The following is a 144,179-nucleotide window of genomic DNA, read 5'->3' on the forward strand; positions in this document are numbered from 1 at the left end:
TCCATCAGCTCTTGGCTACAGCTAGCATATCACTACCCAGTCCAATAGAAGTTTCACCCAATACATCATGTTTGTCTAACACCCCAAGGACTTCTGTGGTTTCTTCCCCTGAGGAAGATATATCTAAATCTAGCCCTACATTGGGAGAGACTTCGCTCACATAGACTAGCTACAGTAACTAAGGGACAAGATCCAGGCCCGAAGAAAAATATGGGAATCCCGACAGTAAAGAACAAAAGGAATAGTAAGGAAGTCGGGGGAGCTAGACCAAAGACTGGTAATACCCAAGCGAAGGGTAGGCAAGTGGTCTTACCAAAGACCATTAGCACACAAACAGACAGCAGGAGCACTATTGGGATATAGGGTTGGAGAGACGGCTTGGAAAATTAGAAACTACACTGAAGGACTCTCTTGAAGCAATGTTAAAGGAGAAAGTGGTGGGCCTTGAGAAAGATTTGATAGCTAGTTTAACACAGTTCACCGCGAGAATAGAACACTTATGTGCAAAACAAGGGAACGTGGAACGAAACACTAGCAGGAAAGGGAGTAATCCCCCATTACAAACCATTCCAACAGGAAGGGAAGTAGAGGGCCTGGCGGCAGCTATAAATTCTCCCCAAAAGGCCGCCTGCCTGATTGAGGGTAGAAAGGACCCCTCACATAATATAGTATGTGCTGACACTGGAAGAATAGATAGACCGACAGCCCAAGGAAGCCCGCGTAAATCATCAAGTATATCTAAAGTATATAGTCCAAAGGGAACTGATTTGATGCCAAATACTGATGTCCTAAATTTACCCCCAGCATCTTCACCATACGTAACAGTTCTAACGGGGGTACCCTCTTTAAAAAGGGATCAACAGGAATCTTGGCTAAAGCTTCGTAACAAGGTTGCCGACTGGTTGGTAAAATTCAAGCAGTTCCATCTGGGTGTAACCCATGACATTTTGATGGTCCGCAGGGTAGGGTGGCTGGGATATTCACCAAAAGATATAAGAGGAGACTGTGTGGTTATCAATTTCAGGCGCCCCCAACAAGCTAGGAGGGCCTTGCAATGTATGGAAGATCCCAAGGGCGGAAATACGCATATTAGTGCACTCCCCTTGGGTTACTTCTACAAGTCAAAGCACAATGAGATCCGAAGACAGCAGTCTCTTACTGTCACCCTGGAGAATAGATTTGACGGTTTAAACAACCTAGAGGAGGTAGTTTGACTACATAAATCTAGTTTAATCATCATTCCCTGGGAAGAAAACCACACAGAGTCCGAGCGGGGCAAGATGGATGTGATTGCTACCACTAAGCAAGTGCAAAATACACTAGGTCGGAGTGTCATGGACTTTGATGATGGTTCACTACTTCTATCCTGTAATAGTAGAACTGAGACAGAAACAAACAGTACTAGTAAAGTCCTTAAAGGAGGTACCGATGATATCCTCGCTGCAGTTGGGGGCATAGACGTTCAAGTTAGTCAAGTGATTCCACTACCAACACCCCCCCATGGTAGCCCGGTTGTAAAATTCATGTCATGGAATATAGCAGGTTTATCCAGGAATCTCCAGGATACTGTTTGGTGCATTTACACTGATGATTATGATGTAATTCTTCTGCAGGAGACTTGGGCCTTTGATATCCCACATAGGCTTGGTTATAAAACCTTTTACCGCAAAGCTATCCCTTCAGTAAGAGGAAGAGGGTCTGGGGGCTTAGTGATTTGGATAAGAATTACTTTGGAAATTGAAGTTACTCCCCTCTCCATTCCATCTCAAGATCTTCTGGGCGTTAAAATGGTGACAAAAGACAAAGAAACTGTATTCTTAATAAATGTATACAACAGGCCAAATCCCCTAAACAAGGAATCCAAGGTGATAGAGCAATTGGACTCTTATCTCGATACACTAGGACTTAACACACAAGTTATAGTAGGCGGGGATTTTAACTGTAAATTTGAGCCAGTACTGGGCCTTGACAATCTATTTGATGAACAGTACAGGGCAAATGACATTCCTGCTATAGATAGTACTGGGCCAGTTAAAAGTATGGTGGCAGCAATTCAGATTTTACAGTTAACTGTGGGTCATGATTTAAGGGCATGTAGTGGCCGTTTCAAGACAGATAGACCATCAGCACCAATATTTCACAAACGTAACTGCAAGTCGCATATAGATTTCATATTGGTCTCCCTAAGCCTTTGGTATTTAATAACGGACTTCAAAGTAGACTTTAGGACAGAGAGTGATCATCTGCCGCTCCAATTATGTTTAGATTCTCAGCCTTTCATAACCAAATTAGCTGGTGATGCTGTAGTAAATAGTACTGATGGCGAACTCCAGGTAACAAATAACAGGCGTGCCTTAAAATGGCCTTACATTTTGGCCAAAGAAGCAACAATTGTAAATATTTACAACACCTTCTCAGACACCGTTGCATCCTGCCAGAATCTCACACTAGGCGCCCAAGGTGTACTAGATATGCACTATCATTTGATAGATGCTTTAACACCCCTTTTGAGTAAAAGTTACGATAAGGACAAAAACTTAAACAGTAGTCACCCTGGACCAGGCAACCCCTGGTATAATAAAGAATGTCGCTTAGCTAAGTCTCACCTAATTCAGGCAGTCCAAACCAAGAACTCCCAGGGTATAAGAGATAGCAGATACATGTATAATAAAATTCTAATACAGACAAAAAAAGCGTGGGATGAAGCCATTTGGGAGGATCTTCTCACTGCAGCCAAATTGAGAGATCATGGCACCTTTTGGAGCTTAATATCAAAGGGGAATAAGACCAGCAGATCATCTAAGGATACTTAGACGAAAAAACATGGTGTGACCACTTCTCCAAACTCTACTCACAAAATGAAGTGGGTCTGTGCATAGAAGAACAAGAGACCGATTTAGCCCCTAGTACAGTTCCTCTATACTTTAGTTTAGAGGAGACCACTCAGGCACAACAGGCCATTAAAGCAGGTAAAGCCCCTGGACCTGACAAGATCCCTGGTGATCTATTAATACATGATATTTAAGTCTGGGGGCCTTATAACTTTTTATGTAATTCCATAGTGGCAGGCACGCCAGTTCCCGAGACTTGGAAAGGGGCAGAAATTGTAACAATTTTTTAAAAAGGGGATTGTTATGACCCAGCCAATTACCGCCCAATTAGTTTAATTGATCTTTTACAGAAAACGTTTGCCAGACCTATTTTAAACAGACTTTTAGGATGGATGGAGGAGACTCAGATACTGACCAAATATCAGGCAGGGTTCAGAACAAAAATCAGCACTGTGGACCAAGTATTCAGGTTCACATGTATTTGCTGGAAATACATTAATATTAGGAAGGGCAGCTTGTACGTTGCTTTTATGGATTTGAGGGCCGCCTTATACGTCGTCCCTCGCACCCTCTTGTGGGACACATTAAGAAATATGGGGGTCCCAGGCGAACTTCTTGTAGAGCTAATTAGACTTCACACAGGGAATTACGCCAGAGTGAGATGGGGAAGGGAGGTGAAGTCACAAAGGCCATACCAGTGAGACGGGCTGTGCGCCAAGGCTGTGTGCTGGCGCCCACGCTCTTCTCACTGTAGGTTAATGATATACCTTCATATTTGGGGGATTGTAGCCATGACTTCCCAAAATTGGTTGATGAAGCGATCACGACACTACTCTTTGCCGATGATACAATCCTCATTTCACAGACCCCGAATGGACTTCAAAACCTGGTGAACTCATTTTACAGCTATTGTGTGGAAAAGGGACTAGAAATCAATTCATCCAAAACCAAATACATGTCCATAAATCCGCAAAAATCATTTAAGAAAAACTTGGCCTTAAATAACCAAAAACTAGAATATGTGGGGAGTTTCAACTATCTAGGCATAATGCTGGATAGTAACCTTTCCTGGAAGGGGCATCTAGAAAAAAAGTAGATTATCTTTTAAACAAAAGTCGATGCCGATCCTAAAAGTACATGGTGGGAGCCATTCTAAGGCGATCACACCAGCATTGGAAGTTTTTAAAGCTAAGGCCCAATCAGCGGCACTTTACGGTGTCGAGGTTTGGGGCCTTCCTGTAAAAGAAACTTCGAACGGGATGAAAACAACTTTATACGTAGGTTACTCAAAATACCGACTAGAACTCCCCTAGCTCCAGTATTTTTGGATATTGACAAACGCACAGACTATCAAGCTATTTTAGGGCCGCTACTCTATTGGGTAAGGTTATGCACTACTCCCGAGTTGACTAACTACAGAAACGGTTTAATAGAAATCATGCAGATTGATGAGTATAAGAACATTGCATGGTTAAAACATATTTCACTCTGGTGCATTAGGCTAGGGCTTTCCAACTTTTGGGAACAGCCCTGGAGTATGACACCTCCTTGTAAAAAGCTTCTAAAGTCCACTTTTTGGTCTTACGTTAATAATGAAATACTGCATAGTTCATCAACTGGTATTTTGACTCAGAAGTTTCTGACAGTAAAGGATACGGTTTCCTTCGAACCTTTTATGAATGAGATAGGACCACCATTGGCAAAATCCTTATATTTGCAATTTAGATACGGGGTCCTGCAGACTAATAACATTACTAGCAGGTGGGGGGGGGCAATAAGGAGACTGATCTTTGCACCCTTTGCTCACAAAAAGGCGAAAGAGGATGATGGTCATTTACTTTTCTTCTGCCCGGTCTACAAGTCTCCCAGGGTTCGTTGGATCAGACCCTTATGCAAAAATGTGGGCGTTAGGTCCTATAAAGAAGCTGAACGTATAATTAAGTCCAACACCTCACAATTGGTAGTGTTCTGCACAAGTAGGTTTTTATTTAATGTGTACTTGATTAGAAAGAAGCTTGGTCTCAAGCTATAGTGCAACCAACTTGATTCCAGTTTCTGCGATTTTGCACATTTTTGTATACTGTATACTTGTAACTAATGTATTTAAACGTTTTTATTCTGGCTCTTAATCAAATTTTCTCATTTATGTAATGAAATTGTTGGTTTTAGGGCGGTTATTGTAAATACGGATAAATTGTATACTTGTCTCTTTCTACTTTTTTGTAGCCTGTTTACGTGGATATTGCTTGTAAAAGGTACTGTGGATAACTGCTTGTAAAATGTTTTATTTCTCTTTTCTTGCTTTTATGGCTAAGATAGCCGAAATAAAGTTGAAACAAATTCCAGCCGTCTTCAGCTCGGCTTGCTTGAATCCAGTGAGCAAGGGACTCACGTATGAGCATACCGTGCCACACTTATGGCAGCCAAAGCGGTACAAAAGGGGGTGGTGATGGACGGAGCATCTGAACCAATCAAACACTCACACCCAGTCAAAAGATCTGGGTTTGATCCATCACCCTTCTTTAGCCCACTCTGCCACCCCAGTTCAGACATGGCTATATGCAAATCAGTCTGACCCTGTGCCTCATGGGAACAGTCCAGCCCGAACTGCCAAGCTATGCCTTTCCTGGACCGGAAATAAGCTTCCGAGGAGCGGTTTCTGGCATTCCAGCCGTCTTCAGACTGGCTTGCTTGAATCCAGTGGCAAAGTGAGCAAGGGACTCATGTCTGAGCATACCCTGCCACACTTATGGCGGCCACTCCTGCATGTAGGATGACTCACTCACTATAGGTTCGATTATATGCCAACAGTTGCCAACCTCTTTTGGCCATGGAAGATCTTTTCCTAGCACGAATTTCTGGTTTTTGTTTTCTTCACAGAACTCATTGCGAATTGCGGTGCGACTGGCTGGCACACCACGTTCCCGATACAAGGTGCCCCGATTGTGAGCAGATTCCTTCGCTCAGCGATTCTTGCACCTCGTTCCCCACTCTGGTGACTTATTTTAGATTGACCAAGATTGAAGGTTTTCTACTACGCCAATTGGTATCTGTATCATCCCTTCTGCCCTCTATGTTGTCCTGTCTCAACAATTACTTTGGCAATTCGCAGTGAGTGTAATTAACCTTCCCTACTCCTTTATGGGGTACTGAGGGGCTTGCATTATACTTGCCATGATTCATAGTTGGCTTTCTTATTATTCCTCAGATTTCCTGAATATTCTATAAAGTAGGTGTCACGGTATTCTATGTGTTGCAGGATTAGGCAAGAACAGTGGTTGTTTGGTAGTTCCCACGGCACAGCTGCCGTACATAAATCTCAATCAGTGGAGTGAAGAGATATTTTTACCAAGGTCCTACACCTTATCTCCTCCCAGGAAAGAGTTCATTTGTTATCAAAATCATGGTAGTTCTCCTCTGCCAAGTAGACACAAAGAGTTGAACCAGATGGCTAAGGTACATGTCGCAGGAAGATCTGAAAATCAGATCTTGGTGCCCTCACACACCTGTTAGGGTGTCATGTTTCACCATTGGGCGTTCTGTCTGGCCGGCGCTGTAATGCCAGATGGGCCGGAGGGCTTCTTTGTCAGAGCTGAACAATAGTTACTTACCTGTAATCTGTGGTTCTCCAGTATTGGTGTCTTTCATAGATTCACATGCCTGAATCATTCCCCGTCGTCGGAGTGTGAGTCCCACGGTACATAAAAAAGCAATAAAATGCCAGAACATGAAAAAAACAGTAATTCCCAACCAGGAAGTAAAGTCGCCAAAGCTACAGGAGAAAAAACTTCCACACTCATGACTATCCTAGTCATTTTGTATAGTCCAAACTACAGCCAATCAGGCGACAGCACCCACCAGAAGGTTCTCCCCAGAGGCTCAGGCTCTCAGATTTTCTCGCAAGGAGTGATGGTAAACCAATGTAGCCCAAGAGCCTCTGAGGGGAGGTGGGCGGGTTGCATGTGAATCTATGAAAGACACCAATACTGGAGAACCACAGATTACAGGTAAGTAACTATTGTTCTTCTCCAGTATTAGGGGTGTCTTTCATAGATTCACATGCCTGAATCAGAGTAGAAAGCAGTACATACCCGTGCTTGGCAGACGCTAATGGTAGCATAAGCTTGTCAATATTAGAATCACATAACAAAGCAATATGTAAAAGAACATCAGTAAAAGCATAGTAGAACGCAATCACTTGATCATGTGCATAACAGAAACATAACAAGCGTCTGACAGCAGGAATAGGAGGTGGGATACAGAGGCTCACCTTAGATGAAAAGATTTCGAAGAACTGCTCGACCCACTGAAGCATCGGTCTCGCTGGCTGCATCCAAACAATAGTGTTTGGTGAAAGTATGGCGACTGGCCCAGGTTGCCGCTCTGCAGATGTGCTGAAGAGGAACTCCAGCAAATAATGCCGTAGAGGAAGACACTGCTCTTGTAGAATGCGCTCTGGGAGCTGCTTGCAGAGGTCTTCCTGCTTGAGCATGACAAAATGCAATAGCTGCAGATATCCATCTTGCAATTGTTTGTTTAGAAACTGCCTGTCCCTTACAAATTGTCCCATAAGTGACAAATAGTTGATCAGACCTGTGCAATGTAGATGTTCTTTGAAAATAACATTTTAGACATCTTTTAATGTCCAGAGTATGCAATGCCTTTTCCGCAGGTGTCTGAGGGTTAGGAAGAAATGTCTTTAAAACCACCGGTTCATTCAGATGGAAATCCGAAGGTACTTTTGGAATGAATTTCGGATTGGTGCGGAGCACTACAGAGTCATTTGTGAACTGTAAGAAAGGATGCAGAACAGTAAAAGCCTGGATATCGCGGACTCTCCTAGAGGAGGTTAGGGCCAGTAGAAGTGATACCTTCCACGTAAGAAATTTCAGATCTGCTCTGTGGATAGGTCCTAATGGGTGTCGCATGAGTTGTGCCAACACTACATTAAGATGCCACGATGGAGGTGGACGACGTACCCGAGGGAACATTCTAAAAAGGCCTTTAAAGAATTGCTGTATAATTCTCGCAGAGTAAAGAGAATTAGTCCCAGCTGGTCGATACCGTGAAATTGCTGCCAGGAAATCTTTTAGGGTAGCAAGAGATAATCCTGAGCCAGCCAGATGTAGGAAAAAAGGCAGGATCTCCGCTGGTTTCGCTGAAAAGGGGTGAATTCCAGCTGGACACCAGACACAAAAACGTTTCCATTTAAGACTGTACGTCTTTATGGTAGCAGGTGCCCTTGCCATGGCCAGAACTTCCTTGCAATCCGCAGGGATGTTTAGATGGGCAAACTCACGGTACTCAGGCGCCAGGCCGCTAATTTCAGCGATGTTGGATCCGGATGGTAAATCTGGCCATTCTGGATGGAGAGTAAATCTGGAATTGGACTCAACTGAATCGGTTTGCACTCCGATAGGAGAAGGAGCTCTGCGAACCAGTACTGGCGAGGCCATCTGGGAGCAATTAAAATCATCCGACATGGCTCCTTCATCTTCCGCAGGACTCTGGGAATTAGCAGAATTAGTGGAAAAGCGTACGCATATGTCAGAGACCAGTGGATCGAAAACGCATTCCCCTGAGAGTCCTTGTGGGGATGCCAGCTTGTAAAGGTCAACGCGCTCCCTGTTTTTTCAAATAAAAAAAGGTATGCTGTACTGGCATTATGCCATCATTCATGAATTCGAATGGATTGAGGATTGTCTTTTTATAAAAAAAACTTTCTAACTTTTTCTTTCCAAAGTCTCGAAGGATTTGTTTTATCATGCCCTGATGAGTCCTGTGATTCAGATAGTGGGACTCGAAACGCGTAGGCATTTATCCATCTAAAGACATTTAATGTCAGTTGCAGCTGACGGCTACACGTCGGTTTTTGTCCTGTATCAAAAAAACATTTTGAGACTCCAACAGGATTTAGGGCAGCAGTCTAAAAACTCCCTCTGTTCGCCCCACATAAACTATACGCATGATTGAAAAAATTCTATTTGTTCACTGTTTTGGTAATTTTTTCTATATGTACATTTGTGATTTTGAAAACACAATTTTTTGTATAACTATGTTCATTTTTTTATGTTTTTTCACTGTACAGAATATTAATTTGTTGTATAGTATGTTGAAAAATGTATGGCAATACGTGAAGTTGACATTTTTGCTCTGCCTTAAAATGTTTCTGAGATATGACTGAAAAGAAAAATGACACAAAAATAATTGTTGGGATTTACTAATAAATTATGTTTATCCTTTTTCAAAAATCGGTTGCTTGAATTCATGTTAGAGGTCTAGGTAAAACCCCCTTGTTTGAGAAGCTTGCAAAGAATCGGCATTTGCTGTTGGTCTTGATTGCAAAGAGGTCTAGGTCTGGATGACCCCATAGATCATGGGTACTCGCAAACTTTCTCTCGGGGGCCAAATTTACAGTGTGGTTTGTGGCCGAGGGCCGCACCAGTGGGGGCGGGGTCAGAGGGGAGGGGGCGGGGCTAAAACAAAAAGAAAACTTGTGACCATGAGGTTGCACACAGGTCCCTGCAGCAGATGCCTTCATCCACTGAGCCACCAGACCCAGCATACATACATCTCTCTCTCCCTCCTGCCCTCCCTCTCCATCTCTCTCTCTCTCTCTCTCTCTCTCTCTCTCCCCCTCCTGTCCTCCCTCTCCCTCCTGCCCTCCCTCTCCCTCCTGCCCTCCCTCCTGCCCTCTCTCTCTCCTGCCCTCTCTCTCCCTTCCTGCCCTCCCTCTCCCTCCTGCCCTACCTGTCCCTCCTGCCTTCTCTCTCCCTCCCTCTCCCTCCTGCCCTCTCTCTCCCTCTCCCTCTCCCTCCTGCCCTCTCTCTCCCTCCTGTCCTCCCTCTCTCTCTCCTGCCCTCCATCCTGCCCTCCCTCTCTCTCCCTCCTGCCCTCCCTCTCCCTCCTGCCCTCCCTGTCCCTCCTGCCCTCCATCTCCCTCCCGCCCTCCCTCTCTCCCTCCTGCCCTCCCTCTCCCTCCCTCCCTCTCCCTCCTGCCCTCCCTCCTGCCCTCTCTCTCTCCCTCCTGTCCTCCCTCTCTCTCTCCTGCCCTCCACCCTGCCCTCCCTCTCTCTCCCTCCTGCCCTCCCTCTCCCTCCTGCCCTCCCTGTCCCTCCTGCCCTCCATCTCCCTCCCTCCTGCCCTCCCTCTCCATCTCTCTTTCCATCCAGCTCTCCCTCTCCCTCCCCCTCTGTCATCTTACTGTGTGTGTCTGTCTGTGTCAGCCTTCAGCCCGGGCTGATACAGCTTCCTCAGCGCACACACAGAAAGATCCCTATCTGGCAAGAAGTTTCTCAGACTAAAATGCAGTTTGCGCGCGCCCTTCTGATAATTACAGGAGTGTCCACACGACTGTGAGTGAATGGACACCGCATCAGGGTGATTAAGGGGGGGTGGGGGGGGCAAAGAGACAGCCGTCCATCAGTCGCACCAAAGTACTTAGCAGGTCGTTAAAAGACCATTTACATATTATTGAGGCTTTGTTGTAGTGCCCCTGCATCTCCACTCTGACAAACATCTCGCCCGGCTCCACAGAGCAGAGGCGCTAAGGGGTGAAATACAACAAAGCCTCTGCTCTGTGGGGGCCGGGGGAGCGGTGATTATCAAGGTCTCCGAGCCCAGCACTGCTGCGGGGTGTTTGCCAACACTAATAAATTATTTTTTTAAGCACAGGTACGATTGTCTCGAAGGTCCGCGGGCCGCCAAGGAAGGCTTGCCGGGCTGCATCCGGCCCGCGGGCCGTACTATGAGTACCCCTGCCATAGATGAAAGATCCGATCCACGGTCTGCTGATGAAGTTCCCACTCATGAGTGGACACGGTTGTCCTGCTGAGTGCATCTGCCAAGACGTTCTCCGTTCCAGGAACATGCACCGCTTGAAGATTGATGCTGTGTTGTATTGACCATGTCCATAGCCTTTGGGCTTCCTGAGAAAGGAGAAGTGATCTTGTTCCTCTCTGCTTGTTTACGTAATGCATGCTCGTTGTGTTGTCTGTGCGTACCAACACATTGGCATCCTGGATGATGCACAAAATGCTTTGAGTGCAAGGAAAATGGCTCTCAGTTTTAGCCGGTTGATGTGCCAACGTCTTTGTTGAGGGTTCCACTTGCCGCTGATAGTTAGGCCCTGAAGATGAGCTCCCCAGCCCTCAAGGGATGCATCCGTGGTGATCGTTAAGCTTGGCGCATCCTGGAGGAAAGCGCAACCTTGGCGCAGATGTTTTCTTTGCGTACACCAGAGAAGGGAACTCCGCATCTGAGGTGTGATCTGGATGAGATCCTCGAAAGAACCGGAGACCTGTAGCCATTGTAAGCTCAGTTCTTCCTGCAGAGGCCTCATCCTGAGTCGGCAATTTGGTATTAATGGAATGCAAGACGATACCATCCCCAGAAAGGACTTGTACTGTCGAGCTGAAACAGACTTTTTTGAAAGTAGACTTCCAGCCATATTTCCTATCTTGATTTGTCTCTCGTCCGAGATGAAGGCTTGGAGCAACTGGGTGTCCAAGGTTGCTCCCAGGAAAGCCAGTCTTTGTGATGGTATCAACTGGGATTTGCTGAAGTTTATGGAGAGACCCAGGGACTGAAAAAGGTCCAGACACCTTTGTAGATGATTGTCTGCTTCCTCGTAAGAACTGGCCTTGATAAGGCAGTCGTCCAAATATGGAAATATTTGAATCCTCTCCAGCCGGAGGTGAGCAGCCACTGGGGCTAAGACCTTTGTAAACACCCTTGGCGCCGAGCGTAGACCGAAGGGAAGTACTTTGAACTGGTAATCCCTGCCAGCCACTCTGAATCGCAGGAATTTTCTGTGGCGAAGTAAGATGGGGATATGGAAGTATGCATCTTGGAGATCCAAGGTGGTCATGTAGTCTCCCGCTGCTAGAAGATGCAGTATTTCCTGTAGTGACAACATCCTGAATGTTAACTTTTTCAAATATTTGTTTAGGGCACGGAGATCCAGAATCGGACGCCATTCTCCAGACTTCTTCTTTATTAGGAAAAATCTGGAGTAAAATCCCATTCCCCTCATATTTTGAGGTAATCTCTCGATTGCTCCTTTCTTTAGCATCAAATTGATCCAGGCAAATAGCTCCTCCAGGTGAGCTGGAGGTGGGCCTTTTGGGGGGACATTCGGAGGAAAATGGTCGAATTCTAAGGCATGGCCCTTGGCTACAATATCCAGGACCCACCTGTCTGATGTTAGAGATAGTCAATTTGAGTAAAACTTTGATATCTGTCCAACTTTTTCTCAAGAAAGGGGTAGTAGTGGTTGCAGGTGACGGGTCTCATTGGCGCTTATCCTTTCCGCGGTAGGTAGTTTTTCCCATGTTCTGGGAATAATTAGTTCTCCTCTGGCCGTAGGTTTGATAGCGCTGGGTCTGGTAGCGCTGATTCCCTTGTCTGTAGGAAGATTGTTGTGTGTATCCAACTCTGTTTGAGAACGATCCACGTCCTCTAGCTCCTCGAAAGGGCGGCTTGCGAAATTGAAGTCTACCCAAAGATTTTGCAGTTTTTGTATCTTTCTTTATTGTTTGTAGAGCTTCTTCAACTTCCGGGCCAAACAGAAATTCACCATCATAAGGCATATCTAATACCTTAGATTGTACCTCCTGACGGAAAGAAGTAGATCGTAGCCACCCCTGCCTACGCAAGACAGCACCAGCTAGCTGCCGGAAACCAGTTGAGGCGACGTCAACCGCCGAATCAATAATCTCCTCTGAGATTTTGTCCTTTCTGCAAGATCTTCATCGCTTCAGATTTAGATGACTCAGGAAGGAGGTCTATGTACGGAGCTATGTCGGACCACATCTGCCGGTCATACCTGCCCAGGATGGCCAAAGAATTAGTAGCCCGGACTGTGGTAGCTGCCATTGTTGAAACGAGTTTTCCAATTGCATCCAGGCGCCTGCCATCTCTGTCCGGTGGGCCTGCAACTGGAGATGAAGGGTTTCTAGCTCTCTTTTGCGCCGCCTGGATGATAACTGAGTCCAGTTTCCGTTGTCCTATAAGGCACGCAGGCGACTTTCCAGGTGCCTTGTACTTCTTCTAAATGTGTGGCAAGACCGGAGGAATGGATGCTGGAGTAGACATTACTTTTATACCCGATAAAGTCAATGATCGGTATGGATTTGATTGGTTTTCTAGGCTGGTCTTCAAAGTCGTAAAGAAAACATTCTTGCTCCGTTTGCTTCATATCAATATGGAAACGCTTAGTAGCCCGTTCCATCAAGAGGTGGAAACCACCCACATCTACTGGTGGTGAGTCAGAGGTAGCCTGGAGGTGATGGAGAGGGAGTTTGCACCGGATATTCATCCCACTCCGACATATCATCCACTTTGCCTTCCTCTCTCTGGTCTTCTTCATCTGAAAGCTGTTGATCCTCAGGCTGAGTGGACGGCCGAGGTGGAGGAGACTTTAGTGGTTGAAAGTCTGGTATAGGTGCAGGAGGCACCGAGCCTGTAGATTCTGATGGTGGGAACCTTTTGTAGTAGTCATCCAACATGTATTGGAGGTTGGTGAGCAATGCGATCGGCACCTGCATGGCAGGGACATCTGTTACAGGGGACAGCATATGTTCAGGTGACTGCTGATCATCCTGTTCGTCCTCTTGATATTTAACTCGGACGGACTAGTAGCTGTGCCAAAGGTTTCCCCAATGTCTGAGTCATCTTCACTGTGTTCAGAATACAGAAATTTATCAGGCACCTGCAGGGGTATCCTTGGTGACGAAATATGCAGGGGTGAGAGCTCCACGGTCGACTCACGTCTCTGAAGCAAAGATCGTTTGGGCGTCAGGAAAACCGTAGAAGGTGACCAGACCTGTAAAGCGGTACAAGAGGATAGTTGAGGCGTCGACGTTGGTTCCACTGAAGGATTCATTACAGTGGATTTAGCTTTAGACAAGGTAGTCGTCGACGTGGACAATGAAGGGTCCGTCGACGGTGTTGGTGTCGACGGAACAGACTTCGTCGAGGGAATTATTTTCATCGACAATGGAATCGTCGTCGACGGAGTGGAACTCGTCGACGAGCCCGCCGATGGTAGCTTCTTCGTCGACGGAAGAGAATGCGTCGACGAAGAGGTCGTCGACACTCTCGACCGGATTTTCTTCAGAGGAGTCGCCGACGATGCGCCGACGACGGCAGATGAAAGCTGCGCCATCGACGAGAGAGGTCTGACAGAAACATAGACCATAGTAGGCGAAGAAGCCGCCGTCATGATCATAAGAGGCTTAGGAGATGAAAATGTTACCGTCGACGTAGATGTAGTGTCGATGGAGATCCTCGTCGACAAAGGAGTTGAAGATGGCGCCGTCGACGACAGTGGTGGAATCTGAGGCAAATTCTTCTCAGAAGTCAGAGGCAATTTCTTAGAAGATTTTTTAGGAGATGTAGATGGTTTCTCCTTCTCCTTGACTGGGGGAGTAGCCTTGAGAGTAGAAGGCTTGTCAGACCCTTAGATGGCAGACGTTTCCTAGCCACCTTAGCCTCAGGAGATGTTAACACCTCAGTTGCAGGCCTCTTCTTAGAGGTTGAAGTAGAACCAGAGGCAATACTGCCTACCTCAGACACAGGATTATCAGAATCCTTGAGCTTTTGTAGCCACAAAAGCAGGCGACCTTCTCTGTCCCCGAGGGTCTTTTGAGGGAAGGTTCTACAAATTTTACAGTCCTTGACCTGGTGATCAGGATAAAGGCAATATATGCACTTTTTGTGGGGGATCCTCTTTAAAAAGCCGGAGCTTACCACAAGAATCACATGCTCTAAATAAAGATTTCTTAGAAGACATTCTTGAAAAGTAGAATCCAACTGGAATAAGAGGAAACTGAGCAGAGCTCAGGGAGACTCCCTTCACACGACGTGCGGTAGAAAATCTGAGAGCCTGAGCCTCTGGGGAGAACCTTCTGGTGGGTGCTGTCGCCCGATTGGCTGTAGTTTGGACTATACAAAATGACTAGGATAGTCAGGAGTGTGGACGTTTTTTCCCCTGTACCTTTGGCTACTTTACTTCCTGGTTGGGAATTACTGTTTTTTTCCTAGGTTATTATGGCATTTTATTGCTTTATGTACCGTGGGACTCCCACTCCGACGACGGGGAATGATTCAGGCATGTGAATCTATGAAAGACACCCCTAATACTGGAGAACTTTTGATCTGGAGATGCTGTGTAGATAAATGCAAGTGAGAGAATTAAATGAGTTTGGTGAGTGGTGACTAAAACAGGCTCCGGCAACCTAAAAAGAATTTATACGGAAAGGGTACCAGGACTAAGTAAAATCAGTGGCGCTATCATGTGGTCTTCAGGTACCAGGATAGCTACTACTCAGAAATGGTCACTAGTTTGGTGTGGTCAACATGTTTCGTGCCTTGAGAGTCTCATGGTCGGGCGGCACTTCATCAGAACAAATAATCAATTAATGCCCCTATCTGGGGCGGAGGTTCTCCTCTCTGATAAAGGATGGCCTCTTAGTATTTACCGGTGTACCCCGGATGGGTACCGGTCAACGATTCCACCTAAAAGAAGGAAACACAAGGTGGAAAGGTACAAGCGACACATTTTTAGATAAAGGTCAAGGTGTACCATACAGCTACAATAGTTTATTTACCGGTGCAGTAGTTTATTTACAAGGTCTTCTGTAAAAGGTGATGTGTGCCTGCTCGGTTTTACAGTGAGGTAACCAATCCTCACAGGGCAAAGTTCAACAGATATTCAAATATAATTCTTACACGCAACACGTAGAGCGAGGATATCAATGTATTGTTTAGAAAGCAATGGGCTTGCACACGTGACGTAAGGGAAACCGCATTTTAGCATTGTAATGACTTACCTCAAAAGAGGCCGGGTACGGGTAGTGCTCATTAGGCGAAATGGAGGGTCCCAAACACAGTGAGGGACACTTTAATTAGAAAGAAAAAGAAGAAGCATCCGCAATCATAGGTTTAAAACATCTCATTAGTCCATTATGAGTGTCGTCATTAGCGATAAGGCAGGAGAACTTATTGTTCAGCTAAGTGGGATGAGTAGTAAATGCAGTGTAAAATCACTGCAGTGAAGGAGAATGTTCTCAATGGTCAGAACCATAGAGATGTGTTAAAAAGTGCTGGTGTCTCATGCACTATTGTCACCAGACGTGTTTGTAAAGTGATACCAGGTAAGATGTCCTAACATCCTGTGACCGTTTGAATATTAAGGCCTAGGGTGCAGCGCTGTCATAGGTTTAAAACATCTCATTAGTCCATTATGAGTGTCGTCATTAGCGATAAGGCAGGAGAACTTATTGTTCAGCTAAGTGGGATGAGTAGTAAATGCAGTGTAAAATCACTGCAGTGAAGGAGAATGTTCTCAATGGTCAGATCCATAGAGATGTGTTAAAAAAAGTGCTGGTGTCTCATGCACTATTGTCACCAGACGTGTTTGTAAAGTGATACCAGGTAAGATGTCCTAACATCCTGTGACCGTTTGAATATTAAGGCCTAGAGTGCAGCGCTGTAAAATGATATCTGGGGAGGATGTGATGAGAAAATGCCCCCCCCCCCCTTGCTATCCGTGAAGCAGTTACAGAACTGCAGCACGGATAGCAAGTGGGGGCATTTTCTCATCGCATCTATCACCTCGTCCCCCGATGCCTTCAAGCAAAAACACTGCTACACAATAGCAAAGATACATTAATGCTTTCCAACACTCTTCCAGCAGGAGACCAAAACACTTTCAACATTACCCACAGCAAACCACACTTTCAAACAGGCACAATCACACATTAATGTACAGAGTATGTGTTCTCTCTCACATATCTTCCCTTTAATACATACTTTAGGAGTAGTGACCCGAACTCAAGATAAATTGTACTTATGGGGTGCTTACTACCCCGGCAAGGCGTTGAAGAGCTATGTAGGGAAGCATGCTATTCTGGACCCAAGATTAGATGTAAATAGATAGTACATAAGTAACATGCGATTCCTTTTCCCTCGTAGGATTAGTCGTATAGGTTTGTGCTCTCGCAATCACATACATTTACTCTAGTGTTTTGAACAGTTATGTTAATTGAGGTGTATTAGGTAAAGGAAGATGAGAGATTTGATTGGGAGTAGTAAACATGAGTGTTAGATGGAGGAACTGGATAGGACACGGGAAGAGGATATGGCCTAACTGCTAGAGTGGTCAACCTCGGAGCTAGGAAACCTGGTTCAAGTCTCAGCTGAATGTGCCCATTTGTAATGAAACTGTGCTCATGTAAAGCACTCTGATACCTTCGGGTCTAGTTTGTGCTATATAAAACTCCCAAAAGAAAATTACTTGGGAAGGATGTTTGAGTCTATACAGCCAGAAAGGACGGGGAAGGCAAGCTGCAAATATACATATTGAACTGGAGTAGATTTCTGTTCAAAAGGCATAAACCCACATACATATTTCCATATATACAAATGCATAATATTTATGTTGTCCGAGATCTATATAAATATAATTTTACCAGTGCAATTAATGCACTCAAGTCCATCGGACGATACAATGTGTGATTATAATAAATGCACTTATGCTAGGTGTGTTTCAGTACACATACTTTGCACACACTTTCCGAGGCCCCTTCTCGAAGTCTGGAACTTTCAAACTGTATGGGCAACCACGTGAACATCTTCCCTAATATTGTGAAATGTGGTCGTCAAAGGTTCTCCTACAGCCTCGTTCAAAAAGCCTTAAAAATCCTGTTGAGAACATGAATAAGCAGTGTCTCCCCTGGACATATTTTGCAATGCGTTATCCAACGAAATATGAGCATGGGAAAACTTCAATATTGAGTTTTGCTTTTAAGAATAGGGCAAAATGTGTGGTATTATTGGGTTAGCCCCATTCTGCCTTGCGGAAATGGCACACTTTATAAAAGATACGCACTTTGCAATATCAAGATTTACCAGGTGTGGTATTTACCGTACATAAAAAAGGCAGCTCAGATTGAGGCCATAAGACATCACATAAGTGATAGATGGAAATGAATCAATCTAAACCACAGAACTTTGAGCAAATTGCATTACATATTTGTTTAGCTCCTCTGTGCCGTTTCAGGCTTGGACCAACTATGTGCCGATTACCCATGGTTTCACACTAAACTCTTCATCATGGTCATAGCCCCTTGGGTGAGGAACTGCCTTTAATGCAAAATGTTACAATATAAGCGAATGATAAAGTTGTTCAATATCAGGCACAATCCTTTTGACATTTTGCATTATTTTTTCAACATTTGAAAAAATTATTTTTTGATGAAAAACGATGACCCCGGACCTGTCGAACTTTCTCCAGATGGTCAGAAATGGTCATTTTTTAATGTTTTCTCTTTGGACTGTAAATAACCATTAAATGTGTATTATCATGTTTGGAACTAAAATGAGTGTTAAGAGTAATTTTTCAGCCAGAAATTGGTCGAAATAGGAAGCTTCTGAGTAGGAGGAAAAGTCGGTAAAAACGGCAATTTTGGTCACTGTGGGGCTTTAAAAAGTGGTTATTCAACAGGAGGCCCAATCCTTTAGACATTTTGCATCATTTTCTAAGGTTAAGCATTTGCCTTCTTGAGGCTCAGACCTACTGGGGACATCCACAGAGCTGTGAAGTGTTGTTTTCTCCAACCTTTCTTCATAAACTACTACCTCTACAACAAACAAAGGTCTTAAATACTGATAAGATGAGACAAATAAGAGACTTCATCAGTAAGTTGTTTGTACGTATTCTTGCTTTCTATTGGGTAGACCGGTAGAGTTAGGATCCTTGAAAAATACCAGTGCGCTGTGCTGCGCATGAAGAAGAAACCTTGACCTTGGGACTGCCGTGATGTACCAGTTTCGCTTGCAGGATGCTTGTACAATTCCAATGTTAGGCCACTCACTGGTCAGTCCTCCCCAGAGTACAGATCCAGGAAAAAGCTTACCTTGGGAAGAACAGGTTACAGTGAGTGACATGCTAGTTTATCATCTTTCGGACGAAATATGATTACATATGCAAATTTCAAGTATGTGCAACCTCATGTCTAGGGACTGGAAAAAAAAGAAAAAACTACAATTATTTTAATAATGTATAACATTTTATTCAAATATATTTATTTCAGAAAAATTAGTGGATCATTTTAGAGAAGGCATTCCCTCTCAACACAATGTGGGATAGATCCCATTGGTTATTCACAGGTTACAGTTTAGGAGTAGTTAATTCAGTATTTACATAAGATGGCATTAAACACCTACCCCACCCCATTCCCCAGGCACACAGCGAGAATCTGCAACAACAAAAACAAGTTTGATAGGAATGCTTTGTTCGCCATGGTCTACATGGCCAATCAGTTGGTGATCGCACAATATACATAAAACATTTTCGTTTTTCCTGAACAGTTTCTCCAGTTTTTTCTGTCTTCATGGGCCAGGTACCAAATCATTCCATAAATAGGTGTGGCTTTCTCCAGACAGACGTGACTTGCTTCTGGAAATTCAAGAGGAAGCTACATCTAAATCCTGCCTACTGAAGGAGAAGGGGGGGACCTTTGCTCACGTTCATGTTGCTTCATTCAAACAGCCACAGAGTAAGGGAGATCACCAACTGAAAAGAGTAAAGAAAGGACCCCCCCCCAAAAAAAAAAAAAAAAACACGCCATGACCATCATCAGTTAATATATGCTCTAATCTAGAAACCTAGAAGCAGAATTTCAAACATCACCTCCGGGGAAGATCATGTATAGGGTTTCTTCAATCCAAGGCTTTTCTGCGCATACATTGTCAACAACAGTATCTACTTTTTCTAAACTGTCCAATAATCAAAGACTTTTGAAAGATAAATGGACAATATACTGGAGAAAATTGGAACATGTACTCCATCCTCTTCTGAACGTCATCCTCTTACACTGCATGAGCTACTAGTGGTCCACCATAAAATCCTGAGCAAACCTGCACTAGATGATCATTAGCCACAGCCTAAAATTATGGGTTGGTGAGACTGCATGGCTAGAGTTCGTAATGAAATCAATTACTATCTTAAACAATGAAAGACAGGTCCTTAGTCTGGCCAATGTAGGCTTGAACAAAGAAAGGGACCAGAAAAAAGTGATTAGCAGTTGAATGATTTCAAAAGTGAAAATAAAATGGTTTCATACTTTATTACCAGAGAGTAAGCATCTATCAGTGAGAGTACACAGTCATAGTAACAGGGAAGTAACTAAGCAGAACGTAACTCTATAAATTTACTCAATAAATGTACTCCTCATGAGCAACTGCAAACTTGATTTTGAATTCATCTAAACAGAGTGGAAACGGTGATAGTTTTTAGCGAAAACTATGTCCAATGGAGTTGCTCAATTTCACTATGGCAATTTTCACCCACCGAACATGAAAAAGTTCCGGGAAGACTACAATTCAAACTCAAGCAGGGTCAGCATCCTGGGTTTAAATTCAAGAAATAAACACAATGTATGTTTCATAAAATACTAAAAAGTTTCATTGAAAAAATGCAAATGGATAGTGCAAGGATAAAGATAATTCAATTAGCTTTTTCTACTTCAAAGTGAAAATTAAATCCCATTCAAGAGAAATTCTAAATGAGATAGTGACTGTGTGTATAATTTAGCTAAATTATTATCACCTGCCTGCAGTTGCAAAAAATCAAAACAGCTAGAAAAAAAAACAGGATATTGTGGATCCAGGATGGACAGAAAAAGTTTAAGCTCAGAGGACATTTGCTTTTGAGATAAAACGCAGTGAATAGGTTCAGTATAAAGGATTACTCTTGTGTTTCAAAAAAGTGTACTAAACACAAGCAGAACAATTATACTTGCCATACCACACACATCCGGAGTCAAGCTATAACTATGCTCTCAATAAAAAGCCAGCTTTGTCAATATTTGTATGGATAACACAATCTTACCATAGCAAGACATCTGCAAAAATAAAATAAATCCACATTACTGTACAACCACTAAGCTGTCTCCAAAACATAGCACTTTTTTGTATATCTGAACTATATTCCTACTGTACTCAAGTGCAGTGATCAGCAATGTCCAACTCACTGAGAATTGGATTCGGTCTACTGGGCCCAATCCTTTGGAAAATGTCTTTGAAGATGTACAGCAATTGTGAGAGCTGTGGAGCAAAGTAAGAATTTCAAGGCAACCAAGGAGTTGGTATAAGCAGTCGCAATATCCTACAACTGACCCCTTTTCAGAAATTGAGCCACACAGAGGAAAACCCGGGGGGAGGGAGGATATGGGAGTAAGGGGGGAGGAGACAGGAATAGAACCTTCTGATTACACTATGACCTCATGTGTGTTCACAGGTACACAATTTTCCTCAAGTCCTTTACCTGTCTATACACAAAAACTAGATTCAAGCATGATTACAACTGCGATAGAGATTCCTGATTAAATAAATGCAGTGCCAAGAAAGAGTCCACTGAAACAAACTGAAAGATACAAGAATGCTCCACTAAAAAACACATCAACAATAATAGAGGACAGTTTCTCTAATATAATATTTTTCAATTCTCACAGCAATGCTCCAAAAAAACTCATGAAATGCGAAGCTCCAGCAATCCAGATCACTATCCACCCCAAAACAAAAAAAAACAATCCTAGAGCAGCTTCAGATCATTTTGCTTTTCAAAAGATCTAAACTCAAATCAGCAATTTCATCAAACTGGCTAGTAAGGCATTTAGGCAATAGTGAGACTACCATTAGTTTAAAAAATCTATCTTGGCTATTCATCACGCTGGGAATTAGAACTTCGCGAACTTGAAGGGCTCATTATTAGAAATTGTATGCTAAAAAGTATATTTTCAAAATGACTGGGTTGTGTTCTTGAATGCCTTTTCCAACACTTAAGCCAGAAAGGGTCACTGTTATTGCTGATCTACTAGTGAGTACATCTACCTATTGACAGCTGCCGAAGGAATTTTAATTCCCGCACACTCAACATTCATGTCTACTTCGTGACATATTTGCTATGTTTGTACTGTCTTGTGTGTTAGAACTAGGCACCAAAAGGAGGTACGAACTAGGCACCAAAAGAGGTACCAACCGATCATCCCACCTTTTAAATGTTAGCCACATGACTGCTGCGTAATTAAAGTTGTATTTACTGGGCAACAATGGCTTTCACAGACAGAAGAATCAGATGCATGGGTAACAAACTGAGCAAAGTGCCCTCAGCAGCCTCTGTCTCTGCTCCGCCCATCCCTACCTTACCCCAAATTCAGGAAGGGTTTCATTTAACTGAACTAAGAAAAGCTCCACTCCACTCCACTCCACTCCACTCTCACCAACATGATGGTAAGCAGACATTAATGACAGCGTGAATGCGAGCAGAGAACTCTATAAAGCGTTATGTATTAGCTTCTGAAACAACTCAATACTGCTACAACAGCTTTTTCAAAATGGAACATCTGTGAGCAAAAATGCATTTTAAAAACCCTGCTTACGAACTTGAAAGCTGGTTGGTACAAAACTGAAGATCACAGGATGATCCGAAAAGGCGACCCCCTCTATGCTCCAGAAACATTTGAAGAAAACCACCACTGATTCTGTAGCAGTTCACTTGCAAACTAATAACAAGAATGTCTAAAGCTTCCCTAGAAAGTGGGTGGCTCTTCTCCAAACAATAAACATATGCAGTATTTTCCACACATGAACATTGGGCTGGTCCAGTCAATTACATCTTTACCCCAAACCCCATATTCAAGGCATTAATTATACTGTACAGAAACCTTCCATATTAATTCCCACACAATGGAACTGGAGTGAGTGCAAAATGTAAAAGCCTTGCACCAAGCAAAAAGTCTTAAAAAAGGTGAGTTACAAAACAAATCACTCAGACAAGTCTGGTCAGAAGTGGGCAAAACAATGAAATTCCCCAAACTACGCTGCACTAAATGTGTTACTAAAGTGAAGGCCATAAGACATATTCAATAGCAGCAACACGTGAACTGGTCGATAAAAACTCAAAACTCTGAACTGACGGAATCTTCTAAAAAGTCAAGAGGAAACACTGAGTCAGTTGCATGATGCACTTGCTCTAGATTGTTGCAGCCACTACATGAGTCCTTCAAGGCTTGAAGAGGTGTTGGCCTATCAGAAATTGAGTTTTTTAGGCCACTCCAACCCCTAAATGTTAAGGCATTTAAACTGGCAGCATACATGAACTGTGCCCATGAAGAAGCAATAACATCCAGTCCGTACTTTCTTGCGTGGCCTCTCCCAAGGATCCAAAGAAGATCCCAGTGGGAGAATGGAGATGCAGACACCACTGCTGCTAAAAAGAGCACCATCAAACAAGAAAGGACAGCCAAGCTGTATTAGGGCTTTAGTATACAGAAATCCACCAAAGGCCAAATACAAGTAGCACCTTTACAATAGAATACAACCTTCTGCTGCACTGGTTTTATTTTGAATTCCAGATGAAAACTACAAAACGAAAAGTGAGTTTCTGCATCTGCTGGTCTTTAACCGGCAGAAACGAGCAACAGTATATTCCAATCTGACTGAAAATTGGATTGGCATTGCCCAGGAGTATTGCCCATTTCATCAACCAATCACAATTTAGACAAAGTAAAACAGTGTTCTTCATTTTGGAGAACTGTGTTCTGCAAACACCAACATCAGGAAATGTCAATGCTAAACCGTGCAACAACCCAGACATTTATTTTGCTCCGGCTTTAAAAAAAAATATGCAGGATGAGAGTTAATAAAAATAAGTATTATTTGTTGAGTAGGGAGATACACTTTTACAGTGTCTTTATAGATGCTTCAATCTTCTTGACCTTGTTGTGGTGCTGCCTGCTGCTGCAGATCGCACATTTCTCCAGATTTTGCTCTGCTGATTCAGATGTTCTGGCAGCATTGAGTGTTTTTAGTTTCCTGACGAGTTGGTAAGACCTTGATTGGTTCAATTGTGGAGCTGGGCCCGAACTCTGTGTCTTGCTGTCCTGACATTTGCCTCTGTGAGACAATCCGATATATTTCTGATGAAGATGAGAAGTAGAGAAAAGTTACATATATGTACAAGAAACTGCAATACCACTACAATATACATAAAAGGAGAGTTCAGAACGTATTATTGAATTGGGATACTTGTGGTGGTGGCCAATATTTTATCTTATTGACAAGATAAGTGAATACAATGGATTGCAAACAAGTTCAAAGGAATCTTGCACACCATATACAAAGGCAGAAGGTTTTTGGGACATGTACCCAGCAAAATATGCAGTTATTAATAAAATGAAGGGCTTTGCCCATTACAGTGGACATGACAGAACAAGCTCAGCCTGGCCACTGGAAGCAAAAGCTACTGATTTGTGAGTTTGTCTCTTAAAGCACTTATTTTTTCAGGAACATATTATAAATAAGTAACTCTTCCATGCAGTGTGAGATTCCAATGGCAACACGTAAGAGCAATAACCATGAGGCAAATTCAGTTCTGCTTCTGATGTGTTTTTGGAAGAGAGAGGATGAATGGTAAATCTTACGGTAATGGAGGTCCAGTGGATGCTCTTCGGAGTTCTTTGATAAAGAAAAAAAACAGGGTGCGTTTTCCCCTACCATTGTTCCCAAATCCATTGAGGAAATTAGGTCATGGCACTACAGGATGGAATGCATCTTACAAGACCCATGCTTCCAGTGATTCGGGTGAAACTATGGAATTTGTCCTCACCTTTCCAGTGGTGAGGAGAGGAGGAAACAGGGTGCCTGTTTGCACCATTGTAGTGGAGTCAAAGGCAATTCCATTAAGAGCGCAAATTTATGAGCAACTAGGGGTCATTTTTGGGGGAGGTGCCCAATCTACATTTGCACTCTTCCCACAGCCAGTGAGCAGTAGAAGCTTAATAGAGAAACATGTTACAGTATCAAGTAACGGGATTTGGAGAAAGTTAATCTGCTTTGTCGTCCCAAAGCCCAATCGCCTCCCCCAAGGTTTGTAATAATAATATTAAAAGATGTGACTTTCATGAAAAGTTGGCAATTCAAAAAACAAAGTATTACTGGAAAGGACTGTACATATTTAATACAAAACTGCAATACTTCTAATTTTTGCTTAGCTATATCTTGTAAAGGTGCACCATCAGTACTGGATTTCTTTAATTCAAGAGATTTAACACTGCACCAGAAGCAGCTATGTTATAACTGTGGGAAATGCAAATTTAGAATTGTAAACTACAAACACTTGCTTATGGAAAGCTCTGCGATAGCTCCTCGCTTTTGGGGACTGGTATTACAACAAAAAAGTCAAAAAAATAACTGCAAAAGGAAGCATTTAAGACATTTCTGGAAGTGCTGGCATTAGTGCACCTCGAAGACAGTGGATCCAAAAAGCAATGATGGTTGCTAAAAAAAAAAAAAAAGAATTTGAAGTAAAAAGGATCTTAAATGTGCTTACATTAAAGACTATAAAAAATCTATAAAATAGCTACTCTAGAAAATGGGATTTACTCATCTAGAGATTAAAGAGAATGTAATTGATAAACCATGGGGAAAGACCAATATCAAAGGCCAAAAAAATCTGCATTTAAAGGATTGCTCAGACAATTTATAAGCATTAAAGTTGAATGCTCTATTTCTATGAAGACTAACATTTTTCTACAGACGTAATCTGCTCTTCAGTATCAATAAACTGAAAGTATTACTTCATTTATTTCACTTAAACATTTCGGTAATATCCATCTACAAGCTCAGGCAGAACGATATATTTTTTTTTTAATAGCAGCCTCTACCACAAGAGATTATCAGCACATTCCTTTGATATAAGGGTCTCTGTATTATTGAATAAAAGACCCATGATCTCAGAGGGAATTTGAATCTTCAAGATTTAAGATGCACAAAAGCTGAATGGTCTAGTAATTGGGGAAGAAGGGATGACTTTTCAAAGACAACAAATGATGGCCAATGTTTTTTTTTTGCTCCCAAAGCCTTACCTGCAAGGACATTGTGGAATGCAGTTTCTACGTTTGTAGAGTCCAGCGCAGATGTTTCCATAAAAGAAAGGCCATTCTTTTCTATATAAAAAAGAAGGGTAAAGGGTGAATGTTTGATACAAAGTTTACAAACGTTCAGGTAAAAAACTCAAATTGTTTTAACTAATACATCAGAAGTGACAATGAAGAATGTGTTCGTTTTCATGCAGTATTCCCTTCATAGACAGTTCAGGCTGCGAACAAAACAATGAAGGTGGCTGGCAAGCAAATCACCAGGAGCAAGGTGACTAAGGACCAGCAGTTCTAGAGTTGCTGTGAGTAACTTGCACCTATATCCAGACCCCAAAAAGAAAAAAACCCTAGCCAAAGTGTTCAGTAGTGTAAGGAAATATCTAACGGACTTTGAGATAAATGCCACAGATGCTGCCCTATTTGTTCTGGGGGGGGGGGGGGGGGGGGGGGGGGGGGCTTGTGGCGTTGGTGACCTTAAACATGCACCACTTCCCGATACATGACACCATCCACGGAGTAATGAAGATTTGGAGTCAGAACACCTCACAAAAACTTGACTGGTGTGTTGTATTGCAACACCTTGTTGACATAATAGGGTACAATATAGCATTCTGGAAGCAGACTCGGTTCTCAAAACCGAGGTTCTCAGGAGTCATTTTGCGCAGATCTACAACAAGACAGTCACAGGGTTAAAAATATGATTTGGATAACGATTCATGCTCTTAAACAAAATTGTTCAAACAAGGTCTACCAGACACTCCTCAGGGAACAGTCAAACTCCTCTGGAGAGACGATTTGCATCAAAGATCAAGCACACAAGTGGTAACAAAAGGCACATGGTCTACTTCGTAGGATGACACTGTATTGCACTGACGGCAGAATTCATAACTGCCATCATGGCCCAACTTTGCTCTGAAGGGGGTGGGGTTGGTTATCTGTCCTTGTTTCAATGTCTATCTGAGCCATGTTTCGGGGATGTTGGATGCCAGCCAGACTTTGATCAATCAATCGGGTGTTTGTTAAGCGTGACTACTCACCCGTAAGGGTCTCAAGGCACGGGGGGGTGGGTCGCAGGTTCCAGTCCATCAAGACAGGGGTCTGTCGAAGAGCCAGATTTAGAGGTTTCATGTGAAGATGAGGAGCAATGTTATCTGTCTGAGGTGGAGCGGAAGGTCATTCCAGGCTATGGCCGAGCGGCAGGCGATTGCCTCCCGATCTGGTCTTTCTGGTGCAGGGGACCATGGCGTAGGAGAGCTGGGCTGATCGTAGGGTCCTTTGGGGTGCGTGGAATTTGAGTCGGTTGTTAAGGTATGCTGGTCTGGTGTCGTGGAGGGCCTTGTGAGCGTGGGTTAGCATCTTGAAGGAGACTCTAGCTTCAATGGGGAGCCAGTGGGGTGTGCACAGGTGCTGGGAGATGTAGCAGGGTCTTAGCAGGTTGAGGACCAGTCTTGCGGCGGAGTTTTGGATGTTCTGTAGCTTGCGGGTGAGGTTTTTGTTTATTCCGGCATAGAGTGTGTTCCTGTAGTCGAGCCTGCTGGTGACCAGGGCGTGAGTGACCGTCTTTCTGTTTGAGGGGGATCCATTTGAAGGTCTTACGTAGGAGGCGGAGGGTGTGGAAGCAGGAAGACGAGAGAGTTGATCTGGCGGTCCATTTTGAGCTCTGAGTCCAGGATGATTCCCAGGTTGCGTGCATGGTCCGTGGGGATGGGCAGGCTTCCGAGGGCAGGGGGTCACCAGATGTCGTTCCAGGCGTCTGGGTTTGGGCCCATGAGGAGTACTTCAATTTTGTTGGTGTTTAGTTGTAGGCAGCTGTTTTTCATCCATTTGGCGACGGCTTCCATGCCTTCTCGAAAGTGGTGTCTGGCAGTGCTGGGTTCATTAGATAGGGAGAGGATGAGTTGGGTGTCTGCGTATGACATAATATTGAGTCAGTAGGTTCTGACGATGGGGGTGAGCGTAGGGCTGACGGAGGACCCCTGGCAGACTCCGCTGGTGGTATGTGTAGGGTCTGAGAGAAAGGGGGGGGGGGTCTGACCTGCTGCGTTCTGCCGGAGAGGAAGGAGCGGATCCAGTCGAGGGCCTTGTCTTGGATTCCTGCGTCGTGGAGTCTGCGTATTAGGGTGCGATGAGAGACTGTCGAACGCCGCTGAGAGGTAGAGGAGGATGAGGGCTGCTGCTTCTCCTTTGTCCAGTAAGGTTCAGATGTCGTCTGTTGTGGCGAGGAGGGCGATTTCCGCACTGTGGCTTTTTCTAATGCTGGATTGGGAGTAGTCTAGGATGTTGTGCTTTCGATTAATGTGGCGAGTTGGCTGTTGATGGCTTTGAGGACTTTCGCTCGGAAACCGAGCAGGGAGATGGGTCTGTAGTTTTTGAGGTTGGTGGGGTCCACCGAGGGTTTCTTCAGGAGGGGGTTGATCTCAGTGTGTTTCCAGTTATCAGGGAAAGAGGCGGTTGCCAGAGAGCAGTTGATGATGTGGCAGAGCATGGGTGTGAAGGTGTCGGCGGCTCTGTTGAAAATGTGGTGGGGGCCCCGGAGTGGATTGACTTAATCGACTTCAGTGTGTCTTCGGTGGGGAGGGCTGTCCAGTTGTTGATCACTGGCTTCAGGGAGTCGTGGGTGGTTTGTGAGGGTTCAGTGTGTTGGTTGTCTTCATCGAAGTTGTGGTAGATGCTCTTGATTTTGTGTTGGAAAAAGGTGCTGAGTTTGTCGCAGAGGCCTTGTGAGAGAGGGATGTTGGTGGGCTCGCAGGCGAGTTGGGCAAACTCCTTGATTATGTTGAAGAGTTCTTTGCTGTTGTGTGCATGAGTGGGGATTCGGTCTTCAATCGCTTTTTTCCTCGTTTTTCTGATGAGTTGGTGGTGGCACCTCTGAACTTGTTGAGGCTTCTGTGGATTTGGTGTTCCTCCAGGCCTTTGAGGCGAAAGCGGCAAGTGCGTCTGGACTCTCGAAGTTCAGTGGTGAACAATCTAGCTTTCTCGGTGTGGGTGTTTTTCTTGAGGGGACTATAGTGTTGGTGCTGTCGGAGATCCATCTGTGCAGGGTTCAAGCTGCGGTGTTGGGGTCATCGTTTTCCGCAATGGTTGGGGTGGAGTTGCTGAGGGATGAGGTTAGCTGGTCGTCTGTGATTCTGGTCCAGTTTCTTCATGGGAGCAGGTGCTGGTGTCTGGATGGTGGGTGTTCTGAAGGTGAAGTGGACGCATCGATGGTCAGTCCATGGGCGTTCGGGGGTGTGGCTGAAGGTGATGGAGTTTCCTGTTGTGAAGAGGGGGTCGAGGGTGTGTCCTACGGAGTGCGTGGGTTCGGTCATGATCTGGCGGAGTCCAATGTTGTGGAGGTTGTCCTGGAGGGGTGTGGTCCTGGGGTCCAGTTGGTTGTCGAGGTGGAAGTTGAGGTCTCCCAGTAGGGTGTAGTTGGTGGACGCGATGGCATGCAGGGCAGATGATGCCCGTGATGGAGTTGGCAAAAAGTCAGCAGGGGCCAGGGGGTCGGTAGAGGAGGGTTCCTCGGAGGGGTGGAGGTAGGGCTGGCCAGTATCTTGAAGTGAAGATGTTCCATCCGGTCTGTGGGACCGTCGGGGAGTGTGCTCAGGCAGACAGTGGATTTGTGGACGATGGCGATTTCTCCTCCCAGGCGGGTGGGGAGGTCCTTACTTGAGATCTTGCATCCTTGGGGAATGGCGATAGTGATGGCGGGTCCCGAGGGGGTGTTGGTCCAGGCTTCGGTAAAGAATGCTACGTCCGGGGTGATGCGGTCGACGAGGTCCCAGATTTCGGTGGCGTTTGAGGAGGGATCGGACGTTGAGGAGGATGCATTGCAGGGTCATCGGTTCGGTTGTATTCTTGCAGGCGGGTTGCGCTGGGTCTGTGGTCTTGGCGGGGCTGCAGGTGTGCCGGCAGCTGTCACAGCTATGTTATGTTATGTTAATGTAGATTTATAAAGCGCATTATCACCCAGAGTTCTCTAAGCGCTGTCAGCGGATGTTTGGCACCAGGTGAGATGAAAGTGGCACGCTCAGAGCGGCCCCCATGCCTCTAAGAAAAGCACAGTCTTCAGTTTCTTTCTGAATGGAAGGAGATTAGTTTCCTTGCGTAGATTTGCGGAAAGGCTGTTCCATACCTGAGGAATTGTGGTCGAGAAAGCTCTCTCTTTCCCCCCCCCACATGGACGAAAGATTAAACCGGGGACAAACCAAGCAACATGCATCAGCTGACCGAAGCGTCCTGCTCCGAGTATAGTTAATCAATCGGTCCTTGATGTAACTGGGGGCTAAGCCATGGATGGCTTTATGTGCAATACAGAGACTTTTAAATTTGGTTCTCTGTGTGATCGGGAGCCAGTGTAGGTCCCGCAGTAAGGGCGTGGCATGTGCATGTCCGGGTTTTTTGAAAATTAATCTGGCCGTGTCATTCATGACAACCTGGAGCCTGGCCAAAAGTTTTTTGGGTAGGCCATAGTCCAAAGAGTTTCCATAATCGAGACGCAACAAGATCAATGCTGAAACCGCCAGGCTAAGGGTAGCAAAGGACAACAGTGGGGACAGTTTCTGCAGCTGTCGCATTAGACCAACATCGGTTCCGACCACAGCCTACACCTGTTGTGACAGAGATAGCAAGGCATTCATTTTGATGCCAAAGCCTTATACAGCCGTGGCAGGTTCAGGAAAGGGCCCAAGTTCTGAAGGCCAGAAGAGATCATTCCAGGGGTTTGAGGCTGTGGTGACCGCCAAAACCTCCGTTTTGTCAAGGTTTATTTTTAACGAATTGGCCGACATCCAGTTGATGGTGAACTTGCGAATATCCTGCATTCTCAAGTGAGGCCTGGATGAATGGTCAACCTGGATCAGAATTTGAGTGTTGTCGGCATACTTATAAACCCTGCACTCCATCTGGTTCAGCACTGCAATCAGGGGCTGCAAATAAGCATTGAAAAGCAGAGGTGATAATGCTGAACCCTGAGGCACTCCACATGCCAGAGTGGCTGGATGGGACACCAGATCTGCTAGTTGGACTCGCTGGGAGCGGTCCCTAAGGAAGGAGTTCAGCCAGACCAGAGCCGTGCCCTGAATACCTAGATCTGCTATCCGTGACAGTAATTGACCATGATTAACAGTATCAAATGCAGCAGATAGGTCCAGTAATACCAGAGCACAAGGCACTTTTCTGTCTGCCCTAAGTCTCAAGTCATCTAGCACGGAAAGCACAACTAATTCCGTGCTGTGATGGGCTCTGAACCCAACCTGATTAGACTCGAGAAGATGGTTAGATTCCAGGTGGGGAGTAAGATTGTAAAACGTGCTGTTCCAGTATTTTTGCCAAAAAAGGCAGCTGCGAAATTGGCCTAAAATTCTTTAAATTCTTAGGATCAGCGCCCGGTTTCTTTAAGAACGGAATCACCCGGGGTTCCTTGAAATTGGAAGGAACAAGCCCCGTTTCCAAGGAGCGATTCAGGAGGGAGTGCACTTTGTCCTCAATACTCGGCCATGCCATCTTGAAAATTTTGGGAGGACATGGGTCAGCTGGAGAGCCCGATTTCACTCGCCCAGCTAAGACGGTCAGAAGCTCCTTGGTGAGTAAAGGCAAGGTGGTCAGTAAAGTAGCCAACCTGGGGGAGGGTTGAGAGGCTCAATTGAGCAGGGAAGGATCGGGGTGTGATAGATTTCTGTCATCAAATCCTTTATCTTTCCCAGGAAGAAGGATTGAAAATCGTGGCAATCCTTTTGACTAAAGGTAGATTTTTGCACCCTATCCTTCCTTAACTCATTTAGGATCCTAAAGAGCTCCTTCTGGGGATTAGCAGCCTCCGCAATCGTAGCCTCATAAAATTCTGCCTTCTGCGTAAGGATGGCTTTTTTATATGCGGCAAACTTCAATGCATAGGCTGCGTGAGCACTGGGTTCATAAGATTTGCGCCAGGCTCTCTCGCACTGACGGAGTGATTGTTTTAGTTCCCGGAGTGTAGTATTGAACCAAGGTGTCCCCTTACCCTTGTCTGCGAATCTGATCTTCCGGGCCGGTGCCACAAACTCTATGGCTTCCTTAAGTTTAGACAGTAGGGTGGCACTCAATCTCCAAATTACACTTACGGGGTCAACGGTTATCTGGGTGCAATAAGATTGCTGTCAGGTCAGTAGCGTTGACCTTCTTCCAACTACGCAGTATTTTCCATTCAGGTGTGGCATTTGTCATTCTTGTAGAGAGAGGCAATTGGCCATCAATTAGATAGTGGTCCGACCAAGAGCAAGGAGAGATGACTATAGGACCAATCAGCGGGTAGGATGACCAGACCAGGTCAGGTCAGGTCAGGTCTAGTGTATGACCTTTCTCGTGTGTAGACCCAACCACCATTTGGCTAAGTCCTAAAGAGGTTAGGGCCTCTTCTAACTGCTTTGCCTGGCCGTCCTTCTGGGTTGTTTCCCAATGAAAATTAAAATCCCCTAGCACCACCATTCCTTGGTAGCGAGAACGGAGATCGTGACCTAATTCCAAGAAAGGTTCCATAAACCTAGATGAAGTGCGCAGTGGGCAGTAGACTAAAAGGAATACAGCACAGTCTGTAGAGGTCCAAAATTTGACTCCCAATACATATGTGCCTTCTATATTTTCAGTGCATAGGGTTTCAATTTTCAATGCATGGTTAAAAAGGAAAGCTATTCCCCCCCCTCCCCCCTCGTATTACTAGGTCGATTAAAATGAATAGCAGCAAAATTCGGAGGCAGCGCAGCAACCAGATCCGGCACAGAAGACTCATCCAGCCATGTACCTGTGACACATAGAAGGTCCAGCCTGTCCTCTTGCAGAAGCGAAAAGACCTCAAGGCAATGCTTCTGTAGTGAGCGGGTATTAGGCAGTGCAAACCTGCATCTTTGACGGCTCACCTGCTTTACCGGTTTTGCCGATAGAAGAGCATTATTTAACTTCCTTGGGCTTACTTGCAATTTCAGCAGTCCCTCTCGCCCAAGTTTTGCCAGTAATCCATCGGGCAACAGGGAACCTACTTTCTTCAGGGAAAGCAGTACCTGCTTGGAGTAGAAAATAGGGGGGCCAGGGGTCGTGGCCCCTGGTCCCAGCTGGTCACAGACGGGCGCAGACGGGCTTGCCTTGGGCCTGCCTTCGGCGCGCCCGCTGCGTGCATCCACTGCGCGTCAGAGCCGGCATTCCCCTAAAGTAGAGGTTGACAGGGGGAAGGCCTGCCTTCGCCGACCCCGGAAGTGTCACTCTCTGGGGGGTCCCGGCTATTGGTCAGAGTGCCCTCCACTCAAACAGCACAAACCGCGCTGGACGGGGGCCAATGACCGCTGGGGAGCACGGCGTGAAGCGCAAGAGGAAGGAGTCCTAAATCGGGGGGGGGGGGGGGGGGGAGTCAGAGGAAATTGTTTTAAAACATCGAGCTGTGCGATTTAATCTGATGAACAATTAAAAACGAAAGTGCAAGTCAAATGTAAAACGCTTTAGGCAATCTAGAAAACTCTGAGCAGCGTAGCTAGCGCCTCACCAGGAAAGCTGAAGGGTCCGTGGGTGTTAGTTGGTGATGCTAGCTTACAGTTGTTGCGGCCTGGGTTGAGAGTGTGGAGTGCCACTGGGTCATAGCGTTGGCGGTGCAGAGATCCAGGATTCCTGGTCGCAGCCGGGTCGCGGACGGGTGCAGGCGGGATTGCTTTAGCGCGCCGGTGGCGCGGCCGCCATTAAGTAGGGGTCGAGGAGGGCTGGACAGCTGGTAGGTGGAAGGAGGAAGGGGAAGTGGATTGGGCCGGTCGCACTGGTCATGCTGGGAGGGAGAAGGGCCACGGGGGCAGCAGCAGCGGGGAAAAACAGGCTGAACAAAGGCAAAAGGAAAAAGGCAACAAGTGAGAAAAGTGCAAATAAGGCAGCAAAAGTGAAAGAAAGTTGAGGAGAGACACAGGACACAGAGTGAAAGTGGAATGATTGAGGGGAGGGAAAAAAACGAGTGAAAAACGGAGAAAAGACACAGAAGGAGAGTGAAGGGAGGAGCTTGAAATGAGGGGAAAACTACAGAAAATGGAGGAAAGACCCAGAAGGAGGGTGAACGGGGTGGGGGGGAATAGAAGTGAGGGAAAAACAAGTGAAAAAGGAAAGAAAAAGCAGAGCGAGAGAATGGAGACAGAGGTCCACTAGACCACCAGGGATGAGGCGCAGGTGAAACCTGCGGTTGGAGGAGGGCCTCAAACACATACACTCGAGAGTGCAGGGGCTCGGAGGAAGGCCTCCGTTAATGGTGGAGCTGCGAGGGAGAGCAATTTCATTGAAAGTGAGAACAAATAAAACATTTGCTCATGAGGACCCGGTGCCACTTTACAGAGGCTTCTGAAGACGTTGATGACATTTGCACAGGTTTATTCAGCTCTTTGAGCATGTGACTCATTCACACTACCTGCATATCTCAAGTCCCCTTTGCAGTGAATCCTTATTAACATGTGCCCTTATTAACAGTATATTGGGAACTATTCTTTTTTAGTCTGGTGCACAGGCTGAAACAACCATGAGAATATACACTGTGAGGGCACTGGTAGACTTTGGCAGTGACAATGCCATGATGGAAACTTCGTTTGTGGGCCACTAAGCCATTAAGGAGTGAACTGCAGTAAGTTTACGCCTTTCCAACATCTTAGAAGGTCATGCCGGTCAAGTTAAATTTCTAAGGTCAAAGAACCCAGGAAAACACACTTTCTACCTTCATGTTACTTCCCAACATCAAAGTCTTCGATATCCTACATTGAAAATATGAGTTGACTGGAGACAGGGCACATGATTTACAAACTGAATTTGTAGTACATAAAGTATCATGGCAATAGTACTACTCCCTACTACAAAATGCAACTACAAGTCTAAGAGTAAAGACCTCCACTGGTCCTATGTTGTTCTATGAGGACATCTCCATCGCATCGCTGGTGAGCTCTGCTCATACAAGTATGATACATTGTAGTAAATCAGGGGGTGGCGGCAAGGGGGTGGTGAGACAGTGAGGAATAATTACTCAAAAAATGGGAGAGCCTAAGGGTATTTTAAAGAGGAGGTTGGAAGCGGCAAGCTGATACAAACACACACCGACAAAAGAGTGAGACCATTACAAGTCAATAAATATACTTCTAGAGTTACTACACCTTAAGATTCAAAACAGGTGTAAATGTACTCCAGCCCAGCTTTCGAGTACATCAAGCACCACACATGGCTACTAGGACAGCAGCATACTCCCATACAACAGTACAGGCACACAATTAAAATAACAGCCATATGAATTAATGTTAAATTACTTCAATATCTAAATTATATATTCAGTAATGAAAAATGAGTACAATTGATTTTTGTATATTTGTTAAAAGCAAACCTAATAAATGTAATTAAAAATTAAATTTGATTAAAACATATTTATATTATTAAATGCATAACTGTAAACCAAGTTAAATTTAAAAAATGTTTCACAGTGGGCCATTTTTTATCATTTAAAAAGTAATATTTACTAATAAAATTGTTTTATTCTTTATATATTTGATATTTAATGTGCTGTACTATTTTATTAGGTCCAGGTTAATAACCATTTACATTTATTATTTTTATATTTTACATGTTAAAATATTTTTTTTAAACTCTTACATTTTCCCTATACTTTCCAATAGGTAAATTGCTACCACCGTGGTGGCGATCACCCCAAACAGATGAACAGTTACTAATACTATTTACACTCAAATTCTGTTGGAGAACCCCCACTACTTGGGTGTAGGAGTAGATAAACATTTGAGTAAATATAAACATGTACACCCCTGTGAATCAAGCCCCAATTCGTTCGCACCCAAGCTCGGGTCAAACAGCGAACACATGAAAATGTGATGCAGAGGTCCAAAACCTCCTTCGCAATCTCTGAATGCGGATATGATGGAACAGGAGTGTTCCCTAAAAAAAGAAAATTAACTAGCTTTCCTAATAATTCCATATTTAACATTTAGGAGAGTGGCGTGTTCTAAATGCTTGAAACTATGGAGTAAATTTATGCTGAAATAAAAAGACCCACAGTTATAAATAAGTAAATGAATGCTCGGTGTGGAAAACGACTCCCTAGCTGCTGGTCGCACTAAACATCAAAACACAATGTTTTTCTTCTAGTTTTCTCCAGTAGTCTTTTTTAATTTTTATCTACAATTCTTTTACTTTTTGACGTTCGTGTACCATGCACGGAAAATGCAGAAACTACCATACAAAACACCCGAGATTACAATTGGAAGACCCCTGATTAAGGGTCTATTTTAACCCGAAATACACTGGGTCGCATCTTCGCAGTGATTATTGAATCAATTGTGGAAAAACAATAAATTATCATGGATATGGATAATAAATGATTTTCATAATCAATTGAACAGGACGATTAATCATGGCTAAAAGTGTGATTTATTGAAAAAGTAAAAAGCATTGGAGAAAAACAAAAACTACTGAAGAAAACTATAAGAAAAACCATTGTGTTTTGATGTTAAGTGCGACCAGCTGCTAGGGAGTGGTTTTCCACACCGAGCATTCATTTACTTAGTATAGGTCTATGCGTTTTTCATACATGGCGCACAGAAGCTAAAAATCGCACACCTTTAAAACGTATGAGAAATAGAAAACTTTGGAAAAAGGAGTGCATTTTGGTAAAATTATTTCTTGACAGTTATAAATACTTTGAGAAATAATTAAGATTACATTTATTAATCCTTTTTAAATACCAACTAAGTTAACCTCAGTATCGTAAACTCACTATACAAAGGCAACCGTAGTAACCTAAAACAAACTACTGCAGTTTTAAAATGTGTAACTCATAAGTAAAATGTTATTTCATGAATAAGTATCTGCATGGCACATTCTGCCTCCCCATAAAAATTTTAGTCACCTGAAAAACTCTTGGCCTCATCTGTTGGCACTGCCCGCAGGTGCCGGAGGTCGCTCTTATTGCCTACAAGCATGATGACGATGTTGCCGTCAGCATGGTCCTGCAGCTCCTTCAGCCAGCGTTCCGCATTCTCGTACGTCAAGTACTTCGCAATGTCATACACAAGGAGAGCACCAACAGCCCCCCGGTAATATCTGCAAGAAAAAGGGTGTAAAACGACAGTAGTAATTGCCCTTTCTTTATCAGCTTGCATCAAGTCTTCTGGGACCCAAGGGGTACGGTCTCTGAAGTACAGACTGCACAAGGACAACAAACAAACTATCCATCTTAAATTGTTGACTGAACCAAACACTTTCTTACAGCTGCCAAATCTATCCTATAACCAACAATTTATTAGCAGTTCGACTATTCTAGGATAAACACCATCATCTATGTATTTCCCACTATGGACCAGATTCGACCCAAACGTATTCCTAGCGTACTCTTGCTTATTCTTACTTTTATTACGGATTACGAATCATAAATTACCAACTAAACAGAGAACCATTACCCTACAGGATTCAATCTACACTAAAGTTAGTCTCCAACAAATACCCTCTAGTCGCTGAATTTTAAAGTAAACTTCCCAATCACAGAAGCTTTTGCTCCAAAGGCCACCCTTTATTCACATCTGTGATCTTGTGTATACTTTAACCTTGAGTATTGCAGCATTTGGTGCATTTACTCTGGACCAAATCCATCTAAAGTGGCTTATTTGAAAATCACAAAAACCAGTTCCGATGTTTTCTTACACTGGTTGTTTGTGGCCCTTTGCACATTATTTCTTCCAAAATAAATCTGATCTTGCCCCGGAAACGACTAGATTCTATCAAAAAGTTGTACCCTCTTGAACAGAAGCCAAACATAAAAGTATGCCCCCATAGGCATTGTTTAAGTCCGGCACTCATTACCAATTGACATTTAGTTATTAAAGTAATTTTGTGAAACCACACTCTTAAATTTATAGCATTTTATTGCAGACACTAATGTCTTGCTTTAGACTAGTCCAGAGGTATTACCTCCAGCCAGGCCTAAAGCCCCACCCCACAACACCATTACACCTCCGTCCCCGGTAACTGCCATTGATGAATGCAGGGTCCAACCTTAGCACAGTAGTGCAAGCAGCGCCGTGACGATCTTACTGTTTCGCAACGCCCTCCTTCCTTAGACAGAAAGGTACCTTCCACGTGCAAGAATCTGTCCAATTAAAGGAAAACCTCCAGTATTATCCACACTTTAATGCATATCCCTACACAAATGCAAGGAAGAGTAATCCGAAAGAATACCACTTGGACTTAGGTGAAAGGATGAACGTAGAGGTCTTTTTCTTCCCGAGGATCAGAGATTCCATGGGGCTCGGTGAGGCTTTCAGAAAGCGACACAAAGAGGGAAGACAGTTCTACTGCTAGCTCTAAGCATCACAAAACATTCAGAAATTGAGACTTTTCCGAAATGGTTATGCATTTCACACAAGACAGCCAGTCTTTATAGCAAATTCACTGTAGTTTCCAATAACCTGTTGTCTTCATGCTAGATGGTGAAGAAAAAAAGAAAAAACTCCTATTTTAGGGACAAAGCCGTAAGCTTTCAAGGGACATGAGTACACTACAAATGAGGTCTTCCAGAAAGCAGTTCTACTAACATTTCTCCCAACAAGCACAGAGCATGTGCGTAGTGGCCATCCTTTATAAAAGAGGTACTTACGCTGAAGTGATGGCGCGGTAACGCTCCTGGCCAGCTGTGTCCCAGATCTGCGCTTTCACAGTCTTATTCTCAACTTTGATGCTTCTCGTTGCAAACTCCACGCCGATGGTGCTCTTGCTCTCCAGGTTGAACTCATTCCGGGTAAAGCGGGACAACAGGTTACTTTTGCCTACTCCAGAATCTCCAATCAACACAACTATGGAAACAAAAGAAAATACTCAAAGATGACTTTCATTCCAAGTCCACTTTACTGACAGTATTGAGAGTCAGCGTTCATGATGTGCAAGATTACAATGCACAGGATTTCAACCAAAGACATCTGTAGATTCACTGCTTCTGGCACAGCAAGCCATGGCAGGCAGCTATTAATAGAGATCCTCGGCAGAGGCTCAACCTGGCAGATATTTCTACACACTGCACCTTAATAGAGCGGGTGGGTGAACTTCAAACAACGGAATATTTTGAGACAATGAGGCATAGATAGCACTAGATATCTTCATCCCACTCAGATAAAGGTGAAGAGGTTAAACATAATATGAAAGTTAAACAAGCACTGGCGTTGCCAATAGGTCTCGCAGTAGGAAAGTTAGAGCTATTGGTTTTGTAAATGACAAAGCCCTTTATGTTTTTAAAATGAAAAGAAAAATGAAAGGCATTGTTATTTGCAATTGTAATAGCTCCAACTTTCCTACTGCGAGACCTATTGGCAACGCCTATGCCGTAGGTCTGTATTTGTTGGCGCTATTGGCGTTATAAATGGCAATTATTTTTACGTATGTGTTAAGGAGTTAAATGACTGGGACATTGAGAGTAACGTAAAGGCACCGAGGGCAAGAGAGGGCAGATTGTGTGAGGGTGAAACAGGTCCACATCATGACGGAATTGAGGGTTGAATGAAGAAAGAGGTGGCTAATTTAGCAATAAGCCGACAGCCAGCAAGAGCCGATGCAAGAGTTAGCTATGACTGCAGCACCAGGGCACCGGAAGGTTGATGGACAGGTGGGAGGGGCCAGAGCAAATGGCAGGGGGAGATACAACTCACCTGAAAGTTTTGCAGGAGGAGAGGAAGAGATGAACTGAGGGCCTCAAGTAGGGAGGGCAGTGGGAAAGACTCATGGGGAGAGGAGCCTGTTCGCGAGTTCTGGGATAGCAGAAGAGACAGGCTCAGAGAGAGAGGAAGTGTGGCAGACTGAGGTTAAAATGTTTTGGGGGTAGTTGGGGACCGTGTGGGATGGTGTGCAGGGGAGGGAGGGGTGCAAAGACATAGGGTATAGACGCTGATAGACACTTAGGAGCAGCAAAGAAGAGATGTATGTTTAGGAGCACACTGTGTGCTGGGAGCAAGACATGACTAGCCTGCATTGAAATACCTGTATTTTCGGGCATTCTCTTGGTCAGGAAGTAAAGGGCTTTGTTAAACGAGGCGCTTTTACTTACTTTCGCTTTTAGTGCAACGAGGGTGGAAAGTGACGGGCAGGAGAGAGGCTGGGGAGCGGAACTATTGGGGCGAGAAGTTGAAAAATGTGATTCACTTTGTGACAGCAGGGGCACCCCTCTCCACTGCCACGGCATTAATCAAGGCACTTTGGTGACACCCCGGGTGGCTAATAAGGCAACTGGGAAAGTGCTGCGAAATCCAAAAGCAAGCGCACAGAGTGGTCCCGACTGTACCCGTGCTGAGGGAGGGAGGCGAGGGAGGGAGGGAGGAGAAATACGAGACGGCCTGCCGGCCGTGAGACGTGTGAAGCAGGGGGCGGGGGGAGCAGATACCTTTGAAGTGAAGCTAAGCTTCACTTCAAAGGTGTGGGGGGAGTGCGGCTGAGGGAACAGACGGCGATTTGGTGATGTGCACGCGCATTTTAGGTCAATGCTCAAGCGCATTGACCTAAAAGCCACGGGCACAGCACCAAATCGCCAAGTTCGGTAAAGTCTGTTTAAGCCCCAATAGAGCTTCGCCAGCTAGGCGCATGCGCCCAGCAGGCGAGCCCTAAAAAAGAGAGAACTATGAAGCATGCAGTGCGCACAGGAAGCTTGCAGATCTGGAATGCACAGCCTTCACAGATTTGGGAATGAACGTCCGTTTTTATCCTGGATTGACCAGAGCAGCGCTCAGCAAGATCTATTGTGGAGGATTTAAAATATACCCTAAGTGGGGTTCAGCTCCTGCCACGGGAGTATTTCTTGATCACTTCGCACCTTTTGATATTTGATTAATCATTCAACCTTAAACGGTGTGTTTACACTGCAAAGCATGAGGTCATTGTTCACATGTCAAACGTTCACTCAAACTTATTGCTGCAGGTTCAATTCTTTAGGAGTGTTTTAAAGAAATAAACGTTTGCTTTGTACTACAGACCATCTTTAATATGTTAGTCAGGGCTCAAAATGCATACTGGAGTTGCTGGGTTTGCCAGTGTTTGATCATGGGGTGAACACAAAAATATCCTAGCTGAGCAGTTAAAGACTGATCTACTTTAACTGGAAGCGATTCCAAACCCACTCTATTACACTGATCCACACCCGAAAACACCTTGACTGTCGTCAGGGGGACAATGTGTTGAAACGTAATCAACTGAAGAAATGGACAGTGATTAATTTGTAAAACAATAAGTGCTGGACCCATACTCTTTCCTCAGAATCGGCCACAGGCATCTTTAATCACCATACACTCCATGCCCCTCTATCACACCTGCACTTTGTTTTCTATTCCAGTTTTCTCCCTATGCCATTGTTTTTCCATCTCTCTCTTCCTCGAGCTTTTCCGCTTTTGTATTTGGCTCTCTTGCTCCGGGTCCAACTTGCTGAGGAGGGGCCCCACCTGCCAGCAACAGCTCAAACCAAGCACTGCATATGGGCAAATTCTACACCCCAGCAGAACTAAGCAAAGATCATGTTCCACGTAGATCCACAGCCCAATCTAGCAGTCCACTATACAATATATTTCATGACTGTACAATATATAATCATACTCCAGCCTTACGAACCACCATCTAATACAACATATTAACAACAGGAAACACTGCAAATTACAATATCAACAAAATAAACGTCAAGAAGAATGCCCGAAATGTAAAGTGCACACAGATTGTGAACGCATCTGGGAACCATAAGATTGTGACATTCTATGTTACACGTGGAGCAAGAGTGACTCGGACAAAATTACACTACATTTGGTAAAGTGCAGATACTGGATCTGAAGCGAGATTATCAGATTCTGAGAGCAGCACGTTAACCACTAGCCCTCATCTCTTACTAATATTGAAAGACTGGCACACCACACCGGAACCATTGCATCACATCCTAGGTTTTCAAGTGAAAGAAACAAAGTACCTGCACTTATTTTTAAAATGGTCAGGGAATAAAGAAAAGGGGGGGGAGGGGAGTACCAGCACTTCTCATAAAGTGTGCTTCTCAAAAGAAAGGGGGACTCTGGATACAGAGCGCCTGCACTTCTAGGTTTCCATTCTAAGCACTAATCAGGCGTTTGAAAAAGTCAAGTTGGCCAAAAGCATGGCCCTGCACAATGACAACTGAAATAAGCACTTTGGAGTGATATGGGAGAAGAAACCAAAACCCTGGTGAATTTAGTAGGAAATATCTGGATGGACCCTGAATTTGCATGCGATATACCAGAAATAATAACAGCGGATGCAAGAGGCTTAGTGCTCAGTGCTCCGAGAGGGCCACGCCAGGTAAAGGCAAATAATGGACACATTAATGTAGGGTCCATAGGACCCTGATTCAGTCATTCACCAGCTGAACCCAAAAATAACCTCTTTAGGTCACATGCTAGAATGAAGTGGCAAAGAATTCGGTTTAGTGACATTTACAGGCCTTAAAACATCATTTTATTTCAACTGAATAACCAATGTATTGCCATTCACTTTTAAACATACCTTTTCAAATTGTTTTCTATTGCTTTTTCCCCTGGATAAAGGTTCTAAATAAACTGTCAATTGAAATATCCTGTTGATTTAAATTATGCTTTGCCCTGTGGGTCCTCGGTAATGAATTTGCCAAACACAGGATGTTATTTCACATGTATTAATTACGTTGGCGAAGGCCTCGAGTAAAGCCTTCTCGATCCAAAGACGATTTTGGGGCCAGCCACCCTTATCCCGAGTGAGGCACTGGCCTTTGCAAGATTGAATGTGCTCGGAGGGAGGGTTAACTGTACAGAAAGGCAGACAGCACTTGGTAAACTCGCGCCTTTGAAACAAAAGAGCTAAACGGAGTACTGTAGCTAGCACTGATCAGAGCAGGTGGTGCTGGGTGAGGGGGCAGCGCGCGCCATTACACCACCTGACCGCCTCCGTGGTCCACCTTAACAAGCATCACTGAGTCACAGCCCTGGTATTTAAGGAATGCCTGTGAGAGGACTTAGCCCTTATCTGAGCACATTCCTAGGCCTCTCCCCCCACAACACGCCGAGCGAAAAAGCAAGCCTACATTTCTTGATATTTTTAAATGCGCATCGCTTTCCACAAACCTCCATACGCAAAAAAAATAGAACACCTTTCAAAATGATTCTTATGCCATCTCGGAGATGTCAGCTTAGGAAATGGTAAAACGCTATTACTTTAACAGTTGAGTGGAATCAGTGTCAAAATATCAAGGTCAAAAAATATCAAAACACTTGTGTGGATGGCGCAATCGGAGCCGGCTGCAGTGTGAAGAGTGCTATCACCCATGCGCTCACAACACTGCTGTACGCACCGGACACTCCTCGAGGGGACCCCAGACCACTCTGGAAGTCTCACTCCGTGGAAGGACACGCATTGATATCCGAGCCTTGGCACAGGAGTAAGACCTACTAGGGGGACAGTCCCTACTGTACAGTAGGATCATCCATTCTATCAGTAGCCAATTGTAAAAGGATACCACAAACCCCACAAAAATTTTTTTTTAAAAAGAAATCACTGATGCAGGAACCATACACAACAGGCCAGGGGCGTGGAACTGCTTTGTGGCTCTACACATCCTAGCTGAACACAAGGGTCTCTCCAGGCAGGCACTCGGGGACAAATGGGAACTGACAGTAGGATGGGTCTTTATCAACATAATGACAATGTACCTTAGAATACATTCAAAGGTGTCTCTTACAGCCAGTTGCCTCTCCCCAGAGTTAGGCCCCAACTCGCTACCTTGTCAGTCTCTTTTTTGTGCCCTGCCATCTGGCTGGGTCTGCGCTGCGAGCGGCGTCTCCGTTTGCTATCCCCTTTTTGTGAGGCCTACTCACCCTGCCGTTCGGCATCCCATAATGAGTGGCCCTCCTTCTCCACAACGCCCCTTCGGTTTGCCTCCATAACCATCTGCTGTACCTCTCTTACCGCCACGCCACTAGGGAGGCTTAAGTCTTCCTGCGGCTCCCCCCTTCCTGTGACACTCTTATTTCCACTTCTGCTGCTCTTTTTATGCAGCTTGCAATCAATGGCATGCTCTGCTCCATCTTTGCCGTTATATTTTGGTACGCTTGTTCACCATGATGCTTCATCACCCTCGTCTCAGCTCACCATGGGCCATACATGAAAATAATATTGGGAGACAGTCAGCTGCAGCTTATGTAGGCCTGATACAGCCCCCCAATGCCAAATAACCTAACCCACTTCACCACTGCCCTTTACGGGCTCCCCATACTGACTCATTGGATAACCACTGGCAGCAGGAAGCTGGCCTGTTCCTCGCATCCTGCTACATGTGCGACTTACTCCTGCACGCTTATTCGAAGCGCATGTGATGTGCAATTGATCACAAAATTTACTCCGGCTGCTTGTCCCGGTTTGCTTCCCCCATCACCCCAGCTGCCTACTCATAACTCGAGGTGATATGGACCACCGGTCCCTGTTGCTCCACCACAATTGTTGTCCCTAAAATGAGGTCTTAGAAAGTGTGCATACCCCCTGAGACCAGGGCACAATAGACACCCCCATGGAAAGGACGCCATAACCTTCCAGGTTATGCAAGGAATGGCAATGCTTGCGATCTCTAAGCCCCAATTGGGCACAACTACTGTAACCTCAGCTCAAAAAGGATGTGGTCACTTGCAAGAATCTTGCAAGCAACCTTAATGCTTGATTGACGTAGTGGTCCCTACCTCGGGGAATATATACATGCTTGTATGTCAGCCATTTCTCATGGTAGAGTTGGCCAACCACCCAGACGCACTTTTTCGGCCACGGCTTACAGGCCAGGTTGCACGAGACTTGATAGTTGTCTGTGTTGGAAAATAAACAGGGGCGTTTTGCTTATATGCTTTCCATATTATCCTTGGCCTGGCTTAGAGGCTCAAGCGAAGCGGACTGTCTGCCTGCATTTCTTGGTAGGAATTTGGACAAAATAGGTTGTGCAGCCTTTCCTGCTGGGCAATCGTGTGGGTCTGCCTAAATAACCCCTGGACCTGGTGTTTATTCCCCCCAATCTCCCAAGCGCACGTGCCAACAGCCCCTAATTTAATTCGTTTTTATAGTCGCGCTTCAGAATTAGAAAGGAGCTTACTGACTGTATTCCTAACTGTTGGCCACGTGCGGTGCACTTGCGGGAGCCCAAGAATCGTTCTGCGTTACGGGAGACTTCCGGTCACCTTTACTCTCAGGCCCCCTGAACACCCGCATGGCTGTGATATCGTTCTCCATATATTACTCTCCTGGCTACAAGGAGCGTTTGTTATTTGTTTTCTAGACCAGACCCCTGCTTGCGTGATGACGCAAATACCATCTCTAGGCAGATTTTTACTGCCAGATTTTTACTGCCATTGTGTAATCTACTGAGCCGTGCCCTGGTCTCGGTCGGGAAGCTCTAACCTTGACCCCCCCCACACGCGCCTGTAGCTTTAAAGCGGTCACAGGCTGGAGAGGAGGCAGTCCCCGCCGAGGTAAGTAGGACTGTTCTGATGAAATACCGTTGGCTAGTGGTCACTACGACGACAAACCTTTGAATTTACACTGCTGGTCTGGTTGCTCCAGACTGGCCCTCGCTCCCCTTACAAGGAACAGCCTCTCTGACCTTGCTGGTCCGAGTAAGAAGCGATCTTCAAATCCTGCGTGGGTTGCGTTTGCCAAGGCCTGTCCGGAAGCAGACACCGCCGACAGCGAACACCTTCGTGGGACAGTCCGTGACCCACTCCTGGTCATCGATGCCCCCGAGTCCACATGGCAGCGGAGACAAGCTTCTCAACAACCACCTGATTGCGCCCGACATCGCCTGGTTCTTTCCTGGTTCCATCCTGGTCACTGGCTAGTGACCCAGACTCTGTCCCCTCTGCTTTCAGGTACTCTACATCTTCGATCTACCCTTGGATCCAACTGGACTCTTCTCTCCTGGCCGCCTGCAGCATCTTCATCTTCAGGCTCCATAGAACTCCACGACGAAACCCGACACACTTTGACACCTATGCAGCCGCGTCATGAGGGTGAGGTAACGAGAGAACTCCGGTGCTCCTGTAGTGGTTTACACCTCTAGTGTCCTAGTTTAAAGTGGGGAAGTTCTAGTCCAGTCGGAAGACTTCTAAAAACAGTAACTTTGTAACTTTTACGCGCCATTGACTTTGCATTGGTGCATGCATGTGCTTTTAGCGCTGCACCCGAATCCCGCGGGCCTCTCCCGTCCTAACTACTGTTAGACCAGTGTAGCCCTAGCGATTCCCAAGGCCCTAGGCCTGATCATTGTTCGAGACATGGTACTTATACCACTATTTTAGTATATGGTTTGAGTGGCCACCGGCCCTATCCATAATTGTGCAACTTGTGTATCTTTAACTGTGCTTTTGTTTAAACGCTTGTGCCTCTGTCCTCATAAAGAGTACAGAGGATTATTCTAGTAATAAATACATATATTTTTAGAATATAGAACTTGTGTGGTGTCCTTTCATTTGGTATTAAAAAGGATTGCATATGTTAAAACAGCTGGCTTCACATGCCCTCTTGAGTTAAGCCTAAGACTGCTTAGGCCTATGCTACCCCTAGGATAGCTTGTCTATAAGGTGGACTTACAACCACCACCATAAGGGTTGTTTGGACTGATACAAGGTGCTCACTAGAATAGTGAACATCATACATCAGGCCAACTTCTCACACCACCTTAGATGGTTGTGACAGATCGGCAACATAAACATAAGATACCGCAATCTACCAACATACACTTTTAAGAGCTAGGCTTCACTAGGCTATATGTCAGACTTAATTGGATCGAAGGATGAAAGGAAAACCATGGAGACCTATACCAACAGGTACAGATTTATAACCATAGTGCTTTCCCCTGCAACCCTGCCTTTGCCATGTATAGGTGCTCATATCTGTAGTGGCCACGAAGATAGGGTGGGACACTACTCATGTGACCACCCTTTAATTATACACTTCAATTGTAAACAGATGGCTTTATGAAGAATCTTCCAAGTGCCAAATAAGTTTAGTGCGGGGATATGTTCGATGACTGTTGTGTATATCATAAACGTGGAAAGGTGAAAAAAACAAATAGGATACATTAACATTTTTCACAATACTGGTTGTAAATTGTTGACTAGCATAGATTCCGGTAAAGATATTAGTGTACTGGAACAGTAATATTGGTCTATCAAAATTGCATATGAGAAAAGTTGAATACATTGAAAAATGATAAAATAGTTTCAAATAAACGTTGACTGCACACAACAGACTGCCAATATTTCGTCAGGGTAAGCATACATTAGGTGGTGTAGGTACACTATTGTAACTGCACATCAACTAGCCTTGACAATATGTGTTTAGAGGATACTGTGCAGTCTTGTTTAATACTTATTTCAGTCAAAAAAACATAAAAGCAGCATAAACTAGGAAACACATTGTATAAACTGATTAATAAATATATCTTAAAAGCTGGAATTCCCAAGACACCTTACTACAGTATTAAAAGTTTTTTGTTTGAAGTTTAAGTAAAATTTGTATACAAAAAGTCAGTTGCACACTTTAGCCGCTTCAATGCGGCGCATATTTCCCCGTTGTGCGGGTTCTACATGTGCGCACATCAGACGGTCCCTAGCCGTCCGACGCACACGCCCACCGTGACATCAGACCGCCCAGGGCCAGCCAACAAACGGAAGAGGTTAGGACACAAATTTGAAGGCGAAGCTGTATAAAATGAATATTTTGCTAAAAATAAATCCTTTCTTGGCAGGTTGTGTTTGATAGTTTGCTAAACAGATGTGTGCAACTGTAACTAAGCCATCGGAATTATAGTAGACATATGCTCAATGTTTAGATTCTGGCATTTGCAGGAGTATCCTAGTAGGAATAAGCCAAACTGATTCTAATATTTTAGCGATTGCAAAAACCACACAGGAACCCGTGTCTTACTTGCAAATACGCAAAGCTTGTTTACGGAGCCATATCCCAAGGTATCTGCACAAGGGGACAATCCAGCGTCTTCGCTGTCTGGTGTATGCGGGATAAAACATTATTTTTTTTAAAGTAGTAGGGCATCTGTCTCCTGCATTGCTCCACATGCTGAGCAGGCTGCACTACCCTCTGAATGGGATCTCCATTTACTGGTGAAGGATGCAAGTGGCAAAGTTCCCAACCTAGATTTTATATAGAGATCTAGTAAACGGTGGGACAATTACATCCAAGAAAGTTTCAAAACCACAGCTCAGTTTTTTGATGCACAAAAAATTAAAAAAAGCATTGGCATAGCCAATAGGTCTCACCTTTGGGACCTTCTAAGTGGTTAGTCATGCAGCACATTATCCTGGGTGCTGTGCCGCCATGGATTAAAGCATTGCACACACTAGGTTTTATAATATTCGCTTGTAAGCAAAGTGTGGTAAATAAATAAATAATACCTCTCTTTTTGACTAGACATATATCATAACAGATAGCTCAATAAATAAGAGTCAAGATTCGAGGTAGTAGGAGTTTTGCAGGTTTAATACAGCATAAGGACAGGAACAGGACAACCTGCATAGGAATAGAATGGCAGGGCCCAGCAGCTGCTGGGGCTGGATCTGGGATGAGCGCGCTGACTTTTAATAACAATACATGAGCATATATACATAACGCAAACACATAGCATTACATTGCAGTAGGCGTAGCAGTGGGTGGAGCAGGAGGTGTGACGCGTAGCAGTCGCGAAAGATAAGGGGGAAAAGAGGTGTAACGGGGCGTATACATAGACATGTGATGCAAACGTAACAGAATATGTCATGAATAGGGCGGAAACCATGGAGGGGGCTACCTAAGGAGCCGGGACCTCTAACCTGATGGTGCGCGCAAACTAGCAATGACGTATCACTAGGAGAAGCTGGGGGCTATGAACTCTGTGCTAAGAGCAGAGACTGAAGTCTGGAGAGTCAGGGCGACATGTACCTAAACAGTATCTAGTATCTGATGTTTAGAGAACATGTTGATATAAACTAGAAGTTAGGAGGGGAAAGGCTAACTTGATTCTAAGACTGGACCATGCATTATTCTACATGTAGTGCGTGATGAAGAATATTAAATGACCATTAAATGCAGTATTTCTCTAACGTGGAGACGTGAAGGCTAGACAATGACGGAAACTATTGATGCAGTTCAGTAGCTTAGGAATGCAGAGAAGGAGGACTGAACTGATAACGGGAATCATAACATATTCTTGGCAGACTCAGAGGCTGAGCCAGGCTGGACCGGGCACTGCGAGGCAGGAAGTAAGTGAAGGGTCGAGGATACAGGTGGGGGCTGTATCGCTCCTCAACGAGGTTTCAGGAGACAGGAGCTGAATCTGGTGTCCGGGCCCTTTTGAGGCCTAAAAACGGGGACTTTATAATAGAATAACGTGCACACTGAGAAACGTGGCAACGTAGCTTTACATAGGCCTGATATTCGTAGTATTCACGAGGACTGGAAACTGGCATACTAGAGGTGGACACAACTATAATTGCGTCTTGAATCGAACATGGGGAATACATATGCATATTTAATCATGCACACATAACATATGATGGATGACACGTAGGGACACAGAACATGGCAAAATTTACTTTTCCACATTCCCTCCTTGTCACTACGTTTCCATCAGGAAACATCAATTTTCATGATACCGTCTATTATTTCATACAGTATCATTTGCTCGTCTCGAATTATCCTGGAACGGGATTTAGAACGGGGCTTGGGACTAGGAATACAAGAGGTAGCACAAATGCCGCAAATCGCAGGGCCACATTGTATACAGAGACAGCAGCTAAATATGATCGCTACTGCAATACCTAGGAAGGACAATATTTTCCATCCCCATGCGGAAATTATATTCCAGAACCAACCGGACCATGTCCAGGTGCCTGGATCTTGGTGTATCAGATGGGCAATTTTATGGAGTCTGGTTATAGCTGAATAAACAGACGGCGCGTTATTTGGAATGAAAATGCAGCAACTAGATCCGATGACTCTACAGGCCCCGCCCCTATCGGCCAGTATGACGTCAAGGACGAGACGATTCTGTAAAACGACAAATCTCATAGCAGATTGCTCTTCGGTTAAGTTACCTAGAGCAGAGGCAGTCTCATTTACTACAGCTTCGAGGGTTCTGGTTAACCTACGGATTAGCTTACTGTTCTGGATAGGTCCTATAAAGAAGAAGAAACCTCTGTTGAAATCTGTATACTGTTCTAGAGCAGTTTCAGTATAATCGACAATTGGGGACTCCCTTCTATGTCTAATGTGTACTAGATGTGTGTTTCTATGATAATCAGGTGGGGCTAGGAAAACTGGTGGCAGTAGGAAGGCAATGTAACAGGTTCCCTCCCAATCGAGGGGCAGACGAACATATGCGGTTTGACCACAAATAAAATAAGAATGACGTGAAGCTTTGAAAATAGATTTCCCACTGTCACTATACTTGACAATAGTAGTACATTCACTATGTCCTACATGTACAGAACCATAATTTCGGACACATAATTCGCCTTTGACTGGTAGTACTGAAATAGCAGGTAAGTCTGGAGTAGTATCAGACTGAACATTCAGGACCATGAAATTCGAAGAATAATTACCTAAATTATACACTTCATTTTCTAGATCTAACCCGGTTCTGTGGGGGAGACCTTGCTTGTCTGGAAAACATGTACTGTTAAGAAAAGACATATCTGTTGAGGATGACGTTAACGTGGACCATGCTCCACACGAACCATTATGTGAAAATGGATAAGGAAAAAGTGGCAGAACTCCCTTCGGTGTCTGGAAAGGGGGGAGTCGACCACACACCCAACAATTAGTGGCATTGCTGGTCTGGTGTGAGTAATGTAACATGCGGATAAAAGAGTTATTTCGCATGGCGAGGCGGTAAGAGTTCATGAGGAGGCAGATCACTAAACGTGTGCTCTACTGTAGCATTAGCAGACTTATTTACATGAAGAACTGGGAAGTACAAGAAAAATGCATAACTCGTGCAGGAAATCATAATACTGAGAAACAATATGAAACATAAAAAAACGATACATCGGATTGAGTTTTGACTAACTCTCTCACTATGGGGGTCTATTTTATACATGTCAGAAACAGTCTAACCGTTTCACCTAGGGGAGGACTTAGACAATCAAACTGACTGACTTATTTTACTAGACCGGAGTTTTAGCTTGTACTCCTGTTGTGGAGTTTTCTCTAACAGGGGAGGGGTTGTAGCAATGTCTTTTGCGGGACAGTCCTTGAGAACAATATTTTGGCAATCCTTTGAATCCTGGGAAATGTTCTTTAAGGCGGGTTTCAGTCCATTAAAAAGTTTAATATGAGAAAGGTGTACCCAGCCTTTGCGTCCTTCCAACTTCACGGCTGTACGGGTGGTGAGGAGGACCTGTCGGGGCTCTTTCCAACGAGGCTCCAGCGGACTTGATCTGTCAAAGTTGCGGACCATCACCATGGATCCTGGAACGATTTCGTGCGGTGCCACCTCGGTATTGTCTGGAAATGCGGCGGCAACCTGTGAACGACATGAGTTGAGGGCAGACATCAAGGAAGCTAGGTAATCTGTCAGCATATTACTTGAAACATCGGTAATACTTCGGGGTCTAGGAGTACCCCACATATTTGGGGGGCGGCCGAAAACGACCTCATACGGGGACAGACCTGATCTGGAATGTGCGACCATGCGCATATAAAATAAAGCGACTGGCAGAGCTACTAGCCAGTCCACACCTTTTTCTTTACACACTTTTGCAATACGGATTTTTAGAGTCTGGTTATGTCTCTCTACGAGACCGGCTGCTTCAGGATGGCGTACACAATGAAACTTCCACTGGTACCCTAGCAAAAGGGAAACATGCTTCATGAGTTCAGATGAGAATGGCTGGCCGTTGTCAGAATATACGACTCTAGGGAGTCCATAACGGGGGAAGAACTCACGAACCAACTGCTTGGCAGTGGTCGCGGCTGTGTAATCTGGGACTGGATATGCTTCTGTCCACCTGGACAAAGCGCATACAACTACAAGGACATACTTGAAACCTCGACATCGCTCCATCTGAATATAATCCATCTGGAGGACTTCAAAAGGGTGGTCAGGAGGCTGGAATCCACCTTGTTCCACCGGGACACTTTTACCTGGATTAAACTGACTACATATCATACAGGTACGGACTTTCTGCTTGGCTGCAGCTCGTAAATGCTTGTTGAACCAAATGTTCTGGATACTGTCTAACATAGCTTTTTCTCCTAGATGTGCTGGACTATGTGCGGTATTAATAATGACTTGAACCATAGAGTCGGGGAGAAACCATGTGGCTCTACCCTTCGTTAACCATCCTTGATCTGTCTGGACACCTCCTTGTTCGGACCATTTCTTGATTTCTTCGGGAGTAGCATGTAACTGGATATCTATGACATCTTGTGTAGGGTCCTTAACTGTCATACATGTAATCGGATCTGGAGTGTGTGTCTGTGTCGGATTAACTTGAATGTCTGGAGTCTGTGCTGTAAGCTTGGCTGTGCGATCTGCTAGATCATTACCTTGGGAAATAGTGTCAGTAACTTTCGTATGTGCTTTGCACTTCATGATAGCAATAGATGTCGGTAAATGTATGGCATCTAACAGAGCTTGAATAAGGAGACCATGCTGAATCTTGGTTCCATGAGAAGTCATGAAACCTCTCTCCTGCCAGAGCACTCCGAAGTCGTGTACAACTCCAAATGCGTAACGTGAATCTGTGTAAACATTAACTTTCAAGTTCTTGGCGTGTATGCAGGCTTGTGTCAGAGCAACTAGCTCTGCTGCTTGAGCAGACAGGGTATCAATACGGTGTGTCTCTATAACTTCGGTGTCAGTAGTCACTGCATACGCGGCGACTAGTTCTCCTGTACTAGTTCTCATACATGAACCATCCACATAAAGTGTCAGGTCGGGATCTAATAACTGAATATCTGTCAGATCTTGTCTTGGCTTTGTCGTAATGTTAACTACTTCCACGCAATCATGTGTGGCAGGATTTGAATTAACTGATGGTAACAGTGTAGCAGGATTCAGGATGTTGCAGCGTCTGATTTCTATGTGTGGCTGGAACAGTGTCAATTCATAACCAGTTAAACGTGCAATTGTCAAGTGTTGAGTCTGTGTTCGGTTCAAAAGAACTTCCACGGAATGTGGAACTTGTACTGTCAAGGTATGTCCTAAGACTATGGAATCACTTTGTCTGATAGCTAGTGCTGTGGCTGCAACTGACTTGAGGCACGCAGGCAGAGCCTGGGCTACAGGATCTAATGTGCTCGAAAAATAAGCACAGGGCTTGTATTGTCCTGCTTGATCTTGTGTGAGAACAGATAATGCTGTACCTTCGCGTTCAGTGACGAAAAGTGTAAAAGGCTTACTGTAGTTCGGTGTCGCTAGAACTGGAGCTTGGCATAGGGCTTTCTTTAACTCATTGAAACTAAGTGTATGTTCAGATGTCCAAGGGAGGACAGTCGATACGGCTGCCTCCTGTGTTGTTAACTGTATCAGTGGCTTGGCTAGAAATGCATACTGAGGAATCCATTGTCTGCAGTAAGAAGTAAGGCCGATAAAAGCACGTACCTCCTTCTGGGTCTTGGGCTGAGGAAGACTCGCTATTAACTGGATACGGTCTGATGTCAACTGCCTACCCCTCTTGGACAGTAAGTGTCCTAAGTAGACCACTTGCTGGACACAGAATTGAAGCTTAGAAGGGGACACCTTGTGCCCCATTTCGGCTAGGAAATACAGAACTGTAAGGGATGCTCGCTCGCAAGCACGTTCAGAACGGGCTGTGATCAGTAGATCATCGACATACTGGAGCAGGGCAGTGTCAGTTGGCATGTGAATGTTGTCTAGTTGTCTCTTAAGTGCTTGACTGTAAATACTAGGACTTTCTGTGAAACCTTGAGGAGCTCGTGTAAACATATAGCTCCTTCCATTTAAACAAAATCCGAAAAGGAACTGGCTGTCTGGATGAATAGGGACACTGAAAAATGCGTTCTTGAGGTCTATGACAGTGAAGAACGTGGCTTCGGAATCAATGGCCGTTAATAGGGAAGAGATGTCTGGGACAACTGGGTACTGAGGAATAATACATTTATTAAGCTCTCGTAGGTCAATCACTAATCGATATACTGGGGGTGCATTTGGATCAGTACGTTTCATGACTGGAATGATCGGAGAATTACATACATTGGAGTCAGTTTCTACAACCACTCCTTGAGCCATGAGCTCGTCAATAATTTTGGATAAGGCTGCTACAGCCTCAAGTGGCAATCTGTACTGTCTGATTCGTAGTAACACTACACCTGGCTTGAGAGTCACACGATAGGGTGTGATTTGCATATAACCTACATCAGTTGGACCTTGCGCCCATAAGTGCTGTGGAACATTAGACAGTCTTGAATCAAAATCACGTAATACATAGTGACCCTTGAAGTCACGTAGGAACAATCGTATTCCCTCTGGGGAACAGCATATGACTGCACCTAACTCTTTCAGTGTCTTAATGCCTAATAGGTTTTCTGGACATGACTTAGTAAGTAACAGATCAGTCGTGCGGGACAATGGACCTACTTCTAGAGTAACTGGCTTTGAAATCTCATTTACGATAGGTTTTCCTGAAAATCCAAGGGAAACATTTCTTGAGCCTGAGAGCGGAGCCCTTGGAACTTCGGCGTGACTAATTGTGGTCCTACTTGCCCCTGTATCAATCAAAAACTTTCTGTCTTTCCCTAATACTTGACTGTGAACATAGGGACCTTCTTGATCTACAGGTATCTCGATGAGAGGCAAGCCTACCTCCCTCTCTAGGCTGTTTCATGAATACTGCTGGTACTCTGGATACTCAGACTGTGCATACTGGTACATCTGCGATGTAACATGTTGTGTTGCAGCGATAGGCTGCGGTGCGGTAACTGTCTGTGGTGCATTCTGTGGCTGAGGAATCTGTGAAACTTGTTCTTGTCTAGGCGGACGTGGTCTTTCTTTAGTTTTACCAGTAGCTATGTTGTGTTTCAGAACTGCACACTCATTTATAAAATGACCTGGCTGTTTACAATAATTGCAATTCCCTTTAACGGGAGCTGCAGGATGACTGGCTTGATTCGGACCCCTCTTCTGACTGTCTTGAGGAACAGATTGTGCAACTAGTACTTTCATTTTCGTGTCTTTCATACGTTTTCTCTCGTGTTCTTGCTCTTCTCTGATTCTATTCTGGTGATACTGAAGCATTTGCAACATCTGGGACGGGGTATTAGCTTGCCAGGTACTTTCGACTTTCAGAACTCGATTTTTAATTTGTGGACTTGAATTCTCGACTAATTTAGTAACAAAAAGGTGAGGGTATGACTCACTACTTGTCTTGAGGCCACTGTTGATACTAAAACACTTTTCAAATCTAGAATAAAAATCACTAATATCCTCGTCTTGCTTCTGTTTACAGGCTGAGATTGCATCCCAGTCTTCTTTTCTCGTTGTCAATAATCTAGGTAAAACTTGTATTAATAATTCTGGTAATTCTTTACATTTATCTCCAAGACCGGTACCTGGTACTCGTGCCTTGTCTTCAGCTTCTAGAACTGCCCAATCGATCTTTTTCTCTCCCACCTCCCATTCTTTTTCCTTGAGCTTTTCATACACCCCTGCGGGCAGCAGAACCTTTAACATTTTAATTATATCTGGATATGTGTATTCTCCCATACGGAGCATGTCTTTTAATTCTCTATGGAACCCTGCTGGATCTTTGTCATGACAGGGAATTAATTTCTTCATCTCGAGGAGTTCCATCTTTGTTATTGGAGTGTAAACAAACACTCGCTGCATTTCGCCACCCGTTCCTTTAACTGGGTGGACTTCTCGTAACGGATTCTGTCTCTCCATGTAAAATGGTTTACTTTCTGGGGGTGAGGCATGAACAAAATGCGGGTTCAGAAACGTTCTATATTTGTGACGCTGTTCTAGAATGACACTAATTAAGTCGGTACCTAGACCTTTCCATCTATACTGGAGTAACTCGTTCAGGATATCATGTAACGGGCCTGGATCAGAGTGCTGACCCTCATACAATGTAATGAGGTGCTGAATCATATACATACCCGCCAGTCGTTGCTCGGCTGGGGGCATTTTCAGAAACATTTGTGCCACTATTTCGTCTGGAAAAGTGGTAGAATCAGTAATCCATCGGACTGCTGATCGGGCTAGTTCTTGTTCATGCATGGTACTTAACTGACTGTAACCGATTCGTGATTTCAGAATGTGATCGGTAGCTTGGAATACTTGTTCTAGAGAACCTTGTTCTGGTGCTGGAGAATGAAAAATAGACTTGTGTTCTAGGCGTAAATGGCGATCTGGAAGTCTAGATTTTCCTACATACGCTATTCTGGAGGGATTCTCGTCCTCTACCTCTTCAGTATCAGAGTTACTTTCTTTCTCGCTTACTTGTGCTGCTTTACGTTGTTCGTGTATCTTTATTATTTCTCTACGGATTTTCTTGTACATACTCTCCACAGCACCGACGGTCTTGTGCTTACCCTCGGCTATATTATCACTCCACCTTGTCAGGATTTTCATTTCGGCCGGATCTTTAGACGGGTAATCTTGTTCTCTTATTAGACAATTTATCAGAAACTTTAATATCATGAGCTGGATCTCGGCTTTCCTTTGAGACATGGCCTCGCTAATACTTTCTGGATCATCCCCTGTACGGATGAAACGATATATTCTGTCTAGATCGTCTTTCATATTCGGTAAGGTGACTAGATACTCGGCCACCTTTCTTACACGGAATGAATATAAAACCATATTATCCTCGCCTGGGACTGGATCATAACAGCATTCGGCAAGGGATTTTCTTATTTCTGCTACAGTCTGATGTCTGGGCGTACGCTGTGACGCTTGTGCATGTAACTCGGCTGTCGTTAAACGCTTGTGTGGCGGCGGGGTTTGAGGAGGACCTCCCCCTGCGGCCCCTAAACTGGAATCGTCTACTGAGGCTCTTCGTCCTGGCAAAGTGGGAAATGGAAATGCAGGCTGGACTTGTATGGCGGGCTGGACCGGGGGTACCGTAACAGGTACTCCGGTGTCTGGAGAAGCGGGAAGTGCCTGATTTACAGGGACTGGCGGAGCGCGAACAGGATTTGCATATTCTGGGACTGTGTCGTCCAAATAGGACGAAATAAAGATATCAGCTGCGGTCTGTTTGTGACGTAGCTTGGTCGGAACTAATGGTGGCGGGAAATTACTGGATGCCTCTGGGGTCGCTTTTGGCAAGCCCTCGGCAAGGAGAGGATACATACCCCTATTAAGGGCATGCCTCTGTCTGTCTGACTGTTCGGCTTTGACTTGTTCACCAATCTCGATTAGTTCTTTTTCTTGTGCTCGTTCTAAGGATTCTCTACTTAATTCTGACTTTCTGATTTCCTTTTCAGTTCTTTTATGAGCTTCTTTACGCCATAACTCGATGGCATCTTTCTGTGACTGTCTGGCTTTCTTTTTCCATAATGCTTCTTCTACTCGCATGATGCACTCGGCATCCCATGTACCCGATACGGGCCACCTATACTTTTCTTCTAATCGTTTGGTATACTCTACCCATAAATCTAGATACAATATGGCGCTTATGCCATGCTTCTGATACATAAAGTGACCTGGACTGTCCCTCGGCGGGACAGGAACTGCTTCTTCTAACAAACCCTTTCTAGTTTTTAGCTGACGTAATCTCGAAAAGAGAGACATTGGAAACTTGAATCGGAACACAATACAATACACGAGAAACAATAACAATTTGGAGAACAATTCAGGCATACCACGACATTGGAAATACATTGAACAACATCATAACATAACAGTTCGGACAGAATATTACCTGGAATACTGAGAACAGAAACACAAGAATTTCTCGAGAACGGAACAGACTAGAGTTACTGGATGCACTGCTGAAACAGTACGGAACATACCGGTCCCATAAAGGGACGCATCAAGACCCGTATCCACCTAGGTGAACACTTCGTTTGTGAGTCTGTGTACCACCAACCCACGGACCAGAGTCAATTTAGATTGACCCTGTCTAGATACTACCCCAGTAATGGTACTCACCGGGCAGCAAGAACGGAAGGCCTCGGACTGGACTGGACTGCTACAACGACGGACGACGAACTTCGGACTTCAGTTACGGGTGGGCCTCCGGATACCTCGGACCTTGGACTCTTGGCTTGGGCTCTGGTCGGGACTCGCCGCGTTCCTCCACCGTCTCGTTTGGATGCTGGACCGCCTCCTCTGTCTCCTCCGTGGGCCTGAGGGATACTTGAAGCAGAAATATCTGCCGGTGCACAGAAGAGTTCCGTCACGACTGCAGAGGGTCAGGGGGTCGGCGTGGCTTCACGGACGCGTGGGGAAGGGGCAAGTCCCTGTTCGGGCGCCATTATGTGGTAAATAAATAAATAATACCTCTTTTTGACTAGACATATATCATAACAGATAGCTCAATAAATAAGAGTCAAGATTCGAGGTAGTAGGAGTTTTGCAGGTTTAATACAGCATAAGGACAGGAACAGGACAACCTGCATAGGAATAGAATGGCAGGGCCCAGCAGCTGCTGGGGCTGGATCTGGGATGAGCGCGCTGACTTTTAATAACAATACATGAGCATATATACATAACGCAAACAAATAGCATTACATTGCAGTAGGCGTAGCAGTGGGTGGAGCAGGAGGTGTGACGCGTAGCAGTCGCGAAAGATAAGGGGGAAAAGAGGTGTAACGGGGCGTATACATAGACATGTGATGCAAACGTAACAGAATATGTCATGAATAGGGCGGAAACCATGGAGGGGGCTACCTAAGGAGCCGGGACCTCTAACCTGATGGTGCGCGCAAACTAGCAATGACGTATCACTAGGAGAAGCTGGGGGCTATGAACTCTGTGCTAAGAGCAGAGACTGAAGTCTGGAGAGTCAGGGCGACATGTACCTAAACAGTATCTAGTATCTGATGTTTAGAGAACATGTTGATATAAACTAGAAGTTAGGAGGGGAAAGGCTAACTTGATTCTAAGACTGGACCATGCATTATTCTACATGTAGTGCGTGATGAAGAATATTAAATGACCATTAAATGCAGTATTTCTCTAACGTGGAGACGTGAAGGCTAGACAATGACGGAAACTATTGATGCAGTTCAGTAGCTTAGGAATGCAGAGAAGGAGGACTGAACTGATAACGGGAATCATAACATATTCTTGGCAGACTCAGAGGCTGAGCCAGGCTGGACCGGGCACTGCGAGGCAGGAAGTAAGTGAAGGGTCGAGGATACAGGTGGGGGCTGTATCGCTCCTCAACGAGGTTTCAGGAGACAGGAGCTGAATCTGGTGTCCGGGCCCTTTTGAGGCCTAAAAACGGGGACTTTATAATAGAATAACGTGCACACTGAGAAACGTGGCAACGTAGCTTTACATAGGCCTGATATTCGTAGTATTCACGAGGACTGGAAACTGGCATACTAGAGGTGGACACAACTATAATTGCGTCTTGAATCGAACATGGGGAATACATATGCATATTTAATCATGCACACATAACATATGATGGATGACACGTAGGGACACAGAACATGGCAAAATTTACTTTTCCACAAAAGAACAGTTTGATTTATACCATGGACACTTCACAGCTACCAGACACACAAGATTACCTTTTGTTACCATGGCTGGCACCTCCTCGGCGAAATTTAAGGTCCCAAAGGCAAGACATTGGCTATGCCAATGCTTGTTTTTATTTGCACTAACAAAGTTGGCGCTGTGCGTTCTCCTGATTTTACGCCCACCCTGTTCACATACATTTATTGAAGGTTCAGCCGAAGATGGGTGAGAATTACACCAGCCGAAGACCGGGTGCGTGCAAATAGGGACGCACTCTAAGGGACATTGTGAGCCTACTCTCCATCGGGGGAGGGCAAAGGTGGAGAGGCCTGAGGAGGTTGCCTTAAGCACCACATAATAACCTGTCAAAAGGGACAGAGGCAAGAAAGAAGAGATAACGGCTCTGTAACCAGCTTTGTCCCAAGGCCTTGGAGGGGGGCCAGTCAGGGCAAGAAACATGGCAAGTTATGAAGGCCACTCAGCCATCAAAGCGGCTTCGGAGGTCGTGAGCGTTGGAGTGGCAGACACAAATTGTAGTTCAGCCATGCTTACCTGGAGCGCAGCAGCAGCTGAAGACAAACAGCAATAGAAAGCCAAGGATGGAGAAGCTCAACTGGACCCATAGTTGAAGCAGGAAACATCTTCGTTGTCAATGTGAGCAAAGCTACGTTCTCGTGCTCAAGCGAAGGGGGAAGTCCCTGAAAGATTGTACAGCACCCACAGGGAAGAAAGTACAATCAGGGTGACACCGGAGCCCCTGGCTGCACCACAAGGAGGTCAGAGGGAGGCACTTGACTCCATTCAGAGCAGCCCCTCCATCAAAGACCGGAGGAAGGGTCTGCACAACATGCCGAAAGGGCTGTGCTCTCCATTTTATTGAAGCGGAGGTATTGCTGTAATGGGTCCCCAACGGCACTGTCAGCTGCACAGCAGGGCCATAAGTTGTGGGTATCACTAATAAAGACCTGCCACACACACAAACTGGGGACGAGCGGCCTAATAACTCAGCAAAACATACATTTGTTACCCATGCTGCCTAAACAAAGTGCGGCCATGAACGAAAGTGAAAGCGCAAGGATGTCAAAGGAAACATCTTTGCTGCCAATGTGAGGAAGGCTACGTTCTCGTGCTCAAGCGAAGTGGAAGTCACCGAAAGATTGTCCAGCTCCCACTGAGAAAAAAGCACAAGCAGGGTGACACCGGAGCCCCCGGCGGCACCTAAAAAAAAAAAAAGGCGGTCAGAGGGGGCTCTACTCCATGTAGAGCAGCCCCTGCATCCACTCGAGCTTGTGCTGGCATCCACCTTGCGGGAGCGAGCAGCGGCACGTGGGCCATCTGTTTTCAATTAGCGTGCTCACACCCGCAAGGTGGGTGCCAGCACAAGCACGAGTGCTTGAAAAGAGCTGACCAATTTCTAAAGGTAATCTCCTAGAGCAGCGCATGCCGCTGCCTAGGCGAGACCTAAAAATAAGTATGACTACCACCACTGCTGGTGGTGGTTTCCAATACCTTCCTCCATTAGTTTGTACAGAAGGCTTCTTTGATCCCCTTCACAGAGGAAGCAGAGATGCCCTCTGGCCATTGTCAGATCATAGGCCCGCAATGCAGAAAGGGATTGCTAGAGATAGCTTAGCCACGGTAGAGTGTTGACACACTTTAGGATTAGAAGATGTCCTTCAATTAGTTCCTAAAACATTCCAGTTCAGGAACCAACCATAACCTCACCCAGTATAAGATTGGTTTTAATTTCACTCCGTCATCAATTGGGTGAACATTTAGGTCTACTCTGAAAAAGACCCGGGTGCCTTGGGGAAGTCCAAGTGCTGCTCTCAAAAACTTCTTTTCAGCAATACCGAACGAAGTAACATTGCCAAGGCCCATAGTTCAGAACCATAGTTAGCCACAACCACGGATTGGGCTCACCAGATTCCCAGTAGTGGGGACATTGGTTGAAAAGATATATTCGTAGCAAAGTTCAGCGTGGCAGCTGCCCTAGGATTAAAGAATCCACTCTTGACAACCTGCCTGTTCCATGAACTGGTGTTGGACAGACCTATCTATGCCCATATAGTCAAAGTCTGAGACTCTCTCCAGATTAACTGCCCCCTAATCTAACTTTCTCAGTATTGGTTAGGTGGGTGGATAGCCATAAATTTAGTTTCATCAACATTTATTGCTGGCCCATTGGTGGTGCAGAACAACTTGAATTTTTCCAACAATAGTTCCAAACCTTTTAGGGTTTGACAGCAGAAGAAGTGTATCTGCGAATAACAAAGCCAGGATCTTAACACCACCCAGGACAAGGGAGTTATTTATGCACTCCATTAGGAAATCGAAACACCCATTGATAAAATGTAGAAAGAGTTTGAGCAAGGGCACATCCTTGCTCTACACCCTTGTCTACTGAGATATGATCAGTCAGTTCACCCTCTAGGCCCCATCTTACTTGGGGTGGGGGGATGCCCATGTCCTTCGCGGGCCCAAAGTTTGTCTCTGTGCAATCTATATGTACAGGTCAATAAAAAGATCTTGCATTTTTGGGTAAAACACCATTGAGTAAGATGGCCAGACAAAGCAAAAACCTAAACTACATGTTAACAAGCACTGGAAAAAGCAAATGGTTCTGACAGTTTTGTTTTAGTCCACACAGGAACAAGAAAGCTGCATTCAGGGGGGAAAAAAAAGCAGTTTTCTGTACAACATGGATCTATGAGCTTCAGAATTTAATATGTGATCATTCCGTATATCTTGAGTCATAGAATAGTCCCTCAAGCATTGTGATGCAAGCACTCAGGCGGAATGACACAAACAGTACAGTAACTCTTGAAAAAATTGCACTGTCAAGCTAGACCAAAAAAAAAAAAAAAAGACAAAAAAACGGTTTCCATTACAACAAAAAAATAAAAGTTACACGATACACCACACCCATTATACTTCACAGTTTCTGTGAAGTGCAACACAGGGCACATAGCTAGATTTAGCATTCTAAATCTGTTATTACTTATTTTAAAACACAGAGCCTGCCTCCATAGTCTCTACAGAAATGTTCAGGTTTTGGAATATTTGAAAGAAAGAATATCACAGCTTTTATGAAGTTTGGGTGCTGGCTGTGTAGTGTCATGACCCCTCGGATGACCTTCTGAGGTTTGCCACTAAATCAGAGGAGGAAGAGGGACACAGTTTTTGAAAATGTACCAGACTTTTTTTTAATTGAACAATCACTAATACTGAAACTCACCCTGGCTGAGTTTATATATATATATTCAATGAAAAAAACAAGGGTTACAGGTACATTATAGTTCGGCTCAGATTTCACTCATACAAAACCAGTGGAATATAGCAGTTATTAGTTAACCAAGCAAACTATAACTTCCAGCCCTGCAATGCACTGCTTATGATCTCACATATTACATCACTCATGACATGGCCAGTGACGTCACTAATTACTTCATCCACAGAACCACTCACACCCCATACAGCCTCTCATACGTCCACTCACATACCCATTCACAGACCCATGCTAGTACTCACACGCCCACTCACTCCTCCATAGAGCCACTCACACATCCATTCACTAATGCATAAAGCTACACATAAAAACCAGTCACTAACCCAATACAGCTACTCACACACCCACTTATTCACCTACAGTCATTCACACAATCACTCATACAGCCTCTCAACACAGCCACTCACTCACCTATACAGGTATTCACACATACTCATACAATCACTTACATACCCATTCACACATCCATACAAGCACTCACACATCCGCCATAGCAAGCAAGAGCATCAAGTATGTTCTCGCTAGCTGGAAGTGGAACAAAATTACCTTGACAGAGGGAGCTGCTTGTTTAGCAGCTCCCCTGTGTAAAAGCAAGGCTTGTTCCTGAAGGGAGCCAGCAGGGTCTGCAGAGCCTCCAGGTTCCCACAGCGGTCCCCAGGGCCCCCTCATCAACAATTTCAGAAATGCCTGGCCCTGGGGACAGGGTTCCCATGGCTGAAATGTGCCCGAGGATGGGTGGGGGCGGGGGGGGGCGGGGGGGGGGCATGCAGCCAGTCTCCCCCATTTCAAAAGCCTGGCGCCAGGGGATGTGGTCCACAGGGCTCAAACCAGCCCAGGGAATAAAAGGGATTTTTTATTTTATTTTAAAGCCGGCCGCAAGTCGCAGGAGGCCCTAACTCTTTCACAAGCACTCTACAAACATGCCTCCAGGTGCACTACTAGTTGGGGAAGAGTGACATGCCAGTTGTTTTTTAATTTTATTTATTAGGGTGCCCCCCTTCTCTGGGCCATTTTAGGCCATGGGGCCGACCTTCTTTTCTTTCCTTGTTTTTTTAATTAAAAGGGAGGAGGGGCGAGCAGCCCACCTCTCTGGCTGATTTCGGTCCCGGTAACCCAATCCCAGGCCTTTCTGATTATTTTTTTTGTATATTCTTTTCCAGGCAATAACCTCATAAAACTATTGTATATTGTAAAAACATTGTAAAATCATGAGTTAACAGTGTTGAGTAAAGTCAGACTACTTATCCCAATAAATGCTAAATGGCCAGGAAAAGCTCAGCAGGAATGTGATCACTGCTGTGAGATTTCATCTACTGAGCAGCACCATTGAGCTTCTTTTGTTGGTGGGATCTCGGCCATTCCCTGTAGTGTGCCATCACCGGATGTTTACGGAGATATCCGTTGCTCTAAACAGAGATGGATTTATACCACTAAAGTACTTCACTCTTAATTGGCAGTTATTGGAGAGGTGTGGCTCACTGGTTAGAGGCGGCAGACCTGTAAGCAGAGAACGGCCCGGGACCAGGGTTCAATTCCCGACGCGGCAGGGTCTTGGACCAGGGTCAACGGACTCGATAATTCTCGCCTCAGTGCCTACTCTAACCAGGGAACACACTCGGTAACTCTGGGCATTAAGCTAGCCTCATCTCTACAACGGCCCCCCACAGACGCCGGGGATGTTTGGTTTCACCCTGGAGATACCCAGAAAGGGACCATCTCACAGGGAAAACCAGGACGGGTTCCCCAGCGGTCTACAGCGCCAGGACACTCTGGTAGAGTAACAGTGCGCTTTACAAGTATCCCACATTTACATTTCTGGTCAAATGTCAGCCATTGGTTCTTCAATTTTCATCTTTAGGTTGCCTGAAAACATTCATGTGAGTGGGGTGTCACGGTCAGAAGTAGACATTCTAAGATGCCATTAACAAAATTAGTGCATCCAATAAAAGAAACCCAGACTCGTTTCACATGTTTACATAGACCAGTCACCAGTGGAGAGTGGGATACTATGTTCGCTTGGAGAAGGAAGGCTCAGCACACAGTGCCCCTTCATGCGGACACGTTACTGTGTATGTTTTTAAAACAAGTCGCGATAGTGACTGAGGCCTCACTCTTCCTCAGTGACAATCCAGTTGCAAAGCCAAGTTATTTCTGGTGATCTTGTTATACAATAAATGCTTTTTGATGGAGGGTGTGGTATATTATATATACACACACATACATACATATATATACATACATTGTTCGACCGCACTACATTTAGCAGCACAGTTGTGAAAACACCTCAGATGTAGAAGTAGTACATCCAACACACCGACTTTTCTGCTGTGTTCCCATTTAAAAACATGCACTCTAAGTAGCAGTTAGATAGTTCACAACACCAAAGGGTTCAGTGGGTTGACTTTAATTGCCAGCACCCCTAAATTGTTTCAGCACACCTGAGCCCCAAAACATTTCAAGTAGGGCTGTGGCACAGCACACAAGAGAGCACTTTCAAACTTCCCTTTAGTAAAGCGGAAGAAATGAATAGCCAATGTGAGTGGACAGGCATGGTCCTATAATACTTACAAGAGAAAAATAAAATGCAGTTCCCACTTAAAACAGTATTTACTTAATAATCGCCCACAGACATGAAACTACTGCTATAAATCCCAGCTCAACATTCACTCTCTCCAAATCAGGACATCAGGACTAGAAACAAGCATCCTGGGACCGGTTTCGGCGAAGTGAGCTAAAGAACGATGATTAATTCCACCCAGATCTAATAGTGACTCAGGTGAGTGTCTGAAAAGTTTCAACGCTCCATCCATCATCTCTTTGTATTTGCTTAAGATCAATGTATCATTGACTGATGCGGTGTATCCAGATTCTGGAACAGCTGGAGTAGGCTAGTCTTCCTTTATTGTTCTGGAGTCACTGCTCTTTAGTGACAGAAGAAAAGCGCAGCACCCTAGGTTGTTTTTTCCTCCTTTTTTTAGTTTTATCGTTTTAGAGATCCATAGCAATTGTAATGTGTTCTAAACATTTGCACAGTTAATTTACAGACATTTAAAGGTTGTTGTGTGCGCAAACAAAAATATCATACAACCTTCCTCAGGCCAACCCAGTACACAGCAGGATTGTCACAGAGCCTCTCACTTTGAAGTCAGAGAAAGAAAAATAAACACCAAGGACCCTCAGTAGAGAGACCCCGACATTTAACCTCTGCATTTGAAAGCACAGTAAATGCGACAAGATAAGAACAAAATTTAAAAAGCAGTTTACAGAAAGTGAGCACTCGTGAAAGAATACCACGAACAGGCTATGGTCTACGGGAGGGACAAAGACTTACTGAACAGCCACAAACAAATAAAGCCAACAAATAGAAAGTAAGCAACTCTGGGTTACAAAACACAAAGCCAATGGTAAGCAATCGACAGATTGCATTCCCAGTGAAGCTTTCTGAATGTCCTCAAGACCTCGTTACAAACAAGACAGCTGCACAGTCTGGTAGGCTTCGACCTAAAAAGCAATTCAACTTGGTAAACAGCAGTTCTGCTACCAGGTAATACATTAAAAATCAATCCAGATGGCTATTAAAGCTGGTGCACCCTGTAATCAACTCTAACCACTGCTTTGCAGGCGCAATTCCATAACCCCAACTACCTAAGGAGCAGAATTATTTGTTCACTAATAAAAGCAACTTTATCATTGGAGAGCTGCAGTGGATTGTTGAACCTGCCTCTTAAATTTCAGACACCCACTTAAGAATCTTCAACTTTCTTTCTAGTCCTCGCCTCTCCCAATCAAATTCCTCTTATTTTTGAGGGCCTTAAACCCACTTATACTTCAGTGGGCTCTGTACCCCCATGGCTACTCGAAGGTTACAGTGTCTAGTTAACACCTTTATTAACTCCGTTGCTATAAGGTAAAGAATATAACTTAAAGTAACAGTGGTAATTGTACATTTGGCTGGTAAGTATGATGTACAGAGTTATATATTTTGTGAGACTGCACTAGGTTATCGCCTGAAAGGAAAAAGGCCTATTTAAACCTTTTGGGTGCCATGGACGTAACAGTTACGTCCATGACTGTGGCGCTATGATGCCATGGACGTAACAGTTACATCCAAGGGACAGACGCGGCGACTGAGGCTGCTGATGTGTGATGCTCTTGCCAGTTTACCTGATAGCTGACTAATAGCTCGTTTTTAAAATTTGCTCGTAAAACCTTGTGTGTAATGTTTTTAACTGTGACAGATTGCACATTTCTGTGAGTGCTTCTCACCTGCTTACTTATCGCTCCAGGCCCCGTTCGGCCCCGGCATAGTGCCGTTTGTGCGGAGGGCCGGCTTCTCGAGCGCCATTTCCGCTTTCTCACTACCACTTCCGCCTTGCACCTACACATCGCAGGTTAGCGGTCTAGTGGTTGATGACTGGGAATTCTATATGTAGTGCGTGAATGCATCTATTCCATTGACAGACGCGGCGACTGAGGCTGCTGATGTGTGATGCTCTTGCCAGTTTACCTGATAGCTGACTAATAGCTCGTTTTTAAAATTTGCTCGTAAAACCTTGTGTGTAATGTTTTTAATTGTGACAGATTGCACATTTCTGTGAGTGCTTCTCACCTGCTTACTTATTGCTCCAGGCCCCGTTCCGCCCCGGCATAGTGCCGTTTGTGCGGAGGGCCGCCTTCTCGAGCGCCATTTCCACTTTCTCACTACCACTTCCGCCCTGCACCTACACATCGCAGGTTAGCGGTCTAGTGGTTCACTTAGGATCTATATAACATGGCGACATGGTGGAAGCGCAGCGGACGAGCGCAGCGGGAGCGCCGACTTCGCCCCGAAGTCGCGCCTAAGTCCAGCCCGTCTGCGCCCGTCCGCGGCCAGTCGCGCCCAGCGGCCACTCACTCTGCCCAAACTTTTACCTACTCGTCTGACGATCTATATGCCCTTCGGCATGCAGTTCCCCTATCGTCTTGTGCCACTAGGGCGGCTCAGGATTGTGGCATTTTGATTTCTCCGGCATTACTGATCTCTGACTCTTCCCCTCCTTCCCCCAAACCCGCACCTCGGCTCTATACCCCCCCCAATCACCGGGGACGCGTCCTTTCACCGTTTTGTATTTTAATACCCGGTCTATGGTGAAACACCAGTTGGAAATACTTTGTCTGCTAGATGACAGTGCTGTGGACATTTTACTTCTGTCAGAAACTTGGCTAACAGACGATTCAGTTCCAGACATCCTTGCTGCCATCCCCACTGGCTATTACATCATACAATCCAATCGTCCAGGGGGACAAGCTGGTGGTGGGGTCGCAGCCATCATTCGCATAGAACATATTTTCTCCACCTTAGCCTGCACTGCAATCCCCAATACTCAATTTCTTGTAATTAAACTCAGTTCCACCAGGTCCTCCCTGACCTGTGTCCTTATGTACAGACCCCCCGTCTATATGCCTTCTTTTCCACAACAGGCCGGGGCTCTCATCTCACAATTAATTATTATTAACGCCAAAGTCATCATCATCGGAGACTTTAATTATTGGCCCTCCGACCCTCGGGAATGCCGACTTTCAGAAGAATTCTCAGATCTTCTTACAAGCATGAATTGCCTGCAATTTATCTCGACACCTACTCATTGTAAGGGTCACATATTGGACCAGGTCTGGACGGCTAACCTTGATATCTCGCCCCCTTTGGTGACTCCCTGCTCTTGGTCAGACCACTACTTTATATCCTTTTCTGTTGACCTATCTATTCCTCGCCGTCCCCCCCCCCACAACAAATCTCAGCCCGTAACTGGAAGAAGGCTAACTTACCCGAACTACACTCCTTATTGGCAGCTACAATCCCCTTGCTCTCCGGCTCAGCCACCCATCAAGCCTCCATCCTCGAACAATGGCTGTTGTCGGCTTGCAACTCTGTAGCCCCACTAAAAACCATAAAAGCTTTGCGCCCTCATGACGCTCAGCGATGGTTCACTGGTCAGTTAAAACTTGACAAACTGGCTCTTCGTCAAGCCGAGCGCCGATGGCGCCATAACTATGATCCCCTCCTCAAGCTTGAATTCGTGAACCATCTAGAAATCTATAAATCCTCTATTCGAGGCCAAAACAACCTATTTCTCCCGCAAAATAATGGAGTCTGCTTCCAAGGCAAAAGATATATTTTCTATCGTCAATGAGCTCTCCCTTCCGGACCGGGTCACTCTCCCCCCTGTGCCTACCCAGTCTCTATGTGATGCATTAAACACTTACTTTCAGGACAAAATCATCACCATCAAAAACAATATTCCTCCGTCCTCTTCGCCCCTCTCATTCCCGCTACCCCCCAACAATCCTCAGCATCTGGATGCTTTCCCCCCATCTCTATCACAGAGTTTCAGAGACTCCTGCACAAAGTTAGTTCCGGGTCCCCTAATGACTGTTGCCCTCCCCATATCCTCAAAGAAATTTTCTTGGCCTGCCCTGACCCAGCCTTGGGACTTCTAAACACCTCGTTGGCCACTGGAGTAGTCCCTGACTCCTTCAAACAGGCAGTGGTGCTGCCAATTCTAAAGAAAGCTAATGCAGACCCTTCGGTCCGGAGTAATTACAGGCCTATTTCCTTGCTCCCTTACCTAGGAAAGATCTTGGAAACCCATGTCACTCGCTGCTTGAGCGCCTTTATTGAGAGTTCATCCTTTTTAGACCCTCAACAGGCCGGTTTCCGCCCCTCTCATTCTATTGAGGCGGTTATTGCTGCCGTCATGGACACTTTAAGAACTGGGGCTGATAATAACATCTCTCAAGCCCTCGTCCTGCTAGACCTGTCGGCGGCTTTTGACACGGTCGATCATTCTATATTGATCGACCGTGTCACTAACGCCGGCATCCAGGGCATGGCCCTTGATTGGGTCCGATCTTTCCTTGACAAGCGCTCCCAAGCTGTACATCTTTCCACTTTCTCTGCTCCTTTTTCCTCTCTTTTCTGTGGAGTCCCCCAGGGCTCAGCGTTATCCCCTCTTCTTTTTAATTTGTATATGCAACCCCTTATGGCTTCCCTCCGCAAATCCTCTGCAACAATCTTCAACTATGCAGATGATTTGCAGCTGATCTTTCCTATTGATACCTCTCCCTCTTCCCACACCGACTTCCAAACCACTATGTTAGACATCTCCGACTGGATGGCTCACAGCCAGCTCAAGCTAAATCCTACAAAGACGGAACTTGTGCTGGTGGGTGGGCCGGCCAACCCATGGAACGATAGCTTTTGGCCCCACTCTCTTGGGGTCCCCCCCCCGCCCTGTCAACTCTGTGAAAAGCCTCGGTGTAGTCATCTCTGGTGATTTATGCATGAAATCTCAGATCTCTGCGGTTACATCATCCTGCTTTTTCCATCTACGCAGGATACGCAAGATCTGTAGATTTCTCACCAGAGATGCACTCATTTTAGTCATCCTGGCTCTTGTCATCTCCAGGGTTGACTTCGCTAACATCTTATACGTGGGGATCCCCGCCTATCAGCTCCAGAGGCTTCAACTGATACAAAATCAGGCCGCCCGCTTAATTTTCCACCAGCCTAAGCACCAGCACGTCTCGCCATTATTACGGAGCCTTCATTGGCTTCCTGTGGCCAAACGTTGCACATTTAAACTTGGATGCGCTATTTTCAAAGCCCTTTACAATCTTGCACCTGCGTTCATTTCTTCCAATCTAAAGCGGTACATACCAACACGAAATTTACGCTCCTCTGCTGACAATCTCTTGTGCATCCCACAAATCCATCGCAAGAAACATGGTGGCCTCCGTTTTTCTTTTTTAGCCCCCACATTTTGGAACTCCCTCCCCTTCCGTCACTGCCCTTCTTATGAATGTTTTCGCAGGACATTGAAAACGTTCCTCTTCAAAGCTGCATTTGAGTAAACTTTGGCCCTTGCCTGCCGCATCTGTTATGAGCGCCAAGAAACCGTTTCGGTGAACGTGCGCGGTAAAAGAATTTTTAACATAGCATAACATCACTGCCTAATCCCTCTGCTGAAAAGAGTAGATGTTTTCCTTTTGCCTCAGGAGGTTCCCTTTTGAGGAGCTCTAGTTGGTACGAGCGAGACTTTTTTTGGAGGAATCGGTTGTGGTTTCTTCCGGAAACGTAGCGCATATCCATTGCGCAGTATATTCAGCACCCACCGATCTTTTGTGATGCTGACCCACTCTGCCAGGTGTTGTGCAGCACTTCCTCCCACCGGAGTGGGTAACGGCGCCAGAGGAAGCCACTGCTCAGGCCTTGCCTCCTCTAGGCGTGGTAGAGGACTGATGATGTCCGCCTCTGCCTCTGCTCGACCTTCCTCCTCTGTATTGCGGCTTTCATTGTGGCTTGTTTTGAGACCATTGAGGGGTTTGAACCCTCTGTTGGCCTCCCCGGTTCTTGTTGGTCTTGAAGCGTCGTTTGAACGGCCCTTTCTGTTTTTCCAGACCAACTGCCTTCACTGTGTCTAACTCAGTTTCCATACGGGTCATTTCCTGATCGGCATGCTCCCCGAAGAGTGAAGATCCGGAAAAAGGTAGATTGAGGATGCGCTGCTGGGCATCTGGTTTGAGTCCAGTTAAACGTAGCCAAGAGGATCTCCTCGCACATATCCCATGTGAGTAGGCATGTCCTGCTAGAAGGGCGTTATCCGCTGATTAACTAATCATTTGGTTTGCCACCAAACAGCCCTCCGTCATCGTCTCCTCAAAGTCCTTCTGGTCCTCCTTGGGCAATTTCCCTTTGAATCGTTCCATGGAGTCCCATAGGGCTCTATCGTACCTTCCCAGAAGGGCTGATGCACTAGAGACTTTCAGGGATGAAGCTGCTGTGCTGCATACCTTGCGACCCCAAGAATCTTGCGTCTTGCTGTCTTTGTCAGGAGGAACTGACGAAGAAGGAGCGACTGTGTGATTCTTCCTAGCTGAGGCTACTATAACTGAGTCCGCCGCAGGCTCTCCTTTAACAAAGATAGGATCTGAGTCGGCCGGCCTATATTTCTTCTGGATACGTGCCGGTACTGCCCTGATCGCTGCTGGCGTGAGGAAAACCTCTTTGATTGGGTCCATTATCCCTGGAACCAATGGGAGCAAAGGCCGTGTATATGATTTGTGATGAAGAGTCTCAAAAATCACAGTAGTGGACACCTCTGGAATAGCCATCTCTATATTAAGTTTGTGAGCACCCCTTTGCAAGACGTCCAGATACGTGTTGACGTCGTCAAGCGGGGAAGCTCTTGAGCGAGAACTGTCTGCCAGCGTTGGAGAGTAATCCCCTTTAGAAGATCTAGATGAAGAAGAAGAGGAGGATGATGGAGTTCTTCTCCTGTGGTGAGAATTCCCCTTCCTCACTGGTGTCCTAGGTCGTTCCTCCCTTCGAGGAGAACGTCTCGATCTCTCAGTCCGTACCTCCTTTCTCGGTGTTCGAGATCTGGGTTGTTCCCTCCTTGGCGATCGGGAGACCCTGGGGGTATGCGATCTGTCCGCTCTTCTCTCTCGTGAGCGTGATCGGTGAATGGCAGGACTCTGTCCATCTGCCTCTTCTGCCAGCTGCTGAAGAGGGGACCTGTGGACTGGACTCAAGTACCTTTGTAGTCTCTCCGTTGCTCCAGAATCCTTCCATTTACTCAACGGACCATACCATCTTGGAGAGAGTCTTGCCTGTGTGATGTACCGCCGCTGGGGACTCTTTTGCACAGGACTCCTACTCCTAGAAGAGGACCTCGATGAACCAGAGGCACTTAAGGAGGAATGGAGCGAAGCAGATTGTGTCACTAGGACTGTTGAAGGCACTGAAGGAGATCTCCGTCTCACCGGTGTTGGAGGACGCCTCAAAAGCCTTTCCCCTCGACGTCGAACGCCTCTGCGGAGTCGACGGAGTGATCACCTTCGACGTTGAATGCTTCGACGTTGACCTGCGGCCCCTCGACGTCGATCGGCGATGACGAGCCGACGACGGAGTCTTCTCCCTCGACATCGAACGGCGTCGTTTTGCCGTCGACGGGGGTCTCGACGTCGAACGGCGTTGCCCTGCCGTCGACGGAGGTCTTGACGTCGAACGGCGTTGCCCTGCCGACGGAGGTCTCGACGTCGACCGACCTTGGTCTGTCGGCGACGGAGAAGTCAATCGACGTTGTCATGTCGTCGACGATGCCCTCGACGTTGACCTGACATGCGACGTCGAGCGCCGACGTGCCGTCGATGACGATCCCTTCCTCGACGGCGAGCGTCCGAGGGGGTTCCTACTCCTCGACGCCGAGCGCCTCCGTGGAGACGTCGGCGGAGGTGTCACACTCTTAGAAGCCTGTCGATGTTGAGACGACAGCGGGTGTGATCTGTGCCTCGACGCCGATCGTCGCCTGGTTGACAACGGCGGAGGTGATTTAAATCTTGACGCCGATCTTCTCGTCGACTGCGATCTCGTGGCTTCTCTCGACGCCGATCGTCGCCTAGTTGACGACGGCGGATCTTTCTTCGTCGTCGGTGAACTCTTCGACGACTCCCCCCTCATCGACGCCGGTCCCGACGTCGACGGAGCTTTTTCTCTCGAACTGTCCATCAGATGCTGTTTTTTCAGCGCCGAGCCCGGCGCTGAGGTTGATGGACGCTCTGACTTGCCTTTGGAGGGAGTTCTGGGTCTCTTTGAACTCTTCCTCTCTGTAGATCTTCCTCTCATGGATCTCTGGGCCAGACCAAAGAGCCTGTTCCTCTCTCTGTCTTTAAGAGTCCTGTCAGACAGATTTTTACAATGTGAACAGTCTTTAGGATCATGATCCTCTGGCAAACATAAAATACAGACCTCATGAGAGTCTGTTCTTGCCTTCTTGTGGCCACAAGCAGGGCAATCATCAAATAATGAGGGCATCCTGACAGGAAAACCTCACAAAAAATCGACTGCTAAGCAGCTATTTACTTGACCCTGATGTTAAAAGTCAAAGTAAATCAAAAAATTGTTCTATAGAAGATTTGACTGAAAAAGGCAGAAAAGTGTGGAGCGGTGTATCCAGGGTCCTTCCTGAAGGAGCCGGAAAGAACAACTGACCTAACTGTAACTCCTGAGGCATGATGGGAAGCTAGGGGCAGAGGTGCCTTAAAGGCACAGCGTCAGTTTTAGTACATTCAGCTACAGGTTAGCTTTTCAGTCTTTTTAGACTGGGAATTTGCAATGCAGCCTGGGAGCTGTATATGCTTACAGTGTGTTATGAGAATTTCTACTATTTTCTAAGCATTAAAACAGTTTCTAAACAAGCATTGGTGTTGTTTCCCATGTTTCTAATGCAAAATACACTGTATGGTGGAAATTCTTCACGGCATATTTCAGCTCTATTGTTTTATTTGGCTGCAATATATATATATATATATATATATATATATATATATATATATATATATATATATATATATATATATATATATATATGGGGCACATATAATATATTGTTTCCGGGGTCCCGCGCATGGGCGGGAATATTCTAATGCTTATGACTATTGATGAGGATCCCCTGGAAGAGAACCACTAGATACTAGAGAAAGTTCCCGTGTGTGAGTGAACTGGAGTTCGTCTGACAGTCTGTTTACTGGTGTTTGGCTGGAAGTGTGTGTGGACTGTCACTCGGCTAACAGTCAGCGTGGATGGCACATGGCTGGCGATGTGCATGGACTGTCACTTGGCTGGCGAGGCGCGTGGACGGAGCTTGGCTGGCGAGGCGCGTGGACGGAGCTTGGCTGGCGAGGCGCGTGGACGGAGCTTGGCTGGCGAGGCGCGTGGACGGAGCTTGGCTGGCAAAGCGCGTAGACGCAACGGCGTAGCTAGAGCTTGTGGCGCCCGGGGCTACCCTTCAGATTGCCGCCCCCCTGGGGGGGTGCTGGGGAAAAAGGACGACGAGCACTTGAAAGAGGTCAGAGAGACACGTAGTATCACCGCTAATAGTTACCTCGTTCATGCAGGCCTGCAGGGGGATCAAATATTCGTAATACAGCACACTGTCCCAGTTTTGTGCACAGACTGGAGTGTGTGCTGAGGCACAGACTGGGACAGTACTCCGAATCCATAATATAATCCTATGGGTTTTGCATTTTTCAGTTACATTCTTTAGGTAACTGGCACCTCCATTCAATGGAAAACAATGGTGGATTCTGTGATATGTTGTGGCAGATGCACTCAAAAAACAAGCACTGAAAATGCAACAGGTCTCGCCTTTGATTAAGTTAAAAAGCCATTTGCTTGGCTACTGGTATTGTAGAATAAAAGCAAATTGCTTAATCGTAATGAAAGGCAAGATCTATTGCATTTTTCCACTCTGCAGCCTATCCCAGTCTTCGGCCTCTTCCACTTCCCAGACTCTCCCTACCCAGAATCTTCACTTGCAGCCTCTTCCAGTTCCCAAACACTCCCCCCACCCTCTTCCATGTTCCACTCCTCAGACTCTCCCAGTCCCCAGTCTCTTCCACTCCACAGGCTCATCCTACAAACTCCTCACACAGACGTCTACATTCAGTGGGCTCTTCTATTCCCCAGACACCGCGACTTTCAGTACTCTCCTCCCCTTCTCCTCTCTCCAGAATCTAAATCCCAACCTTCTTCCATCCTCACGCTATTTTAAGGAGGCGGCCCTCTTGCAAGGGAAGCAGACAAAGTCTCCAGTGCCCCCATATTCACATCAGAGCGCTCAGTGGCCTTGTCATGAGTATGAAGCACTGATGGTGAATCCTCTGGCATGGTCCCAAAATTAGGGCAGACAAACTCAATTTCCTATTTAGATTTTTAAATTGCAAACCTAGTGTATGTAGCTAAACATTTTTTTTGTAAACATTATACTCACATACGTAAGGTTTTCAATTAAAAAAAGTAAATAAGGACGAAAAGACAGGCTGCTTGTCAGATGCCCTGCAAAGCATTCCCCAAAAACAATTTGAATAGAGACACAGAGCCTTTCAATGCGCACAAACGCACCTTTAAATGTGAATATATTTTCATCTTCTTACATTGTCACCTCACATCTGCAAGCTATGCAAATTTTATAATTGGAGCGTTTCAGGCAACATTTGTCTTTAGCTGGCAGGCATAAGTCTGAAGGAACGCAATCTCTAACATATTGCCTTAGGAAACTCAGGGGGTCAGAGCTTCTTAGACAGTAAAACAGAAAAGACTTGTTTGGTACAAATGTGCTGAACAGGACACCTTTGTCTACAGCAGCATCCAGTGCCCGGTGGTGCACAATTTAAACTTACTGTGAACGAGGGAAGGCTGAGCGAGCTGTGGTGCCAAGATTTCAAGTTGCGTACAGGCCAGGGCAGGACTTTCTGCTTTTTTGTCAACACTCTGGGCAGCGCTGCCATAAGGTCACCTTGCAGGGTCGAACACGTTTGAGCAGCACAGGGACTGGAGGCACACAGAAGCTGAAGAACTCGGGAGCTTCCGTAGATAACTAACGCACGTTGTCACGTTGGGGTCAGAGAGCTCGAGGGCTCCGGCTCTGACGTGAGGTGCGGTGCTGCTGCGCAGAGCCGAGCTCCGAGAACAGAATGCTGGAGCAGCGCTTGCAAAACTGCGGCCGAGAGGCACTCGCTGGCCCGTTGCGGCGGCCTTTCTAATTTGTTTGAGGACACTGACTGACAGAAGTCAATGTCCCCAAATAAATTATAAAGGCCGCCGCAACGGGCCAGCCAGTGCCTCTCGGCCGCCGCCCTCTAATTAGCGCCGCCTGGGGCGGACCTCCCCCCTCACCCCCCCCCCCCCTAGCTACGCCGGTGCGTGGACGGAGCTTGGCTGGCAAAGCGCGTGGATGGAGCTTGGCTGGCAAAGCGCGTGGATGGAGCTTGGCTGGCAAAGCGCGTGGATGGAGCTTGGTTGCTGGCGGTTTGAGTGGATGGAGCTTGGCTGGCGGTGTGCGTGGATGGCACTTGACTGTCAGTGTGGCTTGCGTGGATCCTCCTGCATTTCCTTACCCAGTATGCCCTTCTAGCTAACAAATCACTTTTTCCTCACATTTCTCTATGGAAAATTTGGTGAATCGCCTGCATTTTTGTCCCAGGCTCAGCGGCCATTTATGGAAACCTACCAACACCAAACATTTCTGAAAAAAAAGACACCCGGAGAAGTCAAGGGAGCTATGGTTTGTGTGGATCTCCCAACGTTTTCTTACCCAGAATTACCCGCAAACCTCCAATTTAGCTAAAGAAATCACATTTTTGTCCCGTTTGTGTGGGAAAGTTGTGGGATCAATGGGGCAACACAAATTCCCTACCACCCAGCATTCCCCCTTGTCTCCCAATAAAAATGGTACCTCACTTGTGTGAGTGGGCCAAGTACCCACGACAGAGAAGGGCCCAAAACATTTTGTGGAGACATCACAATTATGGCAGCCATCTAGGGAAACCTACCAAGTCCCAGACATTTCTGAAAACTTGACACCTGGGGGAGTTCAGGGAGATGTGGCTGGCGTGGAATCCCCCCCCCCCCCCCCAAGGTTCTCTTACCCAGAATTCAAGCAAACCTCAAATTTGGGAGGAAAACGTGTTTTTTTTTTTTACTAGCTAAATTTGAGGATTCCAAGTAGGAAAACATTGGAGGATGCACACAAGTCACACCTCCCTGGACTCCCCCAGGGGTATAGTTTTGAGAAATGTCTGAGTTTGGTAGTTTTCACTGGATTGCTGTCAAGCCCAGGACCAAAAACGCAGGAGACTGCCTTGTAAACCCAGGTTTTTCCCATGAAAAATGATTTTGATGTCTCCACAATACGTTTTGGGCAAATTCCTTCTGCAGGCTCTAGGCCTACCCAGACAAGTGAGGAACCATTTTTACCAGAAGACTAGGAGGAATGCTAGGTGGATGGAAGTTTGTGGCTCCCTGCAGATTCTAGAACTGTCCATCACAGAAATATGAGGAATGTGGATGTGTGGGGGGTTTCAGTTTGTTTTTTTTACAAAGTTTGAGCTTTTCAAGGGATTCTGGGTAACAGAACCTAGTGAGAGCCACACAAGTCACCCCTATCCTGCATTACCCTGGGTGGAAAGTTTTAAAAAATGTCACTGTTTGCTAGGTTTCCCTAGTTGCCGGCTGAGCTAGGGCCCAAAATCCACAGCTAAGTACATTGTAAAATAAATGGTCAGTTTTCACTGGAAAAATGTGATGTGTTCATGTTGCATTTTGGGCCCTTTGATGTCGCAGTCACTAGGCCTACCAACACAAGTGAAGTATCGCTTATCAGGAGACTGAGGGGAGCACCGAATAGTAGAACAAGTGTGATTACAGTTTGTCTTTCTATGCATTTCTGCCGTCCAAATGTGAGACCTTGTGTAAAAAAAGAAAGTAATTTTGAACAATACCCTCCAACCCACAAATACAGAGTGCACAAATACCACTGCTTCTAAACTCCATATCTTGTTCCCATTTCAGATATACATATATTTCCTTGATACCTATTTTCCACTCTTATAGTTTACCAAATGAATTACTGTATACCAGATACACAATGAAAAACCATTGCAAGGTGCAACTCAGTTATTGGCTCTGGGTACCTCAGGTTCTTGGTGAACCTACAAGCCGCATACATCCCCGCAAATAGAAGGGTCCCTCAGACGTAACTGTATATCGCTCTCAAATATGTAGACACAAATTGTAGTATTTTTTCAACTAAATTTCAATATTCTTTTATTTAAATCGTTCCTTTCTATAGGAAAACCTTGAAGGATCTACACAAATGACCCCTGATAAATTAAGAATTGTCAACTTTTCAGAAATGTATAGCTTTCCATTGGTTTCACACCCATCTCAACCACTAACTGGAAGGAGGTTGAAAGCACACAAAAAAAAATAGGAAAAATAGGCTATGTCCCTGTAAAAGGACAAAACTGTGTAGAAAAATGTTGGTTTTCTGACTAACGTTTCCCTGTTCCTGTAAGTTGGGAAGGTGGTAATTTTAGCACCACAAACCCTTTGTTGATACCATTTGCAGGAAAAAAATTGCTTTTTCTTCTGTAGCATCTTTTTCCATTTTTCCCCCAAAAACCTAAACTTTAGCTGTATTTTGCCTAATTTCTCGGTCCCCTCCAAGGAAATCTGTAAAGCCTGGATACCTTCTTAATTATCACCGTGCTGGAAGAAAAGGACGCAAATTTGGCATGGATACCATATGTGGACCAAGTGTTATGGGGGCCTAAGCGCGAACTACACCAAATCGCCAAAAAAGGGCATGGCAGCAAAAGCATTAAAGAAGTACAGTATATTAGATCAGAGACAAGCGGTTTCATATTTTTTCAATGGTTATTAACTATCTTGAGGTCACCTGTGCAATAGATTTGTTTTTAATAGCCACGTAGTTTTCAAAACAAAATTTAAATTGTCTTTTTATATGTTTACGGGTATTTTTAAAGCATTACTGATATAAATGTGGCTGTTTGAATGACTTGGCCTAAATAAGAAAGATTGACTGAGTTGCCAGTAAAAAAAAAAAATAATAATAATTTAAAACAAATTGGATTAAGAGTAATGTTCCACAGATGTTGAAAAAAAGCATTAACACTGTCTTGCTGGAAGGGGAGAACCACACGTAATCACATGGGACTATGCTGGCGATACTCCAGTGTATATAAAGTTCTCCATCAATACCAAAGTCATCGAGTTCCAATCCGTATTGGACAAAACAGCTGAATAGACAAATCTTAGGTGGAATACACTATTTGTAGATCACATAATTTGAATATATTCCTCAAACAATTAGACATTTTGTTTGCCAATATAGATCACAATCATTTTTCATTCCGGTTTGTTTTACAACAGTAAGTGTAGATTACAAGGACTTGGCAACAGAGGAATTTATTTTTGGGAGCAAGTCTCAATCACATACACTGAAGCATAGTAAGTCAGTATCACATTTTTGGCTTATGACTGGTCCATGCCTCAGTTCTGTCGTAAGCCCCCTCCTCAAGCTTACTGTCAATTAGCTGCAACTTAAAAGGCAGAAGTACAATTGCTTTCAAAAGACAATATTAACTGTGCTATAATGTGACCCAAGTCAATGGCAAAGCGCACATAACCTTCACCACTGGGAAAACATGTATCTACTGAATTTTTCAAGAGTGTTATTGTCGTGTAGTTCCTATATATTCCTATACAGAATCTGTGCGTTCGGATAAACTGTGGGTTTGGAGGCAGACTGGATCTGAGCACCCCTCCCAGAATGTTAGCCTGTTTGCATTAGCTAGCTTACAGTGCCACTAGAATCTCCTCCTATCGGGGAGAGAATAGTTTCTGGCAACCTTATAACACGACAACCCTGATCCCTCAGAATCGTGGAAATAATGTGCTACCTTTCGCTCAGTTTCTCAAGCTCACTTATTAGTCTCAGAGATTTACACAGAAGAAACAGTTGGGCGTGTTACAATAAGAATTTATTGCATTGTTGTTCTTCTAGTGTAAAATAGATGTTTTGCAACAACCGTTAGACAGTAGCAGATATATATGATTAGCAGTACAGTGAATATAAAAGGACAGTACAGTTCCTACCATCTTGCAATGATCATGAATGCATACATGAATATAAAATGCATGATAAAAGAGAGTGCATACTCCTACGATGCCTATCTAGATGTACATAGCATGTGAGTAGGTGTGAAGCCAAGAATCCCCAAGGATTTAGTCTAACCCCATTACCTGAAGCAAGAGAGTGTGGGACCCTGTCCTGGTCTCGAGTTGGACACCCCGCGAGGGATGTGTCAAACCACTGTCAGCTGGAGCATCTGCATGCAGGAGCCTCAGTGTCTCTGGTCAGTGTGTCAGCTGGATGTCTCGGTTCCCTCTAGCTAACACTAGCAAGAGGTGGTGTATTTATTCAGAAAGTATCCAGGGTTCCTTTGTCCCTCGTTTCTTGTATTAGCCATTGTTGGTTTTGAGAATGACGTATGGGATGAACCTTGTACGCAGATATTATGCAGGTGGTTTAGCCCCTTCCTGGTTTCCAAGAAACCTTATGAATATTAATTCATACTGTGTGAGTCTATTGATGAAGTTATAGGATACTATTGTTCAGGGAAAACCCTCCTTCAGCGCCCCAGACTATAACTAGGTAAAGGTTCAATCCTAAAAGGCTCGTTACTGTGTAGGGAGTTAATGCAGGTGAAGGGGTATGATATTACCGGGCCTCTATAGAACATAACATTATATAGCCACACCGCAGACTCAAATACAAACTGGACAAGAAGAACCAGCTTGTAAGTGGAATATGATAGTAGAACTAAAAAATATGGGTCTGAAAATATTGAGAGAAATATGACAGTGCAAACTAGGGTCATTCCAATAAGTTTATTTAATAGGATATTTGAAATGCATTTCTATTTTAAAAATTGTGAGAGTCTGGCAGTTACTCTCTGCTATTGGGCCGGTTGCTCAATTTTTGTGCTGCTATTCTTACTTTTTTGTAATGTATTTTTCCAGTCAGAAATAGCCTGGATTCTCTTGTAATTGTAAATTAAAGTTATCAAAAAAGCCAAAATGACTGGTAGTGTGTTATAAAGTGTAGGGATGTGCCAAGACATCAAGCCAAATGTGCGTGTGCTGGTGGCCTTCTTCAAAAGGTTTTCCTTTCAGGCAACTATTTCAAAATGTCCGCCCATTCACACACGTCATGCAGCTTCTGAAGGGTGTCAGGTATTAGTGAACTAAGTCCCCAGTCATGTTACCTTTGTGATTCAAGGTGCCTTACACCTTGGAAGCATCTCTTAATCTTCAGTGCAGTAGTTGATTTTTGTTTTTTTTTGTTTTTTTTACTAAGGGCTGCTATTCTCCAATTGTGTATTCACACTGCCCTGATTAGGACACGTCACAAATGACTATCCAAGTCGAATCATCAACAATGATTCCAATTGGTCTGTCACATGTTTATTTTTTTTTTTATGGACTCACCTGAGAATACTAAGTATTGCATTTGTTTACAATCTCTTGATATATGAAAAATTACAGAAGGCCAACTGTTTTACTTGCTTTTCATCCTGTGCTTTACTTGTGCATGTTAGGCTCACTAGAGAAAAACGTTACCTGTTTTCTTATACGTAGCGCCTAGTTATGTACTTCTTTAAAATGAAAAATCCATCAATTGACTGGCAAATGGTTGTATATATTTCTGCTTCTTTTATGATTTTAATTAATCGAAATAAAGATTTTTGACTGACTGGCAATTACCCTTCTTTGCCCCTTGCTTCGTGTTATGGTTTTTACTCCAAATACCAAAATGATGCCACTGCACATAATTTTACATGCGTTCAGCGGAAAATCATGTCAGAAGCAGGGAAACAACACAGATCAGAACAAAAGCTGCTGCATGTGCAATTTGGCACTTAAAAAAAAGTACACAAAATAAATCTTCACATTCAAAATGGATGCAAGGATCTATAACGGGCTGGAAAAAAATGGTGCAAAAACATTGCTTAAAATGTTCGTGTTCATGTATTAATCCCAAAATTTCACATGACTATGCAAAGTGAAATTAAATAAATGTTGCACAGCTCTATTAAAAAGTTGATCTATAAAGTGCTTAACATTTAAAGTTACCAATTATAACAGGCAGCGTGGCCTGACTCAGTTGCGCACACTGCACTTGGTATTGAAAAACACCAAAACTTAAACCGCTATCTTACAATGTATTCAAGTGCTTATTTGTGTTGTGTCGCACTCTTTGCTTTTTTCAATGTATTATTGTTATATTTCTTAGTTCACAACAATTACTAACTCATAAAAACATTGTTAATGCACAATTTGAAAAAGCAACTGTATACATGTACAAGTTAATCTCAATTATCATTCAGTATTGGCGCCCAATGCATTTCGGAACCATGAGTAGTTCCTTCTTCAGGGGCTCATCTGTGGATGAAACATAATGGATGCTGTCAATGGTCAAGAAGGATTCAATAAATGTACTGCACATTTAAAATGTGTATCTTGCGTCGTTTCCCATGATCAAATCATATGCACATGTGTTGTTTTTTAACATGCAAAAAACCTGTGCGAGTGAATAATGGTATGTGGGTTGCCCTACCTTCCTCAGTTTTAAGCAGTCTGCCACATGCGGTGTACCCATCCCATAAACTTTAAGTAATCCTAAATCGCCATGAATATATAATAGCTCATCAACTGGTCCGATACTATATGTCAATGCAGTGTGTTAACTTCTTACCTCAATACTCTATTTTGAAAACTCCAAAAACTGTAATAAACAAACAGTTCAAATCAGTACTTCTAAACATACCGGAGGTACAATGAGTAATACCAGTTCTGGCGATGCTGGCTCTTACCTCCTACTGATTAGACAGGTTCTAATCTGAAAAAAAAACGGAAAGCTACAGTGAGCCCATGAGCGCTTATACACAGTCCTGTGGTCGCAAATAATAATGGAGAATAATGTTTGTTCTTTTCTCCATTATTATTATTTGCTCTTTTCATCAGGCTAGTTCATACGAATGAGGAGGATCATGAGATTTTCAGAACGATACTTGCGGTTACCATCATCGTATTACCATAATGAATAGAAGGTAGTGATCTCCACCATCTATAAACGACGATCTTGAGCGAAATCTATGTTGTGTGTCAACACGCTTGTAGTGGGTGATTCATTCTTGCATTTATTCACCTCAACAGAGCGGTGCTTCACTTATGTCCTGAGCCGCAGCCAGGTGGGGTGAGGTCTTCACATCTTACAAATCGGGTAAGATGTACCATATGAAATTTGAAAACCTTCAAGTTCTATGAACACTGGGAGGCACGTGTATAAACAGTGCAATTGGCCTTAATTCCGTTACAGGCCTTATTAATGATGGAGTTTACTCATGATAATGTGAACAAGGATGTTTGGAGACAGGCTGTGTGTGATGTACTCATGCTATTCTTTTTAAACTCTTTTTAGTGAACAACCGAATCTGTAAGAAGATACGGGACAGTACACCTAGGAGGTCCAGGTGACTTGTATATCAGTATCTAATGTTGTTTCACTTTTTTAGAACACTATTCCTTTACACTTTGGTTCTGTTTGCAGTAGCAGTAGTCGTTATGTCAAGGTCCTGAAGAAAGCAAGGCCACTTGGCCGCTAATTGCTGAAACATGTTGACCACGTTACACTACTAGACAGGTTATAAATTTATCTCTGTCTTGGCTATTTTTAATATTGGCATTGGAAGCTGTACCCCATTAAACTAGTTTTTCAACTTCCTTAGCCAATTTTATTTCCTTTATCCTCACTATTTGGTATCACATTTTTTCTGCACTGCATTTTTTCTAGTCACCCCGTCAGCCGCGCCACTCTCATATAACCAACTACTTTTGACAAAAGGTGACCCCACCCTGCCCACAGGAGGGACCGTTTATCATCCATTAGGCCCTGCCCTGTTGGAGACAATGTGGTGTGTGGGTCCACAGAACCCCAAATGATGAAGGGCGGTTCCGAGTGGTGACTGATGGGTGTTAGAGACCATACACTTAATTGGCTCATGTCTATTTTACAAAGAAGAGTTGTGATATAGCTTGTGGTAATAGTTCTCAGCCATTATCTAAATATCCTGTGTTAATACCTTGACCCTCTGGTACCCTTGCTGTTGTGAATGTTTGGTAGGGCGTGTATCCAGAGCACGGTCATTAAACTAGCCCTAGGGTCCCCCGTAATTGTATGCGTTATAGAGGCTCAGAACTTCCACAAAGTGTGGTGCTCTTTGGCTCCGAAAAGTCAGCAAATCGTCCTCCTCAAACTCAATACATTAATTACTTTTTGTTTACAACATTTTTAAGCGTAGCTTATACCGAAGGAACTGGGATGGGACACTGCGTAGGGCCAATTCAAATTGCTTTCCTTCAAAACAGAAATAAAATGTAAAGGGGAAATAAAAAAACAATCCTAAAGGAATAGAAATACCAAAAATATGTATCTAATGCATAACCAACACGACGTAACCCACCAAGCAATGAACTATCATTCACCTGGGAGGAAGGACAGCATAGCAAAGTCCTACAACCCACTCAGCGAGACAAGAAACAGTGCAAAGAATCAGTGAAGACTGATAAAAGTAGGTGTGCTCTATTCATCAAATACAAAACACAAGCAAAACAATGAGAAGAACCTGCCTTTACAAAAACTTAAAGGATACTAAAATACTACAGCTATAGACTGAAGGACACAGCTTTACAGCTGTGAGCACCATGTGCCCATACAAATGGAAGAGATTCAGTGCACAAGTGCTAAGGTAGCCTAACACTTCAGCCAACTGCATGCATCAGTACTGCAACCTCAAATAAAACCACAAGGCACCATCCAACCGCCAATTCACCTTCTCTGACAGTACGAGAAGCTTGGTTGTGCGGTATGTCACGTGCAAAAATATGGTGAATAAAAAGCTAATGTCTTTAAGAACTAGGGTCTAAACTAAAGAGGACAATATACAAAACGAAACAAAAACCGAAACCAGAGTACAATATGACAAAACTTAGAGGTGGAAAAGCTACATATAACGTTACTATCCAGTGAGTAGGATTTTCCTATATGGCGCATACAGTTGTGGCTGAACAACTCGAAGGGAGTAACACTCGTGAATGCAGATTGAGAGCTTTGCAGATTAAAATACATAGGACAGCTTCCAGTCTTGCGCTGGTGTGCATAAGAGACCAGGCCTTCATCCCCTGGGTAATAATTGTTGAAGTAGTGAACCTGCTTGATTTGAAGTGAGGGCCTCATGGGGGCACTGCTGTAAGTGGGGAGGGTCTAATTCTCAGGGCGGGTCTGTTTGGTAGAATAGAACCATGCCACATATACGTCTGTCCAGCATCGTTGCTGTTTATCTTGAAAGCATAATATGCACAACTCAGAAGAGTGTGTGCGTGTTCAGTGTAAATAGTACCCGACCCTTCAACATAACCCCCTTCTCCAAATGTTGATGTCAGCACCCTTCCCCGATCCTGTGCTTTGAAACACTCCTCTAGCCCCTTGCAATTTTTATTTATTTGTGCAATTTTATATAGCGCCAACTTTACCCGAAGGTGTCAGAGCGCTTTACATAGGATCCAGTTGAAAACATAAGGACTGACGGTTACATGCGTAAAAAGATTGCACATTTTTGCATTACATAAGAACCAGTTGAAAGCATACGGACTTAGGATTACATGCGTTACAAAAAAGGTACAAACAGAAAAAAATGCAAATGTACAGGAGATAAAATCACACAAGGAGGAGATACAAATGGATATACTCTAGGCCTATACTAGCGATATCTCTATCAACATAGGGAGGGGATACACATGGATATACTCTAACAGTCACATAGGAGACTAGTCGTTAGAGTTCTCTATATACATAGGGAAGGGATACACATGGATATACTCTAACAGTCACATAGGAGACTAGTCGTAGGAGTTCTCTATATACATAGGGAAGGGATACACATGGATATACTCTAAGAGTCACAGAGAAGGGCAGGCACATGAGATAACCGAGAGAGGGAAGAAGATAGTGGTGAATAAGACAGTGAGGAGTGTGTCAGAGGCAACAGGAGAGACAATAGGAAAGTCGGAAGGACAGAGGGGGAGGTCAGAGATCGCTAAAATGGCGGAGGAGAAAGGTAGAAGAAGAGGCGAGTCATACAGAGAAAATGGCGGGGAGCAGAAAGGTCCAAGCCCGAAAGTCCAGGAAGAGGGCTGACATAGCCAGCAGGTCCAGGGGGAGAAGGGCAGTCCGCAGCAAAGTCGCAGCCTCATCGTTCAAGAGGAGCTGGGGCAGAGGAGATCAATCCGAGACCAGAGGGTCAGGGGAGAAAGACCACAGGCGCCCAGGCAGAGATGGGAGGCAGCAAAGTTTGAAACAAGGTTTGAAGGGAAGGAGGGGCCTCTCACCAGAGCCCAGTTAATCACAATGTGGGTGGTGGCGTTGAGAGTGTGCGGTGAAGGCCGTGTTGACGCTATGGATGCAGTCGCGCTGGTTCCCGGAGAGTTGTGTGTGGGTTCACCGGCCCTGTCATGCGTTGGTGTCCCTGGAGCCTGTGGCTGCCGGTCGTAGGAAGCGTGTCCCCAAGGGCGCCATCTTGGAGTCAGGCACCGTTGGCGCGAAGCAGCACGGTCAGCAAGGGGGGGGGGGGGGCACATCTCTGCCCTCAGGCCCAGGCCCGTCTGTCGCGGAGAGCGGTGGTAGGCCCGCGGAGCTGGTGAGTGAAGATGGTCTCAAGGCGGCGCCGGCGCCGCCGTCAATCACCGGCCCTTTTCTGGTGTGCCCCTGGAATACCGCAGAGTCTCGGCGGGTGGCAGCGGGTGACGCGGCCAGAGCCCTACGTACCGCTCGGGTGTCCAGCGCCTGTCAGACAATGTACCCTCCCTTGCCCCTTCTTGTCATTCCCAAGCAACTCATAGCACTTCAAAGAAGGTAGAAAACGACATGCAGGCACTAAAATAAAACACCAAATACCACTGCTGCTCCGAAGCGGTTGAAGAGCGAGTGTGAAATGCAGAACACGAATGCATACCAAGTGTATGAAGATATATTAATCTGTAGGAGGGAAGAAAAAGCCGACTAAAATTAGTAACGAAATGTAGTTCAATGTCACGATCTCAAGCCTGTACTTTTATACCGGTTTGCTCGGAATGTTAGACGGATGCAAAAAAAAAAAAAAGCTTAAGACTGCATTTAGAAAAATTATAATTAACGACAAGTGAATCCCCAATATGGAATATAAATGTAGAATAAGTCACCAATGACGACTGGATACATTTCCGTAACTCTACTGAGCCACATCAAAATGTGACTTTTAACCTTGAGTTACTGCAGGTGCGGCCTCGGTGGCTATTTCCACGTGCGCGGCTGCTGGGGGTGAGTCATTAGCCATTGCCTCGTGACGTCCACGCCCAACGAAAGCCGCAGGCTCGCGCCCGAGGCCCTCGCGCAAGCACTGCATGTGCACGCCGCTCCTCGGTGGAAGGCCAGCACCAGGGAACCCGTGCGGCGGCTTCCTTGAAGAGAAGGCAGTACTCAGGGACCCGGTGTACACGCGTGGGCGCCACGGGGCCACCGAGAGCCGTCGCCATGCGCACCTTCCACAGCAGAGGCGCGGTGCAACTCGTCGGAGGGATTCAAAACAAATGTCCGTTCACAAGAGCTCTCGATTTCGTCTCGAGTTGTTCTGTGCCTGGTGGACTTGCGCACCGATGGCGTTATAGCTCTTATAGGACTATATTTAAAACAGAACTACAAAACTGCCGGTATCAGGTTGCCAAAACAAACAAAAAAAACACGTGCCGTGGTGAGCTCATTTACACCTGGAACAAAACATTTTCTGGAGATCAGTTATTGGGCCAAGATTTTCTATTGCCATGCTAAACGTTACCTGGTAAGTTATTTGAAAAGTACACTATGATGGCGGTGTGGGGTGGCACTTTGCCACCACTTTACATGCGAACGCTAACTACGCAGGGTCATCTTTTCCTCATTCATTTTGACTCCATAATATAAAGAACGATGACCTGTAATTTAGTTAAGGCGCCATTTTATTCCCCGATTACTCGACTGAAGAGGGAAAGACGTGCTAGATTTTTAACCATACTATCCTATAAGATACACCCGTCGTATCACCTATGGTAAGAAACATTATCTTTGACAATGAGATTATTTGTTTTTTCTCAGATGGGTGAAAGCACCACAAGGAACTTTGCGCGAGGTCTTTCCTGCAGAACTAGGAGAATAGAAATGTTTTATAGATTTTAAAAGGGCAGTTTCCTACAGCGAATAGGACACATCCGCTTCCCTTGAACAGGATGTGAACTGTTTCCCTAATGTGACATAACAATCATGTATCCAGCGTGTAAGAGAAGCAGGATGTGATGTGAAACATTTCCTGTAAAATACATTTGAATAAATGAAAAAAAAGTAAAAGTTAGTTGAATGGCTCTGAAGATCACAGCCTGTAAGCAAAAACAGACTGCGGCAAGACTGTTACGCTTCAGAAGACTAAAGGAATTAATCGCCGGTGCATCAAGATCTGCTAGCATAACGGTCCTACTAGTTCATAGTACAAGATAAAATAAATTACAAATATATTAGAAAAAAAAAGCTCACAAATTCACGCAAAAAGAACTAACTACTAATTTGATTGCTTTTAACCATAACCGCAACCACAGTGATTGTATCACCGGAAATAGAACTTCCATAAAAGTTGAAACAGTGTACATTCTTCAAACTTTCTGCCGGGTCTATATCCCAATAAAATCCTTAAAAAAAAGCGGTTTTTTTTTTGTTTTTTTGTGTGGAGTTTTATATAGCGCGAACTAGACCCGAACCGAATCAGGTATCTGAGCGCTTTACATAGCACAAGTTACGTTTTTTACATGAGGACACACTTTTTTTTTTATTTATTTAAACAAAGTAAAAAGTAACATCCACCAGGTTATATTGTAAATAAAGCATACTTCATGTGCTTTGATGTGCATGATGCACATTGGACGACAACTCAAACATCAAATCTAGAGAGAAGTGCCTGCCCAGAAAACTATACAAAAGAGGAAGAAAGCTTGAGAGCAAAATAAAATGATTGCAACTGTTATACATCCGTCTTTCTTGGGGGTCTTTCAAATATTTCGAGTGACACTTTCACTAAGCGTCAAACCTTAAGTTATGTAAGCATTGTTAATATGTTGCTTATTTTTTCACTTCACAGGATCTAAAATAATAGACTTCCTACGCTCTAATCTCAGTCACATCAAAGCCGGTGCAAATATTTAGACACCCAAAGTGACATTTACTACTCCCACCCTCCCAGCATGGGTGGGGCTAACATTTGCTCCTTTTAGGCAGAAACTGGATGCCACTTCCATACCTCTGTGTAGGGCTTGCAGTCGTAAAACACACTGAAAATCAGTCCTGGGTTACAATTTAGAGATTAAAAATTAAATAAACTTGTTCCTGAAAATTTAGGAAAATTAAAGACTGAAGCAGATCGGCAATTTTTAGGATTATTTCAGCAATGCAACCATTAGGCCCAGCCCATTGATCGGAAGCCTAAACATAATAACAAACACACCTAGATAAAATAAAAGAGTCCAGTGCGCCCCAGGCAAGTGGAATTAGCAGAGTGAACATCTAGTCACTCCTTGGCTGCCAGGCTGGTAGTGCATTCTTCCACGGTTACCAGGTATTAACAGGTCAGTAGGCCACGGAAAGTGCACGCCCAGCACACCCTTATTGGGCATGAAGGATTTTTGCCACGTTTGGCCAGGTAGTGCACCTAGGCAATTGGTTCCTATTTAAAGAAGTGCTCCAAGATTAGCACAGTGTACAAACGCACTTTATGGTTGCAATGACTTGCTGCTGAACACTTAAAAGGGCCTTACCGCTGCTACAGGAAAGGAGAGCAGAGGAAAGAAAACTCTTCATCTCTTCAGTCAATTATGACCAACAGACTGTTTACACCTGTGTTCCCCATACAACATTTGTTTCCACAACAATAAGACAATTTGTTGTGTTCTTAAAAAATATATATTCAGAATCTATGTTCAGCAAAAGAAAATCTCGAAAGACGCCAAACTCCTAAAAAGGACAAAGCATGTATGAGTTAATAAGATAAAGCATGTGTTTTTACTTACATTAGTATTTTTAATCTGGTTGCCTGTGCTATGCTTTTATGGTCATTTTTGTCTTGTACCGAATAAAGCTTCATGAACTGAACTGACAAAGCATGCAAGCACAAAAAAATAAAATCTTGATGCAAGCCCAATTGAATATGTACAGCTTTATTGATATTTATTTCAATTTATTATCTATGATGTTTTATATTGTGTCTCCAAGTCACCTTTCAGCCACCTCACACTACTCTGAGAAACTGGAAAGGCATGCAGACAGAAGAGTCATGGAGACTGAAGGAGACGGTATGAAAGACGTGAAAAATGGGATACCTAGGAGTGGCACCGCAGGAATTTAAATACCTTTCTAAGCACTCCGTAGTAGTGTAAGGGACTGGGCGGACAATAAAATTGCTGTGCTTTTATGAAGAAAGTGATGGATAAGATACAGAAGGAATATGATGTGGAAAATTGGAAGTAAAGAGAAAAGAGCATCAGCCTGGAGCAGAGCTCTTGCCCCCGGGTCCCAAATGATACATCAAAGAGCAGAGACCAAAGCTGTAACAAACACTGGCAAATCCAGTAGGTATCGCCTTTTTGACCTATTGGCTTGGTCAGTAATATCTAGCTTAGCAGTAAAGCACTGGTATATAAAAAAGAAAAAACAAAAAAAAAAGTACAATGTTGCGATCACTGCTTCTAGTCCTATAATTTTGTAGCCACATGATTGCATGCATCACTACACACACTTAAGGCTACAGAATTATGAGGGGTGTATTTTGTTTTACAGTTCCAAGATGAGACACCACATTGATTAATAAATAAAAAAATTAAAAAAACATTTTGGTAGTGCAAGAGCTCAAATTAAAATGGAGGACTGTGAGGGTAGGAGGCAACCTAAAAGCAAGTGGAAAAAAAAAATCATACAAGAGTGCAACATGGGGGACACACAAATACACAACAGAGAAACCAGTGCACATGTGCGTGGAGAGTTTGCTAGTGGAAGAAGCAAATGAGAAAGAGAGAGAGTGGGAAAGCACAGCACACAATGGAATCCAGAACACGGAACGTGGGTATGTAGGACAAGCACACAAGGGAGACCGCTGAAAATCACATGCTCTCGCAAGGAGTGCTTAACCAAAAAGAAAACAGTAGTTCTCTAAAAGTGAGCAGTGGAATGATGTGTCCGCCAATGAAAGGGGTGGTAAAGAGACTATGCTCTAGGGTTGGAAAAAATACAAGAAAAGGAAAGGAAGATGTTAAATAAGAAGCAATCAAATTAGAGTGACAAAGCCAACCACTGATAAGTACTGGCCGACTTAACCTCATAGTAAGTCCTTGGTAAGCCTACAACTGGTCTTCACAACCAGGCAATTGCACTGTGTGGTAAAAATTACCTAAAAAGAGTTTGAGGGAACGAGAGCTGGGTGACCATCGGTTGCACACCCGCTGATTTCATCAAGTGCCTGGATCTATTTGGAGAACAAATATGGAGCTTGAGAAATACTGCCCATCACGGTTGAAGTGTGATAGTGAAAACTAAAAACCATTAGCTGAGTTCTATTGTATTGCATCATATATACGGCGCTTCCTAACCCTCTTTGGGGTGCTGAAGCTCTTGTCTGCATGGGGGAGCGTGAGAAGTTGGCCTGATATATGATGTTTCCAATTCTGGAACCACCTTGTATCAGTCCAAGCTTTCCCTTATGGTGTCTGGTTGTAAGTCAACCTTGTAGACAAGCTATCTTAATGGTAGCATAGACTAAGCAGCCTTAAAGGCTGAACTCAAGAGGTCGTGTTAAGCGAGCTGTTTTACCAATCACAGTCCTGTAATATCAAATGAAAGGACACCACCCAAGTATATATTATAAAAATATATGTATTTATTACTTAAAATAATCCCCAGTATTCTTTATGAACAAAGGGGCACAAGCGTTAAATCAAAAGCATAGTATAACATACAAAGTTGCACAATTATGGATGAGGGCGAGGGGCCACTCAGACCATATACTAAGAAAGTGGTATAAGAGATACCAATCGAACAGTGGTTAGGCCTAGGGCATCGCTGGGAGCAGTCGGGACAAGCAATGCTGAAGTCGGGAAAAGCCCGCGGGATTCGGGTGCAGTGCTGAAAGCACACGCATGCACCAATGCAAGTTAATGATGCGTAAAAGTTACACAAATAGAGTTTTAGGACACTTCCGCTGAACCTAGAAAGACAAAACTTAAGACACAGACCCTAGAGGTGTGTACCAGTGTGGGAACACTGGCGTTGCAATGTTACCTCACCCACAGGAAGCGGGTGCACAGGGTCGAAATAGTGTCGGGTTTCGTCACGCTGGTTCTTAGTGCTTGAAGCTGAAGAGGCTGCAGGCGCTGTGAAGGAGAAGTGTCCGGTGGGATGCAAGGGTGGATCGAAGTCGAAAAGTACCTGAAAGCAGAGGGGACAGAGTCTGGGTCACTCAGCAGTGACCAGGGTGGAACCAGGATGGAACCAGGCAATGTCGGGCGCAATCAGGTGGTTGTCGAGGAGCTTCTCTCCGCTGTCACGTGGGCTCTGGGGCATCTACGACGTCCAGGAGCGGGTCACGATCTGTCCCACGAAGGCTCTCGCCGTCGGCGCTGTCGGCTTCAAGATTGGAGCAAACACTTGGCAAAAGCAATCCACGCGGAACTGGAAGATTGCTTCTCACTCGGACCAGGAGGGTCAGAGTGGGTACTCCTTTTCAGGGGAGTGGGTGCAAATCTGGAGCAACCAGAATCACAAGTCGTATTTCGGTTTTCGTCGGCACAGGGGCCACAAGCCAGCTGGCAAGGGACTGGCCAACGCGTTGAGCCAAAAGAAGCAGAAGGGCCCCACGCAGCACTCGTCGAGTGTGGAGGGCTGAACGTCGGTGCAAGAGTGGCTCAGGGTTGGGGCTTCTCAAACCCCGGTGTACAGCTTCGATGGTCACTTGTGGGCTGCACGGTCAGCGTCTCGTGGTCTTTTCAAGATGGCGTGCCCCACGCTTCCGGTCGCCTCCACGGGTCTCAGCTCTGCAGGGACTGTGGATCGGGCTGTTAGAAGGCAGGCAAGCTTGATCTCGTCGATCTGTCGCTCGAGTTCCGGCGGGAACTGCAACAAAGCAGACGTCGATGGCTGGATGGTGCCTGTTTGCACAGGGTGGTCACTCCTTGACCACAAGGGAGATTCTTCAGTCTTCTACGTTGAGTAGGATGTCGAAGGGTCCAGAGCTTCATTTCTTAGGTTTCATCAGGATAATCTGAAGTGCATTGGCACTGCTCCCACTCTTATTTGAATCTGGGGGGCTGGATTACCTGCTAGGTCCCCTCCTATGGGTGGGACCCAGGAAGGGGGTGGATACACCCCTTTCCTTTGATCCAGGCCGCGCTGGGACTGGGGCTGGTGTGCCCCAGAATCGGTTTGACCGGATTATGCAAGGGGCAGCCTTGTGCTCCCCATACAGTGTCTGGTTTCTTTCAAACCTCCCTGCTACAATCCACTATCTCCTGTCTGGGGTGGTGTGACACCTCCCTGCGACAGGAAACCCTTTTTTCCAGGCCCCCTTGGCTGAGTTTCGGTCAGCTTCAGGGGGTCAGAATTGTGTCTGTGGCAGAAGCATCCATTTTGTGGATCTGAGGCTCTTTTAAAAATCAACTGCATTTCAGTAAAGTAACATGTCTTCTCCCTCTAGAGGGGTGGAATGCTATTCCCGTCACCAGAACTGGCGAAGGGATGGTATTCCAAATCGTATGACACCTTACACGACATGTTTTGATAAAGCCAAACCAAAGTTGCTATATAACTGCGAGGATTAGAATGCACTTAATAGTATATGGTATGGCATTATCCTGAAACAGCCTAGGGAGCTGCAGACAGGCTCAGCTCATGCTAGAGCTCCATCTCACATTAAACCACGCACTCGGCCTCCAGGATTGATAAGGCCTTCCATAGGAGTGACTCACAGGTTTATATGTGTCCAGATATAGGTTTAGATATAGGTATACTATATCTAAGCAAGAGGTGATTACACCATCTTGCCCCAGCTGAGTGATCAGCCAGTTGTGTCAATTTAAGAACCAGCCAGGGGTGGCAAAAGATATGCTGCAGCCCCTGGTAGGCCTTGGTGGCACCTATGCCCTGAGCACCTATAGTGCAAGGTACAGGGGCTGACAGGGAGTCCATTTCCAATTGTGGTATGTACCTATAGCACATGTATTAATAATTTAGAGAGAGAACAGCAGGCTGGGGGTCTGATTAGCAGGCCCACAGCCTCAGTAGTCGAAAACCAGTGAAGCAAAAAGCAAAAATTTGGGGTGACCATAGGATAGCAGACCCTACTCTCCTAAATGTAAATGTAGTTGAGCTTATATAGCGCACAGCTACCCGCAGTGGGTTTCCCGGCGCTTGCTTAGGGAACCCTTCCTGGTATTCCCCTGTGAGATAGCAGGGTATCCACAAGGTGAAAGTCAGGCATCCCGCCGCGAGGGGCCGTTGTGGAGATTAAGCAAGCTATTGCCCAGAGTCGCAGAGTGTGAACCCGTGAGTCGAGGAGGCACCGGGGCGAGAATTATCGAGTCCGTGGAATTTTTAGCCCAAGACCCGCCGAGGCGGGGAATTGAACCCTGGTCCAGGACTGATCTCAGCTTCCGGGTCTGCTGCCTCTAACCCCTGAGCCACACTTCTCCACAGGGAGCATGCTACACTGTATTTAGGGTGTATGATTTGAAGTGAGTTGTCTTTGTTTCAGGAGGGGGGATTTCCATGGTGTGCGTGAGGACCACCGAGGTGCATTTTCGTGTTATGGGATGCAGCGCTTAGCAGTATGATGGACGAAGCAGTGTGAGGGAAAGACTTGCAGTTCATGATTTTCTGTAGACTGGCATCTTTGAACAGCTCTGCAGACCCATTTATGGCTTTTCTGAGATATTCGGTTTACATTTTATGGCCCTGAGCATGCATAGATTGGAGGAAGACAAAATGGAGAGATCTGCTGGAATGGACTTTGGTAATGTCATCCCATATCCAATCGTCAACGTGAGACGCCAAGAAGGGCCCATAGTATGTAGCTCGTTGGGGGATCTGTAATGGCGGACTAAATTAAAGTCAGCCAGCAGCATGTGGGATGTCTTAAGTTATTCGATGCCTGTGCAGTTGTTGGTTAGATTTATTGCTGCAGATTAGTAAAGTGCTGGGCGATGGACGTGACCCATAGCTGTTTTGTTCTATATGGGTGTCAAGCAGTATTTATTACGCAATCTGCATGAACTATAATCGACTATACCCAACAAGGCATTGGGGCCCTTTACATTGGGCAGCACACTTCAATAGGATTCAAAGTTCGTGTTTTTCAGTGGTTATTGGGATTCTTATCTTAAGGTAGCCATTCCATGCATTGGCTACAGTTTCTATTAAATGGATTACATTAATACGAGTTTGGTGTGATCTTTAGTGAGTTGGGGTAGGGTATGTGAATTCATCCAAATGACTAGCGAGAGTACAGTAGATATTGTTAGTTTCAAGAGGTATGACCAAAAAAGGATAAGTTGTGACCTTTGAAATGAGGTATGGTATTTCAGAAAATCAGTAATTGAGATTGAACTAAACATGCAGGTGATTTAGAGTAGGCTAAACAGAAAGTGAGGAGGCATGCAGAGGATGGAAAGTAAGGGGGGGGGGGATTTATAAAATGTTGAGCGTCGTTGCTGAGACTCAAACCCGGTTCCTCAGATTAGAGGTCGACCGCCCTAGCCGTAAGGCCAAATCCTCTCCAAGCCATGAGATTGTCACACAATGACAGGATGACAGCCCATGTGCACTGCGCGTTTATATATGAATGAATGACATTTTATTTAAAGCCACACTTCCAGTACTGTCGGCAAGAAACACTTCAGTGTAAGAGTTTCACATGGTCTTTGTCAAGAATGTGTGAACTTAGACCCTGTTACCACTAGAGAGGGCCACCAATTCAAGGGAAAACGGAGGCAAACATACAGGAAGGCCATCATTTCAGACACCCCAAAAGTAGTCACACGCCGTACCCCGTTTTAGGTAAGCGCATTGGATGAAAGTCTAATGGAAAATCAGTTGCATGAGACTGCAAAAAGGGCACACGAGATTACACACTGCTCTATTGACGCTGGACAGCTGGGAGGTATGTTGGAGAGTCCTGTAACGTGGAAGGCATGCTTCCCTCTAAAACGATCCATGCCCATTACTTTCAAAAGAAGTACCCGACACCCCCCCTATAGGTGACAGTGGCTCAACATGAATGACAAGAAAACACAGCATTTTCACGAAATGTCTGAATACGCTCCTGCGCTGCCCCTGGTTGGTCTTCCTAAATTTCCTGGGTCCTACCCGCCGTGACCTAGCTTCTTGGATGGAGCACTCTGTCCTCACAGTTGTGGATTTTTTTCTCAGTCAGTTTCTCTCGTTTGACCAGCTAGTTGCAAACTATGATTAACCCCAGGGCAATTCCTCTTTCACCGGTGACTCATTCACACATGCCAAACCCTATGGGGCAAACAATCATTACGATGGGCCCTGGTCATCATCTTATTACTTAGGTGTACAAAGCCATCCGTGAATTACCAATGCTTTCCCTAGACACCCAACGACACAAATGGGAGTTGGAGTTTGGCCGTGCATTGCACGATAAGGAGTGGGGGACGGGCCTGGAATTCCCACAAAAGGTATCTCGTAACTCTTACTTTCAAAACCTGCAACCATTCATGCTACATCGAGCCGGCCTCACCCCAGCACAAGTTAACCGATTCTTCCCTCAAGCAGATGCACACTGCCTGCTCTTTCCGGCCCCAGATGCAGACTTACGACACATGATATAGTCCTGCCCAGCCCGCACCAGTTCTGGGAGAGAGTACACGACACATTGCGCCACATCACGGAGCTCACAAATATCCACATATGGGAGGCATGCTCGCTTGGCATTTTCAAGCAGCGCAAGCCCCACAAAGTGCACTCCCCCTTTGCCTCAAGGGCGCACCTCCTGGCAAAACGCACGCTCACTTTGTACGGGAGCTCCAAGACAACCACTTCTCTGGCTGCCTGGTATGGTGCGGTCCATAAATGTGTTGTAGTTTGACAGCGACTGGGGTTAGCATTTAGCTGAAGCCATTTTGTATTCAGCAGCCATCTTGTCTGCCATGTGCTCTGTCCTACCTTGCCGTTTGCTTTTGTATTCTGCCTGTGAACAGACTATATTTAGGTTCTGCTACTCTGCACATGTGCAGAGGAAAGCTGTAACTGTCTTTACATCTGTTCCTAGTCTGTAACGGTCAGGTTATTCTTACCAGAATCAGCAAACTGTTAGCTCCTCCATATTGTTGACTGTGCATTTCGTATGACCTTTTATGTATGTAAACCTTCTCTTCTGTACTTGTACCACCTTCTTTTGAGCCCCTGTGTGGGTATAAAAGGACCATGCTCCTTCTGTTCCGTGTGCTACTTCATACATTACCAAAGGGTGTTGTGTGAATGTAGTTCCACCTCATGAGGTTTAATAAATCTTGTATTTTCTATTCCAGTTTCTGTGCCAACTTCTATTCTATGGTCTGAGGACGCAGAGAAGGGCGAACCCCTAGCACTGGTAGGCCTTGCAGAGGCCCACTACTACAAATAGGGTGCGGTGGAGGACGCCTTCTGTTACAAGGAAGCTCTGAGTCCTCAAGCAAACCACCTCCCCTCAATGGGCTACCCTTTTTTCACAGTTTCTATGGCACACTACCTGCCATGGCTCCCTCCATCTTCGCTTATTCAGAACATACTACATCGCTCCTTTCTCACTGGAACGCCCTGCCCACACAGCTGCTGTATCTTTGTCTTAGATTGCTTCAATGGTACAGATTCCGTCCTACCCCTTCACTCTCCCTCACCTTCAGTTTGTAGACCGCACCCTTCGTTAGGCAGATTTGGCAGTCACCTGTACATATGTGAAAGCGCATGTTGTAAATGATATTGCACCCACTGTAGTCGCTTCCTGGACTTGCTTGCTATGTTTCCATCTGCATAGGTCACTTTGATCCTATTCTACAAAAAGTGAGTCCATCATATTATACTGTTGATTGTACCTTTCTCTCCATGTTTTTTTAACACCCAATAAAGATTTTTTTTAATCCTCTATTGCGCTATAAGAACATATGCTGCCATTTACTGGTGAACTTTTCTACATACCAGAATCCTGTACGGCGACTGCTCGGGGAGCAGGTTGCGTTTGACAACATGACCATATATATTTGGAAACGCAGGAATATTCGGAGTCTCCAGGTATATTCGGAGTCTCCAGGTGTTCCCCTTCCAAGCCAGGGCTCTGAATACTTAATTACCCCTTTTCGCCAGCACACTCCCATAGTGTGAGGAACCCCAACGCACTTAAAAGAATATGTCACAGAGAAGCAATTTTTTAATCCTCTATTGCGCTATAAGAACAAATGCTGCCATTTACTGGTGAACTTTTCTACATCCCAGAATCCTGTACGGCGACTGCTCGGGGAGCAGGTTGCATTTGACAACATGACCATATATATTTGGAAACGCAGGAATATTCGGAGTCGCCAGGTATATTCGGAGTCTCCAGGTGTTCCCCTTCCAAGCCAGGGCTCTGAATACTTTCTTATTACCCCTTTTCGCCAGCACACTCCCATAGTGTGAGGAACCCCAACGCACTTAAAAGAATGTCACAGAGAAGCAATTAGGATAGGCCTCGGCCAGAGGTTTACCTCAGCGCCTGCCCTCAAGTAAGTTTTAAATACCCTTAGAAAAAGTAATACTTTGTCGTAAATAGCAATCGGCACGTCCATCTTCCGCGTGTTAAGTTATTTTTTCGCACATGAGCTACATATACAATGCTTCGCTCGGTTATATGCCAGAGGTAGTTCTTTAATAAGTGTAGTAGATTAGGCAGAGTTATTCGTGTATTTGTGGCACGACCAACTAGTGCTTAATTTGTAGAAAGCAAGAAAAGCGGCAGGGGTCGTCAGAAGGCCACTGGGCTTGCACCTCTGATTGCCTCCGCTAGCAGTGATGGTACCAATACAACTACTAACTTTACACTCGTACAAGTGAAAATTCAGACTATTCCAAGCCACCCAACGAGAAGAATGGCTTGTGTACCACATATTATTACGTTTTTAATGTATATTCAGTTGAACAACTGTTGTGCATATTTCAAAATTAAACAGAGTGCCATTGTGTGGCAGACTGTCATAAGTACTGGTGTTGACAAGTACCGGTGCTGAGCACCAGGAACCACTGGCTCAAATTAAGCGCTGGACCAACAGTCACTAAGCAGAGTATATTGTGAACTAACTAGCAATACCAATACTAATCGAACGACATCCACACAATGCTGCAAATAGGTCATGTCAAGCAGGACAAGGCTATTCCAGTGGGAAATGGTGAGAGTGCTTCTCTCGTACAGATGTCAGCTTTGTTTGTACAGTGTTTTTTTTAAACTTAAATACCTTGTCCTCTAGTGGAAGTAAAACAGAAATTGGAGAAAAAAAATGAACCCACGGTGCACCTGCTTCAAATCGGACAGTTCCCCTCCATTTCAAGAATACAAAAAAGCTAGAATACCCAACCCTTTTTATTCAATGAATCTCGCAAACCACTCAGTTTCCAACCTGTTGATATAGATTATGTACTAATATCTCTTACACCAAAATCAGTTTTTGGCACTAAGTAATGCTAGACTTTTTTTTAAGTAGCAATTTCGACTAACATTTGAAAGAATATCTGCTTCATCTAAACAAAAAAACAAAAAACAAGAAAAAAAAAAAAAAGGTTCTTTCTATCTGGTGGTCAGACCTTGAAGAGGTGATAAGAGAATGCCACCGTCTAAATGTGGCAACCATTTACCTGCAAAAACATTTTTTATTGAAAAACTAAATAACAATTGTACAGTGGGTGTAATGCGAACAGGTAAATGATTCAGGGCAGGTAAACAAATGCATTTCAGGTTTAATGTACTATACAGGTAAATATGATTTGTACTGGCACAGAGAAAACATACTTTTTGGTTTGTATTACCGTAGTTTGAAGACAAAGTGTAAATACTAAAGGTGATTATGAAAATTATAAAGGACAAGGAATTGAAGGAAAAAAGCATTGGCAAAGTAGATTAGCCCAGCAGTCACAGCTCTGAAGTGCAGTATGATCTTGAAAAATCTAGCACTTATAGAGCCACCAGCTGAAGTGGGGTGGCCCGTTGCCCAGGGTTGTATAATATGACAGGTGGAAGCAAAATGCAAGAAACCGTTTAACTGACCAATGGATGAAGTAGGTTGACCCACAGCCCGTCTGCGTATGTATACATATACTTTTTTAAATATATTATTTAAAAACATTGTCCTATTATAAGAGGCCGGTGAGAGTGAAGGCTGCCTTTAGGTCAGATACAAAAAAAATTAGTGAACTTAGTCCTTACTTTTTGCAACACAATTCACACTGCTGTTTGCTCAAAATCAAGTCACACATTCTTCTGGCGTACACATAGAATGGTCAGCTAGATGGTGAATTCATATCACTATCCCTTCAAACTGAGCAAAATTAGAAAAGGTACTTAGAGAGTGCCAGGAGATGCTGTCTTGGATGAACATGCAAAAACAAGAGTTGATGGACAGAATGCAGAACAATGTCATACATTCACCAAAGTACAGAGATCTGGGCCTAAATCCATCGTTTTTTTTGCTCACCGTGCCATTCCAGTTTGAACTCAGCCATATGCAAATCAGTCTTGACCCAGCGCCCCATGGGAACAGTCCAGCCCGAACTGCCAACCCAGGTCCTCCCTGGACTGGAAGCAAGCATCCTAGGACCGGTTTCGGGCTTTCAGCCCTCATCAGCCAGGATAGCTTGATTCCTGTGGCATGGAGAGCACGGGACTCACGTCTGAGCATACCCGTCCCACTCGGCGTGACAAATGCAAAAACAACAGTTGACGGACAGAACAGAATGAAGAACTATGTCATACATTCACCCCAGTACAGAGAGCTGGGCCTAAATCCATCATTTTTGTTCAACACTCCGTCCATCATCCCCTTTGGTTTTGCTTTGTTCGCCCTAAGCTGGCAGGGTATGCCCTGACTGGGTCCCTTGCTCATTTTGTCACTGGATTCAAGCTAGCCTGGCTGATTAGCCAGAAACCAGTCCCAGGATGCTTGTTTCCGGTCCAGGGAAGAAAAGGCTTGGCAGTTCGAGCTGGACTGTTCCCATGAGGCACAGGGTCAGACTGATTTGCATATGGCCATGTCTAAACTGGGGTGATGGAGTGAGCTAAAGAATCATGATGGATTAAACCCAGATCAGTTGACTGGGGGAGAGTGCTTGCAATGTTTAACACTCCATCCATCATCCCCTTTTGTTTGGTCTTGGATGAACATGGCATTAAATGACTGGATTATATTTCATATTGGTTGTGGTTTTATCTTTGGTAACAACTCAATAACAAGCATTTACAATGCAACGGTTTCGCCTTTGGAAATGTTAAAGCTATTTGCAATGTAAATGACAATGCCATTTATTTATCTGTTTTCAAAACCAACACATAAATACAAATGTTGTCATTTACAATGCCAATAGCTCAAACTTTTCCAAAGGCGAAACCGTTGCATTGTAAATGCTTGTTTTATATTGCTGGCTGTGATCACAGTCTCGAGCTCCAGGGGGAACCTGGACTCTTGTTCCCTTGGTACTTGGGACAGTGCTTTAAATGGGCCGGTACCGGTGCTTTAAATGGGCTGGTACTGAGTACTGGCACTTTTTTATTTTGAGAGTGAGAGTACCTGCACTTCTCAAGCGTGATGTGATACTTTTAATTGGAGTGTACCGGCACTTCTCAGTAACAAGCAGGTACTCTGTGACAGAGTACCTGCATTTCTATTTTTTCATTTCAAGCACTGGCTGGCACTCACAGAGTACCAGCACTTTTTAATTTTCGCCCCTTGAGTACCGAACTTCTCCTCGGACAAGGAGAGTACCGGTACTCATGTGGGCCTTGCTCCTCATTTTCTCGTGCCTCAGTAGCACTTTTCAAACGAAACGTTATGATTCTGCAATCCTGGGTTGAGTTCGCACAGGTGCCCAGAACAGCAGCAATCTTATCGTTCTACTCAGCAAATCTTCCACAGAGGCGTGGTGTTTGGTTTACCCTTTGATCTTGCACAGTAAGAGTTGAGAGTCCACCATAAAGCGAATGGACGAGGGTGTGGGGCACATTCTTAAAGGCTGTGCAGCTTTTTAGCATGTCCTTTGCTTTAAATGACTGAAAATGTTAGTTAATCAGCAATTTAAATTAAGTATTTTACTTGAATGTAAATCACAGACCTTGCCAACAATTTTATGATTACCCTCAAACAAACAAAAAAACACCTTAAAGGCAACAGTTTTTTTGGTTTGGTGCATTTAACACACTTGTTTCGTATGGGAAACCATGCATAACCCAAATGCGACAGCAGGTCGGTGGAATGTCCTACACTTCGACAGTCTGGATTTTAGGTGCTTTTGCATACTGGGACTTGTAGTCCCCCTTTCTCATTATAAGTAAGGGTTTCTAAAAAATTCCAGCATGCACACCTTTGATGGCAAAATTCAGAGACCCTTAGTAGATGCTTTGTAAATGATTAGGGCCATAACCACTGGATAGATACTACCGAAGGGGAAGATAGGTCATAAGTGTGGTAAAATTCCTAGGAGGAGGAGGCTTAAGGCACTTTAAGACATGGTCTGGAGCAGTGGAGAGATGAGGTATAAATCTCGTACTCACAGGACAGAGCCCCAGTCACTCGTTAAGGCTCGCGTTCCTTCTCTTCGACCTATCGGTGGTATACTAGATGCACACTCCCTCCCACATGCCTCTCACCTCCTCCTGTACCCGGGGCTGCAGCTTCCCTCTCAGCTGGCTCCACTGCAGCCGCTGCAGGTGGGGCAGCTGCCCAAGGAGCAGCAGCGGGCGGCTCTGGAGGTCGCCATCCCCGGCGTCCGCCACAAACTCCAAAGCAACATTCGCCATCTCACTGCCCCCAGCAGGCAGGAAAGACTGTCCTGTCACTTTTCGCTGCGGAAACGGTCTACTACTACAACCGGAAGATAAAGACAGTGCGTTCCAAGCCTCGGTTCAAAGAAACTATTCATTGTACGCTACAGGCATTAATGTAAAGCGAGGCTTGGAACACACTTCCAATCCTCTTTCAGCTGCTCTGTCTTGAAAATCATCATTTCTCCACGAGGGGCTCTCTCTCCAACGTCTTGAAGAAAACAAGTCAGCATTTAAAATAAAACGAAACTGCAATATCATACGGCATCTTTACCCAAATAGTTGAATTAAACGTGTTAATATTTGTAAACGGTGCCGGGCACAAGAATGTTGCACTCTGGAAGCCACAGACTGGTATTTGGGTGCGCAGAAAAGAGATAAAGACATGTGAGCACAGTCAATCACAGTCCAGCTGCTGAGTGAGTGCCTGTTAATCCCTGGACGTCAGTTCAAATGCATTATTTTTAGGTGTGGTCTTTGAGACTGCTTTATTTAGCTTGTCTCACCAGACTAGCGTGTTCCACAAAAAAAAAATATACATCTAATGGTCTCTTGAGTTGTCATTCACATATTGCTGCTGTCAACCACAGGAAGCTGCACGAGGCAGTAGATCACCCACTAATTTGGTTTCCTTCACTTAGAACGTGCGAGCAAAGCCTGCGCATACTGTTCACGCCCCCTTAAAAAAATGTCATTATGGAGCCAAACCGCTTTCAACGAGTGCTTTTTAAATTGTATTGTATTTGCCTGCCATTCTAGTGCCTAATTAAATGGTGATTTTATTTCTGTATCCCTTTTGAAGTTCTGGTTAAAAAAGTTTAATTGGCATGCTTGGTTGAGTGATGATTTAATCTTGTCACAATCACAACAAGTCAGGTCCCGGGCCGCGCTGTGATTGGCTGACGTCACGGGGTGTCCCGGGCCGGCAGCCAATCACAGCGCGGCCCAGGAATGACGTCACGGGGGTGTCCCGGGCCGGCAGCCAATCGCAGCGCGGCCCGGGACAAAGGGGCGGGGCTTAAAAAAAGCACCAGAAACGCCCCCGAATCGCGTTTTCGAGAGAAAGCGCGATTGACAGCCTCTGCCTCCCAATGGCTAGCCTCCATTTATGGAGCTAGCCAATTGGAAACAGAGGCTGTCCTAACCTCACTACTAAAAACAAAAGATTTCGACTGGGAGGGGCTTCGCCCCTCGCCAAAAGTCGAAACCTAAAAAGGTGGGTGTGCCGATACTTCAGTAGGACAGAACAAAATACCAAATCCAACACTTCAAGCAGGCTCAGCCTAGAGAACCTGTGCATGCTGCAGTCGTAGTGGGCAGACAGGAGAGCTGGCTCAGTTCCGGTTTCTGGGTAGAAACCTACAGATCACATTTCTTAATAATAAATATTAAACATGCCTAAATATACACTGAGAACTGTCCACATAATTTAGGCAAGGCGCACACCTTGTACCTTAGCAATGTCAATTTGATATATCAATTCTCAAAATTAGGAAAAAAAACAAGACGCCCAATAATCATGCATTCATCACTGTGCCATGGAAGGAGTTTGAGTCCAGATAAAAAATAAATAAAAAGGAGGATAAAAGAGAATGCCACCTTCTGTTGCATTCAGTCTAAGTTCTAACTTGGCCACCACTTACTCTTGCAGTGTGGGTGCTTTGCTCGAATCCCACACAGTGCCAATTAAAGTAACAAAAGAAGGCAAGTGAGTCACTCGTTCTCTGGGCTGGTGTAAGGAAGTGAATACAACATTTTGTGTCATGACTACCGAAAAATGCGCTGGACGAAATTTTCCACTTCCAGTAACACCAAGAAACAGAGTTAATTGTTTTACTAAAGTAAAATAAAACCCATGTAGAACTTCAACAGGAGTATGTATAATTTTTTACTTCGTTGATAGCACTCAGAAGGGGACACAAATCTCTTAAATTAGTTAAGAAAATAAACATGATGGACTATGTACACTGCGGAAGCAGGAAAATAAACCCTCCAAACCATTTCCTTAAAAAGACGAAGCTGAACTGCTCATGAAGAGTATTTAAATAAAATACAGATGGGATGGAAACACTGGTCATTTGCAGTCAACGCTGTATCTTTTACTGCTCTGCACACACTATTTGCCAGTACTTTCTGGTTCCTTAACCAAGCAATCAACAATCTGTAAAACAACTTTTCGATATTAGATAATGATTCACAAACACGGAAATCAAATATTGCCTTCACCACTACATTTATTTTGCAACAGATCTATTAAGACTAACGTTCTCATCCTAATCGACTGCTGCACGTGCAAGCACTACACAAATACGAAATAAAATGAGATCAGCTATACAGAAACAGATTAAGGGCCGGAATGCCCGGTAAACCTTGCATCTGTAGGAAATGTACACTGATAAACAAGGAGGGACATGATTTTCAAGCAGGGTCATGAGACATGGCGTGTGCCCAGCCTGCCTACAGGTATGCCAAAGAACACAGTGGTGGTGAAGCCTTAGCACAAAGGCGTCATGCATCACCCACTGACAATAGCTGTACATAGCAACAAAAGGCTGCATGCCGAAATGTTTAAGTCAACCGTGTGGGCGGCAAACCAGTCCACCCACTCACACTTTGCAACTGTGGACATTTAGTTTTAGCAATTTGTTATCTGGAGGTAAGTGGGGTTGGTACTACAAGCAAGGCACAACTTGAGTTATCTGGTAGCACCAACTTTACAAGAAGCCAGGCTGAGCCCAGATGAACGCTCTATGGGGCAGGAAGGGTAGGTGGCAGGGAGACAGCAGCCATTAGAATGGGTTTGTTCAGAGTGGAGGTGGGCTTGTAGATACGTGTGGGCCAATGCCAGCATTACACTGTTGAAGGACACCGCCTCTCTGCACCCTCAAATTACTGTGACCTCAATAGCGTTACCATCAGGGGGCTGGACTTTGCCCCCTTCACTTTACAACTTTTTTAGGTCTAAAGTCAATTATGATGTACTTCGACTCTCCACTCCAATTACAACAAGCGACAAGTTATTGTGAGAACTCCCATTTATATTTAATGAAGGTATATGCACAGACACACATGGGAAGGCCCAGCAGGGCATTCTCCTAGGCTCGGTTAGCTTAGACAAGTCGTATATCCTAAATCAATTGAAGTACAGGTAAATAGGCAGAGAGACTGATAGTAAATTCTCTAAACTGGTCTTAAAATGGCTTACTTGTGCAGAATAGAATGTACTCATTTCAGCTTAGATTAGGGAAGTATTATAAAAGAAAACCTGGTTTCTTCACACAATGCGAGTTTAGTTTTCTAAAGACTGGCCATTTCCCGTTAGACATTTCACTTCTGCTTTCAGTTGTAATACGAGTTCCTCTGGTGGCATTTGATGCCGTTTGAAAAGATGAAGAACAATGACTAGTATTTTTTGCAGTTGAATTTCTGTAGGGGTACACTCAATAGAGTACGCTATAGAGTGGGATAACGATAATGCTCTGCCATTTAGCTGGTCATTTATAAGTCTGCTAGTGATGCTGATGCAACTAGCCATACATTAAACATCTCAATTCAACTCTCACTTCAATATGTCATAGTGTCGACTGCCATCACCATAGACATGGAATATGCCCTAACGCTCTCCAGAAACGACCTCCTTTTCAATGCAACAATTACAGGTTTTACCCATTTGTTTATAACATTAGACATGATACTTTTAATATCACTATGCAATATATTGAGGTCTACAAAAAGGTATTTCAAAAGGAAATCTGGCATGTGCGAATACTGACCTCATGAAACCTGGCTGTAGATGCAGTAGTGCTACACGTAATAGTGGCTTATGATGCTTCATTAAAAGGACCAGCTACCTAGACATCCAATCAATCAGTCATTCAGAATCTTTCAGGGTGCATCCTGAGTACTTTGAAGTACAATATTACACATTAAGATAACACCTCTACAAGAAGCATGTATTCGGACTGCTGCATCAACTGTTATATGTTCAACACTGATGTTTGCCAATATGATACGCTTTTCTTTAGGGGTCAGGTGTAATAGGTAATTTTTAGGTAAAACTAACAGCCTGTCCCATCCTTCTCAAATCATGGATGTACAATCCACTTACAGTTCTGGCTCTCATCAAAAACTATGTCCCTCATTTTAAGGGTTTTCAAGCCAAGTCCTTTTCCTTGGGCGCCCCAGTCCTTTATTATTTCATTTATAAACTTTTATATAGCTCAAACTTGACCGAAGAGGGTATCAGAGCGATCTACATTTAGGATTGTTGTGTTAGAAGTTACATCAGATACAAGCGCATAGTAAGGTACAGTACACATTAACAATCTTTCAAGAATTCGTAGGGGGGGGGGGAAAGGAATATTAGCGGGGAGACGAGGAGGAACTGTGCCCAATGATCGGCTGGGTAGGTGACGGTCAAGGGGAAACCAAGGGCCAATCTCCTCATTAGCTGTCTAGCAGCTCCACCGGTCATCAGCCATGTTGACCTTACCACCTACAGGTATTACCACTTGTTCTTATATTTCAGCCCTAAGGTTCATCTAAGGTTTTGCCACCTTCTACACAATCCTCAGTTTTAGCTTCTCAAATTCAAGTATTCAAATCAGTTTTACTAGGGTTCCAGGACCTAATAAACCCGGAGAGATTTGTGTCCCTTCAATCTGCTTTCAGAATTCAGGGCTCGGCTACCTACCGGATCTCAGGACTAAATCCACTTTGCCACACCAATCAAACATGTTTGTGTCCCTTAGTTCCCCTAAGTGTTCTAAATTGCATGTATTAAATTGAAGCGCCCCGTCACAAATCTGTCCCGCACACGTTGGCATTGTATGCGTTTCCCTTCCACAGTGACAACACCTACATAGCACTCTAGAGTTTTCTGTCTCTAGTTCTTTTGGAATGGGCCCCTTCTAGTTACTTACCCTCCCCTGGACTGCCACTTATTTCTTCAGGCCCTACTCCAGACAGTTCTTGTCTTAATCACATTTGCTTGTTTGAAGGACACATATTCCTTTACAAATGTCAACACCTCCCTGTTATTTTATGTCTCCGAAATCACCGACATGAGCTCAGGAATCCGCCCAAATACCCTCCTAATAAATGTGTCATTAGGGCGTTGCCCTATTTGAGCTCATCTTCAACTTCCTTACGGGATCACCCACCCTGAAAACTTATCCACCTAAAAACATTTGAATCTCCAACCGAATATGCTCACTCTGCAAATCTAAACAATCTCACCGGAAGGGTGCAAAACTCGAGACATATGCCATTCGTTTAAACGTCCCCTCGTCTCTAGATCCAGTAGATCCCTTGTGCCACTTATCCAGAGAGAGAGGCAACAGGTGGCACGCGGGCACGGAATGGACACTTAAAGGAGTAGACCCCAACCGTATTCTGCCTATGACGTCACCACAGCCCGATTCTCCCCCCTCCCCCACTGGCCGTGATCCTACGACCCCACGACCACCAAACCTCCCCCACCCCCGTTTGTCCGCGCGTGCACCCCACGCAGAGGGAGCTGCGCGACCGCACGAGGGTCTCAACCAACGGCCTGTTAACCGGAAACAACGCGCGACGGCTCCCGGGAGGTACTCACTCTTGAAGAGATAGTCGTACTCGTCGTCCTTGCTGCCCATGGCGCCGCCGGAGGAAGTCTGCCCGACCTTGCTCGTCGTCCGCCGCTCCCAGGTGCCCGAGCTCTGCTCAGCTTCCGTCCCGCAGCGCCGCTGACCTCATTCCGCAGGTATTTCCTGCTTCTGCGCGTCACCCCGAGCCGGCATCCCGCCCACACCGGCCACCTTTCAAGGGCTTCCCGAGAGCACGGAGGAAATACCTGAAGGCGAGGGCTCGGTGTGTCCGGGCGGATTCGACGCCGTTGATTGGTCAGCTTGAGGTGCTTGTCACGCGATGGGCGGTGTCTATTAGCCTAGCTGGCGCAGTGGCTCTCTCTGATTGGACAGTGCAGGAGACAGTTGGTGAGTGGGCAGGGCGTGATGTCAAAGGGCTCACCTCTGGCGTTGCAGGTAACTAGTGGGAGGGCCCTACAGGTACCGCACTGGCTGCCGGAAGTTGCACCTTCTTAAAGGGGCACACCTTCATGTGAAGTCTTAACATGTTTCAAGTGGTTCAGCCGGAGTCTGAAATCCCAAGGACTGGTGATTTTGGGGTGCGGCTGAAGGCAAAAAAATACTTTGAGCACTTGTCTGAGCACATCAAATATATATATTTTTTTGGGTTGGAAAAAACGTGATTGCATTCTGCTCTGCTACTCCTGCTTTAAATGCTCACGTCTAGCAGCTAGTCCCTGTTTTTTTTTTCAATTTCAGTTGAATGGCAAGCACCAGGGCATTTCAGCAGGGTTGCAATACTTAAGATTCTCAATCACAAGTCAGGTTGAGTCAGAGTTGGCACCTTTCCCAGAGATAAATATTGGGCATCTGTTCGAGTTTTAAGATTATGCAAAGGCCCGGATACAATTTGTAGGTAGAACTTTGTATGAAATTGGCTGCATTAATCAATTTTAATATGCTTTTTCGGTCTTAGTTTATTTTAATTATGAGGCAGCGGTCTTTAAAGAAGCCACAGAAAATATTTTCAACAGTTTTTCTTTTATATTTACTGTTTAACGGTTGTACTGATAAGGGGGAAAAATACCAACTTTAAGGTGATTTTCCTAATGTTTTGACTGGTTGATACATTTGAAATTCGGGCTAGATGGAGTGGTTGTTCCAGGAATCTTTGCACAGAAATACATCTGAAATCCGAAAAAACATGCTAGAATGAGTGTGATAAATATTGGTCTTACATGTCATTCCATATTCAGGTCAAGAAAACTTAGATGACACCTATAAACTCACCCTCTTTGCACTGATATTCACCCTCCTGAAATGCAATATTCCTTCATAGACTTTGATAAGGCCACCCTCATTGTAACCTGGCACCCTTTTCAAAAAGTTTTTTTCCCCATTCACTTTAATGGGATCAACCTCTTAAATATCAAGCCTCACTCTCACCCGCAAGCCAAAAAGTTGACAGGTATGGTCAGAATAGCAAGACGAACGTACAACATTTCTGACTGGAATCAGAGATTCTGGCCTGTTAACTCCAGTTGTCTTGCTTCGAGCTACTCCTAGTTCCCTCATTGCTGCAGAATAATAACACTTCTCAGTAGCACATGTGTTTGGGGGTAGTGACTAGGTGCTCTTTTATATTTAAATTTTTAGGCACTGCAGAATAATTGTTATTGTAAATTGCATTTATACAGTGCATACTACCCCTGACGGGCATTGAAGAACTTTGTGGCGAGGAGCTCGCTACTCCAGAATCCAAGATTAGAGAAAAGGCCCAATTCAGAAGTCTATTAGCTTTCAACAAATGTTCAAATTATTTCCTTATCTTGACATGCATGAAAGTGTTTGGATGACCAAGCCAGCAAACTGAGAGGTTTTCTTTCACTGAGAAAGAAAGCAAGGCATCAAAATTAGGACAGCTTGAGTGCTATGAATAGTTTTGGAACTAGATCAGCCAAAGACACTTCTGCCTCCATTCTGCAAAACTATTTAACATTTCTGTTTTACAGCTCTGCTACAACAGTTTATAGCAAATGTGAAATCTACAAATATCCATTTTTTAAATGAAAATAGACAATTGTGCCTACCTGTGGAGAACTAAGAAACAGAACACTATAACAGAACTAGATTCAAATAGCCTTTCGCACTTTAAGTGGATAGATACAACTTGGTCCCTGTGGGGTGTCAGAGTTTAACTGTTAGAAGGGTTTTTGAAGTGGTAGGTGATTGAGGTAATAGACAGAAATAAATTGTATCTATTCCATGGCCAGATGAATGCGAAAAATGGCACATTGTTCAGTTTATTTTAAATGAAAATCTTTTAGGTTCCACAACTCCTTTCTGGACGTTTAATGTGTTAATGGGCTGGTTGCTATGGAAGAAAAAAAAAAGATTTTTGCGTAACTCCACAACTTGGTCCTACAATAACTTTCAAACGTTATACACAAGTGGTCTTTATAAAAACTCAGGCTGCTCCTCTGCTAAGGCGGAGGAGCATCGCCCCACTGCTTTGCAGCAGTGTTAATAAAGGTAAGAAAAAAAAGATAACTCAATGTTATGATTTTATTTTTTCCTGCTGTAGCATCTTGGCGGGGCAGGGCTGCTCTGCTCATGGAGCCGGGGTGGAGTGGTGGGCACTCTGTAAAGTGCGCAAGAATGTTTGGTCAGCCGTCTTGGTCCAGCAAACAGTTATGCGTACTTTGCATGTTCTCCACCCAGGCTGTAATGCTTCCAGTCCCCATCTGAGTGCTGAACTACGACGCTCAGACCAATCACAATGCTGCATTGCAGCGTTGTGATTGGCATAGGGAGGCCTGGGTGCTTCCCGCTCCTTCTATTCTATTCTATTCCTGCTCCGGCCGACACGGAGGGGATACGCGTCGATAAGGTGAATGTTTCACTCTTTTTTTTTACATGCCCACACCCTCCTCCATCCCGCGTTCTCCCCCCCTCGCCCCCCGCCACCCCAGATCCGTGCCGTCCACCCCTGCACCGTGGCAAACAAGAACAAGTCATCTCAGAAATGCGGCGTTATACTCCTCTTCGAAAGGAATAGAACTTTCAATTACCTTTACTGCTAATATGCTACAATTACCATAGAGGTGTTAATTCTGGATTTAGTGCTGAGAACTAAACAATGGCCGCAGAGTAAAAATGTGGGTGACAGGAGCCAGCCACGGCACAGCGATTTCCCAAATAGGACTAGCCAAAAAAGTAATGTATCCTATGGTAGGGTGCTTTACTCTACCGTAGGATAAATTTGCAGCCTGCAGTGCCGGTGAAGAGTGACTCTGGCCTAGACCCACGGGCTTCTTCACTGCACAACACTATGGGGTATAGGCTGCTTCTCTTAGAAGCCAGCCTGCCTCTGAGTCATAGTTTTTACAGCCTGGTCCTCAAGGTCGTGCGTTCTCTGAGGCCAATGAGACAGGAAGTTCTTATCCTAGCAGTCCAAAAGTAGCTGGGTGTGTACACTCCTGGGAGTTCAAGGCACGTCTTTGATGCCTTCTATAGAGCAAAGTGTCCTAAAGAGGCCACGTGACGCAAGAGGCAGAAGAAGGCGCCCGATGCAGCAGAATTAGCACAGTGGAGGTGTTCATTCTGGATTTAGGGCCATATGTATCAACACATTTCCCCATAGATACAGAATGGGCAAAACCCTTTGATACATCTGACCCTTAGTGCTGAGAACTAAACGATGGCCGCTGCATAAAAATGCAGCAGACGGGAGTCAGCCACGGCCTGGCGATTTCCTAAATACGACTAGCCAAATAAGTAATTTATCATTTTAGAGCTCACCACTCCACCTCATCTGGTCCCACACGACCCAAGAAGTGACTTAAGTGATTGCTGTTACCTCTTTTCGGCCATTCTCTGTGCTGAAGTTATAAATACGATTAGTGATCAAGTGGAACACTGAGTCCTGGCCTTGGCGCAACATTTTGCGATTTTGGGCCAATCGCTCAACCTCTCCATGTGTGGTGCCCGTGTAACTATTAAACATGTATGCGTTTCTTTTATTGTTACAGCACTCATGCTAGAGCGCGCTCATTACTCTTATTTAGATTGTTATTTTTCAACTTGTATTTCTGGACTGTAACACCATGCCTACGTTAATCTGTCTGTTTATGTAACTGTTGTTCATGTTAAGCGCTGCACTTTGTTTGATGCCTTGGTTAGTGCATATATAAAACAACACAAAGCAAACGTGAGGCAGCTCTTAAGCCCTTTCACTCAAATTTTGCAATGTTTGTGTTATGGCACCCCTGCTTTTTAGCCTCTGTATGTTCTACCACTGATCCCCAAAGTTGTCCTCTTTCTTTTCTTCCTACTGCTCTTTGCCCTTGTCTCCCTCCTTTGCTGAATTCCTTGTGGCAGATTAGCGCCTAGAGTGGTGTTGGTGGACATGCTTGTCTCTCCATGGTTGCTCCATGCACAGGGTTTGACTGGGCTCTCCTCCACATACTCAACACACACATGGAGGAGTTTCTCTACTCCTCCTTGTGTGTTTGAGTTTGTGAATAGGGAGGCTGGAGATGGGGTATTGGCCTCTCACCGCTTCTGTTTGTGTGATACATACTCTCCTCCACATAGCCAGCACAGATAGCGAGCTTGGACTTCTAGGCACAGCTATATTTTCAGAACATGGGGGTGTCTGCGCATGGGAAGTTCGAGGCTGGACCTCCAGGGAGAGCTGAGACTGACCCGTGCTCGATGAAACGGGACAAGTTCAGAAAGTGGGGAAAGATTTGTCCAAGGCAAAGAGAACAGTCTCGGGCAGGTAGGAGGAGGCGCAGACCATGACGGGCACAAGGAGGCGAGGAGCGAGGTAGAGAGGCAAAGTTGGCACAAGAGGAGACAGGAGGGAAGAGAAATGAAACTTGGCAAAGAACAGCTGTGACGTGGACTATTGTAACAGCCTGTATGCAGGATCGAATAAAACGGTCCTTCACAAGCTACAGATGGTCCAGCACGCTGCCGCCCGCCTGGTGCTCAGATGGCCCAGGAAGTCGTCTGCCTCGGCTGCGCTTGATGCTCTCCACTGGCTCCCTATGCATAAACGCATCTTGTTTAAAGTGTTGGTCATCACCTTCAGGGCCTTTCATTCTCAAGGCCCTAAATATCTTTTGAAAGGTTTCACTCATTATTACCCATCGCGAAACCTTAGATCCTCTACTGCTAATATGCTTATCATCCCTAAATTTAGGCTCGTTACCAAGGGAGGGAAATCCCTGGCAGTGATTGGCTCCAGGGCTTGGAACAAACTCCCTTCTCATCTTCGTCAGATCTCCTCTGAAACGGGTTTCAGGAAATCTCTTAAGACCTGGATATACAGTCTCACGGACACAAAGTGCAAAGCGTTGGTATGATCGTTGACGCTCATGGACAGTGCAGTGGCAGATCATTATTCCAATCGTTTTCTGATCCTCAGCGCCAAGATGCTCCCTGGAGTGCTAGTGCGCTATAGAAATGTCTGTTACATTACATTACATTACGTAAGCATGAACAGGAACAAAAGTGGCAGTTCAGGTGCCTTAGTAGGTTAAGCACTTGCTGCTCAGGTCGTTTTGGAACTAGCAGTTGATAAGTAGGTACCTGCCATGACCAACCCATCCTATCATCCTTCCAGGGCCAAGGCATTGAGTACCAGTAAACTGTTATATACAGGGCTTAGAAACTAGACCTATCTTAAATAGCCAACAACCACCACTGACAAAGCCAAAAGTCCTGTGCATTATAAAACGTATGTAACTTGCTGGGTTTCTCATATTTGCTTGAAAATGCATGATTTTCCCACTCTTTTTCTAAATTTTTCCCGGGCGAGAACCCCCCCACCCCGAAACCCCTGTATGACTGTCAGGCTTGCTTTCTGTGCTCGTCACAAGGCCCTCATCTCAAACTTTTATGCCCCCCCACTTTCAAAGGTTGCCAGCCGCCACTGCTCAAGAGGCAGTTATTTTTCCTATAAAAATTGGTCTACCCCCTCTCCTCTTTCCATGACTGTTCAGCACAAGTCTGCCGCCTCTTGTGGTTCGTAATGTACTGTGATGTGCTTCGCATTTCTAACCTGACTTGCATGAATTGGAGATTGTGAGTGAGTATGGCAGTCAGTAAAATCTGTCTGTCTGTCTGTCTGTCTGTCTGTCTGTCTGTCTGTCTGTCTGTCTGTCTGTCTGTCTGTCTGTCTGTCTGTCTGTCTGTCTGTCTGTCTGTCCGTCCGTCTGTCTGTCTGTCTATCCATCTATCCATCTATCCATCTATCCATCTATCCATCTATCTGAACCAGTGAGGTGTGTGATTACCTGTGGGCGCTGACGAAGGCACAACAAGCCGAAATGCATACGCCAATGGAAGGTCATTAAAGCTGCCTCCTTGCTGTTTCCCCTAATGCGGCCTCTGCTCTCTTCTTTTCGGGGAAAAGGGTTTCCTGTTATATATATATATATATATATATATATATATATATATATATATATATATATATATATATATATATATATATATATATATATATATCTCCAACCATCAGGAAGCACCAAGTAGAGGGAAGGCCACAGGGGGCTTGAGTAAGTTCTCTTTATTAAAATCGGCATCTTGCCAGAAGTCACCTCGCCCGGAAAAGGCGTTACATTCTCTAAGCCAGACGCGTTTCAGGATACTTCAATCCTTTCCTCAGTGGCATGTTGCAGGAATGAGCTTCGCGCTGGAAACGCACAGTTGTAATTAAAAGCACCTGCCCAAGTGGGTGTGGCACTCCCACTGCCTCATGGTGCTTGTAGTTTGCTTCAATTCAACCCAAGTGGGTGCGCAGCATCACTCCTGAATTTTAAAAAATAATAACCCTGGTGGGTTGGTGCACTGTTCTGGGTGCTGTGGCTGCCCTGCATTACAGGCGTCAATACGAACTTTATGCAGATTGCAACCCTGAAATGCAACCTGCACTGCATCCTTCCGATATTTTCCTGGCTCCCAGATTGGAAACCAGAACGGACCCGCAGACAGGCAGTGAGCCTCCCTCAGCGGCTGTGCAAAGCCGCTAAAATCCAACCATCAGGAAGCACCAAGTAGAGGGAAGGCCACAGGAGGCTTGAGTAAGTTCTCTTTATTAAAATCGGCATCTTGCCAGCAGTCACCTCGCACGGAAAAGGCATCACATTCTCTAAGCCAGACGCGTTTCAGGATACTTAAATCCTTTCCTCAGTGGCATGTTGCAGGAATGAGCTTTGCGCTGGAAACGCACAGTTGTAATTAAAAGCACCTGCCCAAGTGGGTGTGGCACTCCCACTGCCTCATGGTGCTTGTAGTTTGCTTCAATTCAACCCAAGTGGGTGCGCAGCATCACTCCTGAATTTTTAAAAATAATAACCCTGGTGGGTTGGGGCACTGTTCTGGGCGCTGTGGCTGCCCTGCTTTACAGGTGTCGATACGAACTTTATGCAGGTTGCAACCCTGAAATGCAACCTGCACTGCATCCTTCCGATATTTTCCTGGCTCCCAGATTGGAAACCAGAACGGACCCGCAGACAGGCAGTGGGCCTCCCTCGGCGGCTGTGCAAAGCCGCTAAAATCCAACCATCAGGAAGCACCAAGTAGAGGGAATGCCACAGGAAGCTTTAGTAAGTTCTCTTTATTAAAATCGGCATCTTGCCAGCAGTCACCTCGCCCGGAAAAGGCATCACATTCTCTAAGCCAGACGCGTTTCAGGATACTTCAATCCTTTCCTCAGTCCTATATATATATATATATATATATATACAGAGAGAGAGAGAGAGAGAGGTAGGTGTGCGTGTGTGTGTGTGCATGGATTGATTTTTGGATTGGTTTTTGTATACATGATTTCAGTATAAACAAATGATTCTGTGCACTCTCAGAAGGTGGCACATATTTGACTATCATTGAAAATAGAATTATTAAACTTGCTTGAAACTGAGGTTAAGTGAAAGCTCACCTGGCAATCTGGAACTTATCGCTCATAGATTAGCAGGGGGACTGAGCCTGCCTTCTGTGGAGCATTACTGTCTAGCCCTACATTTGGCACAAATGGCATCCATGCAACCCCACCTCCAAGACTCCCGATATCGGTCGCTATGGAACACATACTCCAGGAGGCCTTGTTGCGACTACAGGCCTTTTATCATCCAAGCCCCGCCACCGTCGGGTCAACCAGCCCCTTGCTGAAAGCCTTATATGCCGTCTCAATGCAGGCTCACAAGCTCTTTTTAGTGGACATGCATCTCCATGACAAAGCTCCCCTTTGGAACAATACTGGTATCCTCATTGGGGGGGGGGAGGCGCATTTTTGATTGGGAATCTTTGTGCAGAGCTGGGACCCTGACTCTTACACACCTGATCTCCGGCAGTGAACTCAAGTCCTTTGAGATGCTACAGGACGGATTTGGCCTGCTGCGCATGCAACAGTGGTGCTGTACACAACTACGCCATTGCATGCTAAGCAAACTGGGTCCGTCAACCCTGGACCATTCCCAGTACACATGTGCTCTCTTGCCTTAATACTTGGGGTCAATTTAAAGGCATGATGTCTGCATTCTACAACCTCCAGATTTGCCCCTTCTACTCCGAGCCACAATTGGCTATCCTCAGGACGACCGGGCAGACCTGCCTGCAGGTGGAATATAATGAGGAGGATTGAGCAGATCTTTTGGAGGCCTGGAATGTGGAGTTCGGGAGGCACAGATGAAGCTCAGTCTTTTTAAGATCCTTCAGGGCTGGCACTTGACCCCTGCTCGGCCTCAGGTTGCATGGTTGGTTCCTCACTCTGCCTGCTGGTGATGGGATCACGCAATTTGTGATATTGTTCATATCTTATTGGATTGTCCCACCCTTTGCTCCTTCTGGACAGCAATGGGGTCTACGCTGTGGGCATCTATGGATTTGCCCTCACCACTCCCATACCCCCTAAATCTCCTCCATGACTTATCAGACCTTTTCAAGATGATCCTGCCATGCCCACCACTTATCACTGTCCTTACAGCTGCCAAGATTTGTATTCTATGACATTGGCATTCCCCACAATTGCAGTCACATAAGGAATGGCTCGCTGAGATGTACAAGACCGCGTCCTACAAAAGGTAATTTACAACTGAATGGAAAAAGCAGGTATTCTTATTCTCACATGGGCCCCCTTTCTGTAGGATGCCCTCCCAATTTGCTTTGACACTTCATTCTTCCTCATCACCATTATTGCACACCCCCACATTACTATACTTGGGCTTCTCCTGGACGGCCTATTTTCCCTGCTTTGTAGTTCCCTCTTCCCTCCCCTTTCATTCTGTCCATCTTCCCTTCTTTTATCTACTTTCCTCCTTCTGTAGCTTATTTTCTCATCCCTCTCTTTCTATTTTCTCCCTTTCTTATATAATAGTATTGTTTGTTATTGGTGCATGTTTCGCATTCAACATTTGGTACCATGCTGAACATGCCAGTCACTGTATTTTCTGTTATTTTTCAGTACTTAATTTATTCCAATAAAAATAATTGCTACAATAAAACTGAGCTTTAGACAGAGAAGGAGTTTTGAATGATCAATATCAGACAAGGCCCTTAAATACTCATCATTCATCTGATGACCCTTACAAGTATGTGTGCTCCGAAGTAATCAAAACAGAGACACGCAGCACTTTATAAAACTCCAAAATAAATAAATGAGGAAAATTCCACGCCCTGTGACAAATTCTGTAGTTTGTTTTGCTGTGAAAGTGTTGCAGGTAATTATCTTTCAAAGAATGCCATGGACAGAATTCAAGTTGTATGGGTTTTTTTTAGAGAAAGCTAGTATTCTGTACTTTTTCCCGTAAATGTACAATGAGTGGCACATTTTCACAGAAAAACAAATGCTCCTTCAAAACATAATTGTGTCTAAACTAGGGGCTGCCTAGATGTTTGTTTTTGTCCACTAACTCAAGTCACTATTATTTTGCAGATTACAATTCAGCTTTACTGCCATAGTCCTACAGAATAATACCCGTGCTTATCTGCGGTGGTTGGTTGTAGCCACATAATATACAAATGGAAAAAGTTGGAATTATTCATTTCCATTTGTTCCTTCGCATGCAACTATCCAGCACCAAATCCATTTCCCACCCGTTCACCTCGGACTCCCACACTCCAGTTTTCATCTTCATAGGCACACTACTTCCGCTCACCATAGCCAAACTGGCTCGCTGTCCCACAAACAGAAAATGTCTTTTAGGTAGCCTTAGGCATCAGGATACCTCCCAAAAGACAGTTCTCTCCTAGAATATTGATAACAAAAATATTGTCTGATATAAGTAAAAGGGCCATCATTTACAAGAATTGTTACTCCATTGGTTGTACATTATCTATTATTACCCCAAAATGCGGCTATGTTTAAAAAAAACAATATTTATGTCAGGCAATATTTAGGCAACCGTATTCTGTTACAAGTCCTACAACACTAGCCAGATTTTCTGTTCCTTGTACGTTTCGATTTGTCTATTTTAACCTCTTGATAGCCCTACGTCAGACTTTGGTTCATCTAGGGTACATATTTCGAGCTTTTTGTATCAATAACCAATCACACTAATAGTCCTCCCTGATCCATGTCAGATTCTTTGATGTTAAGTCCCCTAATTTATCTTGGTACCCACTCACAGTTCTGATTCCCCTCAACAACTACAAGCCTCAGTTGAATGCATTTTAAGACCACATCCAAGGCCTGACGTCCAAGATATGATGCTCCATTTCTAGAGCAAATCTTTCTTACCTCCGTCAGGTATCGACCCGCCCCACTCTCCAAGTGCCGACATTCGCCGCTCAGACATGGCCATATGCAAATCAGTATGACCCTGTGCCTCATGGGAACAGTCCAGCCCGAACTGCCAAGCCATGTCTTCCCTAGACCGGAAACAAGCATCCTGGGACCGGTTTCTGGCTAATCAGCCGTCATCAGCCAGGCTAGCTTGAATCAAGTGGCAAAGTGAGCAAGGGACCCACGTCTGGGCATACCCTGCCAACTTAGGGCGAACAAAGCGATACCTAAGGGGATGATGGACGTAGCATTAGAGCAAATCAAGCACTCACCCCCAGTCAACTGATCTGGGTTTAGTTCATCATCATTCTTTAGCTCACTCCACCACCCCAGTTCAGACATGGCCATATGCAAATCAGTCTGACCCTGTGCCTCATGGGAACATGATCCCCTTTGGTATCACTTTGTTCCATTCACCACTCTTTGCTCACATCAACTTCTTCAAGCAAATACCCGAAACATTGTGTCACTGTCTATTAATTTATTCTGAGTTATGTTTGTTTACAGTTTGTTTGTTTACAGGTGTTCTCTACCATATAAATAATTAATATACAATATGTATATATATATATATATTTGAACTACTCATGACTCGAACTACCAAAGATATTTGTATAGTATGTTTTCCATGTTCATCATTGATTGCTGGGTAGTACGTCACTTACTTGCACTTTAAATAACTTCCAACTTCCTCACTCATGTCATGTGATCAAGGCCCCACGTGAGCTGAAGCGCGTCATGGCGGTGGTGTCGGGCATTCAATAAAATATATGCACCATCTACTGGGTTCGCCTCGTCTATATTGCAGAGCGTGATCGTATCTGACGGACGACTTAACTTCAAATATCCTTTCAAGATTGCTTCCTCGGAAATTGGCGAAACCCCTCCTCTGAACTGGGCCGTGCGGCAAGAAGCAGCGATTCTTAGTCTTCGGAATCCTTCAATCTCCATGGAGGAGCAGCCGTCATTGCCCCGGGACAGCGGAAGTGCAACAAGCTGCATGGGAGTGGCGTAGCGGAGTTGGGTCGGAGGTCGGCTGACCGGAGGACCTGTGCTCTGCCATTACTGCCTCTCTGTGGTAAGAGCCCCGCTTAGAGTCCCGTAGCGGAGTGTGCGTGATTTGGGCCAAGATACTCATTGTTGGCCCGTATAGAAACTTTAAAACTACAGAAGCCCATTGTAAGACGCCATGTCCGCAGACATGTTGAGGAGTCGGGAGGAGGCAGCTACCAGTATGTTTACTGATTCCCCGGCTGGGGAAAGTGTGCCGAGACGGACACCCAGCAGCCCGCTGGGGTCACAGTCCAAACTAAAGGAACTTTCAAATCACTGGAGAAGGCCAGCAAATCAGAGGAGGCGAAGTGGTGGGAGCACCGCTCACTAACTAGGTATCTGGAAGTAGGGAGAATACCGCGGGCTTACGCATAATGGTTGCACCGTCATTCGAGAACCCGGATCCCCGCATGCTTTCAGAATGGGCCAAATGTAACCAAGAGTCCTCTCGGCGTCTAGTGGAAATTCTAGTGAAGTGCGCCGAGAGTGACCGGGTCAAATTGCAGAGTCAAATAGAGGCACTAATTGAGGAAATTGACAAACTACCGAGCAACCCTTTGATTCTTAAGTATCGTGAGGAGATGACAGGGCGAAAACAGTGTGAGAAAGAAATCATTAAGAAAAGAAAGACCTACAAATTTGAACGTGACCGGTTGGATTACGAACATGGGCAAATATTTACATTTGCTAAAAACTATGACAGTGTCAAGGCAAAAACTAAAATGACGTCGGAAACACCTACTACAGAGCAACTGGTTCACGGAGACTCCCCCAGAGGCTTTATCGCTATCGGACCTGAGCTCAAAAATGGACAGTGAGTCAGATAACGATCAACAGAGGGCGCAGCGGTTGGGGTTTCGGAAATTCACCCTGGCACGGGAATTGGACTGCATGCGCCAGGATTGAAGGCAGACTCTTCGCTCTGGTGTCAGAAATGCCAACATAAGCAAAGCGCAAACAGGAAACGCGGCGCAAGGCGGAGATGTCATAAACAGCGACAATGTGAATATAAAGCCAACATACAGAAAGCCGAGCAAACAATGGAAGTGCAAGTAAGTGATAATACATTGTTGAATGACACACAGACTGTTGTCAATCTCACAAACTTAACACTTTCTAAAAAGGAAAGCAATATTTTGGCATTAGGTCTCTCATACAGCGCTAGGAGCAATTTTGACTATGCTGGGACCCGTGTTGATATCTATAGATACGTCTGTAAACTTAAAGTTCGCAAATATCACACATTGCATAGGTCTGAACCAATGGTACCGCCTGTTCTACCGAGTCTAAGTCCCTCCGCTTCTTACTGCGGGTGATGCGGAGTTATTTAAAGATCTATTACAAATGCAGGCTGAGACTACGGTGGTGCCCTCCAACTTGGATCAAGGAAACAGGGGGGTGACAGCACCTACATCATGCAAACCCAAAATCCACGTTCAGTCCATTAATGTTGAAAGGCAACATCGACATGTTCCATGATAAGGTTGCACAAGATCTTGGGCAGTTACACCTGAAGGGGGTTAAGGACAACAAAAGACGCCAATACCGGGATTTCGCATATCAGTTGGTTAAAAAATTACAAAAGAACATTAATGTGGTCATCCATCAGTCTAACAAAGGCGGGAATGTTGTACTTTGGCCGAGACAAATGTATATGGAGGAGGCCCTTGGCCAATTAAACGACAGGAACTGCTATAAAAGATCTACAATGGCGGAGGCCAAGCTGGCTTGGAATCTGCTATATACCAACTTGATGGCATGGAGAAGTATGGGCCATATTTCCATGGATAAATATAAATTCTTGAAAAACAAACATCCTGTGATGCCCATCGTTTATTTCATACCTAAAATTCATAAAGATACTATGAAGCCACCTGGACGACCCATTATTTCGGCCTGCAATTCCATCATGGAGAATACCAGCAAATATGTAGACTTTTTCCTCCAGGAGCATGTCAAAAGACTCTCTTCATTTATTTTGGATACTGGTGATCTATTACAGAAATTGCAGGGATTACAAAGGCAAACTGATTATCATCTAATCTTATTAGATGTATCCTCCCTTTACACTAGTGTCCACCACAGGGATGGACTGAGAGCAATTGAATACTATCTCAATATGAGACCTATCAACTTTCATGAACACAACAGAATGTTATTGTCCATGATCAGAACGTGTCTGGAAAACAACTTTTTCTTATTCTCCAACCAGGTGTTCCAGCAGGTCAGGGGTGTGGCTATGGGGGCCTGTTTCTCCCCCAGCTATGCCTGTCTGCACATGGGGTATTGGGAGGAACAGGTCCTCATACCTACGTTCCCAGACATTATGTCCAACAACGTTGTGAAATGGTTCAGGTTTATAGATGACCTTCTGATTATTTGGGAAGGAACTACGAGTGATGCCTTGCAGTTTATTGAAAATTTGAACAAAAATTATTTGAATCTGGGGTTTACTAGTGAAATTAGAAACAGTGCAATGTTTCCTTGATGTTGAAATCTTTATTAAGGATAATGAACGAAGAACCAAAAAGGTACCGTAAACCAACAGCTGGCCATGCCATATTGCATGCCTCCAGCCAACATCCCGCACACTTGATCAGAAGCATACCATATGGAGACATGCTCCATATTAGAAGGATCTGTAGCATTGTTCAGGACTGTGCTGAAGCCCAAAATGAATGTAGCGATAGATTACTGAGAAGAGGCTATCTGCCAGAACTGGTGGACAAGGAAATAGGTAAAGCCATTGAACCTGGTAGGTTAATGGCACTGGCAGGTACACTGAAAAAGAAGAAAACAGAGCAGAATGAAACCCGGCTAATCTTAACCTACAATAGTCAACATCAAAGCATTCGCAAAATTGTGAATAGCAATTGGACTTTGATTGCCAGTGATCCTGTTTTGGGACAACAAATGCCCCATTCTCCCAGCATCACATACAGGAAGGCTAAATCATTGAGCAATCATTTAGCTTCCAGTAGCCCAGAGGTTAAGACTAATAATTCATGGCTTAACAGCAGCAAGGGGTTTCTCTAATGCTCTGCCTGTAAAGCCTGCAAGCTTGGGGTAGGCAAGACAGAGTACATGACTCCCCTGAGTAACAAACTCACTACTATACAGAGCAAGTTGACCTGTAAAACGGAGTACGCTGTATATGTGCTGAAGTGTCCCTGTGGCCTGCGCTATGTGGGCAGCACTAAGCTTCAGGTCCACAAGAGGATACTCCAGCACATACAGGCTATTACCAACGGCGATACCGCATACCCTGTGGCAAGACATTTTGAGGAATTGCATGATAAGAATGCTGCAGGTCTGAAATATTTTGTGATTAACACAGTCCCACCACAGAGAAGGGGTGGGGACCGTGAGTCACAGCTACGCAAACTTGAGACAAGGCACATAATACTTATGGACTGGACTATAAGGCACCGAACGGACTGAATACAAGTGAAGATTTTTTCACCTATCTTCACTAGGTCATTATGACCAAATAGTACATACTAGCTGCTTTCTATCTCCCTGTAACTGTTTGTAACCATTTTTATTTAATGCTATTTTGAATTGCTAATTTTGCACATGGTTTGCGCTTTATTTAATCAATTTTTTGCGTACTCCTATATGCAATTTTCACAAGGTCAGTCGGAACTAAGTGGTTAGATATCTATAGGCCCACTTGAGCGTAATTTCCAACTTCAACATGGATACATCAGTGGAAGTCTGGTAGATCAACATAGACATTTAAATGCTGCTCTCTCATGAGATAAGAGGTTTTTAAACTTTTTTATTAATAAATATGAAATCCTTTTACAAGCTGCTATTTACCATGTTTATGCAAACTGGAATTTAATTGCTATTGTCATGAGCCATTTTATAGCAGCACGATATTGTAAATTTATTTAACCGCATTTATTTATATGTTTATTTATTTAAATATTTATGTGGTTTTTATAATATTTATAATATTTATTAAATATGCTCTTTAACTGATGCGATAATTAAGCATAAGAGGTGAAATGGTTGCTCAGCATCAATGTATTTTACAGGCATTTGAACTACTCATGACTTGAACTACCAAAGATATTTGCATAGTATGTTTTCCATGTTCATCATTGATTGCTGGGTAGTACCTCACTTACTTGCACTTTAAATAACTTCCAACTTCCTCACTCATGTCATGGGATCAAGGCCCCACGTGGGCTGAAACGCGTCATGGTGGTGGTGTCGGGCATTCAATAAAATATATGCACCATCTATTGGGTTTGCCGCGTCTATATTGCAGAGCATGATCGTATCTGAAGGATGGCTTAACTATATATATATATATATCTATATATATATATATATATATATATATATATATATATATATATATATACATATATATATATATATCTATATATATATATATATATATATATATAGATATATATATGGATATAGATATGGATAGATATAGATATAGATATATATATATATATATATATATATATTTTTTTTTTTTTTTGCATTTTATGAACATGCTCTGTGCTTTTTTACAACTGCTTCCCTTCTGGAGGGGCACAGGGAATGGAATATGGCCAGGGTAATCATCAATTGTTCAGATTAACTCAAGCGTTCAACCAAGCACTTTTCTGTTTTTCTTGAAATTGGGCCTGCAGTTTCTTGTGCTGTGGGGGTGCCTTTAAGCTTTGTTTAAACAAAGGCAAGGCAGTATCTAGGTATAATCTTTCAGTGACCTCCAGCATCTTCCTTCAGTATGAGCACGTATGCAGAGCTTTGGGGAACAAACACTGGCAAGGGCAATAGGTCTCACCTATGCAAGAGCTATTGACTTTGCCAATATGTTTAGCCATGCTGTACACCAGCATTACAGCTATTCAGCATTGCTAAAAGTTAGTGGAATAAAGTGGAGTGGAGTGTTGTAAAGTAGAGTGTCTTGGAGTAGAGTGCAGTGTTATGTAGGTGTGGAGTGGTGTAGAACAGTGTGATGTATAGTGTTGTGGAGGGAGTAGAGTGTCATAGAGTGGAAGGACGTAGAATGGAGTGTCAGTGTGGAAGGATGTAGAGTGGAGTTGAGTGTCAGAGAGTTGAGTGTCGTATAGTGGAGTACAGTGTCAGAGTGGCGTAGAGTGTCATAAAGTGGAAGGGCGTAGAGTGGAGTGGAGTGTCGGAGAGTTGATTGTCATAGAGTGGAGTACAGTGTCAGAGTGGCGTAGAGTGTCATAAAGTGGAAGGTCGTAGAGTGGAGCGGAGTGTCATAAGGTGGAAGGGCACTGAGTGTCGGAGAGTTGAGTGTCAGAGAGCGGAGTAAAGGTAAGGAGTACAGTGTCAGATTGGAGTAGAGTGTCATAGAGTGGAGTACATAGAGTGGAGTTGGATAGAGTGTCGTGGAGTGGTGCAGAGCAGGGTGGAGTGGCATAGAGGGTGCTGCATAGAGTGAAGTAAAGTGTAGTAGAGTAGAGTGGCACAGAGCAGAGTAGAATACCATAGAGTAGAGTGGCATAGAGTAGTGTAGTAGACTAGAATGGTGTAGAGTGGAGTAGAGCGGAGTGCCATAAAACATCATAGAGTGGAGTGGTGTAGGCGGTGTATTCGAGTGGAGTAGTGTGTGATAGAATAGAGGGGAGTAAAGTGGCTTGGAGTGGCATAGAGGGTGCTGCATAGAGTGAAGTAAAGTGTAGTAGAGTAGAGTGGCACAGAGCAGAGTAGAATACCATAGAGTAGAGTGGCATAGAGTAGTGTAGTAGACTAGAATGGTGTAGAGTGGAGTAGAGCGGAGTGCCATAAAACATCATAGAGTGGAGTGGTGTAGGGTGGTGTATTCGAGTGGAGTAGTGTGTCATAGAATAGAGGGGAGTAATGTGGCTTGGAGTGGCATAGAGGGATTTGCTTAGAGCACTGTAGAGCGAAGTATTACCATAGAGTAGCATAGAGCTAAGTAGAGTGTCAGGATGGAGTAGAGTTTAATGGAGTGGAGCATAATAGAGTGCAGTACCGTAGAGTAGCCTAGAGTGAAGTGGCGTAAAGTACAGTGGTACAGAGTAGACTGGCGCCAAGTGCATTGTTTATGAGTAAAGTCGGGTACAGTGCAGTGACTTAGAGTGGCGTAAAGTAGAGGGGTGTTGAGTAGAGTGGAGTGGTGTGGCGCGTCGCAGATTGCAGCGGCATAGAGTGCAGTGGCATAGGGTGGAGTGGCACAAGTGTGAGTGGAGCAGAGATGACTTGAATGGCATAGAGTGCAGTGGTGTAGAGTAGATTATTTCAGAGTGGAGTGGTGCAAGGTAGAGTGGAGTGGAGTAGGCTAGAGTGCAGAGGTATAGGGTAGATTGGCGTAGAGGGCAGTGGCGTGGAGTGCAGTGGTGCAGAGTAGATTAGAGGGGCATACAGTGGAGTGGTGTAGAGTGCAGTAAAACGGCATAGAGTTGAATGGTGCAGAGTAGGGTGCAGTGGCATAGAGCACCTTGGTGTAGAGTAGCATATAGTTATGTGGCGGAGAGTGCTGTCTTACAGGGTTGAGTGTCAAACGCACTGGTGTAGAGTGAAGTGGAATTGATGCTGTAGAAAGCAGTGGCATACAGTACAGTGGTGCAGAGTATATTAGCGTAGAGTTTAGCGTAGAGTTCAATAGTGTAAAATAGAGTGACGTAGAGCTCAGTAGCACAGAGTAGAGTGATGCAGAGTAGAGTGGTACATCATGGAGTGGAGTGGCACAGAGTAGTATATCGTGCAGTTGCATAGAGTGCAGTGGCATAGAGTAGATTGTTTCAGAGTAGATTGAAGTGGCATAGAGTGGACTGGTGCAAGGAAGAGAGAAGTGGTGTAGAGTGCACTGGTGTAGTGTGGAGTGGTGCAACGTAGAGTGGAGTGGCCTAGACTGGAGTGGTATAGAGTGCAGTGGTGAAGAGTGCAGTGGTGCACAGTAGAGTAGAGTGCATTGGCTTACAGTAGAGAGATGTAGAGTAGAGTGGTGTAGAGTGGAGGGTGACAGAGTGCAGTGGCATAGAGTGTAGTGGCGTAGAGTGCATTGGCATATAGTGCAGTGGAGTAGATTTGTGCAGTGTAGTGCAGAGCATTGTTTTTGAGTAAATTGGTGGAGTGCATTGGCGTAGAGTGCAGTGGTGTAGAGTAGAATGGTACAGAGTAGAGGAGAGTGGCACAGAATGGAGTGGAGCAGCGTAGGTAGGAGTGGCACAGAGTGGAGGGGCACAGAGTAGATTGTTTCAGAGTAGAATAAAGTGGTGTAGAGTGGAGTGGTGCACTGTAGAGTGGAGTGGTAAAGAGTGCAGTGGCGAAGAGTGGCATAGGCTGCAGTTGTGCAGAGTAGATTAGAGTGGATAGGCATAGAATGCACTGGCATACAGTGGAGTGGTACAGAATAGAGTGCATTTGCATAGAGTGCAGTGGATTGGCATAGAGTGGCATAGACTGTAGTGGTGTAGAGTGGCTAGGCTTAGAGTGTACTAGTGTACAGTGGAGTGGTACAGAATAGAGTGCAGTGTTGCGTAGAGTGCAGTGTTGCAGAGTAGAGTGGCATCGACTGGAGTGGCGTAGAGTGGATTGGTGAGAGTAGACTGGCATAGACTGGAGTGGTGTAGAGTGCCTTGGCATGGAGTAGAGTGATGTAGAATAGAGAGGGGTAGAGTGAAGTAGCATAGAGTAGAATACTGCACTGTAGAGTGCAGTGGTTACAGAGTAGAGTGGAACGGCGTAAAGGGAAGTATGCATGGTGTGGTAGCGCACTGCCACTACACACAACACATCTTCAATTGAAATGACCATTACATTTGGACAGACATAACATTTTACTGATAAAAGTATCCAGTGCACAAATATCAAATGTCTTCACGTAGTGTATTATTTGTTTTGGTCCTATTCAAATATTTGTTTCCACTACACTTAAGAATTACAAAAAATTAACTTAATGTTTGCTTACTTCTTATGTATTCTGAAATACGAGCACAGTTCCTTTTCTGTCCTGTGGTCGAAAAAAGCCTTTCAATTCCCGGTAAGATTGTTACATAATTTCTCTGACCTCAAAGTGAGAGTAAACATCATGTTCCCTGGAAGACACAGCCTGAAATGTAACCTCTGTCTTTGAATGCACAGCAGATGTATCAAGATAAGAACAAGATATGAAGGCCTGTTTACTGAATAGTGCAAGAAGAACAATTGATGGACAGAATGCAGAGCAATGTCATACATTCACCCCAGTACAGAGATCCGAGCCTAAATCCATCGTTGTTTTTGCTCACCATGCCATTCCAGTTTGGACCCAGCCATCCCAAACTGCCAGGCTCTCCCTGGACTAAAAACCAGCATCCTCGGACCGGTTTCAGGCTTTCAGCCCTCATCAGCCAATATAGCTGGACTCCAGTGGCATGGAAAGCACGGAACCCACGTCTGGGCATACCTGTTTCACTTGGGGTGACAAATGCAACAAGCATTTACAATGCAATGGTTTCGCCTTTGACAAAGTTAGAGCTATTGGCATTGCCAATGACAAATTGTTTATTTATGTGTTGGTTTTGAAAACAGATAAATAAATGGCATTGTCATTTACACTATACGGCGCACACTGCACACATCCCAACTGTACAACACCCGGTGCTCTCTGCACCGTACAGCGCCCACAGCACGCATCCCATCTGTACAACACCCCGTGCTCTCTGTACCGTACAGCGCCCACTGCATGCATCCCAACTGTACAACACCCCGTGCTCTCTGCACTATACAGCGCCCACTGCACGCATCCCAACTGTCCAACTGTACAACACCCTGTGCTCTCTGCACTTTATAATTTGAATCCTGTCGTATATTCCCGGGGAGACATTAGTCACTGTATGTACATAAAATGGTTTTTTATCATTTTTGTGAATGTGTTTTTTATATGAATGTATGAAGACATGATATATCTTAGCTATTTATGGTATAATAGTATGAAAATACGTAAAGTCTGAAATATTTAATGCAATTTTTTGTACCAGAATATCAATTAAAAAACATTTTTTTAAAGGAAAACAGTTAGTCGTGGTGGTACAAAGGATGTCTTAGTTCATATAGACACACAACTATGCCACTATGGGAGGCCATTGACACTCACTGCTATGAAACTAAGTATAACATATAACCAAGAGGCAGATACAGACAACATTCAAATTAGTCAACTGTGGCAGAGAAAGCCCTTCTTGCGAAAGGGGTAGCGGAGTGGGGTTATAAAGCAGAGGGACCTGGAGCATAGTAATCGCCAGGGGTGCTTGCGCTCCTTAATGAAACCACTGCCACCAATACATGTACAGCATGGGCTTCTTCGCACAGGTACTGGCTCAGTCCCTGTCTACGGTGACGCATTAGGGTAGCCCCCTCCTATCTACAGCGGAGCTGCTCATATAAAGGTGGAAACTGAGATGTGCAAGTTCAATGATGCCGTCTCGATCACTTTCATTTAGTCACAAAAAAATATCACAGTTGCATCACAATTCATCTAGTTTGGTTATTCTGTAAACAGCATAGTTAGGTAGTATTTTATTTACAAAACGCAAAATTGCTTACATTTCCCAGGAAATTTAAACCAAAGAGGTTATTTACGAGATTAAACAGGACAAACATTTTATTATAATTGGAAAGAGATTCGGCTGCTCGAGCAACATTTAATAAAGGAGGGACAGGGTAGGCTAAGATAGAGTCATTATATTGGTTTAAGGGCCATGCTTGAAAACAACAAAGGCACACCGGTGCCAATGGCCAGCAGAGGGGCCCTCGACAGCACCACGTCGGGGGGCACCGACAGAACAACCCAGGGAGGTGGAGTGGTGTGGTGCAGCGGCCAGGGAAGCTGACTTCGGAGCACAGTGTTCATGGTTCGATCCCCGGCTCCAGCGGCAGCTCAGCTCAGCACCATGTGACTCTGGGCACTAGCTCACTTGATTTCCACGACGCCCGCCCCCCCCCCCTCTCCCCAGCGCCTAGAGACCCTTAAAGGTGTGTAGTTCGCGCTTTACAAATACGGATTTACAAGGAGTTGTGAGCCCAGACCAGTGGCAGCGACGTGAGCCAGTTACTGTCACACAGCTCGGGAATCCTGTGAGCTGCTCCAGTTGTGACGCATTTTTGTTAAACATAGGAATAATGGGGCAGCCACATAAGGGACGAAAAAAGAGAAGGGGAGAGGAATAAAGTCCGCCAAGGAAAGAATGTGGTAATGTTTTGTCTGTCACTACTGAGAAAGATGGTTCCAGCAGTATAATTACGAGCCACTCGCCTTTCACCAGCATTGGAAAACAAACAAAACACCGAGTACGCAAGCAGAGGAAACAACTTGCGAACAGACAGAAGAGCACATAATGGGGGAAATGCGTGATCTAACCTGCAGGAACTAAAGATTTGAGGTGGATGGAAAAATAAACTGGAATAAAGAGCAGTCGACACATTTTGTTAAAATCCTAGTAGCCTTCAGGCTCTGAAAAGGTGCCTTTGGGAATGGCCTGCCTGTGGGAGTCTTGTCCAGGCCTGCCGCCCAGACTGACATCACTGCACGTCAGAGATTCCACAAGGATGAAGGCTGAGAGACTCTGAGGCGAAGGTAAATAAAGACATTTCTGAACACTGTCTCTGTGTGCCCAATAGATTTTAAGGACAGATAGGGATGTTCTGTAATGGGTAGATGACTGATGGGCCGGAATATTCGCAATGCCCGCACAACATTTAATATAATCAGCAGAAGGCTGAAGAGTTTCCTTTGTCTGAAAATGATACCAGAAGGAGGGGCAGGCTGTGCCAGCGGAAGTAGGTGCTGCACAGTAATGTGCCTTACGACACTAGCTGCTCATGCTCCCTTCCCATCTACCGGTTTCTTTCAACCTCTCTCTGACCTGTGTCACGAGGAAGCACCACAAAAGCCTGGATCATGTGCCCACAAGTCCTCTAACGGTACCCAGTGCTCAAATGTGGGACTTTTCGTGGCAGCAGTACACCCCGTGGAAGCCATGGATGCTAAAACACGCTGTGGCAGTGTGGCAAGAGGAAGTAACCAGGGGTGGCTGGCACCCTCAAAGCCCTACTTACTGTGCGCAGCGGATCAGGCGGCTTCTCGCGGTCCAGCGCTCCTGCCGATCTCCGTTGCAACTGATCCCGAGCCACTCGGTGCCGCGGCCTGGAGGAGCATAGCAGGCCGCTTCTCCTCCCTTCTCGGCTCCCAGAGGACTCTGGCGTTCAGCGGTTTGAAAATGGCGCGGCGGGAAACAGAGCCGGGGCAGCGGCACAGCTTCCAGGGGGAAAGGGGGCGGGAAAGGCACGCCATTGCGAGGCCAGCATCAGGAAACAAGCGGGAGGGGGCGGGAAAGGGGGGTGGAGAGACGCAGAAGTGCCGGCAATGCCGGACCAGATTCGGGGGCGTTCCCGGCTTTCGGCTGACGTCGCGTGACGTCGGCAAAAGCCAAAGAATCTCGAGAACGCCCCCGAATCTGGTCCGGCATTGACGGACAGGCCCCTCGTCCAATGGCTATGCTCCATTTATGGAGCCAGCCAATGAATGACGAGGGCCGACCCAAACCCACACTACAGTTCTCATTAGATTTCTCCTGCGCAAAAGCTGCTTGCGCAGCTTTTTGCAGTCGAAACCTAAAAAGAACAAATTGATGTACAGAATGCAGAACAATGTCATACCCAGATCCTTGTGACTGGGGGTGAATGATTGTATTGTCCAGCATTCCGTCCATCAATTGTTTCTTTTGCAATTGTTTACAGAACAGTAGCACTCTGAAGGATAAGGTAAATAAGATATGGGCAATGGAAGGGACAAACTGAAGCTGGACAGCCTAAAACAAATAAAGCCAGCAAATGGAAAGCAAGAAAATGTGAGTTACAAATTATAAAACCAATAGTATGCAACAAGCCTTATGCATTCCCTGGGAAGCTTTACAAATGTCCCCAAGATATCGTTAGCAAAACAGACAGCTGTGCTGTCTGGTAGGCTTCGACCTAAAAAGCCTAATGTACCAGCTGTCATTGAGTGTGCAGCACAGCAGAGTCCTCTCTGGAATCTACTTGCAGAAAAGCCTTCAATATAAGATCGAATATCATCGCTATTACCATTAAAACATCACCAATTTCCTCCCTGCTATCCGCACTGAATGCCCGAAATCATTTCAGAGAGAGATATTCACACCAATCGAGTAATAATATTGAGGGATGCTGTTCATGTGCCCCAGCAGTGGAACAATCTTTTCTTTGTAAAGAATCTAAAAGTGTGAGGTGTGCTAATTGTCCTGCTTCCTAGTATTCTCCATCACCCCCTGCTGCGAGTACACAGCTAGCTGCTACATTTTCAGTGTACACGTGTGTCCTTTATATGTTTGTAGTTTCCTGTTTCTGACACTTGCATTACAGGTAAAAAAGAAAACTGACGCAGAGGTGAAATTTGCAGACTTGTAATATTTGTCAATTAACAAATAATATACGAAGCGTCCACCGCTAAGGTGCAAAATAACATTCCCCCCTGACATGCAAAAATTACTCCTAAGGCTCTACATTGAAAAACATCCAGAGAAATATATGAAATGAAATACCAGCATTTGTAAAGCGCACAGCTACCTCCAGAGAGGTGTCCCGGCGCTGTGGGCCCTCGGGAAGATTAAGCAATCAATTGCCCAGAGTCACATGGTGCTGGGATAACCTGCCGCCGGCGCCAGGGATCGAACCGTGAACCCCCTGGTCCGTTGTCAGGCACCCTGGCCGCTGCCCCACACCTCTTCCACCTATATGCATTAGATGGCTCTAACAACATATAGATTAATGGCAGAGGGATTCTATCCATCTGTCACCTTTAGGTAGTCAAGGATTCGATGACCTCAGACATTATATGCACAGTGGCCAAGGACTGTATCGAGTTTGCAGGTACCCAAGTTCTAACAAGCATTAATGGCCCAATGGTTTAATAAACATCAGTATTGGAAACATTTAACGAACAATTGAGTTCCCAACTTCTAACAACCGGCAAGTCCATTTGTTTATCTTCTTGAAAATAAAAGCTGCCACATCGAAGATCAATTCCGCTGCCACAGCCCACCTGAGGGTCTAAAGGTTCTGATAATGACTCTTTCATCCCACCAGCCATATGGCACTGTTGCCACAGTACACAGGCAAGCTGAATGGAGCCTGCATTTTTCAGTTTACGCGCGTCCATTTTACCGGGATCCTGCCGTATGGACCTGCCGAACCTGAAGCACTTGAAACTCATTGGCTCGTCGGTGGGTCTCAGAGTGCTCTATTCCAAGCAGATGTTTTGGGTACACAAATGCATTGATGGTGGGTGCACTGGACTGCATAGGTACAAAGTACCAGGCTAGGGTGGGCGCATAACAGCTAGACAAGTCATATTTTCTTTAGGTTTCTTACTTGAATAGAAGAGGTTGCCAGGGCTAAAGCGCACCGTGGTCGTGGCGTTCACTCTCAACACCTTTGGCTTCTTCTCTCAAAATCACGACATTCATACAGCACGTGTACAGGCCTGTATTTTATTCAACTAAGTGACAAAGAAGAGTGGACCCAGTGGCGTAACATAGGGGGCGAGCTCCGGGGTCCGCCCTCAGCACAGTTCCCTGGCTTGAGCGCTCTTGACTGAGTCCGGAGGGGGGCCCTTCCATGTACTTTGCAGGGGGCGCTCAAGTTTTGTTACACTACTGAGTGGACCAGCTCATCCGACCTGGGCAACAAAAGTTCAATGAGGTTTTGCAATACTGGACTGGGAACCAAAAACAGCCTTTGCAAAAATGTTCAAACCAGCTCTGCTCCCTTCCTCCTTGCTCTCTCATCTCTCTCTCTCCAGCCTCCAGCATCCCCCACCCCCATACCCACACACACACATCCCTGATGTAATTTCCTGGGGAAGCTGGAGGATGTGACCGAGGCGCCATCAGCGGACTCCTGCTCTAAAAACCGTCCTCTAACGACTCCAGCCCATTGGCCAATTGGCTGGTGGAAAACAACGGCCATTCGGGTGCTGGAGTTGAGCAGTCAGAGAATCTGCATATCATGCTGTAAACAAACCTTGCACTGGCTGGAGTGAGCCAGCCCGGCGGATCACTGTGAGTGATGGTGCCAACTGAAGGAAATGAGTCACCTTAGGGCTACTACAGGTCACAGATAATCTCAGCATGCTCATTTTCTTGCTCAGCTAATTTGCTTTACAGTCTCTGGTCCTTGCTCTGATGCAGAAAATTGATTGAAATGGGTTGGTATAACATGCAACGGTTTACATCTGACTGGACTGTGAGTATCTTCAAACAATACAAGCAGGACGCGGACATGCTTTGGGCTTCATTACACTGATTGCAAATTTGTGAAGGTTTTTCCTTTCAATTTTGGGATACTTTGCAAACTTTAAGAGGTCGTTGAAATACAAAGAATAGAAGGTAAAAAGTGCCACAAAAATGACCATTTGTGGGAGAAAAAATGTAAAACATGCCTCTTTTGTTGTAGAAATGAGCCTCTTTAATCTTCTTTTTTGCTTTGCTTAAAATTCTGCCTGCAGATAAAGTTTGGTCACAATTTTGACTTCTTGGTGTGGTGAACCTTGTCACCTATGTTTACATTGATAACTTTGGACACATGTAAGCCTGCTCAATCTACCAACAGGTTAGTTTTTCGACATCTTGGAGGCAGTCCTATTTCCTCCTTCTTTGCTAGAGACGTCAACGCAATGACTGATGCAGCAGTTATGAACCATAAGAACAATCTGGTCTGAGGAGTTTCTGTTTACAGTTCATACATAGATTATAATTGGAGATTTATATAGCGCTAACTAGACCCAAAGGTATCAGAGCGCTTTACACGAGCACCAGTTGCATCACAGACAGACACATTCATTTTCCTCTTAATCAAGGGGAGATTAAGTGATTTGCCCAGAATCACAGAATGTTTAGCGTCCCTGCCGAGACTCGAACCCGGATCCCCAGCTCCGAGGTCGACCACCATAGCCGTTAGGCCACATTATCTCCCCTGGATTGTTCAATATCCAGACCTGTACAGTATCCTCTACACGACTAAAAAGTAAAACCATAGTTCTCTCCACCACTGTTCCACCTGAAACTGAAGCTATTTCACAGTCCTGTCTGGCAGCCAACTTCCTCCTCTAAATGAGTATGTGACAGCAACAGCAGTCCTATAAATTGGTAAAACCAAGAGCACCTACCTTTATAGATAGCTCAATCAGACAAACCAATTTGCCAGGGTTTAGGAATGATTGGACTTGTTTGAAGAGGACCATTGTACTGTATTGCGTGAACACGGCAATTGTGAGACCCATACCATTCACAACTTTTATTTCTTCAAAAGGTTTTTGGAACATTGATAGCTCATGAACACTGTAGTACCTAACATTCTGGACTCCATTCGTAAGTAGATATGTCAGATTGAAATAAGCAACAACCCGTCACCAGTCCAGTGACCATGTAGGCGGACACCTCGTCCTAGGGGGTTGGGGTCGAACCTTTCAGAACAAAGACACAGGACAACTGTATTCATTTACTGTTCAAAACCCTAAACAATTCTGATGAGAAACTAAATTGAGGTAGTGGTGCTGTTACTTCTAAAAATGTGACTGAGTGACATGTATGTGAGTCGTAGCGTGTGTTGCATGGAGGTAGCCAAATGGGGTTCTAGAGCCGTGAAGCTGTCTACTTGTATTGCATGGCTGGTTCATTTCTTGTGGTTGCATAATAACTCAGGTCACCATTGCTGCAGAAGTCAACGTGAACGGATACCCACGTAATGAGTGAATTATGCTGAGACTAGAGATTTAGTTCTGTGTCCTTATCAAAATCCCCAAGCCAGACCTCTGTTTTCATACTTAACGTACAAGCTTCAACGCAATTGAGGTGCCTGTCTGGTTCCATTTTGTTAAAATGCCATATGACTCAAACTTGCTCTCGGCTTTAAAAACAAGCCTTATCCGCGTGAAGCAGTTGGGATTTTTGCAGGGTGCCCTTGGTGAAGAAATATGCGTATGTGCATAATTTAAATATTATCAATGATATATTCGAATGAGTGAAATACTACAAACCCTAGAAGAAGAGCATAACATATTCTGCTGTCTGTGCCCTGCGAGATACAGCTCATAGCTTCAGGCCTTTTCCATTAAAATTCTGAGAAGGTGAAGCCACAAAGTCGATTTTTGCTAAACTGCTGTAATTGTGCTGTAGGAATCAAGGTGAGCTCAGCGGTAAGTAGAAGGTGCAGACAGAACTAATTTATTCTGAGAGGCAAAGGACAAATCCAAGTCAGCTGAAAAATATAAATGTACCCTAATGCCACAAAACAATCGCATATTGTCATAAGAACACAATATTTACGTGTGTTTGCTTACTAGCTCTTATTACCAACACTGCAAGATTAACAAGCTTGTTTAGATCCCATAATAATAGCCTTTATAAATCTATCTATGTTAGGAGTATGTAGGCATGCATATTTCAAAATTATAATATCAAAATGAAATTATTAGATATTGTGAAGTTTAGAAGTCTCTCAAAAACTATCCGTAGAAGTGACAGAAGACAAGACGACAGCCCTATCAAAAGTCACTTTGAAAAAAAACATACACCATTTTGTAAAAGGCGGGATCTGTGGTTAGGTTTTGAAAAAGGTTAATATTCATTTTCAATGTTAGGTTAATTTAGCTTATCTGAAAAGATATTAGCTGTGTACGAATACTTGTAAATTGACAATTGGAAGTATACTTTTAAAATGATTTGTAATGATTAAATTGGCAAGCATGACTTAACTAATACTATTGCATGTATAAACAAATTACTCTGAGAATGGATTCAATCTTTAAGGTACACATTGTAATTTTATGTAACAGAGGATTAGGAGTTTATGCTGGTGACACAGAATATGTTAACATGGAGTTTGGATTGCACTAAGGATCTGCTTGAAAGAAAGTTTCGACATGTGTTTTCACAATATGATTATTCAGTACACTGTGTGTATTTTTGTTTTTAGTAGTTGATGTACAATAAATTGTGGCCTGAAGAAGTGATCTGTAATTGCGAAATATGTGTTAGTCAGAGACCACACACATAAAAAGCATATTAAAGATTACCAAATTAAATTGATCATTGTGTATCTTGCCTTTCTTTTCAATAATTACATGTATATCCATGGGCACTGGAATTCTGGAATTCTGCAGCTGCAGCAATTTTCGTGTAATTATGTATTTACTGTATTTGCCATGTAATACATCATCCACTGCATAATCTGCAGATTAAAAAAAAAATAGTTTCTAGCTCAAACGGGTCAAAAGTTACAAAAAATATGGGGGAAAATTTGACTGGTCATCTTTAAGGTGCTGTATTTTGGGTGTTAAATCATTACTAATAAATTGAGCTCTTTTTCCAGGCACAATGACAGGTGTAAAAATGGCAAAATAGTGAAGTAATAACATTTCACAAAATGTGTGCATTTTGCCGCTTAATCTGTGTTTTCTTACTGCATAATTTGTTCAACCCTGCCACACAATTTGGTCCTCCTCTGCCATATAATTCCAGTGGCCCTGTGTATATCCAACAGAGTCAGCTAGTATGAACTGAGGGCGCATTGCACCAGTCTGCGTACTGTGGATGCCCATTTGCAGTGCGAGGTGGCAGCCTGTGACCTACTTTGATTGGATGCCAACACACAGATGGTGGTCTCTCGGAGTAAGCAGACCAACATGCCTGTAATCACATTTAAATAAAGTAAACTTTTTTTTCAAATGTAGGTGGTTTTCCTTGAAGGAAAGGGGGCTGCATTTGATAAAGAAAGTTAATTTTAAAAAAAAGTATGTTTGACAGTTGGCAGTGCTGCAATGGACAAAGGGGAAAGGGTTCCATGGAGACCCTTTCATTTTGCGAATGGCTTACCACCGCAATTCGAGACTGCGCAAATTTCTGTATCAAAACATTGATACATCTGCTAAAGAATCACTATTTGGAAAGGAAGGGAACAACACAACGCTTCCAACTAGTGATTCATTGTGGAGTTACAAATGCGTTTTCTGAATCCCGGATAATCTATTGAGTCCTAAAATAAGGTTTGTATGTATTAAAAAACTTTTTATGGTCCCAAACAGTCTGAATTGCTATTTGTGAACATAAAAACGTTGTGCACCTCAAGCCCTACATTTCCAAACGTTTTCTGAACTGCATATGGGTAGATCCAAATCTCTGGCTCAGACCAAGGGTATTCCAGAGTCAGTATACCTGTACGCTCAACTATCTTCAGCCAAATTTCACCATCTTACATGATTGCATCTAATCGACACATAGATGCAACAAACATAGGTTGTGATTCGGACCTAATGTGATCATGGCACGTTTTTGCTCTGGTCTCAAATGCCTTCCCTTGTGGGCCCGTCCACCTAGGACTGAAAAATAGACTGCCTTTAGACCAGAAGACCACCTTCAGAGCCAAATCAATCAAGTTAGCAAGAACATCATTGCTTTTCTCATCATGAGGCATACAGAATCACTCATCGGTTCTAAGATCTTGCTTTAGAACGGACTACTGCGGTGCCCTCTATGCAAGTCTCTCAACAAGAGCGAACAAAAGCTTCCAGGTTGTTCAGAATCGATCCGACAAAGTACTGTACTACCTTAAACCCTGGAACCACATCTAGCTAGTACTCAGATGTTTCACACATCTTATTCAAGCTTATTCGAATTAGCAACAAGAGAGTTTCCGGTTAGGCCTGGCGACACCAGCTCATGATCTTTGTGTATCCTTACCAACTGGATCTAAGTACTCCTAACTCTAAGAAATCCAAAAGACACGTGAAAATAGTCTTCTCGGCCCAAAGCTTTGGAACACCTTGCAAGCTTGCCTGAAGGACAGGAAGGACCAACCACCTTCAGGAAGAAGTTGTAGGCCAACCTTCATTGCAACATTACTGTTTCAGCTAACTGATTCCTCTCCCCTCTCATTCGAGGGTGGGGGAACGTAGGGCCTGATTAACAAAGTGCCTCCGCACTTGTGGTGGAGGCCTCTCAGTCTCAGTGAGACCTCCAACTACAGTTCCCACAAATGCGGGGCTCAGCCACAAGTGCAGAGGCCCTTTGTGAATCTGCCCCATAGTATTTCTGCATCAGTTGGTAGATCCACTGACTTATCTTACAGTGCATCTGGGCTTTTCAAAAAAGTAATGTATTCATCCTTTAGACATTCATTTTTTTCAATTCTCTATTCATTTTCTTCACAGAACAACTTCCTTTTAAATATCTCTGCCATGTAACTATTATGCCTACTTTTTTCTTCCACATCGCTCTCTGAAAAATATAATTTTCTTTGCATGGTTACTTCACCCACTATTACCTGAGATTCAGAATGCGTCCCCATATTTGTTGATGCTACATTGGCTCTCTTTGAGTCTTATGTGGAATTGTATACTTTTTTAACACTACTCAATGAAGCAGGTTTGCTCATTTCTAAGTGCTCCAGATTTGGCAGACAAGAAAAATCGACGGAGGCAGATAACATTACTTGCTTAGGAATACATTATTATTTGGGTCAAATGGAAGAGTCAGGATTGAAAATCTGTCTTAGATTTAACAATGCCCAAGCCATTCATTTGGGCAGCTTAACACATCTCCTGTTCCCTCAAAGAAGTCGATTCTATAACATGGCACAAAGAGCTGCACTAGAAACCTGCATAATGCCTCCTCTTCTTATGCTCTCGCTGTTCCTCCTCAGAAGCCGACTCCGTAACATGGCAGAAAGAGCTACACTAGAAACCAGCATAATGCCTCTACTTCTTATGCTCTCGCTGTTCCCCCTCAGAAGTAGATTCTGTAACATGGCACAGAGAGCTGCACTAGAAACCAGCATAATGCCTCCGCTTCTTATGCCCTCGCTGTTCCCCCTCAGAAACCAACTCCATAACATGGCACAAGGAGCTGCACTAGAAACCAGCATAATGCCTCTGCTTCTTATGCTCTCGCTGTTCCCCGTCAGAAGCCGACTCCGTAACATGGCACAAAGAGCTGCACTAGAAACCAGCATAATGCCTCTGCTTCTTATGCTCTCGCTGTTCCTCCTCAGAAGCCGACTCCGTAACATGGCAGAAAGAGCTGCACTAGAAACCAGCATAATACCTCTACTTCTTATGCTCTTGCTGTTCCCCCTCAGAAGTTGACACCGTAAATGGCACAAAGACCTGCACTAGAAACCAGCATAATGTCTCCACTTCTTATGCTCTCGCTGTTCCCCCTCAGAAGTAGATTCTGTAACATGGCACAAAGAGATGCACTAGAAACCAGCATAATGCCTCTACTTCTTATGCTCTCGCTGTTCCCCCTCAGAAGTCAATTCCATAACATGGCACAAAGAGCTGCACTACAAACCAGCATAATGCCTCCTCTTCTTATGCTCTCACTGTTCCCCCTCAGAAGCTGACTCCATAACATGGCACAAAGAGCTGCACTAGAAACCAGCATAATACCTCCACTTCTTATGCTCGCGCTGTTCCCCCTCAGAAGCTGACTCCATAACATGGCACAAAGAGCTGCACTAGAAACCAGCATAATACCTCCTCTTCTTATGCTCTCGCTGTTCCCCCTCAGAAGCTGACTCCATAACATGGCACAAAGAGCTGCACTAGAAACTAGCATAATACCTCCACTTCTTATGCTCTCGCTGTTCCCCCTCAGAAGCTGACTCCATAACATGGCACAAAGAGCTGCACTAGAAACCAGCATAATACCTCCTCTTCTTATGCTCTTGCTGTTCCCCCTCAAAAGTCAATTCCGTAATATGGCACAAAGAGCTGCACTACAAACCAGCATAATGCCCACTCTTCTTATGCTCTCGCTGTTCCCCCTCAGAAGCTGACTCCATAACATGGCACAAAGAGCTGCACTAGAAACCAGCATAATACCTCCACTTCTTATGCTCTCGCTGTTCCCCCTCAGAAGCTGACTCCATAACATGGCACAAAGAGCTGCACTAGAAACCAGCATAATACCTCCTCTTCTTATGCTCTCGCTGTTCCCCCTCAGAAGCTGACTCCATAACATGGCACAAAGAGCTGCACTAGAAACCAGCATAATGTCTCCACTTCTTATGCTCTCGCTGTTCCCCCTCAGAAGCTGACTCCATAACATGGCACAAAGAGCTGCACTAGAAACCAGCATAATGTTTCCACTTCTTATGCTCTCGCTGTTCCCCCTCAGAAGCTGACTCCATAACATGGCACAAAGAGCTGCACTAGAAACCAGCATAATGTCTCCACTTCTTATGCTCTCGCTGTTCCCCCTCAGAAGCTGACTCCATAACATGGCACAAAGAGCTGCACTAGAAACCAGCATAATACCTCCACTTCTTATGCTCTCGCTGTTCCCCCTCAGAAGCTGACTCCATAACATGGCACAAAGAGCTGCACTAGAAACTAGCATAATACCTCCACTTCTTATGCTCTCGCTGTTCCCCCTCAGAAGCTGACTCCATAACATGGCACAAAGAACTGCACTAGAAACCAGCATAATACCTCCTCTTCTTATGCTCTTGCTGTTCCCCCTCAAAAGTCAATTCCGTAATATGGCACAAAGAGCTGCACTACAAACCAGCATAATGCCTCCTCTTCTTATGCTCTCGCTGTTCCCCCTCAGAAGCTGACTCCATAACATGGCACAAAGAGCTGCACTAGAAACCAGCATAATACCTCCACTTCTTATGCTCTCGCTGTTCCCCCTCAGAAGCTGACTCCATAACATGGCACAAAGAGCTGCACTAGAAACCAGCATAATACCTCCTCTTCTTATGCTCTTGCTGTTCCCCCTCAGAAGCTGACTCCATAACATGGCACAAAGAGCTGCACTAGAAACCAGCATAATACCTCCACTTCTTGTGCTCTCGCTGTTCCCCCTCAGAAGCTGACTCCATAACATGGCACAAAGAGCTGCACTAGAAACCAGCATAATACCTCCACTTCTTATGCTCTCGCTGTTCCCCCTCAGAAGCTGACTCCATAACATGGCACAAAGAGCTGCACTAGAAACCAGCATAATACCTCCACTTATGCTCTCGTGCACTCTTGGACCTCTGTAGTTCACCAATGCTCAGTTTAGACCCCCAGATTTATGTCCTTGTGAGCATCTGTAATACCACTACTAATAGGGAGGCAACCTGGCTGGTTATGTTACCGGCCTGACCACTATTTTAATATCCTGGCAAGTACACATTTTTGGAAAATCACCCCATCAGTACATACATCAAGCACCAAATCTAAGAAGAGAGCCCTTTAAAATGTGTTTTAGGCCAGCCTTAACGATCCTGGACTAACAATTACAATAAACAAAGAAAAGGCATGTTACAAATGAATTCAACGATTTTTTTCCCAAAGTTCTATTTAAGAATCACGTCTGGGCCTTTGCAGACTCTTGAAACATGAACAAATGGGGGTGTTTTTCTCTTGGAAAGGCAGCAACCCTAACGGTAAGACATTGTTGCAAGCCAGGTGCCCTTGACAGTGTCGGGAAAACTACAGCTAGCTGCAAAATATTTGTTGCTGACGCCAGAAGACATATTTCCAGGAAAAACAGCAGTCTGGGGTCGGGTTGCATGAACTGCCTGGGTGGTACTAACGTGTACCAAGGTTCTATTCAGCATCACATTGTAGCAGGTTAGGTTGCTACTTTGATTCATTTCCCAGCTGCTAGTGTTGCTTCACAGCAGCTAAATCAGCACTTGTATTTTTATCACTGTAGAAGCAAATGTAACATTGATTTATTTGTGCCAAACCAGATGGGAATCGACTGCTGCACTTTATTGTGCATTCCCTGAGCTGCTTGTCAGAGATGCTGTGTTGGTGTACTTGTTTCATTCACCTTATGACTCTTGCACAGTGTGTACCGTGAACTGATTTACCTCTAGGTGCCGGGGAGAGTTCAGGTTGTGGATGGGTGTTCATGACAAGACACAACTGAAAACCATGGAGACGAGCTTCTCACATTTCCTGGCAATGGGGCAAAACAATGTACATCATGCGTGCACATCCAATTTGTGGCCTCTGTGCAGAGTACGCAGAGCGCAGGCACAAATATGCATCTTATATTTACAAATTGTATGTGAAAGTGTGTGAAAGAGGTAAATAAATCTGTTGCACATTCAAGTGAAATACGGAGCGGCTTTGAAGCAGCCACTCCGTGTCTCACTGTGCAGGCGGCAACCTGCCTGCACTTTTAAGTGAGTGACTGCACCCAGCAGCAAGGGGATGGCTGGGGGCTCCCTAGGATCTCCTTTCCATCTTGCAGAGGGCTGCTATCAGGGGGACACACCGACAGTACACCACCTTTTAGGTGCACTGCCGCTATCTGTATTACAGAAAGGGCAGCACAAGCGCCAGCTGCCTTCTCTGCAATACCAAACTGCACCAGGGGTGCGCAAAGCAGTCC

The 144,179-nt window shown here is 44.8% G+C and overlaps 1 protein-coding gene across 1 annotated transcript; it reads right to left on the reverse strand.

Moving 5' to 3' along the window:
* Nucleotides 1-18,891: 18,891 nt before the first annotated feature.
* On the reverse strand, nt 18,892-109,208 carry LOC144799373 (ras-related protein Rab-11A-like). Its single transcript, XM_078670645.1, has 5 exons — nt 108,947-109,208; nt 38,394-38,589; nt 36,651-36,844; nt 25,763-25,843; nt 18,892-23,815 (listed from the first exon to the last, which is right to left on the reverse strand). The coding sequence occupies exons 1-5, from the start codon at nt 108,984-108,986 to the stop codon at nt 23,676-23,678; spliced, it is 651 nt and encodes a 216-aa protein (XP_078526771.1). The 5' UTR covers nt 108,987-109,208; the 3' UTR covers nt 18,892-23,675.
* Between the last annotated feature and the right edge of the window lie 34,971 nt (nt 109,209-144,179).

This window comes from Lissotriton helveticus, chromosome 12 (assembly GCF_964261635.1).
Source record: "Lissotriton helveticus chromosome 12, aLisHel1.1, whole genome shotgun sequence".
NCBI classification, from domain to species: domain Eukaryota; kingdom Metazoa; phylum Chordata; class Amphibia; order Caudata; family Salamandridae; genus Lissotriton; species Lissotriton helveticus.

What these genes read in the sequence shown, in the direction of transcription:
- LOC144799373 (XM_078670645.1), bottom strand. Translation starts at nt 108,986, where the DNA reads ATGGGCAGCAAGGACGACGAGTACGACTATCTCTTCAAGA. An exon ending in TACCGCGCCATCACTTCAGC is followed by an intron (nt 36,845 to 38,393) that starts GTAAGTACCTCT and finishes TTTTTCTTGCAG; the next exon opens with ATATTACCGGGGGGCTGTTG. An exon ending in TGAGGCCAAGAGTTTTTCAG is followed by an intron (nt 25,844 to 36,650) that starts GTGACTAAAATT and finishes TTTTTTATATAG; the next exon opens with AAAAGAATGGCCTTTCTTTT.